This window comes from Carassius auratus, chromosome 21 (assembly GCF_003368295.1).
Source record: "Carassius auratus strain Wakin chromosome 21, ASM336829v1, whole genome shotgun sequence".
NCBI classification, from domain to species: Eukaryota; Metazoa; Chordata; class Actinopteri; order Cypriniformes; family Cyprinidae; genus Carassius; species Carassius auratus.
In genome coordinates this window covers 8,705,998-8,850,176 of record NC_039263.1, presented here as the reverse complement: position 1 = coordinate 8,850,176, position 144,179 = coordinate 8,705,998, and the positions used below count along the sequence as shown (strand labels likewise).

The 144,179-nt window shown below is 38.7% G+C and overlaps 2 protein-coding genes and 1 pseudogene across 3 annotated transcripts; 2 read left to right on the top strand and 1 right to left on the bottom strand.

Moving 5' to 3' along the window:
* Positions 1 to 39,988: 39,988 nt before the first annotated feature.
* On the top strand, positions 39,989 to 43,457 carry LOC113038089 (uncharacterized; annotated as a pseudogene).
* A 17,404-nt stretch (positions 43,458 to 60,861) lies between these two features.
* slc13a5a (solute carrier family 13 member 5a) lies at positions 60,862 to 133,335 on the bottom strand. 2 transcript variants are annotated; one of them, XM_026195727.1, is made up of 12 exons: positions 133,064 to 133,335; positions 130,543 to 130,671; positions 127,366 to 127,502; positions 127,104 to 127,288; positions 125,196 to 125,379; positions 114,357 to 114,479; positions 114,057 to 114,269; positions 113,098 to 113,204; positions 112,834 to 112,955; positions 74,598 to 74,759; positions 61,715 to 61,852; positions 60,862 to 61,480 (listed from the first exon to the last, which is right to left on the bottom strand). In XM_026195727.1, exons 1-12 carry the CDS (start codon positions 133,169 to 133,171, stop codon positions 61,355 to 61,357), a joined length of 1,734 nt encoding a protein of 577 aa, XP_026051512.1. In that variant the 5' UTR covers positions 133,172 to 133,335; the 3' UTR covers positions 60,862 to 61,354. The 2 variants fall into 2 exon arrangements, with proteins under 2 accessions (XP_026051512.1, XP_026051514.1); XM_026195729.1 differs by lacking the exon at positions 74,598 to 74,759 and having other exon boundaries at positions 133,064 to 133,171.
* A 4,152-nt stretch (positions 133,336 to 137,487) lies between these two features.
* Positions 137,488 to 141,170, top strand: serpinf2a (serpin peptidase inhibitor, clade F (alpha-2 antiplasmin, pigment epithelium derived factor), member 2a). Its single transcript, XM_026195726.1, has 8 exons — positions 137,488 to 137,636; positions 138,541 to 138,612; positions 138,776 to 138,968; positions 139,155 to 139,298; positions 139,471 to 139,659; positions 139,785 to 139,927; positions 140,036 to 140,240; positions 140,440 to 141,170. The coding sequence occupies exons 2-8, from the start codon at positions 138,556 to 138,558 to the stop codon at positions 140,883 to 140,885; spliced, it is 1,377 nt and encodes a 458-aa protein (XP_026051511.1). The 5' UTR covers positions 137,488 to 137,636; positions 138,541 to 138,555; the 3' UTR covers positions 140,886 to 141,170.
* Positions 141,171 to 144,179: the final 3,009 nt, after the last annotated feature.

The following is a 144,179-nucleotide window of genomic DNA, read 5'->3' as shown; positions in this document are numbered from 1 at the left end:
TTTTTGTATATTTCCCAAAGAATATGCTGTTCAAATGGTATCTTAATAATAATAATACATCTAGTGCAATAATATTAAAAGTTATCTGAAGACCAGCTGACCACGTTGCTACAACGTCCCCAATGGGACTAACTAGCGACTTCTTTTGAGTACGTGCCCTCAACCATAGACATATAAATAACTAGACGCCTCATTGGTCGCTCTGAGCCGTTGCTGCGATACGTCAACGCGTCCGCCATGTTAGTGAGGGCAAGACTGCCTTAAAAATACATGGAGGTAAACGGGGAGCTGCGGTTTTTTCTGAATAAAAACACGATAATGTTCACATTTATCAACCGATTTCAACTTTGCCTCCAGTTATTTTAGTTAGGTTTGGAAAATTATTAATTTTAGTAAGGAATTGTGAAAGCTCACATTTGTCTCACTTGTTGATTTCGTTGATTATTTTCGGTTTACAATTCTAATGTTAATTTAGTATAACTGTGACATATGCATATTATTTAATTTGAACATACATTAAATGAAATGTAGTTGTTTTATTGCTTTCTCTGTGTTCAATGCCAACATTTTTCTTTCTTTTTTTCTCTCTTTCGTGGCTCAGATCAGAACACAGCTCATTCCCTTTGAAATTCTGTGATAAAATCTAAGTAATAAATCTTTAAACACTAGTAATTTACTATTGTTGAGAAAATGTAATAAAACAAGTAAATACAAATCAAAAAGTGACACTATAGCCTACAGATGAACTCCACAACAAATAACAACACATGTAACTGATAAAGCTATGGTTCCAGTGAAGATGAAAATATGCACTGATACAGTGCACAGTAGAAAAGTGATATGTTATATTAAAAAGTACATGTAGTACAACTTAAAGTAAAGTGAATAATATGAAAAGCGAGTACAACGCTACAATAACACATTCGATATAATAGATTTATAATAGTATAAAATTATTTGTATAATATAAATAATACCATAATAAATAACTTAACAACAATAGGTTAACAATAGCGAGAAGAATATGTAATATCAAGGGTGGAATAATACAGAATAGACAAAAATGAAGAATAAATGAATAGTTAATTAAAAAAATTGAAATGTAATTTTAAAATACTATTTGTTTAATAATTATTAATCAAATTAAGACACAATACAAAAAAATTGTGGACATGAGTTCCAAATTGTGTTTAATTAATGAGCTCCTTAAGTATAATATATATATATATATATATATATATATATATATACATATATATATATATGTGTGTGTGTGTATGTATATGTTCTATAATTAACATTACACACACTCATGCAGAAAACACACACATTTTGAAACAGTGATTTATTTTTCCATGTATGTTAACACATATGAATGTTTGGGTGTGAGGTTTACCTTGTACCACAAAATCTCAAAGTATAGTTATGTTTATCACAGACCAGAATATGAGATGCTCCCCTCAAAAACTTGATATTAATCAAAATTAATAATAATTATAACAACATCACAATGAATTTATCATGCTATTGCAGCTGGATTCACTATGAGTTCCTGTGTTTTTCATTTCTAGTCTATTAACATCATGTAGTTTTTGTGTAAAGATGCACGCAGAACATGATCAGCATTAAACAGCCTGTGCAAAGCTTTTTAAATGTAGTCTATAGTATTAGAATATGAGCTGGGTCGTTGTGTCGATTCATTCAGGGCTGCTCTGGGTTTAGTACAAACACAACACTAGTCTAGGGAGGTATAGTCTTGTCTCTTGGAAATGCAGAGACCAGCTTTCCTCAGCTTTCCTTAAGGCTGTCCTTGTCCTGTTTGCAAATGGCTAAAAGGGAAGAAAAAAGAATACATAGAATCAGTTCACAGTTTTATGAAAAGCAATGAAATCCTTATAATCAAGTGATGATGAACTTAATCAGTAACACTTTTGAATAACGGTCCATTAGTTAATATTAGTTAACTACTTTAATTAACATGATCTAAGCAAGAACAATCCTTCTACAGCATTCATTAATCTTAGTTGATGTTCAATTCAACATTTACTAATGCATTATTTAAATCAAAAGTTGTGCTAACAATGAAAAACTGTATTTTCATTAACTAACATGAACAAAGATTAATAAATACAGTAATATTTAACCTCCTCCCCTCCGGGAGGCGTTTCAGGAGCCTGTGGACAAGGACCACAAGATTCAGGAACAGCTTTTACCCTAAAGCTGTCTCCTTGCTGAACTCTGCTCTCTGACACCCTTCAACACCCCCCACACCACACATAGACTCCTCCCCGTCTTCAACACTCTGATTTATTTATTTATTCACAACAAGCAAAAAACAGTAACTTGTTATTACTTGCACTACTGTCTGTTCATCCAGGAACACTGTATAATCCATTTGCACATTGTAATATTTTCTATGCACTTTACTGTCCATTGCAATACTGTAAATTATGTTCATAGTTCTGCCTATAGTGTACATACACTTTTACATAGCCCATCTGTATAGTATGTTCATAGTACACCTATCTGTATATCGTGCTTATAGTATTTAATATCTGTAAATTATGTCCATAATACTTTCCTGTATAGTTATTGTACATATTATAGACCTTTATTCTGTACTTACTGCTTATTGCACTTCTGGTTAGATGCTAACTGCATTTCGTTGCCTTGTACCTACATGTGCAGTGACAATAAAATTGAATCTAATCTAATCTAATCTAATCTAATAAATGTATTGTTCATTGTTTTTTCATGTTCATTAATGAATTAACTAACATTAACTAAAGGACCATTATTCTAAAGTGTAACCACTTAATCTTTGTAAATAAGTAACGGTAGTGAAATTAAAGAGAGAAGCTTTAGCTCCATCATTAATCTAGACAGTCAAAGGGCTCACTCTGTATATTGTGCTCATAACACCATTTCGTTTATTATATAAACGGCAATATAAGTTAAAACGTAATAAGAATTCATTTAAACTTTGAATTCTTATAAAGTCTCAGCTTTCTCTGCTAACTACGCTAGCGATATTATTAATCGTCTGACACTTGTGGTTAATTAAGCTGTCAACATAATGTAAAAAATGACCAAAAAACATCGAGGAAGATCAGCTGAGTCTTACGTGTGAAAGATAACACCCCGAGATCTGTTTTTATTATCGTGTGACGGTTTGTAGGTGTCCAATCTGTCGATGAGTCAGGTATGTTTTCTTCTGTCCTGATGTGAGAGTTATGAGAGTTGCCCGCTCCAATATGGCGGCGACGTTGACGTGCGGTCGAGCGGCCAATGAGGCGTCTAGCTATTTATATGTCTATGCCCTCAACGTTTCTGGGAAGTTAGCCAAGATTTAAAAAAATGGAACTTTACCACGACGTCTTCACAACGTTGCCATAAAGTAATGTCGCGCTGACCAAATGACGACTAACTGGCGACGTCCTCACAATGTTCTGTGTTTGCTGGGTTATAACAGATAATGTATTGACAGTATCAAGGTCGCATCAGTTGAGGCCCTTGCAGTCTGTCTGACTCACGGAGAAATCAAAACTATAAGAACAGCACACACAAAGAAACACTGTGATTGAAAAAATCTAAATATTCTGTATAATATGTGCAACATCACACGACCAGGAGTGATGTTTTTCTGACTTTCAGCTCGATTCCTAATGTGATATTGATTTTATACATCTTCAGTTAAATAAACAAGTAATATTAACTTACATTTTAGACACATTATGGGTCGTTTTTGTTCCATTTCAAACAAAAAATTGTTCTAAGCAAAGCCAAAGCAGAACAGTCGGACATCTGCGAGCCTTTCGTTACGAAAATCGGTTCAATCAACGATTCACTCATTAAGAGAGTGACTTGTCACCACCTACTGGTGATTAAATATCATATTTAAAAGTATCAGTGCATTTTTCTAGCATTTCATATTTTGTATGTCAAAAAAGTAAAACATTCATTTGGACAGATTGAGTTTGTTGATACTGATTTCATTTTGATAATAATAACCACCATAATGTCTTATTATTATAATTTAATGTAAGGATAACATGTACGAATTCAACAAATGTAGACATCTCCATTTAACTTTTAAAAGTTAGAAAGTTTAATCTTTTTAAGTTAAAAGGCATAACAGCAATCAATTTAAGGCAAATATCAAAAATATGCTGATTAAAGTAATATCTCATAGAGCACTGATTAGACTGCTTCAGAATAAATTACATTTGTGCAAAAAACAAACATGTAAAAGCTTTTTTTTTTCAGTGATACTAGCAAACTCTAACAGCAAGGTAAATTAGTGTTAGTATTTTGTAAGTCTTAACTCTCCATATATTGCAGTTGAAAAAGAAGCTATTGTGGCTCTTCTTGCTGAATTATATATATATATATATATATATATATATATATATATATAATAAATTTTGCAAAAAAGTACAGGATCAGGCTAACTGAATATATGTGATATCAAATAAGGGTTAGCACAAATGTAATTGTGGCGAGGGGGACGTGGTTTAGCGGAATGTGCAACGGGAGAGAGACGGGGGGAGCAGAGCGAGGCGTAAGTAGGTCAAGTGCAAATAACGAACACGTGTGTTTGATTGCAGTAATTGGCGTGGAGAGACCGGATATAAGCCGAGTCACCGCAGAGAGAAGGAGAGAGAGACACACTAGCTGTGTCCAAATTCAGGGTCTACATCCTTCAGAGGACGCATTTGAAGGATGTAACATCACAGCGCCGCGATGAAGGCTGTCCAAATTCGTAGGATCCTTCAAATGCGGCCCACAAATGCGTCCTCCTTTTCCCCGAATTGGAAGGATGGGTGTGGTGGATCCTTTCGCGTCCTACCTATCCCATAATTCTTTTCGGCAGGACGAAGCGAGCGGTAGCGGAGTGGGGGAGGAGTATTATTTTCGATGTTTTTTAAAAACTGGCTTTTCAAAAATATATATTTTCAGTGGTTTTCTAGTTAGGCATTTTGTTTTAGCGTTAAGCATTTTTTTTTACATTTGTACGTGTATATGTAAAAAAAAAAAAAACAAAGTTTACTTTCGTAAACTAGCTTCTTCCTTACTGCCTGTGTGAATATCCCCTTAAACACAGCTTATTTGTTAGTGATTGAAGCTGTTTTTAACGCTTCTAAGGATGAAAGAGCAGACAGAAGTGTTTATAAAGCTCCGGGGAGAGAACGATGAGCTCTTCACCCGCGTCTTTCTTAGCAGCCGTCACGGTTGCTAGGCTACAGGATATGAGCAACGGTTAAGGGAGGGAACTGAAAGAAGGGTAGGCTGTCCAAATTCACAAACACCGACTTCCGGTTTTTGCGGTCGTCGGAGGACCCATCCTGAATTTGGACACAGAGATCGGGACCTCGTACTGCACTGGGAAGCCTCAACAGTGAAATTGAAGTTATTGACTGTGTTTGAGCAATAGTTTGCTGTTTATGCCCAGAGGGCATCGTGATTTGTTTGTTTGGTTAAATAAACGAGCGTCCCAGCAATAAGCCGACCACTGGCTTCTTCCTTCCTATTAAGACTGTGTTGAACTTGCTACAGTAATCTAAATGTAATCCAAAAGTAATCAGATTACGTTACCAAAAATGTGTAATCTAAGAGATCATATTAATGATTACATTTTTTTTTCATGTAATCTGTAACCAGTAACTGATTACAATTCATAAGTAATCTACCCAGCTCTGGTGGTAACATAGTTTCAACCGCAAGAGTTGAAAACTAAAAGAAATAACTCTGCAAGTAACCATCCCACCAAAAAACATAAATCCGGGGCAACAACCGAAATCTCAGCCACAAACTGACTCTGACAACATTGAACAAGGGAGCAAGCTGACAGCTAGTGAGCAGAGCGACGCTTATGGAAAATACTCCACAAACTCAGTGATCAGTTTTAAAACAGAGCTGATGTCACATTCCAAAAGAATCGGAGAGGCCGAGGACAGGATATCACAAACCGAGGAGGAAGTTACAATACTCTGGCAGAAGGCTAAGAAACTGTAAACAGACGGTCAACACACTATCCAACAAGATTCGAGACCTGGAAGATCATTGGCGCTGTTCAAATTTAAGGATGGTTAGTCTACCGGAAAAGTTTAAGGCTCGGATGCATGTACTTTATTGGAGGATTGGCTCCCCAAAGTTTTAACAGATTGCTTTTCCACAACCCATAATTGAATGGGAACATCAGGTGGGCCAAATCAATGCAAATCATCCCAGGCCAATAGTGATGAAGTTCCTGAACTATAAAGATCACGAAAAAAAACATTGAGAGTGGCCAGAAAATTAAAAGAACAGGCTTGTTTGAGATGCGCCTTGCCTCGCCTGAAATGTAGGCGAGAGTAGGCGGCTGCAGTAAAGGGAGGGGTCAAAAAAGACCTTTAAAGTCAGACACTTCCTGAATTTCGCTGTTTTGTCGCCTGCAAACGTCAGCAATAGAGAATATGGTGTTTGCGTTTTTTTATCGCAGACAAAGTAGGTGTAATCGAAATACCAGTGTGTGCAGATCACGTCCATAGTATTTTCCATACTATTCAAGTCAAAGCTGTTTTGTAGCAAACATTCTTCAGAATTTCTTCCCTTGTTTTAAGACACCAACACTTCTCAGATGAAAGCACATGAGGCATAATGTTTAAACAGTCTATTTAGATATGTATGTGTGCTGTATATTTTTAATGGATTGATTTATTAATTCACACAAACATACAATAGAATAAAGTGAAAAATTACAAGGAAGAATTCTAATTAAAAGAAAAATAAAATAAACACATGTCCTAATTCTTAACTTCACTAGGCGTGTTTTGTTTTTTGTTTAGCTCGCCGTCGCAAAATTTTTTTTGCATGACATGACATCAGAGCAAGGCGGACATAACTTGGACACTTTTCTAACCGGCATGTATCTCGCGGTGATCGGTTCTGCGCATTTTGCTCATCTCAAACAAGCCTAATACGATGCACTTACGTCATAAATATGCTAATTAGTGTATGACGTCATCTAGCGACATTTAGCAAGTATAGGTCTCATTAGGAAAGTAATGGGAGTTACCAGATCAGGGTGTTTTTACACCATGATACCTGATTGGTTGACGTCATAGTGACGTTAGGTTAAGGGGTGGGTTGGTTAAGGGGGATCATTTAGATTGCATGATTTAGAAACAACCAGCAAGGTGATAAATGCCCACTTTTGCTCTGGAGAGACCTAGGTCTCACATTTAGTGAATTGTCAGGTGGGGTTTAGCCACTTTCCATTGAAAGAAGCTGGCAACACCGATACACACGCTAATGGTGAAAGGAAGACTGGTAGGTGTTGTGATACAGAGTGAAATTGTACGTTGTTTTTAATTACCTGCTTACATCTGCTTTGGGTCCTTCCCCGTCCTCTTCAGCAGGCAGAAGGCATGCAGAACCCTCACAACATCGGTGAGCTTGTGCAGTGTCGTCATGAACCACCGGAGGGGGCTCCACAGGCAAAGGTAAAAATTTATGGACAGCTCTACCAAGCCACCACGGACACCTCCCCCCAGCCTGTTGATAACACTCCCTATCATGAAAGGGTGCCCTTCGAGTGCATAAGGATGGATTTCGGGCCGCTGCCAAAATCTGCCCGGGGCCACAAACACATTCTCGTGGTAGTGGACTATGTCACTAGATACCCTGAAGCTATTCCCATCCGTAAGGCCACGTCCAAAGCCATCGCCCAGGAGCTGTTCCTCCTCTGTAGTTGAGTTGGCATCTCCACCGACATATTGACCGATTAGGGCACCCCGTTCATGTCCCGGCTAATGGCTGACCTCTGTCGCCTCCTGAAGGTGAAAAAGCTGAGGACCACAGTCTATCACCCCCAAACCGATGGGCTCGTCAAGCTATTCAACCAGACATTGAAGCAGAGTCTCCATCGTGTGGGCGCCGACGACAAATGGGACTGGGACCAGATGCTGCCATACATCCTCTTTGGCATCCGCGAAGTTCCCCAAGCCTCTACCACTTTCACCACATTCAAGCTCTTGTTCGGACGGCAACCTTGGGGCCTGTTTGATGTTGCCAAGGAGGCCTTTGAACAGCAGCTGACAGACCATCTGTCTACCATCAAGCATGTCCGGGAGATGAGGGAGCGGATCGACAGGGTCATGCCATTAGTCTGGGGAACACCTCACGAAAGCCCAGCAGGCCCATCAACGCCACTACAATAGGGCAGCCCAGCCCAGCCCAGAGAGTTTTAGTCAGGGGATCACATGGTGGTCCTTGTCCCAACAGCTGCCAAGTGTTTCTCACCACTTGGCAGGGGCCATATATGGTAAGAGAGCGAGTTGGGCTCATCATGTACTAGGTCCGGCAACCCCGGAAAAAGAAAAGAGGGCCAACTTTACCATGTCAACCTCCTTAAGCAATGGGTTGGGATTAGGGCCCAACTGTCCGCCATGGCCACCACTGAACCCGTGGTGGTGGACGTCAACCCCCATCTATCGGCTGGCCAAAAGGAGTTGCAACACCTGATCGGTCAATTCTCAGATGTGTTCTCCCCCCTCCCTGGGCAGACCCACATGCTCCAACATGATATCAGCAAACCACCATGAACGATCATTGGGCAGTGGCCCTACCATGTCCTGGAGGCTCAGCGACTTGTCATTGAGGAGGAAGTACAGGAGATGTTGAAGTTGGGGCTGATAGAACCATCACACAGCCCGTGGTCCAGCCCCATCGTCATGGTCCCGAAGCTGGATGGCACCCTCCACTTTTGCAATGACTTTTGCCGCCTCAACGAGGTCTCTGAGTTCGACGGCTATCCGATGCCATGGGTGGACAAGCTGCTGGATCGCCTAGGGAGAGTCTGGTTCATCTCCACCCAAGACTTCACTAAGGGATACTGGCAAGTAGGACAAGGCCAAAGCCAAGGCCAAGCCGGAAACCACGTTTTCAACCCCCAGTGGCCACTGGCAGTACCGGGTTCTCCACTTCAGCCTGCACAGGGCCCCAGCAACCTTCCAGCAGATGATGGACATCCTGATGCGGAATGCTGGCAGATTTGTGAGGAATCACCAACAAGTAACCCCTCCCAAATTAAGTTTGCAATGTGTTTACGTCCGTCTGTGATTTTTTCTTTAGATTTTTTTCCCCCTTTCCCTGTCGTCTCCTCAGGCAGCTGCTCCTCCCCGGTCATGGAAGAGTTGCTGAAGCATCTCACTGAGGTGAGTATCTGACAACAGCAGATCAAGGAGCACATGGCCACCCACCAGGGAGAATCTGAGCAAAAAATTCTCACCCACTTGGCACAACACTGGCTCCTCGCCGGTGAACCCACCACTGCTCAGGTAGCCAAGTGGGTGGTGATTGACCATAATAATAATAATAATAATATTTTTTTGAGTGAAAGTTGGAATGTAAGGGGATTGAATAACATAGTCAAATTGAAACAGGTATTAGATAGGATTAAGCAACTGAAGGTTAATATATTATTTTTACAAGAAACTCATCTGTTGAGAGAAGACAAGTCGAGTTCAAAAAGGTGACCAGGGCAGGTTTTCTCTGCCCCATGTACCGCTCATGTTTTTAGGAGTTATTATACTTATCCAGTGTTGTAGTCGAGTCACCAACTGTCGAGTCCAAGTCGAGTCTCGAGTCTCAGTGTTCGAGTCCGAGTCCAAGTCCGAGTCACCAAAGAAGTGTCCGAGTCGAGTCCAAGTCGAGTCACCATTACTAGAGATCGAGTCCGAGTCGAGTCTCGAGTCCCTTATTGGAATTTTTTTTTTTTTTTTTTTTTTTTGAGGAAACAATAGCAACCAACTGAGTTGGTAGGCATTTAAGTCCATTATATGAAGAAAACGTCATTAAATGTTTTCCTTAAAAAACTTAATTTAAGAAAAAACAGCATAGATATACTGGATGGCATTGGGAGGAGTAAATGATTAGGAAATTTTCATTTTTTGTGTGAACTAAACCTTTAACACTGTATTACAGAAATACACTAGGCGAAAAAAAGAAACGTGCATATTACAATGATTGTGTGTGTGTGTGAGAGAGAAAGAGAGAGCGCGTTTGTGTGTGAGTGATCACTCACACACAGACGCTCTCTCACGCTCATCGACGAGTGATTTAGCGCGAGTGCGTTTGTATGTGTTCAAGTGAATGTGTGTCTGTGTGTAACGCTCATGTTCGTTATTTCCAATGTAGGCGCGCGGTATGCGCGCTCATAATGGAAGCATCCAGGCGCGTTCGCAACGCGCAACGAGTTAAAAACATCTCAACTTTTCAGAATGCCACAAGCGCACCGCGGGTCATGTGACAAGAACTAACCAATCAGCTTCATCCTTTCCCGCAAGTGCCCGAGCGCTTTGGAAAAAAAGTAAAGTGAGTGACGTCAGTGAGTGTGTTGTCAAGCAAAGAGAGCGAGCGGTAGCAGTGTCTGATCCCGGCCGGTCTTGGGCACGAAACATTTTTTATAATATTTTTTGTCAAAAACAACGTGATGAATGCTCAAATCCGAGTCCGAGTCCAAGTACGAGTCATCAGTCCACGAGTCCAAGTCGAGTCACGAGTCCAGAGAATGGAGTCTCGAGTCGGACTCGAGTCCAAAGAATAGTGACTCGAGTCGGACTCGAGTCCGAGTCCAGGACTCGAGTACTCCATCACTGTACTTATCCATAAATCAGTTCGCTTTCAGATGCACAAACAATATATTGATACACAGGGTAGATTCATAATTCTTAATGGATTAATCATGAACACACAAATAACCCTAATAGGTATATACACTCCCAATGAAGATGATCCCTCTTTCTGTCTAAACCTTTTTTTATACAATATCAACATATTAGTGCTGCAACGACATGTTGACGTCATCGTTTACGTTGACTACAAAAATACGTCGACGTGCGTGAAATGCACTTACACGGCACACTGTTTACATCTCGCGTAATGGCATACTGGGAATGGAGAAAGTTACATTCTATCACAAAAACAGAGACCACTGTTATCAAAAGTATGAGAATACTTTAAACAGAGGCCAAATAAAATGGCCCTCTGTTCCCTTTGCAAAACCGATATGGTGTACCACGGCAGCACAAACATCCTGGCGCTCTCCGGTGTTACGGTTTAACTAGTTACCATGTGATCTGGGGACACAAATTCCTGATTCAGGTCTCTGCTGCAGATGTGATGGAACTACCGCAGAAGATTTGGCAATTCGAAAAGCACAAACTGATGTGATATTATTAAGTGTCTAATAAACGCAGACTTGCTCATTGCATGATTCTGATATTCTTGTAAAGATTACAAGTTATCGGTATGATCACCCTTGGCGGCTGTAGTAAGGATAAAATAAAAAATAAAGTAAGTCTGTGTTTTCGAACACGCGTTAGGGGCGTTCACATATCGCAACTAAAAACGTGTGGAAAACGCTAGTCATGCCACTTTCTCCTTTCCAAAGCGCTTGGGCAGTTGCAACCCCTGGGGCGTCTGCCATGCCTAAGCAACCATGACGTGCTTTCTCCATGAAGATGCAGAAATTTCAGCAAAGGATAAATGGATTTGCAGCACTAAAAATCGCTTGCAGTAGCTCTGCTTAGAGGTCATCACGGGTCCAAAAATTCATGCCCGAACCCGACAAGAGACCCGTAATGTACTACACCGAACCGACCCGTCTAATATTTCAAAAGCTGGACCCGGACCCGTGTAGATCTGAGAAATGTCTACCCGGACCCGACTCGGTCCCGTTATTTGAAATCTGGACCCGAACCCGCCGGGAAGACACAGACCCGACTGGACCCGACGTTCACATATTCCACCTTAAATTGCTATTACAAGTCAATAAACCTGTTGCGAAGAATACAGCTTTTTGTCTTACCTAATTTAAAGAGCCGTAGTCTCTCTTCCTTGTACCTGACTGCCTGTGATGCATTACAATCCTCCGACAGTTATTCATGTTATTCCTCTCGTTATTCCAAGTCCAAGCTGAATCCACTCATTATTTCAGCCTCAAAAGTCCACTTGATGTCACGGTGACGGATGACAAATGCTACTGTGCACATGTACATTCTGACTCGAGTTAATTCGCATAATAACTTACACTGTTTGCCCTTTTGAACTATAATAACGATCGCTCGTACAATGCCATGGCGGCTGACGTTATTTATTTACTATCATCTGATCTCTGTCTGTGCTCTCTGCTCTGCATCGAGTCTGAATCTGAACCACTAAAACTTTAAGATTAAACGGTTCATTTATAATATTATTAAAATGGGAGAAAATGTAAAACGCGGTTTGGCAGTCGAAGTGTCCCTCACTGGTTGCCATAGAAACATGAAATGCGCTTGAGACTGCACATGCGTGCTAGCTGTATCAACCTAAAATGCTTTAACGCAATTTGAGCGTAATAGAAAACATTCATGTGACAGTTCACCTCAGATTGTGTTGCTGATTTGAAATATATTAAATATGAGTGTGTCAAGTCTGCCAGCATTAATACCGTGCGTGCACTTGTATATTAACTTTGAGTCTCTGAGCGAGAGAGAGAGAGAGAGAGAGAGAGAGATCACTTTTTTTTGGCTCACTCTTTTCTTTTCCTAATTTTACAAGTTGCAAGTTACAAAAAACACAAGCAGTCTTTGATCACGACCGGGTGTTCTTCGAGTCCGATGACTCCGATCGGCGATCGCACGGGTATTAAACAGACCCGGGACCCGAGGTAATAGATTCGGACCCGACCCAGACCCAGCTGATGATTTAAAATATAGACCCGAACCCGTACGGGTCCCCGGTCGGGTCCGGGGTCGACACTTAATACCAGTAACCTAAAAGACAAAAGAAAAGATGGGCCCTTAAAATTAAAAAGGAAACAAATAAACACGTTATAGTCCTCTAAGAAGCATATTCAATTCAAGAACCAAATATCCCCAGTCCGACACAGTTTGGGGCTTTGCCCGGTTAAGTCTGGTTGTTGAGTATTCTAAATTAGCCATTGATTGCACATTCAACAACCAGTGTTTCAGTAAATTTATCTCTGAATTAAACCAATATTCTAGAATAGTTTTTTTCGCTGCTGTAAAGCCACAAAATAGCATTCTCCTATATGTTACTTTAAAATTCAAAATGGTGTCATCATTTAACAAACATAAACAAGAATCTGGATCTATGGTAGTCCTGAGTATTTTACCCATAATGTCACATACATGAATCCATAACGTGTTAACTTTCGCACATTCCCAAAACATATGCAAAACTGTCCCAACAGAAGAACTCGGACATAAAGTACAATTAGGGGTTGATAGTAAACCCATTCTATAACGTTTGTAGGGAGTGGCATACGATCTATGAATTACTTTAAAGTTGATCAATTGATGACTTAAATTCCGAGATGTGTTATTTATATTTGACCAAATCCTGTGCCAGTCTGGTTGAGAACCTGTTTTATTGAGCTCCCTGTCCCAAATCCCCTCAATGGGAAGTGTTTTACTAAGTGAATTTATGAGTGCATTGTATATCTTGGTAACCCATCCCCGAGAGCACTGGCTGTAGTTAAACCAGCCTGATAGAAAATGAGAGTCTATTTGAGCATCACACTTAACACCACAAGCCATCAATGATGAACGTAATCTTAAATAAAGGAAAAATGAAGAACCTGGAATGTCAAACCTCTGCTGTAATTGCTGGAAGGAGAGAAGGCCATTATCATCATATATATTCCCTAAAGTGTTAATCCCCCTAGACGCCCAAGGAATAAATATAAAGGGTTTTCCTGCAGTTAAAATGAGTGGGTTGTTCCAAAGCGGAGATAATGTATGATATTGTGGCACATCACCAAGAAGTTTCTCTACTTTACTCCAAACTAAAAGGGAATATGATATAATGTTTTCAAATCTTTCAATTAATTTCCGATGCTTGTGTTTAATATATAAAAGATCCTGCAATCTGTGGGGTACTGCTAGTGCTTCCTCTATTACCCTCCAGGGCACCATGGAGTTCTCATCCGCCCAGTTACGTAATGCTCGAACTTGAAAAGCCAAATGATAAAAATTTAAGTTTGGGAGTGCCAGTCCACCTTCTAACTTAGGGCGTTGTAATGTGGTCGATTTAATTCTAGCCCTTTTGCCACTCCACAGAAACTTTGAGATCATGGATTGTGCTTGATCCAAAACTTTTGAAGGGGGAGAGGCTGGAATCATGAAGAACAAAAAGTTGAACCGGGGCAATATATTCATTTTAACAATGGAGATCCTCCCTTGTAACGAAACAGGTAGAATACTCCATCGTTCCATATCCCCTTTAACCTTCTGGAGCATGTTTGTATAGTTATTATTCACAGTTTGGGAGAGAGTTGTGTATATGTCAACACCAAGGTATCGCATGCTGTTGTTAATAGGAATACCTGAGGGAAGTGTAACCTTTTGAGCTGCAGAGTTCATTGGAAGCAACGTAGATTTTGACCAATTTATTTTATAGCCAGCTAAGTCCTTAAATTCCTCAAACAAGGATAGCACAGAGGGGAGTGAGGTTTCGATATCTGAGAGAAAGAGCAAAATTTCGTCCGCATAGAGAGAGATGAAGTGTTTTGAGCCAAGTACGGTGATGGGGGAGATGCGTTTATGTTCTCTAACTGCTTGAGCAAGAGGTTCCACTGAGAGTGCAAATAAAAGTGGGGAAAGAGGGCAACCCTGTCTTGTCCCTCTACTCAAAGTAAAAGGTGCGGATTGAAGACTACCCGTGATTACAGATGCTAGAGGAGTGTTATAGAGTGTTTGAATCATGGAAATAAATTTAGGCCCAAATCCAAACTGTCTAAGAACCGCCCACAAGAATGGCCATTGCACCCTGTCGAAGGCCTTCTCAGCGTCTAACGACAGAGCTGCACAATCAACTGGAAGGGTTTGTGCTATATCTACAATGTGTAGGAGCCTGCGAATGTTGTCAGCAGCAATCCTTCCCCTCATGAAGCCGGTTTGGTCGAAATTAATTAGCTTGTTAATTACTTCATCAACCCGTCTAGCTAACACTTTGGCATACATTTTAACATCACCACAAATTAAGGAAATGGGTCTATAACTTGAACATTCAAGTGGATCTTTCCCACTTTTTAACAAAAGTGTAATTATAGCAGTCTTCTGATCTCTATGAAATGTGTTATTTTTTATTGCAAATTGTATCGACTCTAGAGCCAACTGTCCTACAGTATCCCATAAAGCTAGGTATAATTCTGGTGGTAATCCATCAAATCCAGGAGATTTGTCTTTTTGGAGAGATTCTGCAGCCTTTTTCAGTTTGTCCAAAGTGAGAGGTCTCTCTAGAAAATCCGAGTCACGAGGCTCCAGTTTGGGTAAAGAAATAGCGTTGAGGAACTTTATGCACTTCTGTTGATTAAAAGTTAAATCTGATGAGTAAAGGTCTTTATAAAAAGAACTGAATACCTCATTCACCCCCTCAGGATCTGTTATCACTCTACCCTGTTTATCTCGAATGACATTTATTGACGATTTAGCTTCATTCTGCTTCAGCTGCCAGGCAAGAAGCCGACTAGGCCTATTTCCATGGAAATAATATTTCTGTCTAGTCCTATGCAGAATAAATTCAGATTTCTGGAGAGATAAAGCACTATATTCCCCCTTAAGTGCAGAGAGTGCGTTTGCCCTATCTTCTGTGGACAAATCTTTCTGTTGTTTCTCCAATAATTCTATCTCATGTTCAAGTTCATTAAATCTTTTACTCTTTATTCTCTTCTGGAATGATGAAAAAGATATACAGAACCCTCTTATGACACATTTACATGCCCTTCCATAATACTTGTGGATTGTCACATACATTATTATGCTCCAGAAAATCATTAAGGTGTTGTTTTAATTTTTCCAGAAAATCTGAGTTTGTTAAGAGAGTAGTGTTAAAACGCCATCTGTTTAGTTTTGGCTTTGGGCAGGACGGAAGAAAATTGCAAATTATAGGAGAGTGGTCAGATAAAAGGATGGGAAGCATTTTAATAAATGGAATATTACTGATCAATGACGGAGAAACAAATATGTAGTCAATCCTGGAGTAAGTCTGATGGCGTGCTGAGTAGAAGGAAAAATCTTTGGCCCCATCATTATTAATTCGCCAGATGTCTGCTAGATTTAAGTCTTTGATGAAAGTATTTAATGCGTTCGAGGAAGCTAGACCAGAGATATTCCCTGTTGAACGATCTAGAGCAGGATTTATTACTGAGTTGAAATCACCACCTACTATAAGTTCAGTGTCAGGAAATTTTAGTAAGCTACTTTGAATTGATGACAGAAACCTCGGGTCAAAATCATTAGGGGCATAGATGGAAGCCAGCAGTAACCGCGTGTTATTAACAGTGCCAACCACTAGAACATATCTACCACCGTCGTCTTCTGCATAGTCTACTGTCATTTGCAAGTGTCTATCGACCAAAATCAAAACACCCTTTGTTTTAGTATTTGCGCATGAGTGCGCAATCACTTTATATCGCCTATTCTGAAAGCGATGCACATCTCCAAGTCTGAGGTGCGTCTCTTGGATTAAGGCGATCGACGCTCGGTGGCATTGTAAAAATTCTAAAACCCTGGTACGTTTAATCGGGGAATTGAGGCCTCTCACATTCCAGCTAATTATGTTAATGTCGCCCATAAAGTAAATAAGTGTAACTCAAAATAATTCGTGACGTTACAGCCAGCATTTCTATTGATTGATTTTAAAACATTATAAACAAGGTTCCCTCGGCAAAACAGTCCAGAAAATAAACAGTTGAAAAACGAGATGACGGCAAAAACCATAACAACTATGTACAAAAAAGAGTCAAGCCGCCAGGACGTAAGGCACTGCCTAAGCCCCGAGGCTAGAAGAAAAGTAAACTTTCTATGAGTCGTGACTCTTGAAACAGCATGCAAACCCGCCCCCAAACCCAACTCTGTGATTTAAATGATCAGACCTATTCTACAGTATTCTTACCACTTTGTTAGAACCGTTATGTAACCCGTCAACATATAAGTTCAAAAAGTCCGTTGTCCAATGTTGGCATGATGAATTCTCAGTTCTGGGGTTGGAATGTATCCATCTCTGATCCAGGGTTCCGATGGGTGCCAGGATCAGTGGTCGCTGCATTAGTCGGGGGAGCCGGGAGTGAAGACGCCGATGGAGATGCCATGGATGTTTGGATGGTGCTGACGAATCGTTCTGCTTCTTCTGGAGACTTGAAGTTGTAACTTTTGCATCGAAAGGTCACTTTAAGTTCCGCTGCGTATAAAAGAAATGGATTCAAGCCTATAGAGGACATTTTCTTTTTCACATCGTTGAACCCCACGCGTTTCTTGACCGTGGCAGCGCTGTAATCAGGGAAAAAGGATAAAGTTTGCTGGTCGTGAGTGATGGGAAAGGCATCTCTGGCCCCCTTCAAGATGGCTTGACGGTCGGCATAGTCCAGCAGTTTAAAGATAAGTGTGCGCGGACGATTCCTCTCTTTCTCACTGTTGTTGTACAGCCGATGTGCTCTCTCGATTTTTATTTCACGTCCAGCCAGGGAGGGGATCCATCGAGGCAAGTGCGTTTTTTATAAAGCCTATGGCATCTGAGCCCTCTAGGGATTCTGCTAAGCCCACCAGTCTCAGGTTGTTTCTCCGACTCCTGTCCTCCATTTCGGTGAGTTTATTGGTGAGAAATATGATTTGCTCATCATGACCATGTATGTCTCGTTTGTTAGCCCGCACTGTTGCTTGAAGAGAGTCGGGTCGTGACTGGTCTGTATGTACGATTTTGCCCAGACGTTCTATGTCCACAATCACGTTATGCACAGCTTCATTTGCTTGTTTAATTTGAGCTTGTAGATCAGCCAATTGAGGTACTACCACGCTATCCATCGCTGCTTTTACAGCTGCCAAAATGGAAGCATCAAACTTTTCTTGTTGTTCTGCTAATGCTAACCGAACGGCTTTCAGTATAGTACAATCAAGGTCTGTCGAAGCCATCACAGTCTCTTTCGATTTTTTCTTTTCTGGCGAGTTTACCAACTCCCGTTTGCGTACAACTCTATCGGCCGACATTTGATACTCAAATTGTAGTGAAATCGTCGAGGTCTTAGTTGAAATATATAGTTTTAAGAAGGATTTGAGGAAGAGCTCGAGAGACTAGGTCTGCATCGCTGTGAAAGGTCACGTGACTCCCTAAAGAACATTTCATGACGTCTCAGACAACTGTAAATATGTGGCTACTGTGGTTTAATTAAAAACGCTATCGTAAACTCTTATTTACCATAGTAAAATAATTTTCTTTGCCTCTTTATTTTTGTATACTGTAAAAACTTCAACCACATTGGCAAGAAAACAGAAATCAACGGCAAGAAAAAAGGAACAAAAATATGAGTAATCAAATGCAATACTACTTTACACCACTAGATGTCTCTTATGCAACACAAAGAGGAGGCAAAACACTCCCCGCCTGGTATTAAATAATACCACTATGTCCCTTAACTGAGAAGTAGCACAATGTCTGAAACAGGTCTTGAATCCACCTTGGGAGTACCCTGTCTCATGATCTTCACATTGACTTTCCGAATCCTGCCATCACGGCTGGGGAAGGTTTCCGCAATAACACCTATGGGCCACTCATTCCTTTTAACTTGAGTGTCTTTCTGATTTCCATTTCTTTTGGGGGTGGAGCAAATCCAAGTACTCATGCTTCCAGCATCTCCAGAAAGTTTCAGCTAGGCTTTGGACTTGCCTCCATTGCTTGCTATAGAGATCTTTGAGATCCATGTTCCCAAGAGAAGCAGATACTGGGCCAATCTTCTGAGTGAGTAGCATCGCTGGTGTGAGAACAGCTGGCATCCCTGGATCAGAGGACACTGGAACTAGAGGTCTTGAGTTCATGATTGCCATGACTTCAGCCATGAGAGTCACAGGTACTTCATGCGAGAGGCGACAGTTCTCCTTCAACAACATGGCATCTAAAATGCGGCGTGCAACACCGATCATCCTCTACCATACTCCACCCATGTGAGAGGAGTGTGGAGGATTAAATGCCCAGGTGCAACTTTTTTCTCACAGGTGAGCTTTCAACTCTGGATCTTCTGAGTTTATTTGCAGTTCTTTGCAAGCTCCAATAAAGTTCATGCCCCTATCGGAACGGAGCAGTCTTACAGGACCTCTGATAGCGGTAAACCTCCTCAAAGCATTGATGAAGCTGGTCATGGTCTCTACGACCTCAATATGCACTGCTTGTGTACTCGGACAGGTGAACATAACCGCCCAGCGTTTGTTTTCTACATGACAACCTCTGGTCCTGCGCGACGAGGTGGTCCAAGGTCTGAAAACATCAAGTCCAACAATCGTGAATGGTGTATCTATAGTGAGTCTGTCCAGAGGTAAGTCAGACATTTTTTGTTCTTCCACTTGTTTCTTCTTAATCTTTTGCAGATCACACATTTGTGGAACACACTTGACACCAATCTCTTACTTCCTGTTATCCACAGTCCAGCTGTTCTAACTGCGCCTTCAGTGAAGTGTCATCCTTGGTGAGCAACCTGTTCATGGTAATGTCTTACCAGCAGAGTAGAGACATGATGCTTTCTGGGAAGAAGGATCGGATGTTTTTCTTCCCAGGACATGTCTGCTGATGATATTCGGCCTCCAACTCTCAGCAAACCATTATCGTCAATGATGGGATCCAAACTTCTGATTGAACTGTGTCTTGAGACATCACCCTTTGAGATGTTTTTAATTTCCTCTTTAAAGAAGACCTGTTGTACACTTCTCAGAATTACGAGTTTTGCTTGAGGAAGCTCATCCATTCTCTGTCTATGGTATGTATTTTTTGAGTAAGCTCTGGCCTTTTGGATGAGCCTGGCTGTTGCACGGATAAGTGATTTCCAACTGGAGAATCTACTAAACCGATGAGAGCCGATACCTCCACTTGTAGCTTTTGTAGCACAAGTAGAAACTTGAAAGTCAAACACCTCTGGCTGGGGAGACTCATCCAACCCAGGTTTTGTCAGAAAAGCTGGACCAGAAAACCAGTTGGTGTCTTTTAGGAGAGCAGCTGGGACAGACTTGGATCCATGATCTGCAGGATTATGGCAGGTGTTGATGTAGTGCCACTGATTAGGGTGCGATGATTTCCTGATTCTTGTCACTCTGTTTGCAACATAGACATATAAGTTCCTAGACGTGTTATAAATGTAACCAAGTACAATCCTGCTGTCCATACAGAGCTTGACCAAGTGAACTTCCACGTCGATCTCATCCTTTATCAGTTCTGCAAGCTATGTTGCCAAGACAGCTGCACACAGCTCCAAACGAGGGACAGTGTGCGCAGGACGTGGAGCCAGCTTGGACTTCCCCATGATGAAGCCGACATGACTGTGTCATTCTGTATCAACTGCCTTAAGGTAGGCTACAGCTGATATAGCTAGAGTCGAAGCATCCGCAAAGACACACATCTCTCTGTGTACAGTGGCAAGCAGAGAAACAGAAAGGTAGGTCCTCCGGATCTGAAGTATTTTAAGTTCCATCAGGGAATTATTTTGTCATCTGGTAGTTGAGTGTCCCAATCGTACTCTTCAATGGAGATATCTCTCACCAGAGCCTTTCCTTGAATCGTGATTGGTGCCACAAACCCCAAGGGATCGTAAATGCTGTTCACCGTCGAAAGGATGCCCCTTCTAGTGAATGTCTTTTCCTCATCAGACATGCAGAAGGAGAAGGTCCCATCTGAAACCTAGACTGCGTTGGAGAGGCAAAGGTTCAGATGAAAGATCCAGATCCTTAAGATCTTTGGCACGATCTTCAGATGGGAAAGCATTCATAACAGTGCTGCTGTTTGATGCTATCGTGTGCAACATGATACTTGACTCAGCTAACATCTCCCTTGTTCTTTTCAGAATGTCGATGGCTTCTTCTGCAGTGGAGAATGAGGCGAGTCCACGTAAACGTTCCGCATGACGAACTGCTTAGCATCTTGGCCATCTTCTTTTTGTCCTTCTTGCGCTGCCTGTCTCAAGCCATAAATGGCCACAGCTGGTGAAGGGCTGTTATGTATGTATGTCATACGGTATTCAGTCACTGGTTTTGTGAAGTCGTTATATTCGAACCACAAGAACCTTAGGAAATCTCGGTGTTCCTCACAGACTGTGAAACAGTGAAACATCTGTTGCACATCTGCTGTGACTGCAAAGGGCTCCCTGCGGAAACGAAGAAGGACGCCAAGAAGAGTATTATTGAGGTCTGGTCCCTTTAAGAGGATGTCATTGAGGGAGACACCTTCGTGCTTGGCACTGGAGTCAAACACCACCCGTATTTGGTCTGGCTTTTTAGGGTGGTAGACACCAAATGTTGGTAGATACCAGCACTCTTGATTCTCTTTCAATGGCGGAGCTAGTTCTGCTTGATTTGAATCAAAGATTTTCTGCATGAAATCCATATATTGTTTTTCATGACTGGCTTTCTTTCCAATGTGCGACACAGAGATGAGAGACGTTTGGCTGCTTGCTCTCTATTATTTGGGAGATGGCATCTTGAGGAATGTAATGGCAAGGGAGCTTCCCAACTCTTTTCATCATTCATGTGGATGTTTTTGTCCATGATCTCAAGGAAGGCTTAATCTTCAATAGACAAAGCTATTTTCTCATCCTCTTTTGTTCTTTTGAATACTGTGCTTCCAAGATCATCGGTTTCATCTACCAGTATGTCCTTCTCTTTCAAGGTTTGTATACTGTGTTTTGATCTCCTCTTGTCAAACTTTTCTTGGATATTAAAGGGACAATAAGTAACTTTTTAGGTATTTTATTATCTAAAATCAATATTTTTATTCATAAATATGCCCTCAATGGTGTACAAATACCTATGCCAATGTTTAAACTAATCCTTGTAAATGAAGAATTTATTATCTTTATATACATGGGACGGGTAGGTCGACGGAGGCTTCCATGTAGTTCCGCCATCTTGCAAAACTATAATAGCAGAGAGGGACAAAAAGTACTAAGCCAACGTGTTTCCGCAGCGTGTTTTCGGTCAGAGCCAGAAACGCAGGTGCAGAGCAGTGAGAGGCGCTTGAAACTGCACCGGCAAGTTTAAAAGTCTGGATTGCATTCTTATTATGGACCATACATATGCCGCGCCACAGGAGAAGAAAACAAAGTCGCCAAAACAGTAAAAAATAGAACGTAAAAGGAAACTTGACCGTAGATTACAGAAAACAAGAGTTACTGTCGGGGAAGCTTTTTGTAGGTGGAAAGAGCTAATGCTTGATAAAGATTTCAAAAGAGACGCTGAAGTGGCCAGTTTTCTTCTCGACAGGTAAGTCAGTGTTACAATCTATATTATAATATTTTTTTTTATATCTAACAATGCATATAATTCAGAAAATATAACGAATAAATTAGACATAACTACTAATTACAATATTTCATGTTTTCCACAGTCAGTAATTCATACTGTAACATTCGTTTGTTTGTTGTCATGTTGCAGTTTGTTTGAAATAACACACCTGTTCACCTGAAGGAAAACTCGACGAAGTGCTATTAGAAGACATCCTGTCAAAGCTTTTTGGTACATATCGCCTACCGTAGATGCAACGCGCATTTGAAAAAGCGAGGTGCTGGAGAGCAAAATTAGTTTGAATGCAAAATACAATTTCACCACTAGATGGGAGTAATTCCTACTTAGTGTCCCTTTAATAACACTATTACATGACCTAAAGAAAGAGGTACGCCCAGTAGATCCTGTAAACATTGACGCTGTTAGGCTTGTGGGCTCCTCTGAGACATACTTCTCCTACAATGACCCAGCCGAGGTCAAGTTGTTGAGCATATGGAGCATTTTTTGGGTCCATTATACTGTTTATGTACTTTGTGTACTCGGGGTATGTCTCTGCCAAGTAGAAGAAGAATGGCTGCATCCGGATTAATGGCTGGGATTTTATCCACCACTGGCTTGAGGTGAGAATAATGATGTGCTATTTCTGCTGAGGGGATCTCTGAACGATCGTCTGGCATCATGTCACACTCTATGAGTGAAGGAAGCGAGATCTGTACATTTCCATCTATTGACTCAACTGTGAGGTTGCTTGGACGTCATCCTGATGTTTCCACAATCCTTGAGCATGTTTTAAGGGTGTATGGTGCAGCATTTGCTCCAATGCCCAAAAGGTCGAATAGCTCGGTCTTGGCCAGGGACATATTACTCTGCTCTTCAAGGACAGCGTATGCTTTAACCGCTTTCTCTCTTTGACCTGCAGGGTAGACTCGGACCAAACATATTTTGGAGCATGGTGGGGAGCCAAATGTGTCCCCGCAGATTTCTGTGCACTTTGACATAACCTCTGGAGTCTCATCTTCCTGCTGCTCCCCACCGTGATCCTCCTTAACAGCAGAGCTCAATGACTTGCATGGCGCTAGCCCTGGGTGAAGTGTAGCCAAGTGTTTGTTGCTGTTGCACTCTTTGCACTGCACAGATTTGTCACAATTTTTGGCGAGGTGACTTGTTGAGGCACAACACTTGAAACAGATATGTTTCTCTTTGAGGTAAGCTTTTCGTTCATCTTTCATTTGTTCGTCATGCTGCGAAAGCCACAACATTTTCTTAGAGGATGGGGCTTATTATGTAACGGACATAATCTATCTGGATCCTCATCCTTTTTCTCCAAAATGTTTCGCTTATCATCATTTTCTGAGGAAACCTCAGTCTTCCTGGTGAACACAGATGGTTTGGTTTATCCATCTTGCCTGAAGCACCCATAGTCAGTTCGGCAAAGCTGGGGTCATTTCATGTCTTTGCTTGGTCTCTGATGAACTTTACAAAGACACAAAAGGGGGGATATTGAACCTGATGGTCATATTTATATTTAGAACCAACTGAGATCCATTTCTCCAGAAGGTTATAGGGGAGCTTCTGTGCGATGGGGTTGACTCCCAGTGGTGTGTTAAGGTAAGATAGTCCAGGTAAGAATCCATCTTTCCTAGCTGCCTCCAACTCTATCAACAGGTCCCCTAGCTCCCACAGTTTCTTATTGTCCTTGTTTTATATTTTTGTAAACTCCTCTAACTTCTTAAGCAGATATCTGGCTAAGTATGTTGTGTCTGACTGATCATGAAGGGGTGATCTAAAGGGCATGAAGTAGTTTTTAACTTTGGATTGTGTGTTGGGAGTCTGTAGAGTGTGGCGTTCATCTTGGTATGACTTCAAAGGACGTGCATGGCTTTGCTGAGCATAGGCTGTGCTCATGCTCTGGCGTAGTGATGGTAATTCTTGGAACATGACATCGCTAATTTCTTCAGAACTGTGTCTTTGGATTCCACGATTATCTGTTTCACCGTTGTCCATGTTTGGCTGGTGCTCTGCTGAAAAGATGGGTTGTGGTTCCATGAGTTGAGACTGTTGCTCCTCATGCTCCTGAGAATGTTGTTGCACATACTCACTAGTGCATTGATGTGTGTGATACAGAGCTAATTTGGTCACATTCTGCTGTGTTGGTTTTCCAACTTCTTCCTCATAAGCTGCTTCAAGGATTTCAGCCTCTGTAATAGCTGCTTCAGCATCGCCCTGAATTTTCAGTGCTTTGAGGTTGGCCTGTAACTTAGTTGCCCTACGTTTCAGTTACACTTCAAGCTCAGTTTTTCTCTTAAATTCTTCTGCTTCTATCCTTGCCTGCTCTATTAACATGTCTGCTTCTTTTTGTGCATATGAAGCTCTGACTTTTGCAGCTTCCGCTTTAGCTCTAGCTCTTGTGGCAGCAGAACCATGTGATGAGGCATGACTAGAATGGGTTGAGCGTCTAGAATGATAAGAGCATTGAGAATGCCCATCTTCTGTGTTTAGCAGAGGTTTTTCTTCGCTTTTACTGTTCAGTAATCAGAATCACTCAGACTGTTATGATAATAGAGATATATAAGCTCAAACATAAAAACAAAAATAAAAATATTAAAAACATATGTTTTAAATGTATTTTAAAAATTGTTGATGTAGGAAATGAGTTTGAAAACACAGTGTAGCTAAGGCCACAAGTCTTCCAAAACTTCATTAAAAATTTCATAATCGAATCGGTAAAACTGTGAATTTTATTAAATATTTTTTAAGGCCATGTCATGTGTGTTTTTAGAGAAGGCTAATCAGATTGATTTATGGCCCTTGTCATCCCTGTAAGATCGCATGTAAAAACTCTCCTGTGTGTTTTGTATGTGTGTTGGCTTTGCAAAACTCCCTGATTCATTGTTGTATTGTTCTCACCAAATGAGTCTTTCACACCTCCGCCAGGTATGCAGAACCTGATTTTACCAAGTGAGACATGTTCCTGGGACAACATCGTTGTTGACCTTGGAACAACATTGTGATTAACCAATCAGATTTGAAGAACCAGTTTATAGATTTTGTGAAGTTTACGCTTAAAATCAGTGTTTGGTGCTTGTACATCAGTGTCATTCATCTATCATTTCCTATGATTTTATAGATTACTCATGGTTAAGGTTAGGTTTAGGTGTAGGGATATGGTTAAGAATGTATTTTTGGAGTAAAATGTTGTTCCAGGGTCAACAAAATATGTTGACCTAGGAACACATCGAACTTGGCAAAATCAGGACGTGCGCCAGGTATGACACATTATCCGCATTATTCTTTTATCATTATTCTTTTGTTTTTATTCCACCTTTATTAGCCTTTATTGTGGTTTTTCAGGCTTTACAAAGACACAAAGCAGCGATCTCACTTCAGTCTCTGTTTGCATTTAGCCCTTATTTATCAAAAGTCTTACTATAAAAATACAACAAAACATTTTCTTACGACCTTATGTGAATTATTGAGACAAAAATGCATTATGAAGAAGAAATGCACCTGCTATTAGTAGCATTGGAGCTAACACTAGCATCAAGCTACATCAGACAATTTATGAAATAACTTCCTTTAGTTTAATTTCAGATGTACATTTTCGATTTTTTTTTTTTTATAAAAACGCCCCAGATCTCAAGAAATTCTTATACCAAGCTTTACTATCGTAATCGCGGGTTTATTATTCAGATATTTCGTGTGTACAGAGGTGTTTCAGTGTTGTTTTGGCCAGATAACTACCAGGAAGTGTGCAGGAAGCATGTGACACGATGTGGCGGTGTCCGGTTATGACACTCTAAGATTGACATTGGGAAGGCCCAATTGGAGTCTGAGTGACACACTCTGACAGCACTGCAAACGCACACACAGATCGCTGGTAGAGGCTGTTTATCATCAGATCGCGTTAATCCGTGGAAAATGAATAGAAATGACGATTCTGTCTGAAGAAATATGAAGTAAACATCAGTAAATATATCCATATATCTCCGCAGATATGCATCTTTGGTCTATAAATCCTTATTGACGCTGTAGCCTACAGTGAGTCTATGTGAACACAAATAAACCGCTGCTGACGTGACTGAATATGAGTGAGTGGCGAATTTCTATTCAAAATGTGGCATAATACGGATTTATTATTTTGCACTCCTGACATAAATCACTAAATATCTGTCACTGCAACAATGTGTTATCAAAATATTGGTCAAATATCGAAGCTAGAGTCTTTAAACTTTCAATTGATGCACAGTTTGTCCAGATGAAGTAAGAGTGATGTTTAATGTGCTGTGAAAGTGAAACAATAATAAACTGGGGCCGTCGACGATGTTTGCACGTAAAGGGGTTAAGTCTTTTTTACTATTCTGCTATTGCTTTGACAGGTTAACGTAGCAGATAGCTAACATAAGATCCATGAAATAAAGACCCAGGAAACCGGGCAGCTAGATTAGACTTTTAGTTATTGAAATATGTTCTTAGGGCAGCATTGCATCTTAATGGTTCTCTCAGTCATTTAATCAGCGACAGCAGGGGGCGGGAGATGGATTATTTGATTTTTTTCTCAGGACGCGGGAGACATCACGCTAAGTAAGGTTAAAGCTTAATTTTTCTATCGAGCTGTTATTTAACTAGCTAGCTAACTAATGTAAGCTAACTCGGAACATTAGCTAGCTAGCTCTGAGAGAGGATAATAGCTAATGTTAGCTTATGTCACAAGGTGACGATCTTTAGGGGCGGAACCAAAATTCGGGAAGTTTGGTTCCGCCCGGAAGTGTTTCCGCCCGGACCGGAAAAACAGAACGTAAGAGGGAAAATCAGGGAATTCGATGCACCTGTGCCTAGTTAGGGACGGCGGTTGGTGATTGGAGGATACGCTGGACAAGGCAGTACTTAAGGCCAAGTTATTTCACAGCCTGGGGGCTCTTTCTGGTGTGTGTGAAGCACTGTGTCGTACCCGTCTTGGTGCGCTGCTGGTGGCTGTCTAACTCTCTCTCTCTCTCCCTCAGGCTGGAATTGTATGATTGTGAAGACATCGCGAACCTTAAAGGTTGAGAAGTGAACGGATTATACGGCGAATTGAGACGACGTGAAAAAGGGGATTGGAAGCGGCATTGATGTGAGTACTAAGAGCAAGCCGAAAGTGCCCTGTATATTGACCTGGCGTTGTGTAGATCTCCCCAGGAGGAGGAGGGCGGCCCTACCCCTAATATGGCGTGGTGGGAGAGCCGAAGGAATACTTATTGAAGTAGTCACAACGACGACATCACTAGCTAGGCCGCATATTCCATCGCCAGATCCGAACCAAGCGAAGTGAAGGAAGACGGGTGTCCTTTTTGTACACTGAGTGTGGTGGGTGAGTCTTCGTGCTGTGAAAACCTATAATTTTGACGTGGTGCTGTATATTGCTGTGGGTTGCTGTGTATTGCCGTGTGTCCTGTCAGATAAACCCCCGCCTTCACGCACTCCGTCGCGGGAGGACAAGGAGACTGCTGGTTCTAGCCTAGTTCAGTACAGTATATGTTGTGAGCGTGCTTCAGATCTCCGGAGATAGCACGGTACGCTGTGTTCAGCCCAGAGGTGGGAGCTATTCAAAGCAAACTAACTGTGCTTTGTGTCCAATCTGATACCTGTGGAGAGAAAAGGAAAGAGAGAGTGAGTAACACAAGGAGAAACAGAGGAAACCTGTACTTACAGTACGCTGTGTTCAGCCCAGAGGTGAGAGTCATTCAAAGCAAACTAACTGTGCTATTGTGCCCAAGTTGATACCTGTGGAGAGAAAAGGAGAGAGAGTGAATAACACGAGGAGGAATAGAGCGAACCCTGTACTTACAGTACGTTGTGTCCAGCCCAGAGGTGAAAGCCATCCAAAGCAGAGTAACTGTGTTTTGTGTCCAAGTTGATACCTGTAGAGAGGAGGAGAGAGAGTGGATAACGCGAGGAGAAATAGAGCGAAACCTGTACTTACAGTACGCTGTGTCCAGCCCAGAGGTGAGAGCCATTCAAAGCAAACTAACTGTGCTATTGTGCCCAAGTTGATACCTGTGGAGAGAAAAGGAGAGAGAGTGGGTAACACGAGGAGAGACCGAGGAAACCTGTACTTACGCCGCTGCCTGTGGAGAAAGAGAAAGCGAGTGAGCACCCAAGGAACGAACTGTGTGAACCAGTACTTACTGTGAGCTGCAATCAGCGAAGAGGTGAGAGCAAAACCAAGCCGAATTAACTGTGCCTTGGCGTCCCAGCCGTTGCCTGTGGAGGAAGAGAAAGAGAGTGAGCACCCCGAGAACGAACTGTGTGAACCAGTACTTACCGTGAGTTGTATTCAGCGAAGAGGAGGAAGAAGGAGGGCGCTACGGATACCTAAGACTCTGGCCGGGCCCCGAGTCCCACGCCCCGGATCCCCGTGGCCCCCTTGCTCCCTGACCTCTTCCCGGCCATAGCCCATCTGGAGGGCCGAGTCAGAGTTTAGTTTTAATTGCCCTTTCCCTATTCCCCAAGCTATTTTTAAATATTTAAATAAAGATTGTTTTATCACTTACTTGTTCTCGTGTTGTTTGGCCATTGGGTTGGCTTTGGGGACCTCCTTGAGGTGGAAGTTGAGAAGGGGTGTGGCTTAGTCAAAGCATAGCCGCCCCTGGGTGTGACACTTATATTCTAATATAACTTTTACTGGCTATAATAGCAAGTTAAGCTGCTGTCATTGCACAATTTTGCTGTGGTATTGTTGCTATTCCCAGAGCATTTAGTCATAGCTATAAATGCTTAGCTGCTCTTTAGTGCATTTTTGATGCATATATTCTAATACTGGTCTTAGAGCACCTTGTCGTATTTAAATGCAATATTAATTTGCTGCTTTAAGGGTATTTTTGCAGCATAAATTCTAAGACTGCCCTCAGGTTACCTTACCGTATCTCCATGCAACATTCATTTGCTGCTATCAGTGCATTTTTGTTGCAGATATTCTAATGCTGCTCTGAGGGGCACCTTACCATAACTCCATGCAATCATTTGCTGCTCTTAACGCATTGTTGTTGCAGATATTCTAATACTGCCCTCAGGGCACCTTACCGTATCTCCATGCAACATTCATTTGTTGCTTTCAGTGAATTTTTGTTACAGATATTCTAATGCCACCCTCAGGGCACCTTACCGTATTTCCGTGCAATCATTTGCTGCTCTTAGCGCATTTTTGTTGCAGATATTCTAATGCTGCTCTGAGGGCACCTTACCATATCTCCATGCAATCATTTGCTGCTCTTAGCGCATTTTTGTTGCAGATATTCTAATGCTGCTCTGAGGGCACCTTACCGTAACTCCATGCATTCATTTGTTGCTCTTAGTGCATTTTTGTTGCAGATATTCTAATGCCACCCTCAGGGCACCTTACTGTATCTCCGTGCAATCATTTGCTGCTCTTGCGCATTTTTGTTGCAGATATTCTAATGCTGCTCTCAGGGCACCTTACCGTATCTCCATGCAGTCATTTGCTGATCTTAGCACATTTTTGTTGCAGATATTCTAATGCTGCTCTGAGGGCACCTTGTGAAATTAGATCTACAATTGGCAGCTCTAAGGGTATTTTGCAGCATAAATTCTAATACTGCACTCAGGGCACCTTACTGTATCTCCATGCAACCTTAATTTGTTGCTCTCAGCACATTGTTGTTGCAGATATTATAATGCTGCTCTGAGGGCACCTTACCGTAACTCCATGCAATCATTTGCTGCTCTTAACGCATTTTTATTGCAGATATTCTAATACTGCCCTCAGGGTACCTTAACGTATCTCCATGCAACATTCATTTGTTGCTGTTAGTGCATTTTTGTTGCAGATATTCTAATGCCGCCCTCAGGGCAAATTATGACATTAGATCTACAATTTTACAATTCTACACTACTCTGAAGTGGCAAAAAATATATAAATAGTAAACTATAAGTATGATGTGAATGTAGCATCTGTTCAGGATAATGTTATCATGGTTAATGAATGCACCGTCTCCAGCTGTATTCATGTTACGTCATGTTGATTGTTTCATGTGGGTCATGTTCTCATTCCAACTGCCTATTTAACACCCAACATTCCACCCTCGAAGAAATTCTCAGCGCCAGTGTTCGGAGGATGGACTCCCAGGAGAGGAGTCTTAACGACACTGGTCGCGCGGTTCAAGCCCTGGTGACGCAGGTGTCCGAGCTCACCCAACAATTCCATCTTCTTCAAGCTCCCACTGCACCACCCACACCGCCTGTTCTCCCGAAACCACCAGTGACCGCCTCCCAGCCAGATCCACGCCTTCCGATCCTGGAGACATACTCGGGTGAGCCTAACTTCTGTAGAGCATTTCTAACCCGTTGTGATATGCACTTTTCCCTTCAGCCCAGAACATTTTCGAAAGGAAGAGCCAAGGTGGCCTTTGTATTAACGCTGCTCTCGGGGAGGGCGGCACTATGGGGGACAGTGGTGTGGGAGAACCAGGACCCATGCTGCGCGTTTCAGGCGCTCTCCGCCGAGATGAGGCGGGTCTTTGATCCGGCCGTCGCAGGACGGGAGGCGGCAGGGAGGCTGGCGGAGTTACGCCAACACGAGAGATCCGTCTCAGACTGTTTTTTTTAATTCCGGACCCTGGCGGCAGAGTGCCATTGGAACGAGGAGGCGCAGTGGGACATGTTCCTGCATGGGCTGGCTGACCGCGTCCAGAGGGAGATCTACGCCCTGGATCTTCCCCCCTCTCTCAATGGACTTATTGAACTGGCGTTACGGGTCAATGCATGTCTGACACGGATGGAGAGGAGGGGTCTACTCAGCACCCCATCCAGGGGACCGGCAGACGTGCGATTCAGCGGCGGGGACATGGTCAGCCCCGTCTACGATCACGAGCCCATGCAGGTAGGGAGAGCTCGGCTTCCCAGGAGGAAAAGGAGAGGCGGAGGTCCCTTGGCCTGTGCCTGTACTGCAGGGGAGCCGGACATCAAGCTCACAACTGTCCGGTAAAAGGGCCAGGCCCGGTAGTACGTATGGGGCTACTATCGGGTGGGATCTCCGCCGAGAAGACCTCATCACCATCATCATCATCCTCTACGCTCCTCCGGGTAAGACTAAGGTGGTCAGCACAGACCCACCACTATCAAACACTACTGGACTCAGGGGCAGAGGGTAATTTCATGGACAGCACATTGGCACACAAGCTCCACATTCCCCTCAGACCTCTTCCACACCACATCACGGTTCACGCCCTCTCTGGACAGCAACTACCTACCATCTCATACATCACTGCAGACATCACACTCATCACATCTGGCAATCACTCCGAGACCATCTCCTTTCACATCCTTGACTCTCCCCTGGCACCCATTGTCCTCGGACACCCTTGGCTCCTCCTCCATAACCCCACAATAGACTGGTCCTCTAATTCCATTCTGTCCTGGTGTAAAAAGTGTCATGAGTCTTGTTTAGTGTCTGCCTGTCCATCTGTGTCTGTGTCTGTGTTACAGGAGGAGGCGGTGGATTTGTCTAGCGTGCCCGCTGAGTACTTCCATCTGAAGGAAGTGTTCAGTAAGTCTCGGGCTGCTTCTCTTCCTCCGCATCATCCTTACGACTGTGCCATAGATTTACTATCAGGTAAGTGTCCGCCTAAGGGCAAACTTTATTCACTTTCTGTTCCAGAGAGGGAGGCTATGGAGAAATATATTTCTGATTCTCTAGCTTCCAAATTCATCCGCCCTTCCTCTTCTCCTGCGGGGGCGGGGTTCTTTTTTGTGGGAAAGAAGGACGGATCACTATGACCTTGCATTGATTACCGAGGGCTGAACAACATCACGGTTAAAAATACTCATCCTTTGCCATTGATGTCTTCAGCCTTCAATTTTCACAAAACTGGGCTTACGCAATGCGTATCATTTGGTTCGGATCAGGGAGGGGGATGAATGGAAGACCGCTTTTAACACCCCCAGAGGGCACTTTGAATATTTGGTTATGCCCTTCGGGCTCTCCAACTCCCCAGCGGTCTTGCAGGCACTCGTCAACGACGTACTGCGAGATATGATTGATCAGTTCATTTATGTCTACCTGGACGACATATTGATTTTTTCTTCCTCTCTCCAGGAACATGTGCAGCACGTCCAACGAGTGCTTCAGAAGTTGCTAGAGAATGAGTTTTTTGTCAAGGCGGAGAAATGCGAGTTTCATGCACAGTCAATTCCATTTCTGGGGTATATCGTGTCGACTGAGGGAATATGCATGGATCCCGAGAAGGTTAAGGCTGTGGTAGAATGGCCAAGCCCAGATTCCCGTAAGGCCCTACAGAGGTTTCTGGGGTTCGCTAACTTCTACCGGCGTTTCATTCGCAACTTCAGCCAACTAGCCGCGCCTCTGACGGCTTTGACCTCCGCCAAGACTGCGTTCAGGTGGTCAGACACAGCTGAGGCTGTGTTTGCTAAACTTAAGAGCCATTTCATTTCAGCTCCGATTCTGATTACCCCTGACCCTACACGTCAGTTCGTGGTGGAGGTCGATGCGTCAGAGGTGGGGGTAGGAGCGGTGTTATCTCAACGTTCTCCCTTAGACGACAAGGTCCACCCTTGCGCGTATTTTTCGTATAGTTTATCTCCTGCAGAACGAAATTACGATATTGGTAACCGAGAATTGTTGGCAGTTAAGATGGCATTGGAGGAATGGCGACACTGGTTAGAAGGATCGGGGGTTCCTTTTATAGTATGGACTGACCACAAGAATTTAGAGTACATTAGCACCGCCAAAAGGTTGAACTCCAGGCAGGCTCGATGGGCACTTTTTTTCGGACGTTTTGACTTTACTATATCGTACCGCCCGGGTTACAAAAACATCAAACCCGATTCTTTATCACGTATTTTTGACCATTCCGAACGCCCGTCTACTCCCGAGTGTATTTTTCCTGAGACACTAGTGGTCTCCACTCTCACATGGGAGATCGAATCGAAGGTCAGAATGGCCTTAGAAGGGGTACGCCTCCGCCCGGGTGCCCACCGAACCGTTTATTTGTGCCGGAGGGATTAAGGTCTAACGTTATCCAGTGGGGACATTGCTCTAATGTCGCTTGCCATCCAGGGGTTAACCGTACTATATTTTTAGTCAAGCAACGATTCTGGTGGTCACTTATGGCTCGCGACATTCACAGTTTTGTTTTGGCTTGCTCGGTTTGTGCCACTGGTAAGGCTTCCAATCGGCCCCCTGATGGGTTACTCCAACCACTGCCCGGTCCCTTGGAGACCCTGGTCCCACATCGCACTAGATTTTATTACCGCCCTCCCAGGGCAACACGGTAGTTTTAACCGTGGTGGACCGGTTCTCGAAGGCAGCCCACTTTATTCCCTTGCCCAAATTACCCTCAGCCAAGGAGACAGCGTTGACCGTCGTAGACCACGTCTTTTGTTTACATGGCCTCCCGATAGACGTGGTTTCCGACAGGGGACCCCAATTTGTGTCAAAATTTTGGGCAGAATTCTGTAAACTACTGGGAGCGGCTGTAAGTCTGTCCTCAGGGTTTCACGTACAGGAGAATTCATCCCGCCTTTCACGTATCCAAAATCAAGCCCGTATTTCATTCTCCCATTAATCCGCCTACCCCGGTTCCTCGCCCGCCGCGACTCGTAGATGGGGAGACCACCTATTCGGTCAATCGCATTCTGGACTCTAGACGGAGGGGACGCGGATTTCAGTACTTGGTGGACTGGGAGAGTTACGGTCCGGAGGAGAGAAGTTGGGTACCTGCTAGGGACATCCTGGATCACTCCCTTATCGATGATTACAATCAACAGGTAAGAGATTCTGGGGATGCCAGGAGGCGTCCTTAGGAGGAGGGGTACTGTCACGGTTCATGAATGCACCGTCTCCAGCTGTATTCATGTTACGTCATGTTGATTGTTTCATGTGGGTGTTGCCGCTGATCATCTGATCATTTGCCTCCTGTCTCATTTACCAAGCGTCACAAATGTATGATCATTTGGGCTTTATGTTGTAGGGATTCCTTTAGTATATCTATAAGTTCACTTATAGTATATTTGCAGTACAAAATAAACTTTACTACTTTTACACTTAAGGTATTCATAAAATTATACTTTTATATACTAAAAAGTGGGCCAATTTAGTCCCAAAAAATATTAAAGTAGTACACTTTATACCACTAGTGCATTGGTATTAGAAGCCTATACTTACTGTCACAGTGTCTGGGTTGTGTTCCCTGGGTTTCCTCCTTTTCCACAGTGTATGTCACCTTATCACTTCCTGTTCCCTTATTTTGGTCACCTTCCTCCTTGTTTTAGTTAATTGATTGTTCCCCACCTGTCTCCAGTTCACTCATCATCCTTCTGTGTATTTATACCCGGTCTGTCTGAGTTTGTGTCACGGAGTCCTTGTCTTATGTGTAATACTTTCCATAGTCTTGCCGTGTGTTCTTGTTTTGTTGTTTATTGGATATTCTGGTTTTGACCCTGCCTGGACTGTTTACCCTTTTGGATTGCCCCTCAATAAACCTCTTACCTGCACTTGGATCTCTCCTGTGTTTCCTGTATCACCGAACGTGACACTTACTATGTAAAATATACTTGGGTAATGTATTTGAACTTTACTTAAGTTTATTTAATAAAATTAACTTGAAGTATACTTTTTTTTTTTTTTTTTGGTAAGGGTAGTCATAAGAATCCCATTTACTGCTTCAGGAGAATGCATGTTTTTATTTTTTGTATTTTGTCTAGTTTGGAAAACTGGACCAACCCAAATGAACAGTAAGTTATTCTTATACAATTTTTTTTCCCTAATACATTTTAGTCATATTTGCATCATCTGCATACATAATGATATTGTTTGCGTAATTCGCATATTTACATCTGACCAGGTACAGCACATTTTTTCAGTACTTTTTTTTTTTAACTGTCGCTCCCTGCATTAAGTTCAAGTCACTGATGATTTGGAGTGATAGCTTTAACTAGTAAATTCGGAGGATGTCATACTTTGGAGTAGTTATGGCTCTTGAAATATGTGAACGTTATGGTTGCTTTTAATGTGTTTGTGTTATCCAAAGCATTTTTTTTTTTTTTTTTCAGATAGTTCAGGCATTTGTACAGTCTGCTACAAGAAGATGTCAGGGAAGAAAAAGGCAAGTCCTAATGATATTTTATCTGCTGTCAGATTAGATTAAAGACAAGTACACATCAGACGATTATTTTGTCACAGATTGGTCCAGGGAGTCATTAACAAAATCTGTGGGTGAAGAGTGAATCGGCAGTTAAATCTGTGATGACTAGGGGTCACATGTGAAGTGTCATGATGTGTTGAAAACCCAAACTCCACCTCATCAGGGACTGGGACTTAATTTGAATGACTCCCATGACTGGTCTGTGACAAAAGAATCATTTGATGTGTACTTGGCATAACTATTTATCATGCAAAATCTTTTGCAGGAGACATGCTCATTCTGCTCGACACAAAATAGTCCAAAACCAGGTGTGACAACACACACACAAACAGACAGGTTTGTTTACGAAGGCTACTCTTAGTTGGCCCCAGCGTTGTTACTGATTTTAGTTGGATTGCAGTGGCTAGACATACTGGATTTCATATTCTATTTATGCACGTTACATTAAACAAGCAATGTAACGTTTCATACAGTGCCCAACAAATTTGTAGGCACCCCTGTTGAAGGTAACTGAAAAACTTATTGAAAATCGCAATTTCCAATGTAGATTATTTTCATGTATTAACAGAGGCAGAAACAGTTGAGATGGAGACTGCAGAGGCAGTTGAAGGTAAAACATGTATTTCAGAGATTTCATTCGGTTACTCACACACCCTTTGTTTCCTCAGAGTAACATTTTTTTCACGTCTCAATAGTAGCAAAAACGAAGGTGGAAGTTGTTGCAGGTAAACAATTAATTCGTTTTTTGAGTTATACAGGATCATAATTTTTATTTATAAAATGTAAATGTCAATTTGACTTCCTCTCTGCTATGTGCAAATGATGCAGATACATCAGATGCAGAAGAAGAGGAGGAGACCGCATCGGAGAAAATGGGTACCGGTATATAATATTATGATACTGTACTTTATATTAAATACTGTACTTTACATACAGTATTTTATATTCTTTTCATGCACGTTACATTACACAAGCAATTTAATGTTCCATTTAGCACCCAACAGATTTGTAGGCACCCATGTTGAAGGTGACTGAAAAACTTATTGAAAATCACAATTTGAGAATGTCATATATTTCCAATGTGTATTATTTTCATGTATTAACAGAGGCAGAAACAGCTGAGATGGAGACTGCAGAGGCAGTTAAAGGTAAAACATGTATTTCAGAGATTTCATTCGGTTACTCACACACCCTTTTTTTCCTCAGAGTAACGTTTTTTTCACGTCTCAGTAGCAAAAACGAAGGTGGAGGTTGTTGCAGGTAAACAATTAATTACTTTTTTTGAGTTATATAGGATCATCATTTTTATTTATAAAATGTAAATGTCAATTTGACTTCCTGCCTGCTATGTGCAAATCATGCAGATACATCAGGTGCAGAGGAAGAGGAGAAGGAAGAGGCAACGGAAAAAAGGGTATATAATATTATGATACTGTACTTTATATTCTATCTATACATGTAAGGTGGATAGGATGGACTGATTGTTAACTTGCTGGCACACATATACAAAGTTTGGCTCAAATAAGATATTTTGTAATCCGAGTGAGTATAGAAGGAGCAGAATACACTATACTATTTATACTTTATGTGGTGTTATATGGACCTGTGTCTGCAATGAAGCTTTATTATGTATATGCACGATTCCACATCTCATTCCTGTAGTATTAATCATCTCTAGTATCTGGATTTAAAAAGAGCATGGGACTTATGTACAAAGCTTGTGTACACACAAAGCAGCTGCGCACCTCTTCTCATACACACATACAGATGTACAAAGACTACTTGAACGTGAGTGTGCAGTCATGTAATACAGGCCGTCTCTCAGGGGCGATTCTAAGATTTTGATTTTAGGGGGGCTCAGCCCCCAATAAGGGTATGATTAAAAAATATTATTTTACTATTAGGGTAGGGTTGTATACTACTAACCTTATTGCAATCCACTATTCCATTGTATTCCCTGTATTTCATATATGGGAGTAGGAGTACTGACTGAGCCATATATAACACTGTAAAAAAAAAACTAATACAGTTTTTTACATGTGACCAGTCACTGGAAAATTTTGAATAGGGAATGTAGATTTTTTTAATTTTTTTTACAATAAAGACTTCCTGATTCAGTATTAGGACATTCATGTTTATCCTTTGATGATACCACTGCTTTTTCTTATGAAATGTACGTGGAAATTGGCAGAAAATTAAAACAACATAAGGGTTCAATGACTGCAATGAATCTTGGGAACACAGTGGTATTGTGTGTGTGTGTGTGAGGCTGTCTGTTCTATTCTCACCTGACTGTTGCTCATTTGCAGACCTACTCCCGCACGACAAAAAAAATGTTGTATATCCATCTACAATGAAATAAAATTTTTTTTTTTTTATTATTATTATTATTATTATTAATTTTTAGCTTTTTAGCCTTTATAATCAACAATACGGTTGGTTATACATCAAGTCAGCCCCTGAACATTTATTTCATTTCAAATCATTTAACTAACCAGCTAATATTCATTAAGAATATAGACAAAACATGTATTAATGTAATTGTCTATTGGCAATATGTTTAATCTGTTCTATATTTATTTATATTTATTAAAAATAACATCATTATCAATTTGCCACTTCTATAAATCAATTACTTAAAAAAAAAAAAAAATCACAGATCCCTTTAGCCTACTCTTACTCTAATATATGTATCATGATACACTAATGATTAATTATTACTTAATACAAAATTATGTTTAATAATAGAAAACAAAATAACTCCACATGATGTTTCTCTCTCTGTGCCATTTAGTACTTTCAGACAATGATGTGTGTCATTAATAATTTATTTTGCATGGCTGCATAATGTAATGCCGAAATACACAATAATATGTTTTCAATTTCAAAAAGTAAATTAAAATAAATCATGATCGTTTTCTAAAGTATGTTTTCATGGGTGTTAATCGCTTCATTTTTTGTTGGAAGAAAAAAAAAATCTGTCACACTGTGATAAAGGCTGAAAGTGAACGCAGCGAAGACGTACTGGTATTGGATGCGAGAACACACACACCACACGCACACACGCACGCACACACACACGCGCACACGCACACACACACACCTTGTACTCTCTGATGTTCGCTCTGCTCGGCGCCCCTGTGGATTGAAAAACGCGCTGAATCCGTGCAGAATCAGATCAGGGGAGGAGCCGGAACTTGATGCAGCTTGCCACCGTCTCAAATGAGATTTTAAAGGGGACTGAAGCGATCACTAATTAATTAATCAAATAATTTTTAGGGGGGCTGGGCATAAGTTTAGGGGGGCTGAAGCCCCCCTAAAAAGGGCCTAGCGACGCCCCTGCCGTCTCTGTTTTCAATGCCTAAGGAAGATCCGATGGGATTGAAACGTTGCATTGTTTTCAAGTAAATAAATATCCTTTAGAAGCATAAACAGGGGGCAGAATACCTCTTCTACTATATTTGATACCATTGATTTTTTTTTTTTTTTTTTTGGATGTTGCACACCACTCTACTCTCTAATTTGAATAGGGGTGCCAATAAATATTTCATAATTAACATTGGAATGACACTGAACTGAAATAACATTTAACAACATGTGTATGTATTCTTTATTGAAGATGGATTCTATGTGGATAGCCTGTTGAAGGTGGCGTCTTCAAAGAAAGCTTAAAGGTTGGTAATGCTACAACTACAGTTGGATTGGATGGGTGTTCCTTTTTATATGACAAATTGACTTGATAGAGGCAAGAGTGCAGATAACATCAGTAAAACGTGTTATGTGCGTAATGCAAAAAAAACTGGTAAAACTACAAACTGTGTAGAGTAGAGTAATGAGTAATGGCTTATTTGTCAAACAATATGGAGTTAATGAAGTTAACTAAAGTTCGGGAACAAGGCCACGCCTCATCCCGTCCCCCGTCAGCTATTTATGCTAGACCAACCTTCTCTGAACTGTTGACTCAGTTTCTCGTTGGTCCCTCTCGCCATGGATCCCGAACTGCAGATCAACCCCTCCGACTCAGATGACGATCTTTTCAGGGGCAATTCCCCTCCACCCAGCCGGTCTTCTCACCAGTCCTCATCCAGCAAATCTTCTCACCGGTGCTCTCGCAGCCAATCTTCCCACCGGTCCTCACTCCTGCCATTCGAATCCCTCGGTCCCGCGACCACGAGCCTTCTCGCGCAGGTTCGCCATCTGGGATTTCTCCGGCCCGGGCTCGGCCACGCACCCGCTCTCCGCCGCCCTCGAGGGATTCTGCCAGCGATCGCCATGGATCTCTCGGGCACGGAAGTCGGCGCGACCACTCTCCGCCAACAGCATCGATCTTAGATCTTACCCCTACTGAATTTGCTTTAGGTTTTTCGATCTTCAGAGACATAATTTGTTCCGTTTATCCGGACCGAAGGTCTGCAATAATTTCAACGACCTTGGCTGTTCGCTCTCCAGCTGCAGACTACTCAGCGTTTGCTCCTTCTGTGGCGGCGCCCACGCCAGGAATTCCTGCCCCCACAGCCCAACCACCTTATCTCAATGACTACTAAAGTACCTCAGCACTCCGATTAAGGTTAAAGCCCTAACCTCCGCTTTATTAAACCACCCCGATAAAGAGTTTGTAGATTTTCTTACCAATGGCTTATTAAATGGTTTCCATCCAGGTTTAGATATCAGGCCAGACACTTCTCATATCTCCAACAATCTTCAGTCTGCTCTCTCAGAGCCAGACACTGTAGATGCACTAATAGCGAAGGAAGTTCAAGAAGGATTTATGATTGGTCCATTCAAAGAACCTCCTTTCTCTCCTTTTAGAATCAGTCCTATAGGAATCACCACCAGGAAATACTCTGGGGAAAAAAGAGATTAATCATCGACTTTTCTTCCCCTCATGGCTCATTTATTCCTAGCATTAATAGCATCATCCCTGCCCCAGATTTCTCTATGAAATATGCTACTATCGAACAAGCTATCTCTTTCATCCGCCAGGCAGGCCACAGCTCGTGGCTCTCAAAAGCTGATATCACCAATGCCTTTAAATTCATGCCCATTAATCCAGAATTCTGGCGTTTCTTTGGCGTATCCTGGAAAGGAGTGTATTATTTCGCTGTACGCCTGACCTCCAGCTGCAAAAGCAGCCCTAAGATTTTCGATTCTCTCTCTGAGGCCTTATGTTGGATCCTTATCAACAACCACAAGCTTCCCTATGTCCTTCTCTATCTCGATGACTTTCTCATCATTACACCTCCACACTCAGGTCTGTCTACTCTCATCAAAGTCTTTTCGGAGCTGGGCGTTCCCCTTTCAAAAGAGAAAACAATTGGGCCATGCACTTACATCGAGTTTTTAGGCATCACCCTAGACTCCACGTCCTTCCAAGCATCTCTGCCTCCAGAGAAAGTACAACGTATTTCCCTTCTGCTATGAAATTACCTTCTAGTAGATAGGTGCACGAAGCAGCAGCTTTTGGTCCTTCTCGGTCACCTCAACTATGCCATCAGAATAATTCCCCAAGGATAATCTTTTCTCTCCTGCCTTCTATCAAAAACACCTTCAATTCCTTCCCTCCATGACAAAGTCAATCTGGACGAAGGCTGTAAGATGGAGATACACATCTGGCAGAAATTGTTGTCTTCTTGGAATGGTATATCCTTCTTCTATAACGACTACATTACATAGACATACAGCTGTATACCGATGCAGCACCTTCCACCGGATTTGGGGGGTACTATGGCGGTCGTTGGTTCGCTTCCGAATGGCCTCCCGAGTTTAGCCATCTCTTTCAGCAATCAGTCTCGCCCTCATCCACTCTTCATGAAATTTATCCAGTCATTATTGCAGCCATCCTTTGGGGGCATGAATGGTCTAAACACACTATACTTATCCACTCTGACAACTCCGCAGTAGTTGAAATCATTAATAAAAGCAGATCTTGTTCCCCAGCCATCATGCTATTCGTCCGCAGACTGACTCTAATATCTGCTCAACACCAGTTCGTAATACGAGCCGCCCACATTCCGGGCTACCGCAATAACATAGCTGATTCTTTGTCTCGTCTTTCTTTTCAGAAGTTCAGAATCTTGGCTTCAGAGTCAGACATCCATCCCACGCCAGTCCCACCGTTTTCAGCTACAATCTTCCATTAAATCCCCACCTGGAAGACCTTTCACGTGCTTCGTGAGAAGCTATCCTTAACGGTCTCGCCCTTAGGACCCTCTCCACCTACCTAACCGGATGGAAGTGCTTTAAGGCTTACCACTCGTACTACCAACTTCCATTTCCTCTAATAGATGCTTGGTCAATCTGCAACTTTGTCTCGCACGCTCATTTAAATAAAAAAATCAGAACATCCACCATCAAGTCTTACTTATCAGGAATCAACTTCATCCACAAGCTTGCGTCCGGCGAGCAGTGCCACTCAATTTCCTGTTGCTTCCAGATATGCCAATAATTCATCTCCTCAAGAACCCCTCTTCCTTAACGAAAAGGGGAAAATGGCCACAAGATCTTGGTTTAACAAGCACTTTCAAAAGGTTCTCAGCGCCTCAGGCATATCTCCCGAACACTACTCAATACACTCCTTTCAGATCGGAGCAGCCACAACGGCCGCCAGTGCAGGCATCTCGGACGAAACCATAAGAATCATGGACCCCTGGTCATCGGAAGCATACCGTCTTTACATCCGCAACAGTCTCAACGATCTCTATCAAGCCCAAGCCCACATTAGTTCATTCAAACCTTTGGGGGTCTTCTAGTAACCTACCGCATTATCTACAGAGACAAAGCCCCCACTCTGAGTCTCCCTAACAAGGCACCCTGGTCAGCCAGTTCAGAAGGATCATAACTCCCTTTCTCATCCTATTTTCCCTATCCCAGACTTGATCCTAATAAAGTTATATCTGCATAGTTGTGGTGTGGCCTGTTGTTAGTGAAATGGAGTTAATGAAGTTAACTAAAGTTAGGGAACAAAGCCACGCCTCAACCAATCATCTCGTCCCCCATCAGCTATTTATGCTAGACCAACCTTCTCTGAACTGTTGACTCAGTTTCAAATCCCCCCCCACCCTTCCCCTTTTGACACATCCATTCATCCCTCTTCAACCCCCTCATTTCCTTACATCCCACACTGCATTACCCAGCTGTATCCAGGGGGGTCTTCTAGTAACCTATCGCATTATCTACAGAGACGAAGCCCCCACTCTGAGTCTCCCTAACAAAGCACCCTGGTCAGCCAGTTCAGAAGGATCATAACTCCCTTTCTCATCCTATTTTCCCTATCCCAGACTTGATACTAATAAAGTTTTATCTGCATAGTTGTGGTGTGGCCTGTTGTTAGTGAAATGATGTTGTTCACTTAAGCCTCATGGTTTTATAGAGGATCTTTGTCTACAGATATGTTGGTTTTTGATGTTCACAAAAAATTATGTGTTATGATTGCACAGGCACATTGTTTCAGTAGAGGAGCTGCAGAGGAGATGCTCTGCACCAGAGAAATTCTCTGGTCACCTCATGGTGACTTATTTGAGGAAGGCAAAGGGGAAAAAAAGGGAGCTTGTGAGGGAATTGAAAGAGGCAGGGGTGCATCTGAGTCCGTATGGCTCAAACACTACAATGTGCACCAAACTAGTTGAAGGTAACATATATGCAGTCAGAACTAGGTGATTTCTTAAAGGTGTTCATTCAAACAGATTCCCATATTATTGAATTAAGTGTCCCACCAAAGGTTGTAGAACTGCAAGTTTTAGAATGTCATCCATGATGGAGGCATATGTAGCCTAGGTGAATGAATGAGGCATAGGCAAACAAATTCCAATGGCCATACAGTTTAACAAAATGTAAACTGTTTAGTCACCAAAATATAAACGTTAGTAACATGTTAATGTCTCATTTACTCATTTGCTCATTTTATGTCACAGAGGAGTGCCAAGGTCTTGCTAAAGACCTAGGATATTTGACCAAGGAAATACCCTTCAAAATCATAGGCAAGCAGCTGGCCGAGCGAGGCTGCAGAAGAGAGGATCATGACTTGAGGTAAAATATGCATACAGATATCTTTTTCCTTCCACTTTTTAAGTCTTTCTCCTTCTGAATTGGCATAATATTGTTATGCTTTCGAATCTGAGTTGGGCCCTGCCCCTGTTTGCACAGAGCACATTCCTTGCTCATTTCTCAGGATCTGCTGTCCTACTGTGTTCTTGGCTGCTGTAGATGTTGATGCTGACGAGGAGATCCTCAGTCTTGCTGCGTCTGCCAAGTCATCCAGGTAGCTACATTAACAAAAGAGCATTTAGTCTGAGGATAACAGGCATTATTGTCTATAAAATTAAATATAGTATTGACCTTTTTAAATCACAGAAATTAATCATTTTTAATTCAATTCTCATTTAATTCCATTCATGCAGGACATGTAACAGAGCACAGTATTGTGAGCATAGCATTGGTCGTTTCAAGTATCTGAAAGATAACATTACCAAATAATATTTGGTAATGGCCTTACCAATAATATTTTTGAATAACACAACATTGCAAGTGAAGAAGTTGATCAACTCTTCTGTTTGCCTCTCCCCTTAGGAACTGGTATTTAAGCGCTAGAAAAAACCTAAAAGGGAAAAACAATAATATACTGTTATGAGTAATTCACAGATTGAGAAAACAATGCTCACTCAGTCTTGGGGAGCTAAGATTCTGATATTGGAAACTTTGGAAATGATAACTTAATATGTAAAAAAAAAAAGTTCCAAATGTGACCAGAAAAATTGTGTTCAGTGGCAGACTAGAAGAGAAATGTGCCATCTAGGGAACCAAATGTTCCCGATCATGAGTTACTTTTTGTTTTATATCATGCATTGTAATGTTTGAAAAAACATGATTATTAATCTTTGACTTACTCTCTGCCTTGTTGTTGGTGTCGCTGTTGTTGAGCTCAAATAGTCGTCCAAAATTGGGCCATAGTGCTGCATGTGGAAGCCAGTGCACCTTCAGGTATGTTGTCACTCGATTGCTGCCAAGCTGGGCATCAAGGTCATTGCACACGCTAGTGGAAACTGTCACAAAATCTTCCTCCTGAAATCAAACCATACCATATATTATGGTTGCCAGTTTAGAGTACCCAACAAAGACGAAACAAGGGTAAATAGCAGATATTGAGACACATACAATTTTATATATCTATTGTAGTTACCGTTATGCAAGCTTTCATTGAGGTCATGGCATGAATGACAACATGTCTTTTTTCAGGTGACAGGTTCCCACCATCTCTTGATGTAACCCAGCGATGTACAGCCTTTAATACACAATATATGGCACTTTAAATGAGGCTCCATTTTTTTTTCGGAAGCTACAGCAGGCATATGATATCAAAATTGTAAATCAATTTATTTACAACCAAACAGAATGTTCAAAGGACCTTCTTGTGCAGTACCTGGAGAACATGAAACCAACAGAGGAGAGCTTTGGTTTTGGGGAAAACTTCTCTTATGGCATTGAGCTCTTTTAAGTCTCTGTCGATCATAACTGACCTAGGAAAAATAAGTCCAGACTCCAGATAATAATATTGCAGAATACTGGAGTATCACAATTTCATCTAGGCAAATGTAGTAAGTTAAACATTGTTAAAGTTACAAAAGGTATTCAGTTATCTCTCAGTATTACAACTCCTTTGTGCTTGTATGGGTATTGGACTTTTGAAAAGAAGTGTTCTCACCTTGGGTAAAAGTTTGGATTTCTTGAACAAAGCATGTTCAAGCAAAGCTCAACTATTGCTGAGGATTCCTGGCTCATTATTAGGTACGCAAATGGCACTCCTCTTCCAGTTTGATTGACAAGTACAAGGGCATACAGTGCATACCCATATGATGTCAAACCTTTGTAGGATGCGTCCATAAAAACCATGGGGTGGGGGTTCTCTTGGAGTAGAGCCTTCTGTTGTGGTGTCTGGACAACAATAACCAGTGGCTGGTCTTTTGTCAAAGGTTGAAATTCAAATATTTTCTTTCAGTTCACCTGTCACCAGCTTTTCCACACTCACAGCATAATTAATGTCCGGCAAAGTGAAGATGCGGAGATGGCGTTTTACCAACCTTACATCTTCTGGAGTTAGGAAGAAACTTCTGTCATTCTTATCGGTGTAACCCCGACTACATGCCCAATCACAACATTTTATGACAATCTGTGATATGGATAAACCTTGTGTGAGCCATATTTCGACAAATCCTAACAATTCTGGATTAATTGCATTTTTCTTCCTCTCTTCAGGGTAGAGGTCTTCACAGTGCACCCGAGACCCGTCGACCCCGGACCCGACCCGGGACCCGTACGGGTTCGGGTCTATATTTTAAATCATCAGCTGGGTCCGGGTCGGGTCCGAATCTATTACCTCGGGTCCCGGGTCTGTTTAATACCCGTGTGATCGCCGATCGGAGTCATCGGACTCGAAGAACACCCGGCCGTGATTAAAGACTGCTTGTGTTTTTTGTAACTTGCAACTTGTAAAATTAGGAAAAGAAAAGAGTGAGCCAAAAAAAGTGATCTATCTCTCTCTCTCTCACTCAGAGACTCAGAGTTAATATACAAGTTCACAAACGGTATTAATGCTGGCAGGCTTGACACACTCATATTTAATATATTTCAAATCAGCAACACAATCTGAGGTGAACTGTCACATGAATGTTTTCCATTATGCTCAAATTGCGTTAAAGCATTTTAGGTTGATACAGCTAGCACGCATGTGCAGTCTCAAGCTCATTTCATGTTTCTATGGCAACCAGTGAGGGACACTTCGACTGCCAAACCGCGTTTTACATTTTCTCCCATTTTTATAATATTATAAATGAACCGTTTAATCTTAAAGTTTTAGTGGTTCAGATTCAGACTCGATGCAGAGCAGAGAGCACAGACAGAGATCAGATGATAGTAAATAAATAACGTCAGCGGCCATTGCATTGCACGAGCGATCGTTGTTATAGTTCAAAAGGGCAAACAGTGTAAGTTATTATGCGAATTAACTCGAGTCAGAATGTACATGTGCACAGTAGCATTTGTCATCCGTCACCGTGACATCAAGTGGACTTTTGAAGCTGAAATAATGAGTGGATTCAGCTTGGAATAACGAGAGGAATAACATGAATAACTTTCTTGTCGGAGGATTGTAATGCATCACAGGCAGTCAGGTACAAGGAAGAGAGACTACGGCTCTTTAAATTAGGTAAGACAAAAAGCTGTATTCTTCGCAACAGGTTTATTGACTTGTAATAGCAATTTAAGTTGGAATATGTGAACGTCGGGTCCAGTCGGGTCTGTGTCTTCCCGGCGGGTTCGGGTCCAGATTTCAAATAACGAGTTCGGGTCGGGTCCGGGTAGACATTTCTCGGATCTACACGGGTCCGGGTCCAGCTTTTGAAATATTAGACGGGTCCGGGTCGGTGTAGTACATTACGGGTCTCTGTCGGGTTCGGGCATGAATTTTTGGACCCGTGAAGACCTCTACTTCAGGGTTTGACAAATCATGTCCTGTGTCCGTTAATTGCTGCCGAACTACTACTGCTGTGAAACCGGTCTCCTCTATAAATTTAAACGACACATAGGCTTCACAGGAATTGGCCCTTGTTTCACATGCCTTACCTATGCTTTTCAATTCAATTCAATTCAATTCAATTCAAGTTTATTTGTATAGCGCTTTTTACAAAATAAATCGTTACAAAGCAACTTTACAGAAAATTATGTTTCTACAATATTTAGTAGTAGCTAGTAGTTTGTGCACATTTGACAGGATTTTAGAAAAAATAATAATAATAATACAAGACGTAGTCAGCTAGACGATGAACTATCAATATTATTAAGTTATTATATGATTCAGTCACACATTTAGCAATAATTGTTAGTTCTGTTTGTTGATTCAAGGTTAGCATCATCTGGGGTCCTCTGAGGGTCAGCATCATCTCTTCTCAGGTGTTCTGGATCCAGACTGGAGCTTGTTTAAATCCTAGTTACCACGGGATGTAAATCCCGTGGCGAAACATAGAAACAAAATACAGACATCATTAGCATAGCTGCTGATCCAACAAAGTAAAATTAGTTTAACCCAAGCTAATGAATAAAAATGCAACTTTGAACAGATGCAACTACACTCACAATTAAAAAGAAACATTATTCGAATGCTTGGCGAAAGAGATGTGTTTTTAATCTAGATTTAAACAGAGAGAGTGTGTCTTTACCCCGAACATTATCAGGAAGGCTATTCCAGAGTTTGGGAGCCAAATGTGAGAAAGCTCTACCTCCTTTAGTGGACTTTGCTATCCTAGGAACGACCAAAAGTCCAGCGTTTTGTGACCTTAGGGTGCGTGATGGATTGTAACGTGGTAGAAGGCTAGTTAGGTACGCAGGAGCTAAACCATTTAGGGCCTTATAGGTAAGTAATGATAATTTGTAACTGATACGGAACTTAATAGGTAGCCAGTGCAGAGACTGTAAAATTGGGGTAATATGATCATATTTTCTTGACCTCATAAGGACTCTAGCTGCTGCATTTTGGACGACCTGTAGCTTGTTTATTGAAGAAGCAGGACAACCACCTAGAAGTGCATTACAATAGTCCAGTCTAGAGGTCATGAATGCATGAACTAGCTTTTCTGCATCAGAAACAGATAACATGTTTCGTAGCTTGGCAATGTTTCTAAGATGGAAGAATGCAGTTTTTGTAACATTGGAAATATGATTTTCAAAAGACAAATTGCTGTCTAATATAACACCCAGATTTCTGACTGTAGAGGAAGTAACAGTACATCCGTCTAGTTGCAGATTGTAATCTACAAGATTCTGTGTAGTGTTTTTTGGTCCAATAATTAATATCTCTTATCCGAATTTAATTGGAGAAAATTGTGTGTCATCCAATCTTTTACATTTTTAACACACTCTGTTAGCTTAGATAATTGGGAAGTTTCATCTGGTCTCGTTGAGATATATAGCTGAGTATCATCAGCATAACAGTGGAAGCTAATTCCGTATTTTCTAATAATATTACCAAGGGGCAACATATATATTGAAAATAGAAGGGGACCTAGGACGGATCCTTGTGGCACTCCATATTTTACTGATGATAAATGAGATGACTCCCCATTTAAGTAAACAAAATGGTAGCGATCGGACAGGTAGGATCTAAACCATCTTAGAGCCTGCCCTTGAATACCTGTATAGTTTTGTAATCGATCTATGAGTATGTCATGATCTATGGTGTCGAACGCAGCACTAAGATCAAGTAAGACTAGAAATGATATGCAGCCTTGGTCTGACGCAAGGAGCAGGTCATTTGTAATTTTAACAAGTGCAGTTTCTGTGCTATGGTGGGGCCTAAAACCTGACTGAAATTCTTCATACATATCATTTTTATGCAGGAAGGTGCTCAATTGAGCAGACACAACTTTCTCTAAAATTTTAGACATAAATGGAAGATTTGAAATAGGCCTATAATTTGCCAGTACACTAGGATCTAGTTTTGGTTTCTTAATAAGAGGCTTGATAACCGCCAGCTTGAATGGTTTTGGGACGTGTCCTAAAGTTAACGACGAGTTTATGATATTGAGAAGTGTTTCTTCTGCTACAGGTAACAGCTCTTTCAGTAATTTAGTGGGTACAGGATCTAATAAACATGTTGTTGGTTTAGATACAGTGATAAGTTTATTTAGCTCTTCCTGTCCTATGGTGTAAAGCGCTGCAGTTTATCTTTGGGTGCGATGGATGAAACTGAAGTGTTAGACACTGTAGAATCTACATTCGCTATTGTATTTCTAATGTTATCTATTTTATCAGTGAAGAAATTCATAAAGTCATTACTATTTAACGTTGGTGGAATATTTGAATCAGGTGGCATCTGGTAATTTGTTAACTTAGCCACTGTGCTAAATAAAAACCTAGGATTGTTTTGGTTATTTTCAATGAGTTTGTGTATATGCTCTGCCCTAGCAGTTTTTAGAGCCTGTCTATAGCTGGACATACTGTTTTTCCATGCAATTCTAAAAACTTCTAAGTTAGTTTTTCTCCATTTGCGTTCAAGACTACGAGTTAATTTCTTGAGAGAGTGAGTATTACTGTTATACCATGGTACAGTACGTTTTTCTCTAACTTTTTTCAATTTGATTGGGGCAACAGCTTCTAATGTATTAGAGAAAATAGTGTCCATGTTGTCAGTAATTTCGTCTAATTCGTGTGTATTTTTGGGTACAATTAGCAGTTGAGATAGATCAGGCAGGTTATTTGCGAATCTTTCTTTGGTGGCTGGAACAATAGTTCTGCCCAGACGGTAACGCTGAGACATATAGTTAATATCAGTTATACGCAGCATGCACGATACAAGGAAATGGTCTGTAATATCATCACTTTGAGGTACAATATCTATAGCAGTAAGATCGATTCCATGCGATATAATTAAATCTAGTGTATGATTAAAACGATGAGTGGGCCCGGTGACATTTTGCTTGACTCCAAAGGAGTTTATTAGGTCAGTAAACGCAAGTCCTAATGTATCATTTGCATTATCAACGTGAATATTAAAATCTCCCATGATTAGCGCCTTATCAACTGTAACTAGAAGGTCTGAGAGGAAATCTGCAAATTCTTTCAGGAATTCTGTATACGGCCCTGGTGGTCTATACACAGTAGCCAGAGCAAGAGATACATTAGATTTCTTTTGCATGTCTGACAGAGTAACATTTAGCAGAAGTATTTCAAAAGAGTTAAACCTGTATCCTGTTTTCTGGGTAACATTGAGAATATCACTATATATTGTTGCAACACCTCCGCCACGACCAGTCTGACGGGGCTCATGCTTATAACAGTAGTTTGGTGGAGTAGACTCATTTAGACCAAAATAGTCATTTGGTTTTAGCCAGGTTTCAGTCAAGCAGAGTAAATCAAAACTATTATCTGTGATAATTTCATTTACAATAACTGCTTTTGGTGCGAGTGATCTAATATTTATGAGCCCAAACTTTAAAAATTGTTTTTGTTCATTTACTTTACATTTTTCTGGTTTAATTACGATAAGATTTTTTCTAGATCCTACATTATATTTATATTTTGACCTCACTATTCGGGGAACAGACACAGTCTTAATAGGTTTTACAGCGCAAGTACCTTTAGCATTTAAGCGGTTAGAACAAAACTCATCATAATGGTTATTTGAGAATTGTCTTACTAGTCACATGGAGCGAAGTGTCCTGGAGATGTTGTCAGAGAGAAGCTCCGCTCCAATTCTGCTGGGGTGTAATCCATCAGCGCGAAACAGTCTAGGACGCTCCCAGAAAAGATTCCAGTTATTAACAAATAGCAGTTTCTGTTCTTTACACCATGACAACAACCATTCATTTAAAGCAAAAAGTCTACTGAACCTTTCGTGTCCTCGTCGATACGTGGGCAGTGGTCCTGACCGTTCGTCGCCGCGGGCGTCGTGCTGCGAACCGTCTCGATCAGGCTCCTGAAGTCCCTCTTCAGCGTCTCCGTCTGCCGCAGCGTGGTGTCGTTAACCCCGGCGTGAAGTACGACCGCTCTGGGGCTCTCGTCGTCCTTCAGGATCGCGGGTATCTGCGCAGAAACATCGAGAACACGAGCACCAGGCAAACAATGAGTGTGCACTTTACCTTCGGCTAACGTAGCACTTACGTGTCGGACGATGGAGTCTCCGATGATCACAGCGTCGCGTCCTGTCTCGCGGAGGGGAGCGAAGCGGTTCTGGATGGAGAGCTCGAAGGCAGGAGGGGGAGAAGTAGTCGCCCGGGACCCGGCTCGCGTCCTCCGCTGTGGATGCACCCAGGGTCCGCGGTGTCCCGGCGTCGCAGTGAAGGACATCTGGGAAGATCGCGTCCTGGGTGCACCGGGCCTGCGCAGAGAAACACACGGAGTAGACGTGGTGGGACTGTTAACAGCACGCTGTATACTTACCCCGGACTTGTGAGCGTCGGCCCGGGATGATTCCAGCGCGGCTCTCCGCTCTCTCAGCTTGGCCTGCCTCTGTTCCAGGTCGCGAATCTGCTTCCCCACGGCCTCGAGCTCGAGCTGCACAGAGTGGAGACATTCATCCGCCATTAAAGCAAGTAACAGTGAGTACAGCAGTGGTAATGTGTGAGAATAGAGTATTAGCAATGTAAGCGCAGTTAGCAGCAAACACGCTTGCTGATGCTAACTGGCTAAAAGCTAATAGCGGACCCGGGAGATCAAAATAAAACTAGTGATAGCGAGGCGCTCTGATTGTTTTTGTTGTAGAATACAATAGAGGATATATTCACGCGTTATATAAACGGAAACAATGATGTATAAAATTGATTTTTAAGTTAAAAATAGTCAATGAAAAGAATATAGTGACGGAGCTCAAACGCAGTACAGCCGTCAACAGCAAACAGCAAACAGGAAGTGTCCTGTTGCCTCTTTCACAGGCATGTAAATAATAATTTTTGCTGCTCTGTTTTGCAGCCAAGAAAAAGGTCTTTGTTTTCTTCTGTAGTTCTTCTACATAGTTCTCCATAAACTCCATTTTCTTGTTCCCATGAACAATTTTGATATCTGTGGATACACTGGAATTTTTTTCTATTCTCAGTTTCCTTCGGATGCCCTCGATCCATAGATGCTCCATAATCTGCAGTTGATATAAACAAAACAGCTTTAAGAAAACAATAATTTTACAAAACACTTCAGAAATAGACACAGCATACCTGAATGTTACTAGATTAGAAGAAAACTAGTTGTATGTTTGCAAATTTCAGTACTACAGAGAAAGTAGCATATGAAGTTTCCTGAGATTTGTGTTATTACATTTAGATACTACATTTAGATAAGGTGCTCTAAGAGCAGTATTAGAATGTATATTCAATTCAATTCAATTCAAGTTTATTTGTATAGCGCTTTTTACAAAACAAATCGTTACAAAGCAACTTTACAGAAAATTATGTTTCTACAATATTTAGTAGTAGCTAGTAGTTTGTGCACATTTGACAGGATTTTAGAAAAAATAAAAATAATAATAATAATAATACAAGACGTAGTCAGCTAGACGATGAAGTATCAATATTATTAATTAAGTTATTATATGATTCAGTCACACATTTAGCAATAATCTGAGGTCCTCTGAGGGTCAGCATCATCTCTTCTCAGGTGTTCTGGATCCAGACTGGAGCTTGTGTAAATCCTAGTTACCACGGGATGTAAATCCCGTGGTGAAACATAGAAACAAAATACAGACATCATAAGCATAGCTGCTGATCCAACAAAGTAAAATTAGTTTAACCCAAGCTAATGAATAAAAATGCACCTTTGATCAGATGCAACTACACTCACAATGAAAAAGATACATTATTCGAATGCTTGGCGAAAGAGATGCGTTTTTAATCTAGATTTAAACAGAGAGAACCCCGAACATTATCAGGAAGGCTATTCCAGAGTTTGGGAGACAAATGTGAGAAAGCTCTACCTCCTTTAGTGGACTTTGCTATCCTAGGAACGACCAAAAGTCCAGCGTTTTGTGACCTTAGGGTGCGTGATGGGTTGTAACGTGGTAGAAGGCTAGTTAGGTACGCTGGAGCTAAACCATTTAGGGCCTTATAGGTAAGTAATGATAATTTGTAAATGATACGGAACTTAATAGGTAGCCAGTGCAGAGACTGTAAAATTGGGGTAATATGATCATATTTTCTTGACCTCGTAAGGACTCTACATTTGGACTACCTGTAGCTTGTTTATTGACGAAGCAGGACAACCAACTAGCAGTGCATTACAATAGTCCAGTCTAGAGGTCATGAATGCATGAACTAGCTTTTCTGCATCAGAAACAGATAACATGTTTCGTAGCTTGGCAATGTTTCTAAGATGGAAGAATGCTGTTTTTGTAACATTGGAAATATGATTTTCAAAAGACAAATTGCTGTCTAATATAACACCCAGATTTCTGACTGTAGAGGAAGTAACAGTACATCCGTCTAGTTGCAGATTGTAATCTACAAGATTATGTGTAGTGTTTTTTGGTCCAATAATTAGTATCTCTGTCTTATCCGAATTTAATTGGAGAAAATTATTTGTCATCCAATCTTTTACATTTTTAACACACTCTGTTAGCTTAGATAATTGAGAAGTTTCATCTGATCTCTTTGAGATATATAGCTGAGTATCATCAGCATAACAGTGGAAGCTAATTCCGTATTTTCTAATAATATTACCAAGGGGCAACATGTATATTGAAAATAGAAGGGGACCTAGGATGGATCCTTGTGGCACTCCATATTTTACTGATGATAAATGAGATGACTCCCCATTTAAGTAAACAAAATGGTAGCGATCGGACAGGTAGGATCTAAACCATCTTAGAGCCTGCCCTTGAATACCTGTATAGTTTTGTAATCGATCTATGAGTATGTCTATGGTGTCGAACGCAGCACTAAGATCAAGTAAGACTAGAAATGAGATGCAGCCTTGGTCTGACGCAAGGAGCAGATCATTTGTAATTTTAACAAGTGCAGTTTCTGTGCTATGGTGTGGCCTAAAACCTGACTGAAATTCTTCATACAGATAATTTTTATGCAGGAAGGTGCTCAATTGAGCAGACACAACTTTTTCAAAAATTTTAGACATAAATGGAAGATTTGAAATAGGCCTATAATTTGCCAGTACACTAGGATCTAGTTTTGATTTCTTAATAAGAGGCTTGATAACCGCCAGCTTGAATGGTTTTGGGACGTGTCCTAAAGATAACGACGAGTTTATGATATTGAGAAGCGGTTCTTCGACTACAGGTAACAGCTCTTTCAGTAATTTAGTGGGTACAGGATCTAATAAACATGTTGTTGGTTTAGATACAGTGATAAGTTTATTTAGCTCTTCCTGTCCTATGGTTGTAAAGCACTGCAGTTTATCTTTGGGTGCGATGGATGAAACTGAAGTGTTAGATGCTTTAGAATCTACATTCGCTATTGTATTTCTAATGTTATCTATTTTATCAGTGAAGAAATTCATAAAGTCATTACTATTTAACGTTGGTGGAATATTTGAATCAGGTGGCGTCTGGTAATTTGTTAACTTACCCACTGTGCTAAATAAAAACCTTGGATTGTTTTGGTTATTTTCAATGAGTTTGTGTATATGCTCTGCACTAGCAGTTTTTAGAGCCTGTCTATAGCTGGACATACTGTTTTTCCATGCAATTCTAAAAACTTCTCAGTTAGTTTTTCTCTGCTCTGTATATGAGTAGGGATGCAGTAGTATAAGAAAGTGTGCAACTAATGCCCATAGAGCAGCCAATTAATGTTGGATGTAAATCTAATACGGTGCCCTGAGAGCAGTACTAGAATGCTTTGAGCGAAAATGTCCTTAGAGCAGTCAATTCATGTTTCATGCAGATACTACAAGGTGTCCTGAGAACAGTATTAAAATGTGAGTAATGATGCAGAAAAATGTCCTTAGAGCAGCCAATTGTAGATCGAATGTCATAAGGTGCCCTCAGAGCAGTATTAGTATATCTGCAACAAAAATGCGTTAGGATCAGCAAATAAATGTTGCATGGAGATATGGTAAGGTGCCCTTAGAACAGCATTAGAATATATGCAACAAACATGCGCTAGGAGCAGCAAATAAATGTTGCATGGAGATATGGTAAGGTGCCCTGAGGGCAGTATTAGAATTTATACTGCAGAAATACCCTTAGAGCAGCCAATTGTAGATCTAATGTCATAAGGTGCCCTCAAAACAGCATTATAATATCTGCAACAAAAATGTGCTAAGAGCAGCAAATGACTGCATGGAGATACGGTAAGGTGCCCTGAGAGCAGCATTAAAATATCTGCAACAAAAATGCGCTTAGAGCAGTAAATTATTGCATGGAGATACGATAAGGTGCCCTGGGAGCAGCAATAGAATATTTGCAACATTAATGCGCTAAGAGCAGCAAATGAATGTTGCATGGAGATACGGTAAGGTGCCCTCAGAGCAGCATTAGAATATCTGCAACAAAAATGCGCTGAGAGCAGCAAATGATTGCACGGAGATAGGGCAAGGTGCCCTGAGAGCAGCATTAAAATATCTGCAACAAAGACGCGCTGAGAGCAGCAAATGAGATACGGTAAAGTGCCCTCAGAGCAGCATTAGAATATCTGCAACAAACAGGCGCTAAGAGCAGCAAATGATTGCACGGAGATACAGTAGGGTGCCCTCAGAGCAGCATTAGAATATCTGCAAAATAAATGCGCTGAGAGCAACAAATGAAGGTTGCATGGAGACACGGTAAGGTGCCCTGAGAGCAGCATTAGAATATCTGCAACAAAAATGCACTAAGAGCAGCAAATGAATGTTGCATGGAGATACAGTAAGGTGCCCTGAGTGCAGTATTAGGAATTATGCTGCAAAAATACCCTTAGAGCTGCCAATTGTAGATCTAATTTAATAAGGTGCCCTCAGAGCAGCATTAGAATATCTGCAACAAAAATGCGCTAAGAGCAGCAAATGACTGCATGGAGATACGGTAAGGTGCCCTGAGAGCAGCATTAAAATAACTGCAACAAAGACGCTCTGAGAGCAGCAAATGATTGCATGGGGATATGGTAAGGTGCCCTGAGAGCACCATTAGAATATCTGCAACATAAAAGCGCTAAGAGCAGCAAATGATTGCATGGAGTTACGGTAAGGTGCCCTCAGAGCAGCATTAGAATATCTGAAACAAAACGCGCTGAGAGCAGCAAATGATTGCATGGAGATATGGTAAGGTGCCCGCAGAGCAGCATTAGAATATCTGCAACAAAAATGCGCTAAGAGCAGCAAATGATTGTAGGAGATACGGTAACGAGCCCTCAGAGCAGCATTAGAATATCTGCAGCAAATTATTGCATGGAGATACAGTAAGGTGCCCTGAGAGCAGCAATAGAATATTTGCAACAAACGCGCTAAGAGCAGCAAATGAATGTTACATGGAAATACGGTAAGTTGCCCTGAGAGCAGCATTAGAATATCTGCAACAAAAACGCGCTGAGAGCAGCAAATGATTGCATGGAGTTACAGTAAGGTGCCCTGAGGGTTGTATTAGAATATCTGCAACAAAAATGCACTTAGAGCAGCAAATGATTGCATGGAGTTACAGTAAGGTGCCCTCAGGGCAGCATTAAAATATCTGTAACATTAAAGCGCCAAGAGCAGCAAATGACTGCATGGAGATACGGTAAGGTGCCCTGAGAGCAGCATTAAAATATCTGCAACAAAGATGCGCTGAGAGCAGCAAATGATTGCATGGAGATACGGTAAGGTGCCCTCAGAGCAGAATTAGAATATCTGCAACAAACAGGCGCTAAGAGCAGCAAGTGATTGCACAGAGATACGGTAGGGTGCCCTCAGAGCAGCATTAGAATATCTGCAAAAAAAAAATGCGCTGAGAGCAACAAATGAAGGATGCATGGAGACACGGTAAGGTGCCCTGAGAACAGCATTAGAATATCTGCAACAAAAACGCACTAAGAGCAGCAAATGAATGTTGCATGGAGATACAGTACGGTGCCCTGAGTGCAGTATTAGAATTTATGCTGCAAAAATACCTTTAGAGCTGCCAATTGTAGATCTAATTTAATAAGGTGCCTCAGAGCAGCATTAGAATATCTGCAACAAAAATGCGCTAAGAGCAGCAAATGACTGCATGGAGATACGGTAAGGTGCCCTGAGAGCACCATTAGAATATCTGCAACATAAAAGCGCTAAGAGCAGCAAATGATTGCATGGAGTTATGGTAAGGTGCCCTAAGAGCAGCATTAGAATATCCGCAACATAAAAGCGCGAAGAGCAGCAAATGATTACACGGAGATACGGTAAGATGCCCTGAGGGTGGCATTAGAATATCTGCAACAAAAATGCACTAAGAGCAGCAAATGATTACATGGAGATACGGTAAGGTGCTCTGAGAGCAGCATTAGAATATCTGCAACAAAAATGCAGTAAGAGCAGCAAATGAATTTTGCATGGAGATACAGTAAGGTGCCCTGAGTGCAGTATTAGAATTTATGCTGCAAAAATACCCTTAGAGCTGCCAATTGTAGATCTAATATCATAAGGTGCCCTCAAAGCAGCATTAGAATATCTGCAACAAAAATGCGCTAAGAGCAGCAAATGACTGCATGGAGATACGGTAAGGTGCCCTGAGAGCAGCATTAGAATATCTGCAACAAAGACGCACTGAGAGCAGCAAATGATTGCATGGAGATATGGTAAGGTGCCCTGAGGGTTGCATTAGAATATCTGCAACAAAAACGCACTGAGAGCAACAAATGAATGTCGCATGGAGAATACGGTAAGGTGCCTTGAGAGCAGCAATAGAATATTAGCAACAAAAATGCGCTAAGAGCAGCAAATGATTGCATGGAGTTACGGTAAGGTGTCCTCAGAGCAGCATTAGAATATCTGCAACATAAACGCGCTAAGAGCAACAAATGATTGCACGGAGATACGGTAAGGTGCCCTGAGAGCAGCATTAGAATATCTGCAACAAAAACGCGCTTAGAGCAGCAAATGAATGCACGGAGTTACGGTAAGCTGCCCTGAGAGCAGAATTAGAATATCTGCAACAAAAATGCGCTGAGAGCAGAAAATGATTGCACGGAGATACAGTAAGGTGCCCTGCGGGTGGCATTAGAATATCTGCAACAAAAATGAGCTAAGAGCAGCAAATGAATGTTGCGTGGAGATACGGTAAGGTACCCTGAGGGCAGTATTAGAATTTATGCTGCAAAAATACCCTTAGAGCAGCAAATTAATGTTGCACTTAAATACGACAAGGCGCTCTAAAATCAGTATTAGAAAAATATGCATAAAAAATGCAGCCAAGCATTTTGTTGTATGTAGCTATGACAAAATGCTCTGGGAACAGCAACAATACTAGCTAATGTTCCGAGTTAGCTTACTTGCATTAGTTAGCTAGCTAGTTAAATAACAGCTCGATAGAAAAATTAAGCTTTACTTGTTATATATACTTCATTATCTAGACATTTTAATGTAATATAGTTCAACATAAAACACAACATTACCTTAACTTAAAATCAAAATACTTCATTATTTTGACATTTTAATGTAATAATCAAATATAGTTCAACAGAAAACATAACATTACCTTAACTGCAACGATCTCCTTAGCGTGATGTTTCCCACGTCCTGAGAAAAAATAAATGCAAATAATCCATGTCCCGCCTCCTGCTGTCCTTGATTGGATGACTGAGAGAACCAATAAGATGCAATGCTGCCCTGTAAACATATTTCAATAACTAAAAGTTTAACCTGCTAGAGGACTAGGGTTGCCACCTTTAATACAGAAAAATAAGGGACTTGTATAAGTAATTGTATAAGGTGGTGTGAACACAGATTTTGGATAAAATATTTGTCATTGTTTGCAAACAGTAACACCATCCAAACCGTGAAACCACATAATAAATAACCGATCTACAAACATTTCTAAATTCATGTAAAACACACATTTTTTTTAATCTATTTTATATAGTCTATTGTTAATTCTACAGTAGCCTATTGAATAATGCAATCATTTTAATTAGTTAAATTGTTTATTTGCTTCACATAGGCACTATATTTTTACTTATCTCTTATTAAAATAATGCTTATGTGTCTGACTGTACACCTTAATAAACAAATCGCTAACACTTTAAAATAAGGTTCATTAGTTAACTACATTAATTAACATTAACTAATAATGATCTGCACTTATGCAGCAATTGTTCATCTTTGCTCATGCTCATTTCCAAATTTAATAATACTTTATTAAAATCTTGTTAATATTAGTTAATGCACTGAACTAACATGAACAATGAACAGCTTTATTTCTATTAACTAACATTAACAAAGATTAATAAATACTGTAAAAAATGTATTTCTTACTCATTGTTAGTTCATGTTAGTTAATACATTAATGCTTAATAAATGAACCTTATTGTAAAGTTTATGAATGTTGTTAACCCGAGGCATGCTATCGCACATCTGACAAGCCACGTGCGCAACAGAGAAGACAACTCCGAAAATACGGGACAAACCCCGTCCCATATTGATTCAAAACGGGAGGCGCTATTTTATTCTCAAATACGGGACGATTCCGGATTTTAAGGGACGGGTGGCAACCCTATGGGGCTGTAGTCCAAACGGGTCGTTTTTTGTAGGCGAATTCTGTTAAATCAAATATCTCGCTTGGCATTGAACTTTGAGCTTGAGAATTTTACAGATATTATTCATACTCTAACACCAACATTACACACTAACTAAAGTTTAAAACATGGGATCACGAACAAGGGGACCTTTAACCCACAATCTTGCGCTGCTAATGCAATGCTTTACCACTTGAGTCACAGGAACATCTTTAAACAAAAAAAACAAAAAAAAAAACACACTATTTTATTGCATACTGTTTTATAATGTACTTCAGTACTGAAATATAAATATCTACAACTTAACTACTATTTACAAAATTATTATTATTTCTGCTCTGTATGTAAAGTCCATTAATTATTAAATGAGTTCAATTGGGCAATATAGCATTGTTGATTAGTATGAATCCTTAATTAACAATCCTTTGTAAAAAGAATGGTTAGTACATTTATTTGTGAGGCAACAACCTCAGCAGCTGTGCTGAATTAATGTTTTGTCTTGTGACAACAGGTTAGCACACTACTCTGAAATATTTGTCACTTGTATACTGTTTCACACATTATTCTTTAAAAAATAGTAGGCAGTATACACTGTGTACTGGGCAGTAAGCAGTAAGCATGTAATTTCGAACACAGCCCCAGTGCTGCCTTTCAGCCTCGCCAGCAACACATTACCTCCTGCCGAAAACTTTCCGTCATTGTGTGTCATAGCTGTGTGCACTTACTACTGAAATAAGCTGAACGTAAAACATAGGTTAAGATATTCCCCAGCCTTTAATGTTTTCTCTTGACCGTGGAAGTCACTAAATATAATTTAAGCACATTTATTATATGCATATGCATTATGTGGATTTTATAATTTCAATAGGTGTATATCTTTATCTCGACATCAATATTTGTTGTAGTATATTTTTAGTTATTAATCTTTTTATTAGAATTTATTCAGTGTGATTATATTGAATTAAGTTGATATCCCCCCCTTATTTGTATAGGCTATATAATATAAGATTTTACATTTTTACATAAATTAAAAAAAATCTCAATAAAATAATTAATGAAGTTTTCAGTCGTTTCAGAAATGCACAGACTAATAAAATAACAGAAAGTATTTTTTCTTTTCCAAGCACACACACACATCCACACAGAGAGAAAGAGGGAGAGAGAGAGAGAGAGAGAGAGAGAGAGAGAGAGAGAGAGAGAGAGAGAGAGAGAGAGAGAGAGAGACTCACACACAAAGTGTACTTATTTAATATTGGCTACATGCTACAGGTGAAAGAACAGAGTGTATTTATTAGTAGGAATGGGAAGAAAATACATTATTTTAATTTACATAGCTTAATTGTACATTGCAATGGTAAGAGTTTTAATTAATCTTGAACTGTACATGATTACAATATTCTGTTAAAACTGCCCTGCCTGTCAAAGGTGTACATAGCTGTCCACTTTTTTAGAGGTATATGCATATTTGTGCTTATAAATCTGCATGGTATCTATCTGATATCTGCCTTTTGGCTTTACACTTATATTCCTCTAAAGCTGCTTTTGAAGTAACTTTATTATAGCATTTTTTTATGGACTGTTTACAAACTTACATCAATAAACAACAACTGAACTGCACAATCACAGTAATGACACACTATCATCTCCAGTGAAACCAGCCACTGGCTGTGACCCTGTCTGGCCTCTTCGGTTGGAAACATGGTGAGAATAGTGCTGAATGGTGCAGTCTGACAGCAGACTGATGGTGGGATTTAGCCTCTCACACTTCTGTAGTGTTTGCCCAGCTGGGAAAGGTGTCTAAACTGAAGATAGCTTTGCCCCAGCTGTTAATGGCCAAGGTAATGGAGAGGATGCCGATGATATTCATGACAATCCCTGTCTTGGCCTGCACATAAAAATTATCATTTGGATAACCAACTTTATGAAAGTAAATAAGTCACTGCTTTTATTTTTTCAAGATCTACATATCAATTAAATTCTTCATTTTTTAAAATACATTTTTCAAAAGTTTTAAAGTAAATCTAAATCTTTGTCTATACATTTCACTTTGCATTTTGGATTGAATAAGTCCCAAAAGGATGACGGTTCATATTTTTAAAGACTACTTATTAACACTCACCATGTCAGACACTTTCAGGTATCCATATGAGAAGACTATGGCATTCGGAGGCGTGGCCACAGGTAGCATGAAGGCAAAAGATGCACTGAGGGTGCAGGGGATCATAACATACAGAGGATTGACACCTATAGACTGGGACTAAAAAAACAAAACAATATAGTGTTAAAACAACTTCTTTTATTGAGATATACTATATATTGAAGTGAATTTAAAGGCACAATGTGTAAGATTATTTTAATTAAAATATCCAAAAAACACTCGAAGAGTTTTATATATTCGCTTTGACAGCTTTCAGCCTCACCCTCATCATCATCATCATCATCATCTGTTTTTATTTGGGCATCAGAATTCCACAAAATCAACATAGTAACAACTAACAATCATCAACACAACACAACAGGCGAAACCAAAAAGGATACATGCGCAGATTATCAAGTACATTAAAACAAATAAATAAAACCGTGGATCTGATGCTCAAAAGGAGTAGGCAGAAGCTTAAGCTTATTGACGCCTACCCCCTTTTTTTTTACATTTAAACCGTAGGTATCTACTATAATCGATAAGACAGTTGCCACATATTAGTGTTGTCCTATTCCAGTGACAGTACAATCAACAATATTAACTCACAATCATTCTGCTAATTCCAAAAAGAAGAATCTTCAATAAGTACAAAAAAAAACACACACAAAAAAAACTCGCTAGTCACCAATCTTTTAATTTGATCTTTTGTTCCTTACTTGTTATGAGTTCAATACATTTACTGGCCACAATTGTTTATAATTATAAATAGTTTAATTATATTATCTTGATTAACTTATATTATCTTTTTAGTTTGTCAGTCAAAAAAAATACAACATAAATAGATTGCTCTGCAGCTAATTCCATTTCTACACCTAAGGACATTCTTCTGTCCTGTACTTAGACAGTATAACTTGTTTATACTTTGATTTAAATTGATAAATGAATGGGCACTGCTTGAGTTGGGCTCTCAGGTTATTCCAGAGTCTGGCACCACACACAGACACACACATACTTTTCTTCGTCGTTCTGAAAGCCGGTACTTTAAAATGACCATAACCTCTCAAATTGTAACAGCTATCTCTTTTTATGAATAGTATTTGAATATTTGCAGGTAGTAGGATCCAATTTGCTTTATACATTAATTGTGCAGTATAAAAAACGACTAAGTCCATGAATTTAAGCATATTACTTTGTAAGAACAGTATATTTGTATGTTCTTGGTATCCTACCTTATGAATAACTCTGATTGCTCGTTTTTGGAGAGTTACAAGGGAATGCAGGGAACTCTTATAATTATTACCCCAGACCTCAATTCCATACGTTAAGTATGACAAAATCAGACTGGAATACAATATATACAGCGCCTTGTAATTTAAAACGTACTTAGCTTTGTTTATGATTGCAATATTTTTTGATATCTTCCTTTGTATGTGTCCAATGTGTGATTTCCAGCTCAATTTGTTGTCTATTGTGATTCCCAAGAATTTAATTTCTGTTACTTTTTCTATTTCAATACCATTTATACGTATCAGTAGTTCCGGAGTTTCCTTATAATTGCCAAAAACCCTGCTTCATTCTACTACGCTATTAAATCATTCGTTCATGCAGGGGCATTGCTAGACCTAAAGTTCTACTGAGACATAGGCCCCCATTAATTTTTCTATCACTTTTTTCTTCAAAGCCTGCTTTGTGCAAGAAGTGTGCAACACAATGCACTGTACAAACTTCCGTTGCTTAAAGTGTTAGTTCATCCGAGAATGTGTATGTACTCAAAGGTGTATGTGACTTTCTTCTTTCAGAATAATCCAATCGGAGATATATTAAATATTGTCCTTTCTCTTCCAAGCCTTTCAATGGGGGTAAGCAAGTATAGGTCTCTGCAGGAAAGTAATGGGAGTTACTTCCAAGCCTTTCAATGGGGGTAAGCAAGTATAAGGTCTCTGCAGGAAAGTAATGGGAGTTACCAGATCAGGGTGTTTTTACACCATAATACCTGATCGGTTGATGTCATAGTGATGTTAGGTTTAGTGGTGGGTTGGGTAAGGGGGGTCATTTAGATTTCATGATTTAGAAACACCCAGCAGTTTGAAAACACCCTCAAGGTGATAAACGCCCACTTTTGCTCTGCAGAGACCTAAGTCTCGGGGTAAGCGGGTGTTTGTTGTCAACAGTTCAGAAGACGTGAAATAAAGTTTAACTTAAACTTGAGATTTATATTGGGGCACACTGCAGATTTATACTGGGAAAAAAGTCTAGCAATGCCCCTGAGCACATCAATGGACATGATTTCTGCCCAGTCCCTTCGGATTGCATTGGCTGTGGGGATGAAGATGACAACTCCCATGATTCCACACTCAGTCACTGCATTATTAAACTATGCTACCTGGGGCAAGTTCAAGCTCAAACTTGTGTGCAACGTTTTGCTACGGTTTCCTGTTTGAATGACATGTTTCCTGGAAATGGTGTGCAATGGGGTTTGAAATAAGTGTTTTCTTGATTGGTGTGTCAAAATGTCAACCCAGCAGCATGTATATAAACCACACTGTTTTAAAGGGGTCATATGATGTGGCTAAAAAGATCATTATTTTTGTGTATTTGGTGTAATACAATATGTATGTGGTTTAAGGTAAATATATATATATATATATATATATATATATATATATATATATATATATATATATATATATATATATATATATATATATGAGGGGCCGTGCAAGCCGTAATTAATTCTGGCACTCTCAAACACTTTCTCCATTAGAGCTGTAATCGGGCCTTGAAAGTTAGGCCCGACAGCACCCGAGCCCGACAGGTTTCGACCCGAACCCGACAAGTACATTTTGATTGACAGCTTTTTAAAAGCCAGTACCCATTTACAGCCCGACATTATTCATATGTGCGCACACACTCCTTGTGTCAAGAATGAGTCATTTATACATGTTTTAACATAATTTATTTATAAATAAAGTAGACTAGGCCACTTGGAAGTTGGAATAAAGAAATAAAATAAGTCCTCTGTAAAATCGTAACATCTTAGCACTCTAAATAGGAATAAGCTACAGACCAACGCACCAATAAAAAACAAGTTTTTTTAAACAAATTAAATTAAAGGGGGGGTGAAATGCTCGTTTTCACTCAATATCCTGTTAATCTTGAGTACCTATAGAGTAGTACTGCATCCTTCATAACTCCAAAAAGTCTTTAGTTTTATTATATTCATAAAAGATAGTCTGTACCGATTTTTCCCGGAAAAACACGAGTGGCTGGAGCTAAAGAATCACGAGCGCCAGTAGGCTTTTGCGTTGAGCGCGTCTGGAAGCTGTGACACCGTGAGGACAAAACCAACCAAAACAAACCATGGCTAACAGTCAGATTCAGCATATATTTATGATCCAGAATCAGATCCAGAGGCTGAAATTTAACAAGAGCAGCATCAGCAACAATGTCTCTATGTGGTATGTACTGAAACTGTATATATTTGCTTAGCGGTTTTGGAAAATGACTAACTTCCACTTTTTCTTCTTTTTTTTTTTTTTAAAGGGGGGGTGAAATGCTATTTTTTACACTGTTAAAGAGTTGCATTCCCATGCTAAACATGGACAAAGTTTCAAAAATTAAGTTGTATGATTGAAGGAGTATTTCTGTTCCAAAAATACTACTTCCGGTTTGTCACAAGTTTCGGAAAGTTTTTTTCGAGTATGGCTCTGTGTGACGTTAGATGGAGCGGAATTTCCTTATATGGGTCCTGAGGGCGCATCTGCCGGAAGAGCGCTCTTCCGGCAGACGTGCCCTCAGGACCCATATAAGGAAATTCCGCTCCATCTAAACTTTCCGAAACTTGTGACAAACCGGAAGGAGTATTTTTGGAACAGAAATACTCCTTCAAACGTACAACTTAATTTTTGAAACTTTGTCTATGTTTAGCATGGGAATCCAACTCTTTAACAGTGTAAAAAACTCAGTATGCATGAAATAGCATTTCACCCCCCCCCCCCCCTTAAGCTAAATTTAAAATTAAGATGGGTATTTGGCAATAATGAAATTAAGATAAAGGCTCTGCTGGATTTGCTTCGCCACTAGCAGCTGACATTTAATAAAAGAATAATGCCAACATTAGTGTAAATACTCTGTCCACATTATGGATTTAAGACTCAATTACTATTTAGTTATTATTTGAAAAACCTTTACTCACAGAGATTTGGCTAAGCCTACATGTTTTTGTGGAGGAAAATTATTGAATCCACTGTAGATGTCTTCAGCGCGTTCCTGCGCTCACTGATGGTGCATGATTATTCACTAATTATTCTCATTATAAACTTTTCCACACCACAGACTTTGCTTTAGTTGCTGGTGAAACCAAAACGTAAACGCTAGAGTCAAGCCTCCGTTTCACCTACTCAGCATCCATTTTTGCATCTTTGTGTAAATGTATATTTCTACTCTCACACACATACATTCTCCTTTCACATAGATAATATTTTTTTGCTTTAACACACTTACATTCTCCTTTCACATACATACATTTATACTCTCTCTCACACACTTACATTCTCCTTTCACATACATACATTTTTTTTTGCTTTCACACATGCATTCTCCTTTCACATAAATATATTTCTACTCTCACACACATACATTCTCCTTTCACATACATAATATTTTTTTGCTTTAACACACTTACATTCTCCTTTCACATACCTACATTTTATTTTTTTTGCTTTCACACATGCATTCTCCTTTTACATATATTTCTTTTTTGGTATATATTACTTCCTGTTTAAGCAGGAAGTCACTCTCAGACCAGGAAATACATGTGCAAGACCTGCTCAGATCTTCCGAGAAGGGTCTGGCTGCAGACTTGCAATTGCATTCTCAGACTTGCACTCTCAGACACTTGTGCTTCTGTTAGCGACATCACTTGCAGTCTTTATTCGTTTTATTTTGTTCTATTTATTGATAACTTTTTGTTTAAATCTTACAACATTTTACAACAGTAGCCAGGTGGTGAAGACAATAAAAAAGAAACTGAATTACAATGTCACTTGCAATTGCTACTTGCATTCTCAGACTTGCACTCTCAGACACTTGTGCTTCTGTTAGCGACGTCACTTGCAGTCTTTATTCGTTTTATTTTGTTCTATTTATTGATAACTTTTTGTTTGAATCTATCAACATTTTACAACAGGAGCCAGGTGGTGAAAACAAGAAAAAATAAACTAAATTACAATGTCACTTGCAATCGCACTCTCCGCTACCTGTGACGTCACTTGCAATCAACACAAATCGTGCGTGTTGCCAATGGAGACAAGACACTGTGGTAGTGCTTAAATGATTAAAACTAAATTAGTAGGCCTACTACTATCATGTACAGGGTCCTGCAAGAAAAAGACAAGACCGGCAAATCCGTGGCCACAGAACAGCAGAATATGAACGCAACGCACAAAGTCTTTTCGTTAAGCGTTTTCCTCCTGTAGAAAAAAACAAAACTTAATATGGCATGTTTTAAGATACATTAAGTTCAATTAAAAGACCAAATTTTATATAGTTATCATTTAATGTACTACAAGGCTAGCAGATGGCTATGAACACAATGTGGCCTAATAACAGACTAAGATGATAAAGACAATTCAGTAGGTCTAGCCTATATGTTGACAGTAGACAGTTTATCCGATATGAGAAAATGCTTAACGCGAAACTTTGTGCGTTGCGTTTATTCACCGCGTATTGTCTCCAATGGCAACATGCACGATTTGTGTCGATTGCAAGTGTCACAGGTACTAGAGAGTGCAAGTAGCGATTGCAAGTGACATTGTAATTTAGTTTATTTTTTCTTGTCTTCGCCACCTGGCTACTGTTATAAAATGTTGGGAAATTCAAACAAAAAATAAATAAAAAATCAATAAAATAAAAAATTAAGACTGCGAGTGACGTCACTAGCGGAAGCGCAAGTGTCTGAGAGTGCAAGTCTGAGAATGCAAGTGCAAGTCTGCAGCCAGACCCTCTTGGGCTCTTCCTCACAATTTTACAGTTATGCTATTCAAAGTCTTCCTGTTTTCTTTTCAAGTACATATTTTAAGTTTTTAACTTTAACATATAATTATGTAACCAACGTGTTCTACAGATCTGTGTACAAGTGTTAAGACATTGATCATATTAACAGGGCTTAACGCTAAGGAAATTCTCTACTGGTCCGGTTCGGCCAGTGGTTAAAATGTTTTTACTTGCCCTGGCAACATTTTCACAGGACTTGCCACACTCATTCAATCAATCAATAAATAAGACTTATTGTTTTCATTGTTGACTGTAACATTGTATTGTAATAAATAATAACCATTTTGCACAAATACAATAGTTCAAAGATAAAACTGAAATTAACCATGCTTTTTCAGGTCTTTCAGGTCTTTCAGGTAGGTCTAACTATTCCAGTTAAGGATGCACTGATCAGGATTTTATTTATTTTACACTCAAATGAGCCGATTCCCATCCTCTTTGCAAATTTATTTAGTTCTTATTCTTTTTTTTTTCTTCTTCTTTTTACATTTGTTAAATGTTTATTTTGCTCTGTTACTGGCCAAACTAACCTTGAACAAACAAACAAACAAGCTAAAAATATATGCAACATGAAGCAAGTGCACAAAACAAAAACATCAGATGGGCTGAATGAATATTTTATTATTACTATTTATTATTATTAGTTTTATTTCCTTAATTATATGTGTGTCTGCACTATGTTTGTATTTTCTTTACTGGAAGCTCCTGACAAAATTTCTTCTGTGTTTCTGATTCGGATGAAAATGTTAATTCAATCTCTGACAACTGGTGCCGCTTATAGAACACTAGTCTAGCACTGAGTTATTGCTGCACGCAGAGCTGCAATTGAATAAATAATTCAATAAAAATCTAAAAGTAAACTGCTATGACTCGAGTTATTTAAATAATATAAAGATATTGCTGTTCCTAACTTGCAACCTCCCACTTAATTCACTTCCTAAATTAAGTGAAAAAAAAAAAAAAAAAAAAAAAACATTGGACGCTTATAATACGTCTATCAGGCAAAACGACTGAGGCTGAGCTCCTGTCCTCAATCATAACTCACTCAAAGGACGAGGCCATGTAACCTTTTCACAATGATAATATTTATTTATTTATTAAAACACAGATAGCTTGCTGAAATACTTCTGCGGCTGCCTCATCTACCTCAGCCATGCTGATCAAGACCTGTCACGGTGAGCCTGATCTCTAACCTGCCTTCCGCTTCAACTAAACGCCTTCCGTTTCCACTATATTTTCTCTCTTACATACATACATACATACATACATACTCTCTCTCTTACATACATACATTCTATATTATGTATGTGTATATACGTATGTGAAAGGAGAATGTATGTGTGTGTGAGAGTAGAGATATATGTATGTGTAAGGAGAATGTATGAGTGTGAAAGCAAAAATATATGCATATGACAGCAGAATGTATGTGTGTGTAAGAATAGAAATGTATGCATGTGTAAGAAGAATGTAAGTGTGTGAAAGCAAGAATATATGTATGTGAAAGGAGAATGTAAGTGTGTGAAAGCAAGAATAAATGTATGTGAATGGAGAATGTATGTGTGTGAGAGTGCCAGAATGAATAAAGTCTTGTATGGCCCCTCATATATATATATATATATATATATATATATATATATATATATATATATATATATATATGTTTATAAAATATTTTTTTTTTCCCCACTTTACGGAAACAGACTTTGTGCCACAGACACATTATAGGCTACTGGTTCAGAAAACTGCCCTTCTCCTCAATAAAATGCACTGCACACATCTGAATATTTGGGTTGAACTGCGATGTGGCAAGGGGACGTAACGTCTCCGTTCCCTCCTTCAGGGAACGAGGGTTACATACGTAGCCAAGACGTTCCCTTTCAGTCGGTCATGTTCGACGTTACGAATGGGGTCCCTTACAAAACGCCACATGGCTGTCTTCCAGCGACCCGTGTGAGTGATAGCACCCTGTCGTGAGGCCAGCACGAGTGAGGGCCTATAGCTCGCACAGAATACACTGGGTAGCATATTCCAGCTGGACATAATGCTAGTAGGCTGCCTTCCCGTGGGAGGACTTACAGAAGGCAGGTATCTACCAAGGTGGTGATACATAAGAACTCTGAGGTACCCAGCCCGCAGGGTCGAAGTTTCAACGACAGAGCTGGCAAGGGGCTTGCTGTGGTGGAGAGACTTACTATGGACATACACAAGTGGGATTACCCAGAAAGGGGAATCACAACACATGGAGGCACCTAGTCCCACACATGGCTGACCAAGGGGCATGTACGCAAGTGTTGGACATCAACAGTGCTGGAGGAACCCAGGGTTCTGACTGAGGAACTCACCTGAGGAGAATAGCGCACGCATCCAGTCTGGGGAGTGGAATGGTGCAGCAAGCGGATTGACACCGAGCAGGTCCTTACTGGCCCGAAGGGGCGAGTACCCGGGAGGACACAGGCTCTACACGGAGATTATAAAATCTCGCAAATGTGTTCGGTGTCGCCCAGCCCGCAGCTCTACAGATGTCTGCTAGCGAGGCGCCATGCACCAGCGCCCAGGAGGAAGCTACGCTCCTAGTTGAGTGAGCTCTCACCCCTAGGGGGCATGGCAGGTCTCGAGCCTGATAAGCCAGGACAATTGCATCCACTATCCAGTGGGATAACCTCTGCTTGGAGACAGCCTTTCCCTTCTGCTGGCCTCCGTAACAGACAAAGAGCTGGTCTGAGGTCCTAAGGCACCGAGTTCTGTCCACAGAGCAGCGCCATGGCTGGGTCTGCCTCCTCCAGGGGCAGCGCTTGCAAGTTCACCACCTGATCCCTAAAAGGAGTGGTGGGAACTTTGGCCACGTACCTAGGCCGGGGTCTCAAGATAATGTGAGAGTTAGCCGGCCCGAATTCCAGGCATGCTTCGTCAACTGAAAATGCCTGCAGGTGCCCCCGACCCTCTTCAACGAAGCCAAAGCCGTCAGGAGCGCAGTTTTCAAAGATAAAAACTTTAGCTCTACTGAGAGCAAGGGTTTGAAGGGAGCTCTCTGCAGTGCTGATAGAACCACTGCGAGGTCCCAAGAGGGGACTTGCTGAGGGCGAGGCGGATTGAGCCTCCTTGCTCCTCTCAGGAACCTGATGATCAGATCGTGCCTCCCAAGAGACTTACCTTCAACAGGGTCATGGTGAGCTGAAATGGCAGCCACATAGACCTTTAGGGTGGAAGGAGACAGCCTTCGTTCCAACCCCTCCTGAAGAAAGGAAAGCACTGACTCAATCGGGCATTTCCAGGGGTCCTCACGCCGTGAAGAACACCAAGTGATGAAAAGGTTCCACTTCAAAGCATAGGCATGTCTGGTGGACATGGCTCTAGCTGAAGTGATGGTAGCTACCACCTGTGGTGGCAAGGTACCTAAACCTTCCGTGACCCGTCCAGAACCCACACATGTAGGTTCCACAGATCGCGACGTGGGTGCCAGAGGGTGCCCCGTCTCTGAGAAAGAAGGTCTTTCCTCAGAGGAATTGACCAGGGAGGGGCTGTCGCGAGGAGTACAAGTTCGGGGAATCAGGTCCGGCCGGGCCAAAAAGGCGCAACCATGAGAACCTGCTCCTTGTCCTCCCTTATCTTGCACAACGTCTGTGCAAGAAGGCTCACTGGGGGAAACGCATACTTGCGCAGGCCCAGTGGCCAGCTGTGTGCCAGGGCGTCCGTGCCAAGGGTGCCCTCGGTCAGGGAGTAAAACAACTGGCAGTGGGTATTTTCTGGAGAGGCAAACAGGTCTACCTGAGCGTCTCCGAAGTGTTCCCAAATCAGCTGAACCGACTAGGGGTGGAGTCTCTATTCCCCGGGGCGAGACTGCTGTCGTGAAAGCTCGTCGGCTGCACGATTGAGCCTGCCCGGAATGTGAATGGCACGAAGCGACCTGAGATGCTTGTTACTCCAGAGGAGGAGATGCGGCATGCGGCCACCCTGACGGTTGATGTACGCTACGGTCGCAGTGTTGTCCGTACGGACCAGAACGTGCTTGTCCTTCAGCAGGGCCCTGAAGCGGTGCAGAGCAAGACTTACTGCTAGCAACTCGAGGGAATTGACATGCCACTGAAGTCGGGGTCCTGTCCAGGAGCCTGATGCAGCATGCCCATTGCACATGGCACCCCAGCCCGTGGCAGAGGCATCTGTTGATACAACAACATGTCTGGACACCGGTTCTAGGGGCACGACGGCCCGTAGAAACGAGGGGTCCAACCACGGGGTGAAGTATCAGCGGCAGGCCGGAGTGATGGTCACTCGAAGCATGCCCTGTTGCCATGCCCATCTCGGGACTCTGTCGTGAAGCCAGTGCTGAATCGGTCTCATATGGAGTAGCCCGAGTGGTATGACTGCCGCCGCGGACGCCATATGCCCCAGGCACCTCTGAAACAGTTTCAGTGGAACCGCTCTCTTGCCCTCGAATTGTCTCAATTCAGCAGTGACTGCGCGTGCTCGTTCGTAAGCTGCGCGAACATGGCGACCGAGTCTATTTCCATACCGAGAAAAGAGATCCTCTGCACAGGGGAGAGTTTGCTCTTTTCCCAGTTGACCTGAAGACCCAGTCAGGCGAGGTGTTTGAGCACCAGATCCCTGTGCTCGCACAACCGCTCTCGAGAGTGAGCTAGGATCAGCCAGTCCTCGAGGTAGTTGAGGACACGGACACCTTGCTCCCTGAGAGGAGCCAGGGCTCCCTCCGCGACCTTCGTAAAGACGCGGGGAGACAGAACCAACCCGAATGGGAGAACCTTGTACTGATATGCCTGCCCCTCGAAAGCAAACCGAAGAAACGGTCTGTGTCAAGGAAGAATGGAAACATGAAAGTACGCGTCCTTCAGGTCGATCGCTGCAAACCAATCCATGGGACGAATGCATTAGAAAATGCGCTTGGGCGTTAGCATCTTGAACGGGAGTCTGTGCAGAGCTCAGACGAACCGCTGAATCGCGCCGTCACACCAACACCAGCTCTTGCTTGTAAACACTCGGGTGATTGCAGCAAACGATTTGCTCGGCTCCGAAGCGAAAGCTTGAATGCGAGTTGCTCGCGTTGCTCCTTATATACCCACTCTGCGGGGCGGAGCTCGCGATGCAAATTCCACAGACCAAGGTACTTTGTGTACCATTGGCTCGTTTTGTACCACTCGAAGGTGATTGGGCTCTCGGGCGAGATCCCATTCGTAACGTCAAATGTGACCGACTGAAAGGGAACACAAAAAGGCCTTCTTAGCTACCATAGTTGCAACTCTCGTGTCAGTATAACAAGGTGTTCAACGCACCACAGTTTCCATTCAAAAACGTTTTGTACCATTTTGTAAGGGTTGAACACAGCTCTGGTCTTTATTTTGAATATGCGCCCTTTAGAAGCAAAAAAATTACATATTGTGGCTTTTAATTAATTAATTTTTTTGAGTTTCTTCCTTAATTGAATAGATTTTAAGAAATTTAGCATTGCATCACTTGCTCACCAATGGATCCACTGTACTGTATGGATGCTGACAGAGTAAGAGTCCAAAAAGCTGATAAAAGCCTCACGATAATCAACACAACTTTTTCAGTGGATAATCTAGTACTATGTATAAAAACGTCCTGACTGACACAGCTTTTCACTCAGCAAAAATGTTTATTGGTAGATTGGTGATTTTTTGATTACTTGTGGATTATTGTGATGCTTTTATCAGCTGTTTGGCATTATGACGGCAACCATTCACTGCAGAGTAATGCTAAATTTCACCAAATCTGTTATGATGAAGAACTAATCTACAGCTTGGATGGCCTGAGGGTAAGTAAATGTTAAGAGATTTTAATTATTTTATTTTTTTACATTTTCAAACCATCTTTAAAACTTTGTACAGTGATCTGATTTGATGCTGACACAAAGTTCTCAAAGCTCAATTGTGTTACAGGTAACAGAGGGAGGAATGGATATCACTTGCACATACAAAAGTGTCTTCTTACCTGCCTCCAGCAATGGATGAATTAGCAAAAATGCCTTCCCTAAATGCCTGTTATTTCTCATTCCTCCTCCCTCAACCGGACAACAATGGCACATCTCTATGGTTCTCCCATATGACCCACTTCAGCTTTAGCTCCCTACAAATCCCTCTGTTCACAGGCTCCCTGCATAGGCTAATTCTTGACAAGAGGGCAGAATGTGCTAACTGCTCAGCAAGAAAGGTGCAACACAGTGAGAGATTAATTGAGGAAGAAGCTGTGCTTATATATATATAAAAAAAAAAAAAAATTGTATGAAAAACCTTTCCACAATTAGGCAACTTGTTTGTATGTGTCTAGCAACGTGAATGTTATGTGAAATCAGTAAGAATTTGTCCCACTATTGCTGAAACAACATGAAACCATGTTGAAAACATTTAATAAAATAACTGAATCAGTAATACATATGTAAACACTGGACACTAAAATGAAGATGTCACACAAATTTACAGTGATGTCCAAAGCTCCTACTCTCACAAAGACTGCATTTACTTTATGAAAAATACTGTAAAGAGTAATACAGTGAAATATGTTTTAATTTCATATTTTATTTAAATTTAATGTATTTTATGTAATATATTCAAGTGTAATTTATACCTATGATGGCAAAACTGATATTTTAGCTGACAATTCTCAGTGTTTTCAGTGTCACATGATCCTTCAGAAATAATTCTATTATGATGATTTACTGCAAGACACATTTTGTAATATTTTATTAGTTTTTAGATCTTCTGCCTAATATTTTTGGCCATTTTATTGACCGTGTACAAGGAGTATGCAAGTCATGGTAAATATTAGGTATACATACCATAGATGCGAGTATGGGCAGAAATAAAGTTGCTGTGGCAACATTGCTGGTGCATTCAGTGAAGGTAGCTATCATCAGACACACGACAATGGCAATCGCCCAGGGAGGAATACTTTGAAGAGGTGACATCTGATCTCCAAGCCATTTTGACAGCCCTGATACCTGAGCATTGACCCAACAAAATCAAAAAAAGTTATGGCGATTGAAGCTGACCTTTTGTGTGGTCTTTGATAAAGAACTGCAGGTTATCTTTATAAAGAATGTGACAATGTTTACAGGTGCCAAATACAAAATCACTTGGACAAACAAACATATATACGGATAGCTAAAATGTAAAGATAATTTAGATGTATTCTTGTAAGGGTTAGTATGTGTGTGTGTGTGTGCATATCATTGTATCTAGGTATATTGGAGGAAGCATACAAATTGTGTATCTAACACATTTATTACAGATATAACAAGTATGGGGGGGGGGGGGTTACTAGTGGAGACAACAAGTATTGTTAGAAATAATGATGACAATATAACTAGCAATAATAATAAGGATTTCATTGAGATTGGGAAAGGGTGAAGGACAGTGAATGACCCAAGTAATAATAATGATATTAATAATTAGAGTAATAAATTATACATATATAAATATTAAATATATTATTAGGGTTGCCCCCAAATCCTTAGTGGCTACAACATACCATAGCTTAACCCCAATGCCCATCTAATGCCATAGTGAGATTGCCTAGATGCTGTGGGGCAACAGGGCCACATACTCCCCTCCATCCCCCAACCCAGCTAACAGGGAACGTTCCCATAACTTTCACTAACATTATGTAAAAGTTATGTAAATGTTAGAAAAAAAAAACTTTCCTGACATAATGTTTCTGGAACAGTCTTATAATGTTTTCATAGTTAAAATACATTGTCTTAATGTTGAGGGAAAACGTTTTCATAACAAAGTTCCTGTAACGTCTTTATGATGTTATTTTTACTTGACTGATGTTCTCATAATGTTGAGGGAAAACGTTCCCATAACAACGTTCTTGTAACGTCTTTATGATGTTATTTTTAAATGACTGATGTTCTCATAATGTTGAGCGAAAACATTCCCATAACAACGTTCTTGTAACGTCTTTATGATGTTATTTTTACTTGACTGATGTTCTCATAATGTGGAGGGAAAACGTTCCCATAACAACGTTCTTGTAACGTCTTTATGATGTTATTTTTACTTGACTGATGTTCCCATAATGTGGAGGGAAAACGTTCCCATAACAACGTTCTTGTAACGTCTTTATGATGTTATTTTTAAATGACTGATGTTCTCATAATGTTGAGCGAAAACGTTCCCATAACAACGTTCTTGTAACGTCTTTATGATGTTATTTTTACTTGACTGATGTTCTCATAATGTTGAGGGAAAACGTTCTCATAACAACGTTCTTGTAACGTCTTTATGATGTTATTTTTACTTGACTGATGTTCTCATAATGTTGAGGGAAAACGTTCTCATAACAATGTTCTTGTAACGTCTTTATGATGTTATTTTTAATTGACTGATGTTCTCAATGTTGAGGGATTACGTTCTCATAACAACGTTCTTGTAACGTCTTTATGATGTTATTTTTAGTTGACTGATGTTCTCAGAATGTTGAGGGAAAACGTTCTCATAACAACGTTCTTGTAACGTCTTTATGATGTTATTTTACTTGGTTGATGTTCTCATAACAACGTTCTTGTAACGTGTTTATGGTGTTATTTCATAATGTTGAACAAATACATTCTTAAAACACCATTATTGGAATGGCTTCATTTTAGAAGTGATGGCAACAGAAATTACAAGTGTGGCAAGTATAGTAGACTAGACTATATACCATATTTCTGATCTTTGTTTCTATTTTTCCTATTTGTTTCCTATATTGTCCTAATGACAAATTTGGATACAATTGGTTTATATTATCATATACCTTTGCAATAAATCATCATGTCTTTGATGAACAAAATGTATTTTTTTAGAACAGAATATGACAAATCTTATTTTAAATTAAATAGGCATATGCTATACTGCAAAGGTTATGTCATTTACCAATGCATTTTTCACATATTTTATTACAAACTTTTCCTGAACAAGGTCTACATTGTAAATTGATCTTCAGGTTTTGTACAACACAGGCTTTATTTTATTTTATTTTATTTATTGCGCTAAAGTGGAGAGGACAGAAAAGTGTTGGGTGGAGAGAGTGGAACAGGAACAGCATAGAGTCGGGATTGGAACACCGGTTGGCTACCTAACCAGTAACAATTAGGCAACTGCATCCAAAGTACTGCAAGAGAATCAATCTCGGGAACAAACCAGTGTTGCCAAGAATTGGGCTACTTTAACACTGCTCCGCGGGTTGTTTTTCATGTCCGCGGGTTTAAGCGACACCAATAACGTAATATTTAACTCTAAAATGCTCTAAAAACCCTCACCAAAAATGTGTATTTTACCTCACCGGAATGCAATGTTTATGGGGGGATCCCTAGAAACATAAGTGGACTGGTGTTGTGAAAATCTGGCAACCCTGAAACAAGCCGTCTTTCAGGTTCTGACGTCATCACGGTGTGTATGCTCCATGCAGCGCCGTTTTCAAACCAATGGAATTCAAAATCTGCAGCTCATCTTTATATATGTCTACTTCTGAGGCCAGATCGCAGCCATTCTAACAGGTGAATCGATTACACATTAAGTTTGGTTTTTTTGCGTTTAATATGCAAATTTGTATGACCGGGTAGCTAAATAGTTTAGAAGCTTGCAGTTATTTATGCGGGAGACAATTAACTTATAAGTTAATTGATTAAATGTAATTAAATGTCTCCTATATATAGGCTAACGTTATTTGTTGTTGTGTGGGATTTACTTTGAAGGCCTTTGTTAAATTGAACTCCTATTTGTGTGCAGACAGGCTTTGCCGCTTTATATTTGATAAATTACTGAATCTTACACTTTTCATAACATTCAGTTTTAATGCAAAATACGTATTAACATTAGTCGTGTTTCCATTGTAGGGCCAACAGCAAGTGCATGCCGGCAGTCTTTCCACTGTTATTTAAGGGGCTTCTTCGGGCCTTGGTCCAAAGTAAGCCCGGTTTTGAGGAGTGGTTACGAGCAAAGTTTGAGTCAGGAGAAGCTCAACACTGCTGCTCATTTTCCATAATGTCAGGATAACAAAAACAATTACCAGTTGAAAACTCACTTTCAAACACCAGCGAGTGTTTGAAATACAGTTACTTCCGATGGGGATTCTGATCACTACACGAGTCAGAAATATATTAATACGCCATGCTAAAGGATACGTACTTGCTTAAAGGCCATTAATGTCTTACAAACATTTTTTTTGCCTGTAAATGTCATAATCACTCAACTGAATAAAATCAGGTTATTGTAATTGCTATACTTTTCTGTGACTGTTAGTTGCACATATAGGCTAATTAGACAATTAATCAGCTATATGTCAATACTTAAAGTTATCTCTCTCTCTCTTTCTCTCTTACAGTTACTTTTCAAAAGTTTCTCAAACATGGAGTCTGACATGAACAAGGTATGATTTATTTTATTTTATCATTACAAAAAGAGAGTGGTTAGTACTTCAAGGTTGTAAGAGTTTGCACTTGGAACACAGTGTCATATGCATTGTTGTAACTCCAGCTGTATGTGACCTTTGTAGAGGTGGAGTGGTGTAGTGGGCTACAGCACAGCAAAACAAACCAAACACCAAAGCAACCCTGTGTTTTCCATATTATTTTATATTATTATGCACACAGTTTTATTTTTCTTGGTGCAGATATTGCTGTGTAGCAAGATCGATTGGCTGAGCCTCATGGGAGGCAACACACCTGGAGAGTCGGTCAGAAGACTGCTTAGGAAACTCGGGACGAATGCTCTATGGGCCCAATATAGTCTTAAAGGCCGCAAAGGAAAGAATAATTTCCAGGAACTGGAAATATGTAATGTCATAATCTGTGAGTTGTTTCTCAGTTGTTTCTTATTCCAAACATTTTATAGTAAGTCGCAGAAGATAAACTTTATTTTCAGAGCAAGCTAGGCCAAAGAATGCATATGAGTCATTGATGAAATGAGCAGTATATTTGATATACTGTATGCTTAACCATCATTTATTGTAAGTAGCAGTAATATATTTGGTTTTTGTGTATCTTAACTGGATTTTAAGATGCCTGTCGTCGAACACACACCAAGGTGCTGGAAAAAGTAATTGAGGACTTCATATCAGAAACACTGAAGTTGGCCCACTTTATATTAGGTGGCCTTAACTACTATGTACTTATATAAAAAAGTACAATGTACTTATTGTGTTCATATTGTATTGTAAAACAATTTTGCTGCTATTGAGGTGGGATAGGGGTAAGGTTAGGGAGAGGATTGGAGGTATGGGTAAGTTTAAGGGTGGGTTAAGGTGTAAAGTATGGGTCAACAGTGTAATTATAAATGTAATTACAGAAATTAAATACAGATGTAATTACATGTAGTTTTTTTATTATATATAAGTACAATGTAAAAACATGTATGTACATAATAAGTACATTGTACTAAAGTATTAATTAAAATGTAAGTACATAGTAGTTAAGGCCACTTAATATAAAGTGGGTCCCTGAAGTTTGCACCACACAGAGATAAGGTAAGGCTTTTTTAGTTTGTAAAACATTAATAAGGAAAACATAACACATATAATACAGATTATACTGTATACTAATACTATGTTTTGTTTCCATAGATGCTACAATCTAAGGTGTCACTTCAGGCTGAAGCAGAGACTTCGGGAAAAGAAGACACACACAGAACACACTTAATTAGTTGTTTTACACACAGAACGTATTTTATGTAAGATTTGGAATGTTTCAGTTTGTGGAATGTTTGAGTATATAAAATGTGAAAGTTAAGATATCAGTTATGCCATTTTTTTTTTCATTTAAATGTACTGTACGTTACAGTATACTTAAAGTATCCTTGGCAAAATGTAGACTAATACAATATGAATGAAAATGATCAAATATATTAAAATATGAAAAATGTTTATGTAGTGTCTTGAAGTTTTTGGTGTTGACAAATATACAGTCAGGTCCATAAATATTGGGACATCGACACAATTCTAATCTTTTTGGCTCTATACACCACCACAATGGATTTGAAATGAAACGAACAAGATGTGCTTTAACTGCAGACTTTCAGCTTTAATTTGAGGGTATTTACATCCAAACCAGGTGAACGGTGTAGGAATTACAACAGTTTGTATATGTACATCCCACTTTTTAAGGGACCAAAAGTAATGGGACAGATTAACAATCATAAATCAAACTTTCATTTTTTAATACTTGGTTGCAAATCCTTTGCAGTCAATTACAGCCTGAAGTCTGGAGATCAATTAGACATTAGCGTACGCTGGGTTTCATCCCTGGTGATGCTTTGCCAGGCCTCTACTGCAACTGTCTTCAGTTCCTGCTTGTTCTTGGGGTATTTTCCCTTCAGTTTTGTCTTCAGCAAGTGAAATGCATGCTCAATCGGATTTAGGTCAGGTGATTGACTTGGCCATTGCATAACATTCCACTTCTTTCCCTTAAAAATCTCTTTGGTTGCTTTCGCTGTATGCTTCGGGTCATTGTCCATCTGCACTGTGAAGCGCTGACCAATGATTTCTGAAGCATTTGGCTGAATATGAGCAGATAATATTGCCCGAAACACTTCAGAATTCATCCTAATGCTTTTGTCAGCAGCCACATCATCAATAAATACAAGATAACCAGTTCCATTGACAGCCATACATGCCCACGCCATGACACTACCACCACCATGCTTCACTGATGAGGTGATCATGAGCAGTTCCTTTCCTTCTCCATACTCTTCTCTTTCCATCACTCTGGTACAAGTTGATCTTTGTCTCATCTGTCCATAGGATGTTGTTCCAGAACTGTGAAGGCTTATTTAGATGTTGTTTGGCAAACTCTAATCTGGCCTTCCTGTTTTAGAGACTCACCAGTGGTTTACATCTTGTGGTGAACCCTCTGTATTCACATGGTGAAGTCTTCTCTTGATTGTTGACTTTGACACACACATACACCTACCTCTTGGAGAGTGTTCTTGATCTGGCAGTAGTCCTATCATACACTTTATCTCAAGTCTTGATGATTTATGACCCTGATTTATGGCCTGATTTATGGCCGTACAGTCCGTGTAGATTGACAGGTAGTCAGAAGTGTGCATGGTCAGTTTGGATTGATTTATGACTATAAGGCCTGTCAGTCAAAGCGGTTGCCATGCCACTGGGTCCTGTGACCCTTGATTGACATGGCAGAGGTGTGTAAATCAAAAGATCAAAGAGATCTCAGATTTGACTTGTGTTGTGTTTATTACTGGATATATGATGGTTGTATCTGTTACCAGAGCAGTGGGGGATTTCTTATGATGGTTGTATCTGTAACCAGAGCTGTGGGGGGTTTCTGTGAAGTTCCTTTCTGGCTTGTTGTTCACACCTAAAGACAGTGGGAGGTGTTTGGGTTCTTCCTGGGAAAAAAAATAGCTGTGCAAAAGTGAGGGTTTTGACGTCTTGACAGGATCAATGTTTGTTTGATCTATATGGTATTGATACCTAGGCACCGACAGGCCGCATGCTCCCCGTCTACAAACACATTTGAAAAGGAGGACGATGTCTGGTGTCTTTCCAGGTGAGAATTTCAAAGAGTGAGAGAGACAATTATCTAAATCATCAACTAACCAAGCCGCTGAAGAGATAAATAATTGAATGTTATCTGGAATTAATAAAATCAAACAGGCATTACTTAATGTTAAGAAAATACTATCCATAATTGATGTGTAAAAGGATTTGAAATCTCACGCTAATTTTAAAACCGACTTTAAACACACACACACACACACACACACACACAAATTGGTTTTCCATGTTCTATGGGACATCCCGTAGACGTAATGTTTTTTAGACTGTACAAATTGTATTTTGCATCACCATACACCAACCTTACACTTAAACCTACCCCTTACAGAAAATTTCGTTAATTTTAAGATTTTCAAAAACACTTCATTCTGTATGATTTATAAACTTGTTTCCTCACAGGGACAAAAACAATCCCCAAGGATTTTGAATATTGCCATCATTGTTTCCCATAACATGGGGAATACCTGAACCACACAAACACACACACACACACACATACACACACACAGTAAAACTGAGTAAACTAAATTTTATTTATGAGCAAATTCGTATTTGTTGTTTTTACTTTGTGTTATGTAAGAAATGTTTTAATTTAATAATCTAACCTGTAGTATGTGTACTGTAAATGAACAAATATACATTTAGCTTAAACTCAGTAAAATAATTACACCTACCATTTTAAACATGTTTAAAAGATTACACATTGTGTGTCACTAAAGCAAGGCACACTGTCTATTGTCTTAAAAAATGTTTAAATAACCTGATGACCAGCATTGTTTCTTTGATCATTTATGCACACAAGTGCTTTTTTCGCACGAGTAGAAAACTCTTTGGATGTGTTTGGCAAAAACATCATTTCTACATCTTAAATGTATGACTGAACTTTTCTCATTCGACAGAAATACTATTTTCTAATTATTTACCCGGCCTATAACACTTGGTGTAAATGTTCTTACCTAGAACAGAAAACATACACTTTGACTATTTGACTATTTTGTAGGCATCATGTAATGTTAAATGGTTTACAAAAAAATTTTTTGCACCAGCAGCTGTGATTTTCAAAATGAAAGAAATGTACAAGCTAATTAGCATTAACTATTATCATCATTTCCTTTTGACTCTGATAAACTGGTAATGAATTTTCTATGCAAGTGACACGATATACAGTTCTCATACTATTTGTGTAGATAGCTGTACTAAAACATTTATGACTATTTTTGCATGCCAGCAGATTATGTCAAGGGTGTTTCACATCTAAGAATCACAGTTTTGTAAATGACATTTTTTTTTACACCTCAAGATTTAGCCATATCAAGATTTTGGACGGCCGTTCACAATTTGTTTGTTGGACTGTACGTTTTTAGGTGATCTCTGTGTGGTGTCATCATAATAGGAATAAATGAAAATTAAGAAATTAAGTTACAGTTTTTCTCTTCGAGATATTTCTTTTAGTGCAACTTTGTGTCTGTCCAAAAAGTGTGATCACATGAAGCATCGACACAACAAAAAATTAAGTCTAGCTGTTTTACACTTAAAACTATTACAACCTAAACAAATGAAACGGTTCCACTGAAAGATGCCCACTCGTTTAAGTTTGAGCATGTTAAAGTTTCCACACTCCTGTGTAGAGATACATTTTATCCATAACCTTTTGTGTATTCACGTGACCAAATCACTAAGAAAGAGAGTATAGCAAGAAAGCAAATGTTTACAATGCATATAAAATTCAGAATACAATTGTTAAAAAAAAATTATGTTGATTTGTAAATGGTATTTTTATTAATCCACTAGATTAAGTCATCTTGTTCAGATAGCAGGTGAAACCATTCACATTTTGTTTGTTTGGCCGTTTTTGTTTGAAGACTCCTGTAAGTTCATGCTAACTCTCGCGTAGGAAAGAGTGCAGGGTGAGCACATCCTATTCATTTAAGAAAAAGTATTAAACATTTGACCAAACTTTTTTATTATTTTGACAAAACACAACAACATTAAAGAATGTTATAAGAACGTTCCTATGGCCATCTTCTTTGACTCAAATGAAGCAACATCTCTGGTGTACGTAAGCATCTACAATGTGTGTATGTGCTAAACATCTGTTTCTCCACTTCTGCCAGATTTGTTAGATGGGCTTTTGTTGTAATACAGACACATTTGAGAACTATGATGTTCTCACTTTTGTAATGGTTATAGAAAAATTCAAACATAACTTTTGCATACGGAGCAAAACTGACTAAAAAATCACTGAATTAAAAAATGCAAAAGTGTGTACGGCATTTGGCAAAACAGGATTTTAGCTGTAATGAGCACATAAGACAAAAATTGTCAATGTGTGACTTGTAAATATATTCTATTTTATTTTATTTATTTATTTATTTTTACCAGAGATAGTCGACTGATCTGTTTACATGTTGTTTTGCCGTTTCTGATGAAGAGTTTTCTCTGACTGTGGTCAAACATACAGTGCCTGTTCATAGGAATTTTTACAGCATAACTACAGCATAAAAATATCGCCCCTACATCTAGAGCTCTTGGTCATATAGCTGATGATGATGTTCACATTTTTATTTGTCGTACTCGTTAGTTTCAACATTTCTACTGGACATTAAAGAGTAGGCCTATGTGTACTCCCTTTATGTCAGAAGCATTAACATCTACTGTGTGCTAAGAATTTTCTGCTTTCTCCACTTTTGGTGGATTTACTAGAGGGACTATGTGACCTTGTTGTAATGTGATTACGTTTAAGATCCATATGATTGCACTAAACCCCCTTGAATAGGTTATAGACATACTCTTTTATACAGGAAATGTTTCCACAACAGAAATATGTATCAGAATAACAAATACCTAATTTGAAAATATGAAATCCTCTCTTCTAAACTATTGTGAAAACTTTTAATGTTGATCCGGCCCACCAGCCGTGTATCTTTTTCATTATTTTTTAGATAAAGACTATTCTCAGAGTTTGGTAAACAGGCAAAAACATGAACAAAATGTAGTACAAGATGATTAAATGATTGTCAAGAGACTGTTTAAACTGAGATTGTGATGCACTTTAGAGCTTTTTCTGGTCTACCAGTGTCACAAAGACACAAAATTTTCAATCAACTTGAAAATGAGTCCTGCCATTTTCTGTTCTGACTGTTACACTTAATACAAACCCATCTATTACACTTAAAGTTAGACATTAAAAGTCATGGATGCCACAGGAACTATTTCCTTTCTCTGTTTCTCTAAACATCACACTGGTAAATAAACCAGAGATCACATGTAGAAAGAATTCATTGAAAGGGGCATGTTTTAGTCCATTTTAGATGGTCTGCACCAACACATGTTTTAGATGTTTTAGGTATTCATCAGACTAACAGGTTTGATTCGGGAAACACACACAACTGGAACTGAGTGTTGTCATGTCTTTATAATTGATCTACTTTTACTTTTAAAACAACACAGTGTGAAATTATGGTCTTCGACAGCATGGGCCCCTGAAATGTTGTAGTATATCTTTGTTTTCACAAAAATATCTAAACATTTATCTATCTTAAAATATTAGTTATTACGTGTTTACAAAGTTGTCATGTCTGACGTTTACATTTTTAAGAACATCTGATATAGTTTATCATCTTTTAAATTTTATAACGTATATTTCACCAAACCTTGACGCCTGAAAAACGGGTTTAGCATCAGTCCACATTTCAGTTGTTAGCCAGAAAATGCAAGTGAGCCGAGATTTCATTACTGAGATTATCTACATGATGTGAAACTAGCTCACAGTTACATTAGAGTTTTGGGGTTCTAGTTTATGTTGAATAGTGTTTGTTACTGCTCCAAATGTTTAACACCACATTACTCCATTGTGAAGATATGTACTGTACAAAAAGTTTTTCACTGTAGTAGTCCAACTCTGAAACCAGACCAAACAAAAATGAACTTGAGCCTTAGTTGTGGCAGAATTAAAATGTTTTCTTTTTATCTTTCCATGATTTGTGCGTGTTGTTCTGAACCACGGTTTCATTTTTAACATCACAATCGTATTGTATTGTCATGCATGATTGTAAAGAGTTTTGTGTGTGTCAGTCTCTGGATTTTTTTTTTTTTACAAACATGTTAGCGAGCTCTTTGTGTTCTCTGCTTTACCGTGTTTATATACGTCAGAATTCTTTAAATTTGCTCGATTAAATTAAGTATTTAACACAGTTTTGGGTAATGTGTGTGTGAATATAGAGGATCTTTACAAATATTTTTTCTTGAAATATCCATGTAACACTCTGAATCGAGACTGCTTCTTTTAAATATAACATTAACACATTCATAATAATTATAGTTCTCGGCCAATTTGTACATTATTAAATTATATTAGTGGTCATCACAAACTTAAGGTGTAAACAAAACTACCTTGCAACAGTGTGCTTTAGATTTACTAGAAAGATCATTTGAATGCTTTGGTCGCAAGGAAAACATACATTGTTCAAGAGAAAATAATCTCACTGAATGTGCTAAAGCATCCAATGTTTTATGACTACTGAAGGTGTCACATCCTTGTTTGTTTCACACCTGTGGGCTCTTACCTACATTCCAAGTGTGATATTTAAAAAAGGTTTAGGGGCATATAGTTAACCACAGAAGACTTTCTGCATGCTCCTGTTACAATGACTGCCGCAGCTCCAAACAGTCCTGAAACATCTAGAAGAATGATGTGTGACACACCGCAAAGAAGTTCTGCTGAAATGAGAGAGGAGCTGACTTTTGTACCAAGGAAAAAATCAAGGGAAGAGCATAAGAAAAGTTCTCAGTGAAGATGAAGATATTGTGAAACAAGATTTCACTGTGTCATATGATCGGGTGGGGAGATTTGTGTTTGACAAAGAGTTGCAGATTGTGAAGCTCTACGTTTTGGAATCTCATGCAGATAAATAAACGTCGGGAGGACTTTGAAACAAACTTTGACTCTGATGAGTCTGATCGTGACTGGCCTCTTCCTGAGGTCAACTCTTATGAATGCTGCAAAAAGAGACTATATTTTGAGCAATGTGACATACCCATGTTGAACACAATTTTTTCAATGATAGGTAAGCTGTTTCAGTCAATTTAAATTTATTTTAAAACCGAATGATCAGTCGTATAATAGTGTATTCGGTATAACAAACCTGAACAATGATGTTGTAATGTTTCTTTTTCAGTGTTTACTCACCCTTCTATGTGTTCCTTGCTCTATGTTTAATAAATGGCTGTCGGATTAAGTTTTCCTAATACACAATACATTACCGTTACTTGAAACAAGTGTCTTAACAAAAATCCTAATAAACCTCGTAATCTTTAATCCAAATATCTTCCAGTGAAAATGACAGAATTCTCTTTGGTGACATAAGATAGGCTTCACCGGTCAAAACACATCCCTAATTCCTCTAATCCTTTAGAGTGCAACACCCCCATCTCAACAACCAACCAAGCAACATTTGAAACGTAGAAACAAGACCACCCATTTTTATTTTTTTGTTTAAATGTACAGAAGATCCACCACTACTTCCTCGTGACTATGGCTAGTCTTCATCCCCTGTGAGTGGCTGACCTCATAAACTCTGCAGTTATCGCAGGTTTTCCTAGATCTGCGAACAAGGGTTTTACAGCACGGTCAACGGAGCTACTGCAACATCTTGTTGAGCAAAACATTATCTACATGGGCTGACAGAATCAGCTTCAACAATCAAATTTGTCTGAAACTGATGCACTCTCTAATTTTTCAAATAATAAGGCTTCGACGGATCTGAACAATAAACCAGAAATTGAAACTGAAATTGCACAAGGCCTGGATCGTCGTGGATTAATACAGTCAGTTCGGATTCTGGCAAATGGTGACAGCATTCTACAGTATATTGATTAGGGTACAAAGTCTATCTCTTCTATTCTGAAAAGGATGTCTGACGCTGGGCAAAAGCAGATGGATTGCAACTGGAGTTCTGGTGTCACTACGGATGATCAGATGAAGTGCGACTGCACCCTGGGTGAAGCGTGTCATGTAACAGACTATGTAGAAACTATGTTTAAACAGCGTTACCGAGAACAAATGATCAAACTGATGCATGCGGTCATAGAGAATCCAAATCATGATTGTACCGGGGATACCAAGTGTGTAAAAAATCTTAAGAATGAAATGAATGTTGTAAGAAGCCTGAAAAATAATCCAAGGCCTGATTTGACTAGTATGTTTATTACCAGTAAAGAATCAGTCTGTGTAACGACTAGAAAAGTTCTGGATGTGGTGTCTGAATGTGACGATGAGATGGACATTAACAAGGTTCTCTGTCTGTGTACATGTGTAACAGATTTATGTACATTGTTGGTTTCAAAAAATTATGGTTCCATGACATGTGAGATTGTTCAAACTTACGTCAACTACATACTAGAACAAAACATGCTGGCCTGTAGAGATTTTCTTTTCTGGCTAGACCACCTGTAATGTCATTATTACTGTTTGTTAGTAATGCCAATTTGACCATTTTCTTCACTACTTCAGTGTATGAATGTATATTCAAAAATGTATTGTTGAAATAAAATGTTGAATCACATTTTAATCTTTCGTGGTTTATAAAACAATGGGCCTGAGCCCTGAGCTCATGAAAAATGTGTTAATGTTATATTTAAAATAAGCAGTCTTGGTTCAGAGTGTTACATGGATATTTCAAGAAAAAATATTTGTAAAGATCCTCTATATTCACACACACATTACCCAAAACTGTGTTAAATACTTAATTTAATCGAGCAAATTTTAAGAATTCTGACGTATATAAACACGGTAAAGCAGAGAACACAAAGAGCTCGCTAACATGTTTGTAAAAAAAAAAAAAAAAATCCAGAGACTGACACACACAAAACTCTTTACAATCATGCATGACAATACAATACGATTGTGATGTTAAAAATGAAACCGTGGTTCAGAACAACACGCACAAATCATGGAAAGATAAAAAGAAAACATTTTAATTCTGCCACAACTAAGGCTCAAGCTCATTTTTGTTTGGTCTGGTTTCAGAGTTGGACTACTACAGTGAAAAACTTTTTGTACAGTACATATCTTCACAATGGAGTAATGTGGTGTTAAACATTTGGAGCAGTAACAAACACTATTCAACATAAACTAGAACCCCAAAACTCTAATGTAACTGTGAGCTAGTTTCACATCATGTAGATAATCTCAGTAATGAAATCTCGGCTCACTTGCATTTTCCGGCTAACAACTGAAATGTGGACTGATGCTAAACCCGTTTTTCAGCCGTCAAGGTTTGGTGAAATATACGTTATAAAATTTAAAAGATGATAAACTATATCAGATGTTCTTAAAAATGTAAACGTCAGACATGACAACTTTGTAAACACGTAATAACTAATATTTTAAGATAGATAAATGTTTAGATATTTTTGTGAAAACAAAGATATACTACAACATTTCAGGGGCCCATGCTGTCGAAGACCATAATTTCACACTGTGTTGTTTTAAAAGTAAAAGTAGATCAATTATAAAGACATGACAACACTCAGTTCCAGTTGTGTGTGTTTCCCGAATCAAACCTGTTAGTCTGATGAATACCTAAAACATCTAAAACATGTGTTGGTGCAGACCATCTAAAATGGACTAAAACATGCCCCTTTCAATGAATTCTTTCTACATGTGATCTCTGGTTTATTTACCAGTGTGATGTTTAGAGAAACAGAGAAAGGAAATAGTTCCTGTGGCATCCATGACTTTTAATGTCTAACTTTAAGTGTAATAGATGGGTTTGTATTAAGTGTAACAGTCAGAACAGAAAATGGCAGGACTCATTTTCAAGTTGATTGAAAATTTTGTGTCTTTGTGACACTGGTAGACCAGAAAAAGCTCTAAAGTGCATCACAATCTCAGTTTAAACAGTCTCTTGACAATCATTTAATCATCTTGTACTACATTTTGTTCATGTTTTTGCCTGTTTACCAAACTCTGAGAATAGTCTTTATCTAAAAAATAATGAAAAAGATACACGGCTGGTGGGCCGGATCAACATTAAAAGTTTTCACAATAGTTTAGAAGAGAGGATTTCATATTTTCAAATTAGGTATTTGTTATTCTGATACATATTTCTGTTGTGGAAACATTTCCTGTATAAAAGAGTATGTCTATAACCTATTCAAGGGGGTTTAGTGCAATCATATGGATCTTAAACGTAATCACATTACAACAAGGTCACATAGTCCCTCTAGTAAATCCACCAAAAGTGGAGAAAGCAGAAAATTCTTAGCACACAGTAGATGTTAATGCTTCTGACATAAAGGGAGTACACATAGGCCTACTCTTTAATGTCCAGTAGAAATGTTGAAACTAACGAGTACGACAAATAAAAATGTGAACATCATCATCAGCTATATGACCAAGAGCTCTAGATGTAGGGGCGATATTTTTATGCTGTAGTTATGCTGTAAAAAATCCTATGAACAGGCACTGTATGTTTGACCACAGTCAGAGAAAACTCTTCATCAGAAACGGCAAAACAACATGTAAACAGATCAGTCGACTATCTCTGGTAAAAATAAATAAATAAATAAAATAAAATAGAATATATTTACAAGTCACACATTGACAATTTTTGTCTTATGTGCTCATTACAGCTAAAATCCTGTTTTGCCAAATGCCGTACACACTTTTGCATTTTTTAATTCAGTGATTTTTTAGTCAGTTTTGCTCCGTATGCAAAAGTTATGTTTGAATTTTTCTATAACCATTACAAAAGTGAGAACATCATAGTTCTCAAATGTGTCTGTATTACAACAAAAGCCCATCTAACAAATCTGGCAGAAGTGGAGAAACAGATGTTTAGCACATACACACATTGTAGATGCTTACGTACACCAGAGATGTTGCTTCATTTGAGTCAAAGAAGATGGCCATAGGAACGTTCTTATAACATTCTTTAATGTTGTTGTGTTTTGTCAAAATAATAAAAAAGTTTGGTCAAATGTTTAATACTTTTTCTTAAATGAATAGGATGTGCTCACCCTGCTCTCTTTCCTACGCGAGAGTTAGCATGAACTTACAGGAGTCTTCAAACAAAAACGGCCAAACAAACAAAATGTGAATGGTTTCACCTGCTATCTGAACAAGATGACTTAATCTAGTGGATTAATAAAAATACCATTTACAAATCAACATAATTTTTTTTTAACAATTGTATTCTGAATTTTATATGCATTGTAAACATTTGCTTTCTTGCTATACTCTCTTTCTTAGTGATTTGGTCACGTGAATACACAAAAGGTTATGGATAAAATGTATCTCTACACAGGAGTGTGGAAACTTTAACATGCTCAAACTTAAACGAGTGGGCATCTTTCAGTGGAACCGTTTCATTTGTTTAGGTTGTAATAGTTTTAAGTGTAAAACAGCTAGACTTAATTTTTTGTTGTGTCGATGCTTCATGTGATCACACTTTTTGGACAGACACAAAGTTGCACTAAAAGAAATATCTCGAAGAGAAAAACTGTAACTTAATTTCTTAATTTTCATTTATTCCTATTATGATGACACCACACAGAGATCACCTAAAAACGTACAGTCCAACAAACAAATTGTGAACGGCCGTCCAAAATCTTGATATGGCTAAATCTTGAGGTGTAAAAAAAAATGTCATTTACAAAACTGTGATTCTTAGATGTGAAACACCCTTGACATAATCTGCTGGCATGCAAAAATAGTCATAAATGTTTTAGTACAGCTATCTACACAAATAGTATGAGAACTGTATATCGTGTCACTTGCATAGAAAATTCATTACCAGTTTATCAGAGTCAAAAGGAAATGATGATAATAGTTAATGCTAATTAGCTTGTACATTTCTTTCATTTTGAAAATCACAGCTGCTGGTGCAAACAATTTTTTTGTAAACCATTTAACATTACATGATGCCTACAAAATAGTCAAATAGTCAAAGTGTATGTTTTCTGTTCTAGGTAAGAACATTTACACCAAGGGCCCTATCTTGCACCCAGCGCAATTGACTTTGTACACCGACGCATGTGTCATTCCTATTTTGCACCCGCGCAAAGCGCGCTTTTCCCTCCACAGAAGCACGTCGCTAAACTAGCGAATGAACTTGCGCTCCCTGGGCGGTTCAGCGCAAAAAAGGAGGCGTGTTCCGGCGCAAACAATCCCTGGTGCTATTTTGATGTTCCATTAAACAATTGCGCCACTGACCAGAAAAAACCTAGTCTAAAGTCAGTGGCGCGTTGCGCGTTGTTCATTCTGCTATTTTAAGGGCGCATGCTTGACCATAATGTGCACAACGCGCATACACTTTGTTCATGTAATCTACACAGATGCAACAGTTATTTTTGCAAATCATAAATTGTTACACTTAAAAAAAATATTAACACATGAGATGACGGAAATCATTTTGGTGTGCCACGAAGATGTGAAAAAATAGGCATAAATCTAGCTTACAAATTATTCAGGCTAATTGTAGTAATTAAGGATCAGACCTGTTTGAGGTCATATATGTATAAGGACATCTGACAAATTGGTTTGTCCGTCAAGAACCAGGAAAAAAAAAATCGATGAAACAATTGTGGCTATTTCCTCCCACGCCTGTTTAACCGACGCTATTTTGGGTGGGTTTCTCCCATCCCCATACAACACAACTTCTCTGTCTTTCACTGCTCTTACAAGAACATCAGTCTCCTCGGCTGTGAACCGCTCCTGGCGTGCGCCTGGTAAATACGCCATAATAATAGCAATCCATAATGGAACTTGCGCACCTGCTTTTAAAGGGAATGTTGGATGACGCTCTGATTGGTTTATTTCACGTTACGCCCAAACCACACCTATGAATAATGAAGCTGCTTCAGACCAACCCACTTTAGATTTGCGCCGGGCGCAAGAGCCATTTATCCCGCCGGGAAAATAGCAACAGCGCCGAGACCCGCCCACAAAGTTACTTGCGCTTCGCGCTTTGACACTTGCGTTTCAGATCGTTAAAATAGGGCCCCAAGTGTTATAGGCCGGGTAAATAATTAGAAAATAGTATTTCTGTCGAATGAGAAAAGTTCAGTCATACATTTAAGATGTAGAAATGATGTTTTTGCCAAACACATCCAAAGAGTTTTCTACTCGTGCGAAAAAAGCACTTGTGTGCATAAATGATCAAAGAAACAATGCTGGTCATCAGGTTATTTAAACATTTTTTAAGACAATAGACAGTGTGCCTTGCTTTAGTGACACACAATGTGTAATCTTTTAAACATGTTTAAAATGGTAGGTGTAATTATTTTACTGAGTTTAAGCTAAATGTATATTTGTTCATTTACAGTACACATACTACAGGTTAGATTATTAAATTAAAACATTTCTTACATAACACAAAGTAAAAACAACAAATACGAATTTGCTCATAAATAAAATTTAGTTTACTCAGTTTTACTGTGTGTGTGTATGTGTGTGTGTGTGTGTGTTTGTGTGGTTCAGGTATACCCCATGTTATGGGAAACAATGATGGCAATATTCAAAATCCTTGGGGATTGTTTTTGTCCCTGTGAGGAAACAAGTTTATAAATCATACAGAATGAAGTGTTTTTGAAAATCTTAAAATTAACGAAATTTTCTGTAAGGGGTAGGTTTAAGTGTAAGGTTGGTGTATGGTGATGCAAAATACAATTTGTACAGTCTAAAAAACATTACGTCTACGGGATGTCCCATAGAACATGGAAAACCAATTTGTGTGTGTGTGTGTGTGTGTGTGTGTGTGTGTTTAAAGTCGGTTTTAAAATTAGCGTGAGATTTCAACTCCTTTTACACATCAATTATGGATAGTATTTTCTTAACATTAAGGAATGCCTGTTTGATTTTATTAATTCCAGATAACATTCAATTATTTATCTCTTCAGCGGCTTGGTTAGTTGATTTAGATAATCGTCTCTCTCACTCTTTGAAATTCTCACCTGGAAAGACACCAGACATCGTCCTCCTTTTCAAATGTGTTTGTAGACGGGGAGCATGCGGCCTGTCGGTGCCTAGGTATCAACACCATATAGATCAAACAAACATTGATCCTGTCAAGACGTCAAAACCCTCACTTTTGCACAGCTATTTTTTTTCCCAGGAAGAACCCAAACACCTCCCACTGTCTTTAGGTGTGAACAACAAGCCAGAAAGGAACTTCACAGAAACCCCCCACAGCTCTGGTTACAGATACAACCATCATAAGAAATCCCCCACTGCTCTGGTAACAGATACAACCATCATATATCCAGTAATAAACACAACACAAGTCAAATCTGAGATCTCTTTGATCTTTTGATTTACACACCTCTGCCATGTCAATCAAGGGTCACAGGACCCAGTGGCATGGAAACCGCTTTGACTGACAGGCCTTATAGTCATAAATCAATCCAAACTGACCATGCACACTTCTGACTACCTGTCAATCTACACGGACTGTACGGCCATAAATCAGGCCATAAATCAGGGTCATAAATCATCAAGACTTGAGATAAAGTGTATGATAGGACTACTTCTGGCCAACTGTTGTGAAGGGTTTCTTCACCAGGGAAAGAATTCTTCGATCATCCACCACAGTTGTTTTCCATGGTCTTCCGGGTAGTTTGGTGTTTGGAAAGCAACCAAAGAGATTTTTAAGGGAAAGAAGTGGAATGTTATGCAATGGCCAAGTCAATCACCTGACCTAAATCCGATTGAGCATGCATTTCACTTGCTGAAGACAAAACTGAAGGGAAAATGCCCCAAGAACAAGCAGGAACTGAAGACAGTTGCAGTAGAGGCCTGGCAAAGCATCACTAGGGATGAAACCCAGCGTACGCTGATGTCTAATTGATCTCCAGACTTCAGGCTGTAATTGACTGCAAAGGATTTGCAACCAAGTATTAAAAAAATGAAAGTCTGATTTATGATTGTTAATCTGTCCCATTACTTTTGGTCCCTTAAAAAGTGGGATGTACATATACAAACTGTTGTAATTCCTACACCGTTCACCTGGTTTGGATGTAAATACCCTCAAATTAAAGCTGAAAGTCTGCAGTTAAAGCACATCTTGTTCGTTTCATTTCAAATCCATTGTGGTGGTGTATAGAGCCAAAAAGATTAGAATTGTGTCGATGTCCCAATATTTATGGACCTGACTGTAATTAGAAATATTTTACCAAATGTTTGAATTTATATTTATTTATTAAAAAAAAAAAAAAATCCCAAGGTAATGTTTGGAGGATATTTGGATATTTTATATGACGTTTAAACATTCAGCATTTTTTCCCCCTATCATTTTCCTAACAAGATGAAAAATCTGGACATTTGGAATGTTTAAAATCATTTAGAAATAATGTTTTCATAATGTTTTCAAGATGATAGAATGTAATGTTTCTATAACATTCACACGTACCAAGAAAAAGCGTTCCTAATACATAAAAAAATGCAAATTTCAAACATTTAACGAACATTCCCTAATAACATTTTCATAACGTTTTCAAGATGATAGAATGTAATGTTTCTATAACGTTCACATAAACCTAGAAACAACGTTCCTAATACATTACAAAAAGGCACATTTAAGGAACATTCACTAATAACATTTTCCTTACGTTTTCAAGATGATAGAATGGAATGTTTCTCTAACGTTCACATAAACCTACAAAAAAACGTTCCTAATACATTCCAAAAAAGCACATTTAAGGAATATTCACTAATAACATTTTCATTACGTTTTCAAGATGATACAATGGAATGTTTCTCTAACGTTCACATAAACCAAGAAAAAACGTTCCTAATACATTAAAAAAAGGCACATTTCAAACATTTAACGAACATTCCCTAATAACATTTTCATAAAGTTTTCAAGATGATAGAATGGAATGGAATGGAATAAACCTAGAAAAAACGTTACTAAAACATTTTAAAAAAATGCTAATTTAAACATTTAAAGAACATTCAGTAATGACGTTTTCATAACTTAAGGGAAATGTTAGTAAAACGTTCTGACAACTCATTTTTGTAAGCTGGGAAAATACCAGCCATCCCCGGCCACTACCTGCATGCCACGCTTGTCTTAGATGACTGTTTTTTTTATTATTTACATTTGTTTTTATGTATAGATGTGTCTATGTCTCAGCTAGTTTGTGATGCATAAAAAAGGTGAGACATGTAGTGCAGGCCAGGCTAGGGACCCAGCCCACCCACACAGCCCACTTGCCCTGTGTTTTTGTTTTTTAGTATAGTATACATCTTAAGTCTTTTTCATGTCCTCCCTTTAACGAATCATGTGTTGTCTGTGTTTAGAGTTGGACGATATGACTAAAATCTTCACCATAAAACATGTCATTTTTAACCAAAACATTTAGCATGATATAAGTACCAGGCACATCTTCATTAATTTTTTTCAAGAATTGTACACTCTAACATGTATTGACAGTTATGTAAACAATATTGACAGATGTGTAAACCTCTCTCTCTCTCTCTCTCTCTCTCTCTAGTGGAGTGAGGTTGCCTGAGTGGATGTGTGTGAGAGCTAACTGGTGTTTATTGTTGTTTTTTCTATTCTTTCTTTATTTCTAAAAACATACTGAAATTGTGTTTCTTTTTCTTCTTAATTTATGTGTTTAGGTTAGTTTAGAGGGTGTTTTTTATTATTTATCTTTTTCCCTTCCTCCAGTGCGGTTTTTATTTTGGTTGGTTCGCTGTATGCACCGACTACCAAAGTAACCATTTCAAACGTTCCTCCAATCATTATAAGTGAAGTGATCGTTAAAGAATTACCTTGTTTTGGGAAGTCAGTGCAGTTAAGGTGGTATCTTTAGGGTGTAAGAATCCAGCGCTAAAACATGTAATGTCATTCAGAAGACAACTTCATATGTTTTTAAATTCTCAGGATAAAACTTTGGATGTGTCTTTTAGAGTAAATGATGGGGATAGATCTTACATGTTATATGCAATCACTGAAAGCTTAGGATGCTTTGAGTGCGGTGATATAGGTCACAAACGTTCCTCGTGTCCACATAAAAATAGACCAGAGGAGACTCGGACAGGAGAAGAACAAGAGGCGGAAAGTGAAAATACAACGGAAAGTCAGGGTGACCAGTATCAGGAACCAGAGAAAGTTTCAGTAGGCCAAGGTGTGGATATTGGTGAAGAAAATGAGGTGAGTACAATTTCTAGTGATTCTGCTGGTTTTGTGCAACAAGAGCAGCCTTGCTGTAGTAGTAAAATAGCTGTAAAAGTCCTAACTGTTAAGGTTAAAATTTTATCGTAACATGAGATAGAGCCAGGTCGTTTATTAGTTGTAAAAGCAGAAATAAATAATAAAGGGTCTGAGAGAATTGTTATTTTTAAGAAAATTAAGGACGTTTTGAATACATTAAAATCAAAAGATATTGTTATTATGGGGGGAGATTTTAACTGTACTTTAGATTTGAATATGGATAGAAATAACGGAGAAACGCGTCTTCGCGAATCAGTCTTCATCTATTTTGGCAAATATTGTCCAAAGTTTTGAGCTAAATGACATCTGGAGAACTGAAACCCCATTTTTAAAACAGTATACCTGGGTGAAGGTTTCTAAAGGACAGGTTCATGCGGCAAGGTTAGACAGGTTTTATATTTTAAATAATTCAAGGAATAGAATCTGCAATGCTAATATAATTCCTAATATAATTTCAGATCATAAAATGATTACAATAGATTGTGTATTGTCAGAGCAATGTAAAGTAGGTTCATATTGGCATTTTAACAAAAAGCTATTACAAGATACTGACTTTTGTGCAAATTTTAATTTATTTTTATCGAATATGGCAGATGAAAAAAAAATGATTTTAGAGATATAATACAATGGTGGGAAGTAGGAAAACCCAAATAAGTCTTCTGTCAGCAATATACTTGTTATTCCTAAAAAAGAATGAGAAATATTCGATTTGAAATTGAAAATAAAATGTTGGAAAAATATGAAAATCACATACAAAATGTTATTAATAAAAAAAAGCTGCAGTTAGAAAATTTATTGCAAGAAAAAGTAAAAGGAGCTCTTGTCAAAGCACGTTTTACTCATATTAGGGATATTGATGGACCAACATCTTTCTTTTTCAGTTTAGAACGAAAAGTGTGTCAAGAGAAACAAATGTTGCGTTTAAGGGATGACTTATTTTATGGCCCATATGAAATGAGTAAATGCATTGTTGATTTTTATTCTAAGTTGTATTATATTGATATAACAGATATAGATAGTAAAACTAATATTTTAGATTCAATTTCAAAACTTAAATCAGAGCATAAAGAAGACTTGGATTCTATTTTAAGTTTTCAAGAAGTAACTAAAGCTGTGCAAGAATTATCAACCGGAAAATCCCCTGGATTAGATGGGCTTCCCTCTGAATTTTGTAATTCTTTTTGGGAAATTATTGGAAAAGATTATTATGATGTAATTTTATATTCAATACAATCAGGATGTTTACCTATTAGTTGCAGAAGAGATATTCTTTCTCTGTTACCAAAAAAAAGGTGATCTAAGAAAAGGCTTTTGACAGAGTGGATCATTCTTATCTGTTTGATGTTTTAAGTGCATATGGCTTTGTAAATGGTTTTATTTCATGGATTAGATTACTCTACGAAAAAGCAGAATGTATGATAAAAGTGCCTGGAGGTTTAAGTACACCCATTAAAGTCCGAAGGGGGATAAGGCAGGGTTGCCCACTTTTGGGTCAACTCTATAGTTTGGTTAATGAACCTTTACTGTGTGTTGTAGGAAGGTCGAATTTAGGAGTCAAGAGGTAGATGTTTCAGCCCATTCAAGATCGAGGAGAATTCAATTTCAAAGGTGATGGGATCTTTATTTCCCAAATAAGGCCAAAAATCCATTATAAGACATAACAAATGACTAAACTGGATAAACTGAAAACAAACGGACATGTGAGTCATAAAATAAAATACAAATAACAAAAAAAAAAATATTTCAAAATATAATATACAAAGTTGGCTTCTTTCGAGCCGGTACAAAGTCACTCAGGTGACAGAGACAAATTACAGACGTCCGTTTACATACCATGCATTTAATAATGAACATACTGCTTAAATAGCATCAATTCCCGCCACTCAAATTGGCCTAAACCATTATCATCATAATCATAAAATCATCATCAAGGGGTTATACAAATTAATAAAAAAAATAAAATAATAAAGATAGCAAATTACCACAATCTGAGGATTTAAACCACACATAGTGAGACTTGCCAATTTACCCTCTTCAATAAGCACATAATGGAGGCAAAAAAACAAACAACAGCAATCACTGAATTCATAACACAAATACTCTTTTCAGGCAGCGTATATGTATATAGGTACTCACTAGGAGCGTGCTTCTGCAGTGAGACCCAAGAACAGCCAACCGCGAAGTAGAGATCATGGTAAGACAATGTATCATGTTAACAAACGCATATCAAATAAATTAAACTTTACAAAATAGAAAAAAGTTTGAAGAGTGGTTATTTGGACAGATGAAACGTTACACTTCTACTGATAAGCACACGTAATTCATAGATAGATGTTAACATTTTATTCTCCATGCAGCTCACTCTATTTAATCGGTGCACACAATCAAACAAAGGCATAACTGCATGAGCATTACGAACTACCTTGTGTATACATGCGTTTCAAATGACAACTGTCCCTACAAAGTACAGGTAAATGTCCTAGTACAATAAAATGTATTAATTCATAACAGTAATGATCCATTGTCTATTGGCAGAAATGTCTGCCGTGACGGAGCATAATCTGTCCCATCACACATCCCCCCCCCACCCCCAACCCCCCCTTACGGAAATTACTCCACATAGAGGCGGGATAAAAAGTCTGCAAGCACATTGTCCTTTCCTGCCCGAAACTTCACCACAAACTTGTAGGGCTGAAGAGACAGATGCCACCTAGTGATCCTAGCATTACTATCTCTCATTCGATGCAGCCACTGCAAGGCTCGATGATCTGTCTCCAGAACAAATTCTTTCCCCAAGAGATAATATTTCTTAGTATCTAATGGCCATTTCACGGCCATACACTCTTTTTCCACTGTGGAATATCTGGTTTCACGAGGGAACAGTTTACGGCTAATGTACTGGACTGGCTTTCTATCCACCCCTTCCCCTTGCAATAATACTGCCTCCAAACCAACTCCTGATGCATCAGTTTGGACAGTAAATGCTAGTTCAAAGTCGGGACTTTGTAGGACAGGTCCTTGGCACATACTGTTCTTTAACCCTCTGGAGTCTAAGAGTATTTTTAGGGCCTGGAGAAGTTTTGTCATGCCCTGACATTTGTGCTTTTTTCAGTTTTTTATAAATATCTAAATGGGTAAAGTCTGATCTCACTGTAATCAGCACAAACTGGGCTATAATAATATGTGAAATGCATGCATGTACATGATTGTATTTTTGAGAAAAAAAAATATTATGCATGAATGTTAAAAATCACTTGAATAAGGCAATAAAACACATACAGAACATTGGTTCCCGGGATTTTTGAGAACTGGAGCTTGTAGCCCAGAATTTTTCTTTCTAAATGATGTGAAAATCATCTTGTTTACTCACTTACAGAAAACAATATATTGATTTAAATTGTCTAAGACACTTGTTGTTGGTAAAAGTCATATGCGAGTAGGCGTCAACTATCATAAATATCATTGTGATTTACACCTGAGAAGACAAAGGCCTGCATAATGAGCTGCATAATGAGCCTTTCAGTCAGCTGTGCCACTGTGTGTGAGGAGTTACAAGAAAGAATGTGAGGACAAAATAAATGTATATAATTTTATGTTTGTAGTTTATTTAGAATATATGTAATTATTCCACAACATAATTTAATATCCACTTGGGGGAGAAGATTATTAGGAACAATCAAAGCTGACTTTCAAACAATTTTTTTGGCATACTTACTTCAGTCACACAATCCTTAGATATCCTTTTAACAATCTTATTTCCTACAAAAAACCATATATTATTATTATTATCATTATTATTATTATTCTTAATGTTGAAAAGAGCTGAGAATATTTTTCAGGTTTTCTAGGGGGAATAAATTGAAAGAACAGCAAGTTTTTAAATTTGTTACAGTTATCTCTATTTGTTACATTTATATTATTTACATCAAGCTTTTGAATGGTATAGTATTGTATATTGTTATTGAAACTTCATAATTTTTCATTTGATTATACATTAAGTCAGGAATTATAGTTTGGAAAAGTATTTGGAAAAAGTCTAACTAGTAAATTGTTTACACGTTATGTGAAAACTAGTACAAGTATATAAATAAATAAAAAGAGACTTATTCATGTTTATGATCTCTGCTGAATAAAGCACTTCATCCTTTTTTTCTGAGGAAATCCAAATCTCAAATCCTCAAACACATCACATCTTTTTTGGGTGAATTATGTCTTATTCCTCTCATCGCGAATCAAACAGTAAAATAAAAAATAAAAAAACTTGAAGAACAGTCTCTGCTTTTTCTTCTGAGTGGGCGTATTCAAGTCACGTGCTTCAGTATGAATCTGAATAACGCTTTCGGCGCGGGGGCGTGGTCACATTAGATATAATGAAGGGAGACATGAAAAACAGACATTGCGTTGTTTTCATATGGATTACTTTATCACAGAATATCTGTTTTTGACAAGTCTTGTTTAGTTTAAAAGTAGACATGTCAAGCTTTCTATAGATATCTCTCGCATGTATCTTCGTTGAGTATTCACAGAGTTACAGTTCATTTTACTGACTTGTTTGTAAATGAAGATCAGCGCAGACAAAGGCTGCAGACAGCACACCTTGTTTGTTATCTTTATTTTATAAGTGCACAAAGGTTTGTTGTTATTATGTCTGTATCCAAAAAAAAGTAGAGCCTTTACAGATTCGATTGATGTATTGCTCTTATCTGTACGATTAAAACTGAAAGTGTAATTTAAGTTCTTTTCGGGGTTATCAGGAGAAAATGACTCATAACGCGTATCTGCGTTAATCGACTCCAGAGGGTTAATTCCTGGAAAGCTTGAGCACACTTTTCAGTCCAAACTACTTTGTTAGGACTTGACTTCTTTGTCAATTCAGTTAGTGCCGTGGCTCTGCTAGAAAAATGGGTAATAAATCGACGATACCACCCCACCAAACCCAAGAAAGAACGTACTCCCCTTTTTGTAGTGGGTGGTTGGCAGTCACGGATTGCACACACTTTACTGATTTGGGGCTTGATGGTACCTCCTCCCAAGATATATCCCAAGTAATACACTTCAGCTTGAGCCAATTGGCACTTACTTGCATTGACTACAAGCCCCGCCTGATGAATCCGTCTACAGACATCACTCACGTGTCTTAGATGCTCATCCAAAGAAGTGCTAAAGATGACAACATCATCAATGTAAACTGCAGAAAATTCTTCAGCTCCCCTCAACACCTGGTCCATAAGACGTTGAAAAGTAGCTGCAGCCCCATGAAGGCCAAATGGCATGACGTTAAAATGGAATAATCCACTTGGTGCACGGAAAGCCGTTAGCTCTCGAGCCTCTGGAGCCAAGGGGACTTGCCAATACCCTTTGCATAAATCAAGAGTGCTAAGATACCGTGCCTTTCCTAGTCGTTCGACTAACTCATCCACCCTGGGCATTGGATAGGGATCCAAGACAGAGATGCTATTAAGTTTGGAGAAATCCACAAAGAAGCATAGTCCCCCATCCTTTTTTGGGACCAGGACCACCGGGCTAAACCACTCACTATGTGAAGGTTCAATGATTCCCATCTCCAACATGACTTGCACTTCCTGCTTCAGGGCAGGTATGAGGCGTGCTGGTACCCTACAAGCAGTCTGTCGGATGGGACCAGACGATCTCAGTCGAATGTCATGGGTAATGAGCTCTGTTCTTCCCGGTTCTTCCCGGAACAACGCCTTGGGAATAATATGCAGCAGCTCCTTCTGGTGTTCAGGTGACAGGTGAGCAACTGAGGGAAATACACTTTTACCTTTAGTGGTAGGGAAATACTTTTCTTTGAGTTCTTCTTCCTCCTCCACTACACATGCCCATCTCTGCTCATTAATAGGTACAGACCGCTCATTCCATTGCTTTAATAGGTTCACATGGAAGACTTGCTTTGGTTGACATCGTCCTGGCATGGCAATTTTGTAGGTGACCTGTCCCAACTTACAAAGCACCTCAAAGGGGCCTTGCCACTTTGCCAACAAGCTACTCTCAGAAGAAGGCAACAATAGGAGTACCTTTTGCCCAGGTTGAAAGGTTCGGAGACGGGCATTACGGTCATACCAGGTTTTCTGGTGGGACTGCAACCGGATTTGATTGTCATGAGCTGGTCCAGTTTCTCCCTCATCTTTAACACATAGCTTACAATGCTCGTTTGCTGTTGTGGGGCGTCCCCCTCCCAGCTCTCTCAGAGAACATCCCGTGGACCTCTTACTTCTCATCCATAAAGCAGCTCAAAGGGTGAGTAACCAGTAGATGCCTGCGGGACTTCTCTGTAAGCGAATAGCAGATATGGGAGCCACTGGTCCCAATCAGCACCAGAATCACTAACAAACTTCCTTAGCACGGATTTAAGGGTCTGATTGAATCTTTCAACCATGCCATCCGTCTGCGGGTGATAGGGAGTGGTCTTAATACCCTGAATTCCTAACAAAGCGTAAACCTGTTTCAGGAATTTGGAATTGAATTTGGTCCCTTGATCGGTCAAAATCTCTTTTGGAATCCCTACCCTAGAAAATAGCTGTAGAAGACAATTAGCTACCTGCCTAGCCTTAATATGCCTAAGGGGGAAGGCCTCTGGATAGCGAGTAGCATAATCACATACTACCAGAATGTAGTGGTGTCCTCCTGTGCTTTTTTCCAAGGGGCCTACTACATCCATAGCTATGCAAGTGAAAGGTATATCAATAACTGGTAGATTGATCAAAGGAGCTTTCATCCCTCTCTTGGAGCGAACTACAGGTTGCCATTCAGGGCAAGACTTACAGTACTCTACCACAGCTCTATGCAACACTGGCCAGTAAAATCTGCTACCAATCCGTTCTTCAGTTTTTTCTTGACCAAGATGACCTGCCCAGGAAATACTGTGTCCTAAGTGCAAGACTCGGGCCCTAAGTATCTCAGGGACTACCAACTGTTCTGTATCAACACACCCTTACCAGTTTGCCATTCCTCATTGCAAAACATACATTCCCATCTTCTTTCTCTCTAAGTGCTTCCTCATAGGTTTTGACATCTTTATAACAAGAACCAAGAGTAATGTCTTCTCTTTGCAACTTTGCAATATCCACTACCTCTATGTCACTATCATTCAAGGGTGGATACATCAACTGCTCTTGAAACGACGTTCCTCTGACTTTGTCCCTACGCTTTTGAGATTTAGTCTTCTTTACTCTCTCCCTTGTCTGTTCACAAGCATATGGCAATACTTTCCATGACTGATCCAAATTCTCTCTAGCCCGAGCTCGAGTTGTCACATAGCTCTGAGCTGTAACCTCACAACCTTGCAGCAGCTCTGCTAACACCGGAACATCCTACCCTAAAATAACTGGATAGGGGCAAGTATCCATAACACCAACAGTCAACAGGTACTTTTGTCCCTGAATTTCAATTGTAGTACTTACGGTAGGGTACTCTGTCTCATCACCATGAATACACCTGACTCTTATTTTGCCTATATTAGTGGCTTCTTCTGGGAACAAACATGCTCTACGGATGAAGGTCTGACTACTACCAGAATCAATAAGAGCCTGCCAAGTTTTCCCCTTCACCTTTACAGGAACTATTGCGTCAGTAGACATAACTGATCTAACATCCCTAGAACCTGGACAAAAAAACAGTCTAGAGTCTGTAACCTTGTTAACTGGACATTCAGGTTTTATATGGCCAGGTTGTCCACAATTGTGACAAATAACCTTAGGTCTCACAGAAGTGCTATTCTGGAAAGGGGGGCTTTTGGACCGATTAAACACCCTAGCATCACCCACAGATTTACCGTATAATGGCTTCTTGGTATCTCGTGGAGGACCTTGGGGTTTCCCTCCACTGCCTTGGGTACCCAGCTGGTAACCTTTGCTGGTTCGATGAGCTGCAATAAATGTCTCAGCTAAGTCTGCGGCTTCTTTAGAGGTTTGAGGATTGTGTTCTTTTCCCCAGACTCTTAATTCTGGTTTTAACACCCGCAAAAACTGCTCCAGAATAATTTGTTCGCCAATTTCCTCTTTGGATTTTTGTTTGGGATTGATCCATTTCTCATACAAATCTTTAAGCCTGCTTTGCAGTTCTCTTGCAGTATTCCCCTTCCCGAATGGACATGGAGCGGAACCTGAGGCGATACGTTACAGCATTAATCTCCATCTTTCTCAGAATGGCCTGTTTAACGTTTACATAGTCTCTGCTATCAATAATGTCCATCACCACATATGTACTTCAGTACTGCGGGTCGGTGAAACAGGATCCTGGAACTGGGCAGAGGTTTGTCCAGATGGTGTTTGATCAGGTCGTTTGGTGCTTACCAAAGTCTGTAATGGTTGAAACTGGTGAGAGAGTGTCTTCCACCTCTGCTCTTGTCGCTGAGTTTCTGCCTCCCATCGGTCCTGCTGCTTTTGCTGTAAATGCATAAAGGATCTCAATGCCTCCTCCAGGCTGTCTGTGTGCTCTTCCAGAGCTGTTGACGGTGGCCTACTGGCATCAGGTTGCACTGCAGCCGTAGCATTTCCCGCATCCTGTACAGTAGATGGCACCTTTGGGGTCTCAGGCACTTTTGTAGGATCACCATTTGGTTGACCTCGCCCTCGTGTTGCCATATCATTTACAAGAATGTGTGACCTTTTAGCCACTGGATCCCACCGCTGCCACCATATGTCGTAGGAAGGTCGAATTTAGGAGTCAAGAGGTAGATGTTTCAGCCCATTCAAGAACGAGGAGAATTCAATTTCAAAGGTGATGGGATCTTTATTTCCCAAATAAGGCCAAAAGCAAGGCAAAAAAAAAAAAAAAAAAATCCATAATAAGACATAATAAATGACTAAACTGGATAAACTGAATTTTTTTTTTACATGTGATCAAAAAAAAAAAAAAAATCTTTCAAAATATAATATACAATAGTTGGCTTCTTTCTAGCCGGTACAAAGTCACTCAGAAGACAGAGACAAATTACAGACGTCCGTTTACATACCATGCCATTTAATAACGAACAGACTGCTTAAATAGCATCAATTCCCGCCACTCAAATTGGCCTAATCCATTACATCATCATCAGGGGGTTATACAAATGAATAAAGTCTGAAAAAAATACTAAAGATTGCAAATTACCACAATCTGAGGATTAAAACCACACAATTTACCCTCTTCAATAAGCACATAATGGAAGCAAAAAACAAACAACAGCAATCACTGTAAAAAGTTTGAACTCTGTTTCAGTGAGAAATGCACTTGTAAGAGCAGGTTTTACTAAGGTGTCCTCTTTTCTGAATAAGGAAGGGTGGTTTCCCTCAGAAGATATTGCCTCAAAGAATGGTTTTAAATCCTTACGTTTTTCTGAAAGACTTTAAAATGAAATTGTGGAAGCTGTGCCTTCTGAATTTAAATGTGCTCTGAATAAGGAACAAAATGAGGATGATAATGTGAAAGAGTTCCCAGAATTGGAAGTAAAAGTTTCTGTGGACTTATGGCAGGAGGGAGAGGGAAAGTTACTTACTTTTAACACTCCAGAACTTAAATATTTTCATGAGGTGTTCAAGAAATCCATGTTCTATGTTTGTGTAAAAGTAATGCGCTTTAAGGAACTGAAACAATTATTTGAGTCCAGATGGCAAGAAATATTTGGTATGGATCTTGCACCTAAAATAAGCTGGAGAACTTTGCATAAGGTTCCTATAGATAAGAGAACTGGAGATATACAGTGGAGGATCATACATGGAATAATAGCCACAAATAAACATAAAGCTTGTTTAGACTCCAGTGTTATAGAAACTTGTCAATTTTGTTCAGAAATTACAACAGTGTTTCATTTATTTTTCAATTGTAGTAGACTAGGGAAACTTTTTCAAGTGTTAAAAGAATTGTGTGATATGTTGGGTCATGATTTTATTCAAGAAGGTTTTATTTTTGGTCCTAAGTATCGGTATAAATCTAGGAATGTTGATGTATTTCTGAATTAATTGAGTGGACAAGCTTAATTAAGTATATGGTTGACAAGAAAAGCTAAAATTATGTCAAAAGAATCCACCAACATTGTAGTAACATACAAAGATTTGATTTCTGCCCGTTTAATTGTTGAATTTGAATATTACAAACTTACTGGAAAATTGACTATTTTTTAAGAAATTTGGTGTTTAAATGGACTTTTATGCATGATAAGTGATGATTGTTTGGAAATGAAGGTGTAAGTTGTTTTGTCATTTTTATAGTTAGTAATTTATAGTAATTTTAGTAATTTTTTAATTGTATAATTGTGTAAAAAAAAATTGTCATTAAAGGGTTTTTGAAAGGTCTCTCTCTCTCTGTCTCCCTCTAGTGGAATGAGTTTGCGTGAGTGGACGTGTGTGAGAGCGTTTCTAATTGGTGTTTATTGTTGTTTTTTCTAATCTTTCTTTATTTCTAAAAACATACTGAAAGTGTGTTTCTTTTTTCTTCTTATTTTTTTGTGTTTAGGTTTAGGTTAGTTTAGAGGGTATTGTTTTTCTTCTTCCCGGGTTTTTTTTTTGGCGTCCGCATGGCGTCTTCTTCGGGGGGAACGGTGTCGGTTTCTCTCCGGAATGGGTTTAGATGTGTACCGGAGCCGACCGCTTCGATTGAGGACGTGTTGATTGTAGTTGGTGATCAGGTTGGTCACGAAAATATAAATTCGGCCTCGCGAATGAACAAAGCTGTCGTGGTTTTTTTGAAGACTGAGCAACACGTTAATCAGATAATTGAAAATGGGCTTTGGGTGAAAGGAATGTTTGTGCCAGTAACGCCGCTGTATGCACCGGCTACCAAAGTAACCATTTCAAACGTTCCTCCATTCATTAAAAGTGAAGTGATTGTTAAAGAATTATCTCGTTTTGGGAAAGTAGTCAGTCCAGTTAAGGTGGTACCTTTAGGGTCCAAGAATCCAGCGCTAAAACATGTAATGTCGTTTAGAAGGCAAGTTCACATGTTTTTAAATTCTCAGGATAAAACTTTGGATGTGTCTTTTAGAGTAAATGATGGGGATAGTTCTTATGTGTTATATGCAAGCACGGAAAGCTTGAGGTGCTTTGAGTGCGGTGATATTGGTCACAAACGATTCTCATGTCCGCATAAAAATAGACCAGAGGAGATTCGGATAGGAGAAGAACAAGCGGTGGCAAATGAAAATACAACGGAAAGTCAGGGTGACCTTAATCGGGAACCAGAGAAAGTGTCAGAAGGCCAAGGTGTGGATACTGGTGAAGAGAATGAGGTGAGTGCAATTTCTAGTGATTCTGCTGGGTTTGTGCAAGAAGAGCAGCCTTGCTGTAGTAGTAAAATAGCCGTAAAAGCGGCGACGGCTGTTGAAAATCTGCTTTCTGATGGGGTCGTATCAGTGAGTCAGGATGTAGAGGTGGTGAATACGGCTGAAGATGTAGGTTTTGATGAAGTTTTATCAATGAGTCAGACTCAGGATGATGGAGGAAAGGATGATGATTGTTGTTCTGATATATCTGATTGCCCAAAGGTAGGTGATGATTTATATAATGTGGAACAGATTAATGAGTTTTTGGATGAAACAAAAGGTAAAAAGGTAAATGTTGCTGATTATTTCCCAGATGTTGACAAATTCGTTGCTTCAGTTGTGTGGGCACAGAAAATGTATAATTTTTCTGTGTTATCGCAACAGAAACGCTTTCGGTTGAAAAAACATATAGCTACGATTAGGCAAAATAAAAGAGGAAAGGAAATTAGGAGAAATCTTAAATAATCATAATGGCTTTTTGTCTGTCTCTTTGTTTTTCCTTTATTCTCTGTTTTTCTTTACTTTCCTGTCTTATGGAGCCATTGCGAGTAGCATCTTTGAATGTAAATGGCCTTAGAGATAGAAAAAAACAAGCCTTGGTTTCAGAGTATTTAACATTAAAAAATATTGGAGTGACTTTTCTTCAAGAGACCCATAGTGATAAAAGCAATGAAGTAGAATGGGGCTTGTGGTGGGATGGGAAGTATATTCTTAGTCATGGCTCCAATGTTAGCTCGGGTGTTGCTATATGTTTTAGTCCCAACTGTAAGGTTAAAATTTTATCGGAGCAAGAGATAGAGCCAGGTCGTTAATTAGTTGTAAAAGCAGAATTAAATACTCATAATATAATTTTTGTAAATGTTTATGCCAATAATAAAGGGTCTGAGAGAATTGTTCTTTTTAAGAAAATTAAGGAAGTTTTAAATACATTAAAATCAAAAGATATTGTTATTATGGGAGGAGATTTTAATTGTACTTTAGATTTTAATATGGATAGAAATAACGAAGAAATGCACTATCAGTCTTCATCTGTTTTGGCAAACATTGTTAAAAGTTTTGAGCTAAACGACATCTGGAGAACTGAAAACCCATCTTTAAAACAGTATACCTGGGTGAAGGTTTCTGAAGGACAGGTTCATGGGGCAAGGTTAGATAGGTTTTATATTTCTAATAATTCAAGGAATAGAATCTGTAATGCTAATATAATTCCTAATATTATTTCAGATCATAAAATGATTACAATAGATTGTGTATTGTCAAAGCAATGTAAAGTAGGTTCATATTGGCATTTTAACAAAAAGCTGTTACAAGATGCTGTTTTTTGTGCAAATTTTAATTTATTTTGGCAAATATGGCAGATGCGTAAAAATGATTTTAGAGATATAATACAATGGTGGGAAGTAGGGAAAACCCAAATTAAAGTTTTCTGTCAACAATATACTTGTTATTCCTCAAAAAGAATGACAAATATGATTAAGGAACTTGAAAATGAGATTTTTGAAATTGAAAATAGAATGTTGGAAAGATATGAAAATCAATTACAAAATGTTATTAATGAAAAAAAGCTACAGTTAGAAAATTTACTGCAAGAAAAAGTAAAAGGAGCTCTTGTCAGAGCTCGTTTTTCTCATATTAGGGATATTGATGGACCAACATCCTTCTTTTTCAACTTAGAACGAAAAGTGTGTCAAGAGAAACAAATGTTGTGTTTAAGGGATGAAAGAGGTGATTTATTTTATGGCCCATCTGAAATGAGTAAATGTGTTGTTGATTTTTATTCTAGGTTGTATGATATAGATATAACAGATTTAGATAGTAAAACTGAACTTTTAGATTCAATTTCAAAACTTAAATCAGAGCATAAAGAAGACTTGAATTCTATTTTAAGTTTTCAGGAAGTAACTAAAGCTGTGCAAGAATGATCAACCGGAAAATCCCCTGGATTAGATGGGCTTCCCTCTGAATTTTTTAATTCCTTTTGGGAAATTATTGGAAGAGACTATAATGATGTGATTTTATATTCAATACAAACAGGATGTTTACCTATTAGTTGCAGAAGAGCAATTCTTTCTCTGCTACCAAAAAAAGGTGATCTAACTTTACTTAAAAATTGGAGGCCTGTAGCTTTATTAACTACAGATTATAAGATTTTCTCTAAGTGTATTTCCAATAGACTGAATGAACATATGGGAGAATTCATTCACAAGGATCAGTCTTATTGTATAAAAAACAGGTACATTAGAGATAATTTGTTCCTTATAAGAGATGTCATTGACTATTCAATGGTAAATAATATTGATCTAGGGATATTATCCCTAGATCAAGAAAAGGCTTTCGACAGAGTAGATCATTCTTATCTGTTTGATGTTTTAAATGCATATGGCTTTGGAGATGTTTTTATTTCATGGATTAGATTACTATATGAAAAAGCAGAATGTATGATAAAAGTGCCTGGAGGTGCACCCATTAAAGTCAGAAGGGGGATAAGGCAGGGTTGCCCTCTTTCGGGTCAACTCTATAGTTTGGTTATTGAACCTTTATTGTGTAAATTAAGAACGTCATTAAAAGGTTTACATATTGAAGGATCCTTTAATAAACCTATTAAACTTTCTGCTTATGCTGATGACCTCACTGTGATAATTAAGGATAAAGAAGATGTACAGAGAGTATTGAATTGTATCCAGTGTTATGAAAAGGCTTCTTCAGCTAAAATAAATTGGGGGAAATGTGAAGCTTTATGGTGTGGAACTACAAGTTCAGTACCAAAGTTGCCTGGAAATGTTGGATGGAGTAGAGATGGTATTAAATTTTTAGGAGTCTTTTTAGGTTCTGATTTATATAAAGGGAAGAATTGGGATGGATTGATGGAGAAGATGTGTGTACGCTTGTCCAATTGGAAATAGCTTCTCCCTCGATTATCATATAGAGGAAGAGTTTTGATAATAAATAACCTTATTGCATCTTCAATGTGGCATAAAATGGCTGTTTTGGATCCTCCTCCTAATCTTGTAAAGGATATCCAAAGACAGTTGGTTAATTTTTTTTGGTCAGGACAGCACTGGCTGAAAGCAGCTGTCCTGTATTTACCAATATGTGAAGGAGGACAAGGACTTATTGACATTGAATGCAGAGTTGCTGCTTTTAGATTACAGGCTGCTCAAAGGCTCTTGTATAAAAGGCACGTCAGCTGGACAGATGTAGCCTGTGGCTTGTTGAGAAAAGGAGGACGTTTGGGCCTTGATCGACATCTGTTTTTAATGGATCTTGATGGAGTGGAAGTAACCGGTCTAACACATTTATATAAAACAATGCTTAGAGTTTGGAAAGTTTTTTCAAACTCTCGAAAAGAAGGGTCTGTCAAAGGTTTCTGGGGAAAAGAAGAACCCATAATGTACAATCATGTGTTATCTGTAAAAATTTTGAACTCTGTTTCAATGAGAAATGCACTTGTAAGAGCAGGTTTTACCAAGGTGTCCTCTTTTCTGAATGAGAAAGGGTGGTTATCCCCAGAAGATATTGCCACAAAGATTGGTGTTAAATCCTTACGTTTTTCTGAAAGACTTTTAAATGAAATTGTGGAAGCTGTGCCTTCTGAATTTAAATGTGCTCTCGATAAGGAACTATTAGAACAAAATGAGGATAATAATGTGAAAGAGTTCCCGGAATTGGAAGTAAAAGTTTCTGTGGACTCATGGCAGGAGGAAGAGGGAAAGTTACTCACTTTTAACACTCCAGAACTTAAATATTTTCATGAGGTGGGCAAGAAATCTATGTACTATGTTTGTGTAAAAGTAATGCACTTTCAAGAATTGAAACAAGTATGTGAGTCCAAATGGCAAGAAATATTTGGTATAGATCTTTCACCTAAAAGAAGCTGGAGAACTTTGTATAAGGTTCCCATAGATAAGAGAACTGGAGATTTACAGTGGAGGATCATACATGGAATAGTAGCCACAAATAAACATAAAGCTCATTTGGACTCCAGTGTTATTGAAACTTGCCCATTTTGTTCTGAAACTGAAACTTTGTCTCATCTATTTTTAAAATGTGATAGACTAGGGTCACTTTTTCAAGTGTTGAAAGAATGGTGTGATATGTTGGGTCATGCTTTTAGTGAAGAAGGTTTTATTTTTGGTCCTAAGTATCGGTATAAAACAAGGAATGTTGATGTATTTCTGAATTATTTGTATGGACAAGCTAAATTAAGCATATGGTTGACAAGAAAAGCTAAAATTATGGCAAAAGGTTCCACCAATATTGTTTTAACATACAAAGTTTTGATCTCTGCCCGTTTAATGGTTGAATTTGCATATTATAAACTTATTGGAAAATTGACTACTTTTGAAGAAGTTTGGTGTTTAAATGGAATTTTATGTATGATAAGTGATGGTTGTTTGGAAATGAAGGTGTAAGCTTTTGTAGTTTTTGATAGTCTTGTGGATTTAATTGTGTAATTGTGTAATGAAAATTTGTTTATTGTTATTAAAGGGTTTTTGAAAGGTCAAAGGTCTCCCCCTCTCTCTCTCTCTCTCTCTCTTTCTCTCTCTCTCTCTCTCTCTCTCTCTCTGTCTTACATTTAGATGTGTGCTCTGGCATCAAACTAAGGTTTTTTTTTTTTTTTTAAACTGTGATAACACTTCTAATGAAACCAGAGAAACCATAAGAGGTTTAATCTTCATAACACAAATTAAGGCATTTATATTCTGTTTCTCCACTCAAAGTCTAAGCAAACAAAACTTAAAAGATCCATTAAGGGCAAAATAAATGATCACAGGATTAAAATGTTCAGGTGAAGTTCTCCTTTAATTGTATTTAACCTACACTATAGCTAGATCTGAGAATCCAGATTGCTTTCATCATCAGCAACTGTCATATTGTCCAGCCCTAAAGCTTGCTCTGTAAGCAATATGGCATTATAGACATAGCAATATAACTTTCTTTAAAAGCTGCTTTGTCACAATGTGTACTGTGTAAATCACTATACTGATAAATGTGTCCAGGCTTCCTCAAACAAATACCCAAAAATGAATGTTTTGTACCTCACTGCCCTTAGCCAGGGCAAAGCCTCCCCCTAGCAGGAGGATAATGCTCCATGGCATCTTCTGCTGTGTCACCTTCCATGTCAGCAAAGTTGGAGTATAGCCACTTTCCTGTTGGAGCACTATAGACCACAGTCATATTTATTGCATTTATTTAATAGCTATACATACATACATACACACATACTAAAGATGTCTGTTGATTTTTTCAATATCTAGTTTAATCATTTAACAAGACATCAGTGAGGTAAGTGTTTCACTGACCTGTGTCAGAGCTCTGTGTTCTCCAGTGACACAATCGAGGTGGTTTAGAGGGAAAGACAAAGAGCAGGGCAGCTACAAACACCGCCACTGTGGCATCTGTCACAAACCTGCACAGAGTTGAGCCATGAGGTTGAATGATCAAAGGGTTAAAGACCACAACAAGAGGTGATTTTGTTTTTTGTGTTTTAGGTTTATAGCTCTTGTGCGAATAAGCTTGCATTGCTATTATGTTACAATATCGAAAAATAGATTATTCGCAATAAAATAATAATCAAACATGTATTTGCTTATTAACTTTAAGAGTGTTTGTGTGCTTTTCTCTTTTGGGTTAGACCTTTCACCCAGAGTGAATCTCAGTGTTTTCACAGTTTTAAATCCTCAATCTCTTTGCATGTGACTGGCATCAGGAAATGTACACAAATGCTGTTTGCAATGTGGGAAAACTCCATTCACATTTTTTGCTGGACATTTGACCTACAAATAGGAACACGCCACAACTGATAACATGAGAACTCGTTGTTTGTGTTGCGCAATGGTTCGATCTGAACTTTTCATTGATAGTTGAAATTTCTATTACTTTGTTCAATTTTAGAGGGATTTTGCCCATAGACCTGAGGTCATGCTATAGATGTTTTCATCACATTTTTATAGTCTTTGAAGATAAAAACAGAAAATATTTGGAGTCTGTTTATCCTAAAACTATATTAGAGCACATTGATATTTCATTTTACAGTCACATTTTGCATAAAATATAACTGCCTTTTATTAACACCAGCAATACATAGGGATTGATACAAATCATTAATGTTTGTAGTACAGTATCATTACAATACAGTATCAATAATGTTTGTAGTACAACATACTCAGTATAAACAACTGTATTAGTGACACTTGCTTTAAAAAAAAACACCCCTAAAACTGATTCTCTGTCTTATTAATGTTGGTGTTTTCATCCTTACTCTTTTTCAGCATTGAAAAATTGTGTCGCCCATCCATCCACAAAGCCTGGATCACGAGTGAACCAAAGCACCACCAGGAGGACGAAGAGGGCAAGGACACTCAGCTCCCCAAAGGTCATGGGACCAAGTCTCCTGTGCTCATCTTTGATTACATTATAGGCAGCGATCTCCTTCTCTGTCTTCACCGTCCCACAGCCCCATGTCTTTCTGAAGCTTAAGTTACAAATTAAATGTATATTATATGGTGGTATAGGTGTATATTATGCAGATGAGTTTGATTCATTAGGAAAGAACTCTCACTTTACACCCAGGAACACAATCTGTAGCCACAGCCAGGCCAGAATGAGCATGATGATCATGTTTGGGAAGGCAAATCCAAACCATGATGCAAAGTTTATGATGTCAGGGTTATCTGGGAACAGTCTGTAGGACAAACAAATGTTGATTTAATATGCTAATACAAAAGTAAGCAAAAGGTACATTCTTGTGCAATACAGTACATTTCTCTCATGCTTAGGAGAAAAACATCTTTAGGTTACGTATGTAACCCTAGTTCCTCGAGGGAACGAGACGATGCGTCGGAGCGCTACGGGGAACGTGTCTAGCGTGAGTGACTCTGAATATCGTGTGTAATCAGTCCAATGGAAGAGCGTGACGTCATGGGCAGGGTGACGTCATAAAAGCACGTGCCGTGTAGCTGGCGTCAGCTTCGAGTACCAGCAAGCGCCGGCAGGGATGCCGGGGATATGGCCTCAAGACGCAGCATCTCGTTCCCTTGAGAAACTAGGGTTACATAAGTAACCTAGAGACATTCTTCTTCAGGAACTCGAGCTGCATCGAAGCGCTACGGGGAACGATGTACCCACACTGCCAGACTACCAAATCCCTGCCTCGTGTGTATCCGAAGAGCACAGCTTAGGACGAGAGGACTGAAGCACCTGGAGTGACTGGCATATCTAAGCCATAGAACTTTGCAAAATTGGAAGGTGTGGACCACCCCACAGCATTGCAGAAGACTCATAGGTGCCGTTGATAGTCTCAACTATCCAACGACTATTAGTCTGCTTAGAAGCAGGAAAGCCCCTCTTGGGGGGACCGTAACATACAAGCAATTGGTCCATTTTTTCTCCACAGGGCAGCTCTATGGACGTATCAATGTAGCGCTCAAACAGGACATATACAATCTAGCTTCTCTTGATCGGGCTCCCGAAAGGGAGGAGGACAGAAGGCCTGCAGCACTACAGGTTGTGGTGTGATAGAGGGAACCTTAGGAACATATCCTGCTCGAGGTTATATGAACAATTTGGTAATGCCAGGTGCAAAATCAAGATAGGTAGGGGCCACTGAGAGGGCCTGTAAATCTCCTACTCTCCTCAGAGAGGTAATAGCAAACAGAAAGGCGGTTTTAAGGGTCAGATGTCTGTCAGAAATATCTTGAATCAGCTCGAATGGAGTTTTGCAAAAGAGCCTCTAACACCACAACCAAGTCCCACTGGGGAATACGGGACCGTACTGGAGGTCTCAGCCTCAGCGCACCCCGGAAGAAATGTGTAACTAAGGGGTGTCTTCCCAAAAACTGACCATCGAGAGGGACATGGTAGGCCGCAATGGCTGCCACGTAAACCTTTAGCCTGGAGTGGGTCAACCCTGGCTTGTAGAAACTCCTGAACTGTACCAACTGGGCAGTTAGCTGGGTCAAGCTGGCGGTCTCTGCAACATGAGGTGAAGAGTTTTCAGCTCAGGGCGTACAGTTTGCTCGTTGATGGAGCTTGTTGGACGGTCTCAACAACCTCGGTTGAGAGACCGGATGCTATGAGTTGTGCCCCCTCAGGGGCCACACCCACAGTTTCCACAACTCTGGGCAAGGGTGTATTATCATGCCCTGCACCTGAGAGAGTAGGTCTGTCCTAATTGGTATCTCCCATGGAGATCCGCCGAGGAGCGAGACCAGATCTGTAAACCATACTCGGCGCGGCCAGAACAGGGCTACTAACAACAGACGGACCCCATTCCAGCGTACTCTCACCAGAACTCCCGGGAGCAGAGCAATATGGGGAAAGGTGTACAGACGAAGCCTCTGCCAGGTCTGTACTATAGCGTCCAGTCCCAGAGGTCCCGGATTAACTAGAAAGAACCAAAAGGGACATTATGATGTCTCCTGAGTCACAAAGAGATCTACTTGAGCTCTGGCAAAATTCTCCATATCTGCTTGACCACCTCGGGGTGAAGTTTCCATTCCCTGGGCCTCGGCTCATGCCTTGACAGTATGTTTGCTCCCATATTTCATTTCTCAGGAATATACACTGCTCTTAATGAGAGGAGTTTGCCCTGGGACTACAAAAGGATCTGGTGTGCCAGCTTGTACAAGGGGCGCGAATGCAGACCTCTCTGGTGGTTGATGTAAGAGACCACAGATGTATTGTTGGTGCGCACCAATACATGGTGACTCTTAGGTCTAGGAGGAAGTGCTTTAGTGCATGATAAACTGCTAGCATCTCTAGACAATTGATATGCCATGTCAGATTGCGACCGCTCCACAGACCACGGGCAGCGTGGCCACTCATGACCGCACCCCAACCAGTGAGGGATGCATCTGTTGCTTGTATTACATGGCGACAAGGAGCTCCCAGCACCGTGCCCTGATTCAAGAACCAAGGTTTCTTCCACATTTTCAAGGCATGGAGGCAGCGCCGTGTGACCTTGATAGTTCAAAGTGGATTGCCCCTCGGGGAAAATCCCTTGGTCTTGAGTCACCACTGCAGGGGTCTCATGTACAGCAGGCCAAGAGGTATCACGTTGGACGCAGCTACCATCAGACCCAACAATCTCTGAAATAGTTTGACAGTGAGTGACTGGCCTTCTTTGACTCTCTTGACTGAGATGACGATCGACTCAGGGGACAGACATGCCTGCATAACGGTCAAATCCCATACTACGCCTAGATAGGTGGTTCTCTGAACTGGAGAAAGTACACTCTTCTTGGCGTTCAGTCTCAAACCCAGCTCCCCCATATGTGCAAGAACATCATCTCGATGTTGAGCCGTAACCTGCTCTGACTGAGCTAAAATCAACCAATCGTTAATATAGTTGAGAATGCGGACGCCCTGCATGCGCAGAGGAGCCAGAGCCGCATCTACACATTTCGTGAATGTGCGGCATGAGAGTGCAAGGCCGAAGGGAAGTACTCGATATTGGTAAGCTTCGTCCCCGAAAGCGAACCTCAGAAACTTCCTGTTTTGTGGAAGGATGGATATGTGGAAGTATGCATCTTTGAGATCTATTGTGTCTGAGCTTGACGCCAGCTGTGCGGCACGTGCTTTTATAGCTTAATGGTCGCTATAAAAGCGTCCATTTTTGAGCACAAGGTGTCACACAGACGGGGTGACATCACACTATTCCATTGGACTGAATAACCCTTTAAGCGCCAAAGTCCTTATATGGTGTAATATCTCATTTGTATTCCCTTCCACTAGATGGCAGACATCTTTGATTCTAGACCAACATTATGCATTGTTTCTGTTCAAAGTGTTCGAGGAAATAGCAGAGCAAGTGAGGCCTATACATATATATATATATATATATATATATATATATATATATATATATATAATTATATATATATATATACATATTATATATATATATATATATATATATATATATATATATATATATATATATATATATATATATATATATATATATATATATATATATAACAAGCTAAATGTTTTAATTTCATTTTCATTTCGGTTCATTCTTGGTTTAAAAAAATCTTCAGGTTCCATATGCAGAGCGAAATAGGAACGGTCCAGCATTTAGCAATAATTAGTATTAACTCTGTTATTATTCTTGATTTTTAAAACTACTAGCATTTTTGAATTATGCCTTATGTGTGACCAAAAATTAAGTATTATTTTTTTCAGCTGTTTGATCGTCCTGGTGCCTCGCGCACATATTCACTGGAAACAGCAGTCGTTCACCAGACATTCGGCGTGAGCACTTTGACATATTGTTAATTATGATTTTTTTTTTCATCGATACTGAAACGCACACAGCCTATTTACCTCATGAATAATAGTTAAGCTTCAAATGGGCAACATCACAAATATGGAAACGTTTGATTTCTCCCGATTGAGAAAGCCCAAGCTTACCTTATGATTAGCTTTAAATTATTATTATTATTATTATTATTATTATTATTATTATTATTATTACTAAGCCTTATTTTAATATATACTGCAATTATATTTATCCACTAGAATTATATATATTTAATTATTGTTTTGTTCTGATAGATTTGTTAAATTTAAAGGATTTGTTGTAAAATATTTTCTAGTAGCCCATTTTTTTCCTCTCACAAACTCAAAAAAAAAAAAAAAAAAAAAAAAAACCATGCAGCAAACAAAAATAGGTGATTGATCCGTTAAAATGAAACCTATACACGACTCAAATATTTTTTTTCCTCTGACAAACTTAATTTATTTTTTAGCGTGTTTAAAAAATAAAAAAGAAAGAAAACATTCAGCAAATGAAAATAGGCGATTAATCCGTTAAAATGTGTTACTCATGGTTAACAGTAATTATAATTATTTTACTTCAGAACAGAGCCTGGGACTAATCTAGGTTATCCATGTGGTTTTTTTTTTTTATTTTTTTTATTTTTTTTTTTATTCATTGCATCTGAAAATGACTTTGTTCATTACTTTCCCTTCACGCGATCTGGCGCAGATCAGCCTCCCGCAAAGCTCAGCTGTGGACGATTTAAAAATGTTTGATATAAAGCAGTGGTTCTCAACCCGCGGCCCGTCACGAATTCAAATGCTGCACCACATGCTGAATAAAAAAAAAAAAAAAAAAAAAAAAAAAAAAATTATGCTACTAATTAAATATAAGCTATATCCTAATCTTTTTATGTGATTTTTTTTCTTCTTATATTATTTTCAGACATGAGCACTGGCATAAGCATTTAACGAACACATACAAGCGCGCACTTTGGCAGAATTCAATTCAAATAGAATTCAATTTACCATTAGGTAAAATTGCGCATCAGAATGGACAAATTTGTTTTTTAAGGGAGAAAAAAAAGAAATTCAAAAAATGCCAGCGAATGAACATGTACAAGCTGTGAATAGTTGCAGTATCAGTATTGAAGGAGAAGTGCTCGATTTTAGTTTTTTTTTTTTTTGCCCCGCAACTCACTTGAAGAAGTTCAGATAAATGGAAACACCATACACTATGTAGCCTAACAATCCTTAATTGAAGAAATGTGGCAAAATATCTCAAGAGAGAACCTCATATTATTAAATTCAAAAGTGCTTTGCCTGCATCTTAAAGCCTCTGTCAAACTTTCGGCATTCGCGAGTCCGCTATGGACCACTCGTCATTGGAGAGTGTGTGCCGAGGCTCTGAGATGACGACCGCGTGGACAGGTGCGCGTGGTCAGTAGGCTTCAAAAGCAAAATTGCACATGTGCAGGCAGAGTGAAGAAGCTCATTGTTACTAGAACCTGTCCAATCCGTCAGTAAAAGAATATAAAGACAGCTATGTGTAATAATTCTGGGCAATTGCAGAGCTGTCCATCAGCCTGCGCATTCAGAAGTATAAATGGAAGTAATCTGCTTCCGCGCTGGCCGTGTACGCGTCCGGATTGCTCATGCAGAAAGTATAACACAGGCGTTACAATCGCAACTTCTTTGTGTTACTCCTTTCAAGCTGAATCTCACAAAATTGGTCAGCTCCCGACAGCATCAGGTGTTTTATTTATGGGGAGTATAATTGTTTATTTTGATGAATGTAATAGATTATATATCATGATAGTTACCCAGACAGCAACATAGTGTTGGCCCAGATCCGGCCCACATCTGGCCCACATGAAATCCATGTGGGCCAGATGTGGGCCAGACCTGGGCCGAAACTGCTTGCTGTCTGGGTAGGCTATAATATTGTAAATAAGGGCCCGGTTTCCCGATAACGCTCACTTTTAGCGCGCTAAGAAGACCTCGAAAGATATATCTTACCAAAGTTATTTATGTTCTAAGTGTGTTCCCCGATGTGTCACTTCTAAGCTTCTTAGCACGCTGCCTCTTATGTCCGACGTTACAAAAGCGCTGTCCAAAGTCCAGGGTGCTGAATTAGTTGGCATCGATTGCTCATGAATCGATTTTCCACTTCACGCGATGGTGCAATACAGCGTTAAGAAAGACAACACGCTCTATGCAAATGAAACATTCCTCAAATTATTACAGTAACATTTATTTTAACATAGTTTAAGTTATCGGTAAAATATAGACTATAAATTAAATTATCAAATGGTCAGTAATATGTTCACATGATATGTTGTGACGGTTAGACGAACTGGGTATCCCTCGCTAATCATCCATTCTGTTGTTGTGCCACTCCTGCCGCTTCTTGACATGGGTTTAACGACTAAAAATTAGTAATACACTTTTATATTAATGGTAAGGTACTTTAAAATCAGAATTGATTGGCAAGCAGCAGCAGTTACTCCTTTTTAATGCGGTATTGATTGTAACTGGTTTTTGTTTTTAATAAAAAGCAACCTATCTACAATAAACATAGAGAGACAGAGTTAGATACAAAATATGCTGAGCACAAAGAGCACCAAGCCTTTCGTCAGAGGAACTTGAAGTTTTGCTGGACATTGCCACCAGGTCGGAGATCACACCCGTATGGTCCACTATAACCTGCACGTTTATGGTCGCGTCTCCCTTTCGCGATATGTACGCCTGATCAATCACTGATGGATTGGCGATTGGGATGAGTGTGCCATCTACCAGGATGCAATCCCCGGCATGGCGCAGAAGGGCGTTGGTGACAGTGTGGACGCACCTCCACACCGAGGTCTTGATTAAGCCGTAGCCCTCTCCCACGACCTCAATGAATATCTCTGTAGCAAAAAAAAAAAAAAAAAAAAAAAAGAAAGAAAGAAAAAAAAAAGTAGCGCTGGGCTTCAGGGCTCAAAGCAAAATTCTGCCGCGTTAGCCTGGCAAGCGCAGGTCTGAGAAGGTCCAGCAGCTCCATAATGAGCTGTCTTGGGAGGCAATTTTTTTTTTAAATATAGCCACGTCAGAAAAAATGTCAAAAGGGCTTAAGTTTTGCCGAATAAAAAAATTGACATGGACTAAACGGCTCCGCGTCTGGCTCAGTCTTTGATTCAATACAATGACACCTTGGATCGCTGCCATAGTTGGTCGCTTACTGGACACCACCATGCCATTTATAGATCTTAGCCATTTAGAGACAAATTGTTTGCCAGATTTTAATTATAAAAAAAAAATTGATTGTCAATTCACTTTAATTACATTACGAAAAAGCCTAGGCTAACCCTTACGAAAATTAACCATGGTTTTACTACAAATAAAACCAAAAAAACCATGGTTACTATAGTGAAAGTGAAAGTGAAGTGACATTCAGCCAAGTATGGTGACCCATACTCAGAATTTGTGCTCTGCATTTAACCCATCCGAAATGCACACACACAGAGCAGTGAACACACACACACACTGTGAGCACACACCCGGAGCAGTGGGCAGCCATTTATGCTGCGGCGCCCTGGGAGCAGTTGGGGGTTCGATGCCTTGCTCAAGGGCACCTAAGTCGTGGTATTGAAGGTGGAGAGAGAACTGTACATGCACTCCCCCCACCCACAATTCCGTCCGGCCCGAGACTAGAACTCACAACCCTTCGATTGGGAGTCCAACCCTCTAACCATTAGGCCACGACTTCCCCGTGAAGTCAAACCATGTTAAACGTTAAACCATGGTAACCACAAAATAACCATGGTTTTGCTATATTAACCATAATTTAACCATGGTATTTGTAGTAAATATGTGGTTATACAAATGGTAGTCAACACACCAAAAAACCATGGGTTACTACAGTTTTACTATAATAAAACCATGGTTATTTTTCGTAAGGGAACTACCACCACATAAAGTCAACTTCATAAATAGGCCTGTATCCATTGCGAACATAATTTATTAAGAGTCTTAAAAAATAACATAAAATCATTGTTGAGGCAAAACATTGCCAGCATACCATAGTTTGACTTGTACTTCACTGCACTGGTTTCTAAAGACTGATGTACAGTAGCGTCTTGAGCTCAAACAACGCTCAGAGGGAGCTTAAGAATGGTCCAGACAAAACCTTACGAAAGTGTGACTTACAGAAGACATACTTAGCGTACGAACGTGTCGGAAATCGTGCCATAAGGTTAAGAGAGAGGTTAAGGAATAGGTTAAAGACTACTTAGCGATAAGAGCGTTTTGGGTAACCGGGCCCAGGTTGGTTTGTATTGCTGACGTAATATGTAAATTATATGCGTAGACTTGCACTTAGACCAGAGTGCGGCTCGCTGTAAAAAAAAGGTTGAGAACCATGCACTGACATAAAGGTTGCTGTCCCATTTTATACAGGAATTGTTCATTTTAAAAAATCGAATTATATTGTTAGTTCTAATTATATTGTTTACACAAGTTCATTTAGAACTTTTTTTTTTATTTACTTTAAACTCCTTGAGAATTTAAAGTTAGTTTAATAGTATTTAAATTCAAGTTAAAAAAAATAGGTTTTAATTGCTTAAATTATTTTTATTAATTAATAATATGTTATCATGTCTATTCTTGTAAAAAATACATGTTTATTCTTTAGGAAAACAAGGGAAAAAATAAGGGACAATCCGAATATTTGTTTTGCTTTACCTATTTATGTAAGCTACAATTATTTCAAATAATAATAATAATAATAATAATAAAATAATGTCATTAAATTGGCCTGAGTAATTTTGACCATTATAGAATTGTGACTTTAAAGATTAGTCATTTAGCTGGTAAAAATACTGTGAAATGAATAATGGCATGGATTTTAGAGCATAACAACTGAAGGTTTATGAAACATTAGCCAATAAAGCATTTTTTTAAACAACGGAACTTAAAGTTGTGAACTAAAATATTATTTCAACCATACAGCATGTGAATAAATAAAATGCATAATTTTCATAATATTTCATTATTCATAAAATGCATAACGTTTCTGGTGTTTTGATTTGTAATTCAATATAATGAGTTCCAAGTTTAAGAATAGTCCTAGACTTCTCTCTCTCTCTTTAACAGCATTAGCTCAATGATATACGAATTCCTTCTGTTAGACTTTTCCTGCCTTGCTAAATGTTGGGCTCATGATCAATAAGTTCGCCTCAATCTGATTCAGTAAAGTCAAACTGCAGACAGTGAAGCCTCAGAGACCCGTGCGCTGTGAGGCGGGAACAGAGGACTCCGCTTGGTCTTAAAGCCTCCCGCAAACATCCACGATCACAAATAACAATGATTTTCGTAAAATAATAATTGCTCTTTCATATGGACAGTGTCTTATGAGGCTTTCACTTGCTGAACCGGTTTATATAGGACTGTTGTTTTGGTTATATTCACAGTGCTGGCTCTCTCTGACGAGAGAAATGCAACATTCACACATTACGCTATTCCTTTTCGTTTAAAAACATTTCAAGCTTTCTGTAGATATATTTTTAATGTACCTATGTGAGACACCACGATATTATGTTAATTAAAAAATTATACATCCATTATCATGAAAAATTAAAGTGATGAGATGGCGCCAAACACACTTGAATATGAGCTTCTTATCAGGAGTAAAATTCATGCCAACAGCCAACATATTTAGCTTGATCAGAAGGTTGACTGCAAGAATCTAGCGGGATGTTAAGAGTTTGTCTGTTTCTTTTACGGATTATTTTCGGGTTAAAGCATGATTTAAACAGATTCACACTCAATCGCTTTCGCAATAATGCTTTCAAACAAGTGTAATCTTACAGTGCTACATTATCAGCATGCTATCTGATTTTGAAATCTTGAAGAAGTTAATCGATCTGTTTAGATAAAATAACTGACAAAGATGTTATTTTCATCACAAACTAAATTTTCACAGCAGAAAGCAGCAATTAAAGATGTAATGCTTACAGTGTTATTAGTTTGGCATGTGATATAGGGAAAAAAGTTTACACATAGCTTAAGCCACTTTGAAACTCTCTTGTTATTTTTATTATTATTATTATTATTTTATATGCTACGTTATGAACATAACATTTTAAACATACTGAAATACTTTATTCAGGGAGTAAAGGCGGAGCGTGTTTCTGGTATCAGTGTGCGTGGAGGGGAAGTTGTTTCTGCTCATAGACTCTGCTATGAGTGAGAGAGATGTTTCACCTGACGAAATGCAGACGACCGCGGCTGCACAAGCACAGCACATCCACCATAAATCAACCTGCAGCAATGCTCGTTCATCGACTCGCCAAGCTTTACTTTTGTAGGTCTAATGGCAGTAAATAATTTGATAGTATGACCATGCAGTCAATACAGATATTTAACAAAAACATTAAAACAAGCAGGACTGTAAAATAAAACAATAAAAACGCATGCCAGGTCTACACCGGACAGTGGAACGATCCAACAAGAGACAGCAGAACACAGTGATGGATACACTGGACACGATCCCCATCAGTGAACTGATGCTCGTTCTATTTATGCTGAAATGTTCTGACACTGCCGTTCAGATGATTTGACACTATAGTGTGATGTCATCAAGTTTAGACACACTTTTCGCTGTGGGGCACAGATGACAACTCTGGCGTCCAGTGTAGACACAGACAGTGACTGCTCTATTTACAAATAAGTTCTATAAGAAAAAAATAATAATTATCTAAACCAGCTGCATTACCAGATGGAAATATAAACTATAAAAAATATTAACAAATATTAACTCCATCCATGACACTGACTCACTGCTGAGCTGCCAGTTTTAATCTGAACAGCTGTCCCTGGTGATGTCATAATATGCAAATTAGATTAGTATATTTACACCCTACATAAACTTTCGATCATGCCAAACATTTTTCTAATTGACAGTAGATCTCTATCTTTAAGCCCTTTCAAGCCACAAGCTTATGAAGTCTTGATGTCAAAATACAACATTTTGTCCAAAAAACCCTGGCACCTTATGGGTTAAACACGATATTCAGAGTCGCTCACGTTAGACGCGTTCCCCGGAGCGCTTCGACGCAGCTCGAGTTCCTGAAGAGGAACTGTAATGTAAGGTACCTACTGGCTCATCTGTCCCATAAGAACAAGGTTTGGTCCCGTGCCTGTGAGTGTGGCTGTCCCACCAATGCTAGCTGCATAGCACACGCTTAATGTCAGGCCTTTACACATCTTTATTCTTTCCTCTGCATTTCGAGAATGCTCTTCCATGTCAAATTCCATTGAGAAGCTGGGGCCATTCAGAGCCACTGTGTACAATAAAAAAGAAATTGTTTTACTTTCCATTAGAAGTGTTACATACAGTAGTTATATAGTTTTGGCACACACATGGCATATTATAAAAATTGAAACCTCAAAACCAGCCTGAATAAAAATTGAAAATGCCATTAGATAGCCTTAAACCATAGTGTTACATATTTTTAAATGATACCAATAAAACGATATAACCAATAATAATACCCTTAAATACAAATCTAAAATACTAAAAATAAAAAAATAAACCAACTGAGACCAAGATCTAAACTAAACTTTAACAATGAGAGTAAAAATTAAAACTAAACTAAATAAAAAAGACAAAAATAGATATAAAACAGAAATAATTCTTAAAAATAAATGATGTAAAATGTAAAACTCCTTTTATTTCATTTATTCAGTTATGAAGAAATATTTTTTTTTTTACATTTAATGATGTACTTTACTAAAAAGAAAACGAAATTGAAATAACTACATCTATGTAGTAATACAAGAAAATGAATAAAAAAAAAAAACTAAAACCAACAACAATCAACACAATTTTAATATTAAGTTTAATATATTAAAATAATAAAATAATGATACATATATGATGATAAAAACACTCTCAGTGACACTAAAATAACAGTGAACTCTGCTACACATAAGCCAACTGAAACTTTGCCCAGGGAACTAGGGTCTTTGGGGCTGGTACTCCATGTGTTTCCACAGCAGGAACCAGGATCTAAATAAAGTTCCAGGTAAAAAAATGCACCTCAGAAAATGCCTGCTCACAAGGTAGCACTTTTATAAATGTCAGGAACTTTCAGGGGCAGGACTTGGGCGCTAAACATGCTGATTGGTTGAGTTTAAGCAGAATTGTGATTTCAACCACCATTTATTCAGATACTTTTCAAAATAGTACGGTTTACGTGGGTTGGTAGGTTAAACTGGAGATTGTAGATAGAGTGTCAATGGTCCATTTGAGATATAGGTGGCGGTTATACTTAAGCTGTTAACTTTTTTTAATGTGGCTGACACTCCCTTTGAGTTCAACGAAACCAATATCCCATAGTAATTCAGTTCAATTCAATAAACCAGTTGAAGAACACTGTTCACCGGTTCTTTTGCACTCGACGTAATGGCGTCATTGACGATGACTGGTTTGTTTGAACTCAGAGGGAGTGTCAGCCACATTAAAAAAGTTAACAGCTTAAGTCATTTGTGAATTAATGCGTATTGCAGACACGAACTGTTTAAAACGATTCAGTTCGATTTGGTGAACTGGTTCAAAAAGATCCGGTTACATCAAATGATTAATTCGCGAACCGGATATCCCAAACTGCTTTGTTTTGAACTCTCTCACAACAGACACGGAAGAGAAGACAATGCTGAATAAAGTCGTAGTTTTTGCTATTTCTGGACCAAAATGTATTTTCGATTTTTCAAAAATTCTAACTGACCCTTTGATGTCACATGGAATACTTTGATGATGTTTTTCTTACCTTTCTGGACATGGACAGTAGACCGTGCACACAGTTTCAATGGAGGGACTGAGAGCTCTCGGACTAAATCTAAAATATCTTAAACTGTGTTCTGAAGATAAATGGAGGTCTCACTGGTTTGGAATGACATGAGGGTGAGTTATTAATTACATAATTTTGATTATTGGGTGAACGAACCATTTAAGTCTATTCCTATTCTCTCAACTAAAGGTATCCTCCATCAGACTTTTTCTCACCCTGCGTGTCAGGTTGTTTCTCAGTGTTTTTCGCATCAATCTCTGGAGTGGAGACCTGGTCTGGTTCTGCTCTGTTGAGCTGCTCGAGCACAGCTTGAACAATGGGCACCATCATGGCTGTTGTAGCCGTGTTACTGATCCACATGGAGAGGAAAGCTGTTACACCCATGAAGCCCAGCATCAGCCTGTAGAATGGCAGAAGAAGTCTTACTAAGACTGCTTTTAACAATGAGAAGATTTCCAGTAGATTTTAAATGCTTACAGAGCAGGTCGTACGCCTACAATGAGCAACACCCGGAGTGCAATTCTCTTGTGTAGGTTCCAATGCTCAACAGCTACAGCCACCATCAGTCCACCCAGAAAAAGCATGTTGGTATCCTTCAGGTACTGCATACACACCTGTCATACAGAAATCAGATATTTGAGATACAAAGTTTGAGTTACATAAGTTATGAATGTATAAAATTTAAATGAGTGGTGTATAGTTAAAAAGAAATGACTGAAAATAACACAACATGCCATGAACATGTTTTAAAGCAGGAGACATTGAGGGAGGTCAGATATACTAGTAGGATGACTGGTTTACAAACCTGATTCCAAAAATGTTGGGACACTGTATAAATTGTGATTAAAAAAGGAATGGAATAATTTACAAATCTCATAAACTTATACAGTATTTTATTCACAATAGGATATATATATATATATATATATATATATATATATATATATATATATATATATATATATATATATATATATATATATATATATATCATATCAAATGTTAAAAGTGAGACATTTTGAAATGTCATGCCAAATATTGTCTCATTTTGGATTTCATTGAGAGCTACACATTGCAGAAAAGTTTGGACATGTAGCAATAAGTAGGCCTGTCATGATAACAAATTTTGCTGGACAATAAATCGTCCAAGAAATTATTTCGATAAACGATAATATTGTCGTTCTAAGACCAGTTTCAACTAATATAATGATAATGGCATAATACACAGGGTAAACATTTTCAAAGATCAATAAACTTTTATTTTATTTTATGGCAGATTCAGAGCAAGAAATACCAACATGCTGACTTTGTGTGGCTTAAAATGAATTAGTTTTGTATGTTATATTACTGTATGTTTATATGCCAGTAAGGGATGCTCATAATTGACCGTTTAACCATTTACTGAAAGTAAACATGTTGACTAATGAAGGGGCCATTCACATATCTCGTCTTTTGGGTGCTCAAATTTGTTATTTCAAATGCGGTATGCGCGCTCATAATGAAAGAGACGCGCTTGTTTTTTCCAGGAAGGTATGGGGGAGAAAACAATGCACGTGTGTGCGTGCATGTGTGTGTGTGTGTGTGTGTGTGTGTACTCACTGGGTGCGTTGACACAAGCAAACACTCGCCTACAGAAATATTTAGCTGAGCAAGCCAAATGAAGCGAGCGAAAAGTATGCCCATTTCGACAGAAAGGGCAGCAAAGTTACTTGCAGAATATGCTACGCAGTATTAAAATAAAGCAGTAGTGCAAGTACAATGCTGTAACACTTGCGAAGCAAACATCCAAGCAAATGAAAGGCGCTTCCCAAAGCTGGTCACTCTAGCGAGATGATATCTCTTTATTCCCAGGACATCTCTGCCATCGGAGAGGGTGTTTTCTGCCATGGACTGTCCGCAGGCTGTGCTCCAGACTAACCCCACATCATGACATGTTAAATTTTTTTTATAAAAATTGTAAAAAATTATTTCGGCCGAAAATATTATCAAGTTAATTTTTTTTATCATGTGATGAATTGATTTATCGACTACCGCCCTTACGAAAATTAACCATGGTTTTACTACAAATAAAACCAAAAAACCATGGTTACTGTAGTTAAACCATGGTAACCACAAATTAACCATGGTTTTGCTATATTAACCATAGTTTAACCATGGTATTTGTAGTAAATCTGTGGTTTTACAAATGGCAGTCAATACGCCAAAAAACCATGGGTTACTACAGTTTTACTATAATAAAACCATGGTTATTTTTCGTAAGGGCGTGAAAGGCCTAGCAATAAGAGGTCGGAAAAGTTAAATGTACATTTAAATGTACATTTAACAAGGAACAGCTGGAAAAACAATTTGCAACTTATTAGGTCAATTGGCAACATGATTGGGTATAAAAAGAGCCTCTCAGAAGTCAAGATGGGCAGAAGATCACCAATCCCCCCAATGCTGCGGCGAAAAATAGTGGAGTAATATCAGGAAGGAGTTTCTCAGAGAACATTTTTCAAAGAGTTTAAAGTTATCATCATCTACAGTGCATAATATCATCCAAAGATTCAGAGAATCTGGAACAGTGCACAAGGGTCAAGGCGGGAAAACCATACTGGATGCCTGTGATCTTCGGGCCCTTAGACGACACTGCATTACATATAGGAATGCTACTGAATTGGAAATCACAACATGGGCTCAGGAATACTTCCAGAAAACATTGTTGGTGAACACCATCCACTGTGCCATTTGCCGTTGCCGGCTAAACCTCTATAGGTAAAAACAAAAGCCATATATAAACATGATTCACAAGCGCAGGCATTTTCTCTGGGCCAAGGCTCATTTAAAATGGACTGTGGCAAAGTGAAAAACTGTTCTGTGGTCAGACAAATCAAAATTTGAAGTTCTTTTTGGAAAACTGGGACGCCATGTAATCTGGACTAAAGAGGACAAGGACAACCCAAATTGTTATCAGCGCTCAGTTCAGAAGCCTGCATCTCTGATGGTATGGGGTTGCATGAGTGCCTGTGGCATGGGCAGCTTACACATCTGGAAAGGCACCATAAATGCTGAAAGGTATTTCAAAAGTTCGAGAACAACATATGCTCCCATCCAAATGTCATCTCTTTCAGGAAACCTTGCTTTTTCCAACATAACAATTCCAGACCACATACTGCATCAATTACAACTTCATGGCTGCATAGAAGAAGGATCCGGGTACTGAAATGGCCAACTTGCAGTCCAGATCTTTCACCCATAGAAAACATTTGGCGCATCATAAAGAGGAAGATGCGACAAAGAAGATCTAAGACAGTTGAGCAACTAAAAGCCTGTATTAGACAAGAATGGTACAACATTCCTATTCCTAAACTTGTCTCCTCAGTCTCCAGACATGTGCAGACTGTTATAAAAAAAAAAAAAAAAAGAGGGGATGCCACACAGTGGTAAACATGGCCTTGTCCCAAAAATTTTGAGATGTGTTGATGCCATGGTATTTAAAATCAACTTATTTTTCCCTTAAAATTATACATTTTTTCTCAGTTTAACATTTCATATGTCATCTATTTTGTATTCTGAATACAAACTTCCACATCATTGCATTCTGTTTTTATTCAAAATTTGTACAGTGTCCCAACTTTTTTGGAATCGGGTTTGTTTATAGTACTTAAAACATACATCTTTGGACTCCATGATTCTGAAGAGAGGAAAGAGTACAGCTGGCAGGAGAGCAGTGACAGCCAGTGGCAGCACTTCGGTACACCAGTACACTGCCATTAGTGCAACAACATACGCACATGCAGCCTCCTGCAAATTGTAAAACCAGAGTGTGTCATATCAATTTATACATTACCATTTAAAAGTCTGTGGTCAATAAATGTATAGTTTTGTTCTGCAAGGATTCAAGTGATCAAAACTGACAGTAAAGACATTATAATGTTATGAAAGGTTTATAATTCAAATAATGCTCTTTTGAACTTCATATTCATCAAAGAATGCTTGGTTTCTGCAAAACATTAAGCAGCATAACCGTTTTCAACACTGACAGTAATAATATTTTTTTCTTCAGAAGATGGATGGATGGGTGGATGGATAGACACATACATAAATACATCATGTTTAATAAGTATAATTTTCTAAACCACAATGGAAGAACATTTCAATCCCAGAATTAACTGTGAATTCCATTTCTCGAAAATTAAAAATCCAGCAAATTCCTTATTACAATTCAAATTTTTTGTGTGGTGTGTTAATTTGTTAATTGAAATAGACAAAATTTTTAATTGTGAATTTTGCCCAACTCTGTGGCACTGTTATTTATTATAAACTGTACATTTTACAGTTAACTCAAAAATATGTCAATTTCCCATGTGAGAGAGAGAGAGAAAAAGGGGGATTTACCAACTAGGGTCCAGGGAAAAGTTGTCATGATTCTGCCCTCGTGTCCTTGATTTTTCCTAGTCTTGAGGCAGGATCATGACAGACCCGTGTTTTGTGTACAAGCACATGGCCTTGCCTTTGGGCCATGTGCTTGTGTTGTCTCGTTCCCTTGCCCCGCCCCCCTTGTTATCCTAGTCTTGTCTTGATTGTCCCATCTGTGCCACCTGTCGTGTCTTGATTAGTTCCCCTATTTAGCTTTCCTAGTGTGCTCTGTCTTGCGTCGGTTCATGGAGATTTGTACCCTAAGATTTGTGACTGTGATTGTTCCTCACCTGTGATTATACCCTGGTAACCCCTTTGAGATATTGTGTCCTGTATAACCGTGAGTGTTTATTTGTAGTTAGTGTTCTCTAGTTTTGAGTCTTTGTTTATTTTGTCTAATCAGTCCTGTTTGGTTATTTTTGTATCTGCCCTAGTCCTTGTTTTCCCCCTCGTGGGTTTTGTTTTCCCTTTTTTGTTAAATAAATCCTGTGTTTCGTTACTTCCTGTCTGCACCTGAGTTCCTCCCTTACCAAAACCCTGACAAAAGTTCAGGGAAAATTATAAACACCTAAATTTGCTGAATTTTACAGTGTTTATATATTTATAATATCAAGTAAGCTATATAAAATCAGCTGTCTGTATTTATATTTTAAGGTGGAAGTCTCTCAATGGAATCATCATATTTGGGAATCCTATATGGATTAAACAAACAAACATACAAAACAACAACAAAAACACTGTTAATCTTCCATCTTAGCAAGTTAAAATTGTAATGTGTAACTGTAGGCATGTTTTGTTTTATGTATTATCGTTGTGTGCAGCCCTACTTGGATTTTATCCTCTGACTCAAGACAATCATATGGTGCAAAGTTCCTTTCGTTATTCAGTCACCCAGCAACACTCTAAATCACAACATGGCAAAAATATATCTGATAACATTCAGACATTCGTGTCAAAATAATGCCATAAATTTTTTTACACATCACACATTGTTACCTTTATTGTAAGTATGTAATATTGCTAGCGGCTATATGATGTGACAAACAGTGGTTTACCGTCTTGGATGACCGGCACCTGCAACCAGTTTATTTTTTTTGGCGGGGGGCGGCGGAGGGGGTATATATATATATATATATATATATATATATATATATATATATATATTTTTTATATATATATATATATATATATATATATATATTTTTTATATATATATATATATATATATATATATATATATATATATTTTATATATATATATATATATATATATATATATATTTATATATATATATATATATATATATATATATATATATATATATATATATATAATTAAATAACTCAATCCGGTTGGCCGATGTTATTGTTTCTATTAAATTATAGACGATCTTTCTTTGGTTTTATTTATGTGGCACTATGAAAAAAAAAGATAAAAAAACTTTGTGACAACAAAGGGTTAAAACTAAAATAGGGCATTGTGAGTTTCTGGTGAAGGAATGTGTCGCCCCAATGCATGGTCTCGTACCATGGTTTTTCTTAAAGATACAGAGAAATCCGGTTGAAAGAACCTCGAAAGATGCGTAAAAAGTTAATCTCTGAGAGCCTTTCTCGACTCTCTTTGACACGCTTAAGACATACTTGACTGTCAAATCACGCACTATCCCGTGGAAACGACACAACACTTTTAAAAATAGTAATGCAGCTTAAGCTTTTCAGTTAATTACAATTCTTGCCTATTTAAAACTTTTTACATGCATCATAAAATTAGACTTACCTTTGTTCCAATGACAAGTGGCAAAGGAAGGAGAAGAAACGGGGTGCAAAAGAGAATCAGTCCATTTTTCATCCACCAGACATGTTTCAGTATATGTGAAACCATCATTTTCGGCTTATGATAACTTAACAAGGAAGAGTCCAAAACTGGGGAAACTGCGCAAAACTTGTATGTTCTGATCTGTGGACAGTGTTTGGGTTCGCGCTCTGCCAGTATCCTTCTCTCTATCACACAAACACACTCACACACTCAGCGCCGCACACATTGGAGCGCATAATTGAGCGCGTGCAAGATTTGTACCTTGCCATTTTCAATTCTTAAATATTAACCTGTGAATTTCATCACCAAAGATTTGTTAGCATGGAAATGCAATCACGTATGTAGAGATAGAATATATATATATATATATATATATATATATATATATATATATATATATATATATATATATATATATATGTATATATATATTTCAAATGCTGTTGATACGTATATATGCTTTAGTTTAAAATATTTATGTCATTTAATTTTATGTTCTTTTTATTTGTTTATTTTTCTTCTTTTTTTCTTCAAATATATTGTTTGATTTACTTTGGAAAACACTGATCCAAAAGAGTTCGATTTATAGACGTAAAAAATTTTCGGCCTTACAATAATACATTTTTTTTCAAATCCTTTGTAAACCTTAACTTCAAAAATAATTATTAACCTTTTTATAGACCTTATGTATCCTCTAATCCAGTGATTTTCAGCTTTTACTATGGACACCTTAAATTAGCCTCTCAGTCAACCCAGGGGCCTCCCTACATTTTTAAGTTCTGTCTTCTCAGTGGACCCTTGTAGTATAGCTCTAATAGATATCTGTTTGCTGCAGCATAATGATTATGTTCTTTTTCTATCTTGAAATCTTCTTTACAGTTCACAAACCCCTAAATTCCTGATTAATAGTTCTCAAAAGGGTCTTTGAAAGCAATGGACCAACACAGCCTGAAGGAACTAAGAAGGTGAGATTGGATGGGGGAAAGCAAGGAGAAGACAAGAATGTGTTTCTTTTCTCAGTAGAGTTGAATGACAGCGAGATACAGTGGGTACACATTGCTGCCTTTGCTGAAACTCTACACAGAACCAGCAGGGAGCCAGGCTCACAGACCTGCTGGGAGACTGACAATAGCTCTCTGTTTGAGGTTGAGGATGAGATTTCCTTAAGTCATCACAGTTGTGGGAAATCCTGATGAACCCATGGTTTTGTGTTACATGTGAATTTTTGCTGCTGCAAGGTTGTAATAAATAAATAAATAAATAAATAAAAATAAAAAGATAAAAACAGAGATTAATCAATAACTAGATTGAATAAAACTGTCATAAAAATGATTATTTGTTTAGAATACAATCAAATAGTTTAATAAAAAAGGTTGAAGCGATCAAACTTGACTTTGGACAACTTTGATTTATTTTCCACTGGTCACAAATGTATACAAGGAAAAAACAAGGACATTTAGTTTTATAGTTTTACAGCATGGAATCGTCAAACATTTAACAGACAATTGAACGAAAAATACAAAGTACAATGTAAGGTCAAAGAAACACAAGTCTCTTTTGGGTTAGTGTTTAGTTTAGTTTTGGGATAGTGTTTTTTCTTCTTCTTGTTTTTCAGAATTTTATTCAGGTGGTCTGTGAATGGAATTTAGAATTTTGAAGTTTCTAGTATACAATAGTCTTGTTAAATATTTTGGTAATACTTTACAATGAGGTTTAATTTATTAACATTGTCTAGGTAATTTATCAGATAATAAATAGTGTTACAAATATATTGCTTATTATTAAAATGTTAGTTTAAGCATTAACTAACACAGACTAATGGGACCTTTTTGTAAAATGTTTTCAATATATTTGTAATATATTTATAGTAGTTGCATAAACTAATAACATGTAGGCTATATCTTGCAAAGAATGTCTCTTTGGATAAAAGCATCTGTATCATATGAGATATAAAATATCAACAGTGTATCAGCATTTTGTATTTCTGGAGCAGGATGAAAGAACACTTTCCAGAGAATAACTTGTGTACGAGCATATCTGTACTTCGAAACCCCCGTATGTAGACAAAAGAAGCCTGTCTCCTTAACACATGTTCCCACGTCTATTTATTTACCTGTGGCTCCCCCTAGTGTCAAACATAGAGAATAACATTTTTTTTGTGATATTTTACTATTTAGATTAGATTAGATTCAACTTTATTGTCATTATGCAGAGAAAAAAGTACAGAGCTAATTAAATGCAGTTAGCATCTAACCAGAAGTGCAAGAATATAATGTTTTATATACATATAAGTGCAGTGTAAGTGAAGCTATGATTTACAGAATGTACAGTGGAGTTGCTATGTACAGTATTGAGCAGAGTATTACAGAATATAAATAGGAATGCAATGTGGGGATTGTATGTACATTATGAACAGAGCAATGTAGGATTATATATACATTATGAACAGCAGCAACATAAGAATGGTGGTAATAAATACAGTTGGATGAGTGTGCAAAAGTATTGTTAAACAATGTATTCTATGCAAAATAACAGTAGTGCAATGATATTTTTATAGAAAGTTTACTGTGCTTTGTACAGTAGCAACTTTAGAAGGTTTACAGTGTAATATCTTGAACAATGTGCAGTCTGTGAAAAATATCAGTATTGACCAGTGCAGTAAAGTAAAAGAGCAGGTGGTGTGGAGTTCAGAAGGGTCATGGCCTGGGGGTAGAAGCTCTTCCAGAGCCTACTAGTGCGAGAGCGTAGGCTCCTGCAATGCCTTCCGGATGGAAGGAGGGTAACAAATCCATGGTTAGGGTGAAAGGCATCCTTGATGATGTTTCTTGCCCTGCCCAGGCAGCACTTGTGATAAATTTTCTCAGTGGAAGTTAAGTGGGTGCTGGTGATCCGTTGAGCAGTTTTCACCACCCACTGGAGTGTTTTGCGGTCAGATGCGGAGCAATTGCTGTACCGTACTGAGATGCAGTTTGTGAGTATGCTCTCAATGGTACAGCGGTAGAAATCAGCAAGGATCCTGGGACACAAGTGAACTGTCTTAAGGATCCGTAAGAAAGTTCTCATGAGTCCCAGATCCTTGTTGAATTCTACCGCTGCATCTATTGCATCTAGCCAAAATCAGGCAGCTGTTGAGCATTACTGCTATTGGTGTTATTGGGCATTACTTACATTAGTTACAACACTACTGTTGTTTGGGGGGCTTTGAAAGTGAACTGTTTTTGACAACAATGTTCATTTCACATCACACATCATAACAAGACAGCATCAAACAATAAGAGAGGCTAGACCAGTATATTATATTATTAATTTAGTTAGGTACTGTATAATATTAGGGATATATGTTTAAAATGGTTTATCTATACATATATAGTACTGTGCAAAAGGCTTAGGCCACAAAAAAAAAATAAAAAAAAAATTGGTATTTCTATGCTTTGCTGTATACATCCACTCATTGTCACAGTTCATCTGGATTTTGTCTGTTTGATCTGTTTCTTCGTGTTATTCCAGACAGACTGGATGATGATGAGACCAGATCTCTGTGTGGAGCACTGGCTGTCAGACTCCTTGTCCAAATAAAAATCTCACTGGATTATTACAGTTAATGGCAAAAATAACTTAATTTTAAATAAATGATTATTTACTACTGACACAGTCCAGCAAAATATAGAAATAATCGACTTAAAAAACTTTTTTTTTTTTTTTTTAAATACCAGTGTACTGTATATATCAAGATCAATGTCAAGATCATAATTGTAACTCTTGATAAAAGATACGAATAATTTACTAACCATGACTGACTTTTTTTGCAGGTTGATGCCTTGTTTTGATTTAGTATGGTGGCCATTGAGTCTAATGGGGCAGGGATAAGGATTCAAGGTTTTGCGTAGGTGGAGAGCTGGAACAGTACAGGGTACACTGGACAAATAAAGTCCATTTAAGGCTTTTAAACTACTTTCATACATGATATATTCTAAATGTTATAGCAGGATATGATATCATCCTATAAACTTGGGAATAAGTGGTTAGCCTCTCTACACTATTAGATACACATAATTACAGTAAAGTAAATCAAAGTTAGTCAAATAGTCTATTTATATAGTTTTCATAAATAGTTTTTGTTTGTTTGTCTATGTTCAGGGTATCTTCAAGTAATTCAGTGCAATGCCTAATTTTTTCTGTTAATGCTTCTTCGTGTAAATTAAAATATAATTAATTGTAAAATGGTTTATGTCCTTGGAACAACAAACAACTGAATCATTATTTGTACTTTCTTTTACACATTTATTAAAGTTTTTGATTTTGAACATAACCTAAATAATATCTGTTTAGGTGAAGATTCATTGTGCTTCTTGACCCAGGATCACATATATTAATATTTACATTTAAAACAAAATGATGACACAAGTCAATGGATGATGAAACATTAACCAACAGCACAGTGTCTGAGAACATTCTACTCTAGTCATCTGTTCTGGATCTAGATCATTCACTCTCCCTGTATTTATCACCTCTTTATTGTCAACATTTTGGTTAGGTAAGTTTGTAGAGTTTTCTTGCTGTCAATTAACTACCTCAATTTTGGATGTAGTGATATGTGGCGTATTCATAAATCATCTTGTATACAGGCAGTAAATTTCTTTGCTGAGACAGTCAACAGGGAAATGTAAAGGGGAAAATGTGTTTTTGCATAACACATTTTACCAAATTAACTTAAATTAATATTATTATTTTTTCTTTCAGAATTAAAAAGAAGTTGCTCATTATTTAAAAACTTTCAAATTAAAATTGTAATAGTTTTTTTTTTTCCGTTGTACTGATATATCCAAACATAAACATTGACACTTTAGTTCTGAATTTTGGAAGCAAATTGAAAATAGTATATTTTATATTAATATTCTTTTATATTAATTTAACTTTTATGGGTTGTCAAAAAAGCAAACACAATTTGCCATAAGAAAGACTCTAGACATTACACTAGTAGCAAATGCTGGCAACAAACAAAAGCAACCTTATAAACCTTCAAATAGTTACAATATAATCACAGTTTACTCATGCTGCTGTATATGATGAAAACCTAAATATCAACTTTGTACTGTTAATTTGTAAATATACAAGAAATGACTGGATGCAAGTTATGTAAAAAACAAAAAAACAAAAACAAACAAACATTAGTTTACATTAACTGCAGATCAATAATTAACTAATAACAATAACATAATCATTTATTAGTCTTAATTTTAGCATTTACTAATACATGTAAAAATGTAAAGTTCACAGTAGTTAATGCATAGTGAACTAACATGCATTATTGACTAACATTGTCAAAGATCATGTATGTGTATTTGTGTATACTATATATATATACACACACACACACACACACACACACACATATATATGAAGCTGTGATATTCAATTATCTGTTTGCTGTGTTCCAGGCCGACAATAAGAACATGAAGCACTGTCTTATAGTGCTTATAACACTCTGTTTCTTTAGGTTTGGACTGTTGGTGAGATATTACTTTTTCTCTCTTTCTCTCTCTCTCTCTCTCTCTCTCTCTCTCTCTCTCTCTCTCAAAATCTCGGTCATCTTTATTGTTTGTTTAAAAACAAAACTTATTTCTAAACATTTCACCGTCTTTTTTATGATGATTTCGGCCACTCTCATTTCAGGTTTCTAATGAAACAGATGATGGCAAAGTGAATTGCAATGATGTCTTAAGCCTGGAAGCTCAGCGAGCAGTTGGAGGTGCAGTGGCTAAACTGGGATTGGTGCTTTTAGAAAAACTACAGCCTGGGTCTGAGCAACCAAACATAATCATATCACCTCTCAGTGTTTCTCTTGCACTTGCTGAGCTTGCTTTGGGTGAGCATTCTATGATTAAACATATAGGAGTTTGAATTTATAGCTGTTATGTTTTATATATATATATATATGTGTGTGTGTGTGTGTGTGTGTGTGTGTGTGTGTGTGTGTATATATATATATATATATATATATATATATATATATATATATATATATATATACACTTTATTATTAAATCATAAGGTGCAAAGAACAAGACAGAAGACAAGTTGTTGGAAGTTCTTAATGCAAAAGGCCTGCCCAATTTTCATGAAACCTTAAGCTGTCTCCAAGAACAACTAACTGTCAAAGCTGTCACAATGGCATCTCGTCTCTACCTCATACCAGGTAAGGAACTGATGGCATTTTGTTTGATCATGGTAAATCTGACATAACTGGAAGATCCTTTTGAGCTTGAGGTTCAGGACCATTTTACCATTTGTTGACTTTTAAATTTTAGTTTTGTTGAGATTACTTGTGCTTTTATGTAGATTTTGTTGTTGTTTTTGTCTTTGTGAAGATGTTAGGGTGAACCAGGACTTTGTGGACAGAGCTCTGAACCTGTACAAATCTGAACCTGCACATCTGACCTCCATTGAGGAAGTCAATCGTTGGGTGGAGGAATCCACCAAAGGTCACATAACCAACTTTATGTCCAGTCTTCCACCAAATGTTATTCTAATGCTGATAAACACCATTCATTTTAAAGGTTGGTCAACATTTCAGCTATAATATATATATATATATATATATATATATATATATATATATATATATATATATATATATATAAAGATGGTGACACCACACAATGATTGGTTTTTCCCTTCTTAGGTGAGTGGCAATCCCGATTTGATTCCAAGTTCACTGTAAAGGATATTTTCTACATTGACAAAAATACCTCTGTCCAAGTGGACATGATGATGGGATCCAAATATCCACTCAGCATGTTTGTAGATAGAAAAGATGGCACTCAGGTAATCTAGTTGTTTTATATTTAAATTAATTATAATTTTACATTTACCCCAAAGCCTGTAGATATGCAAATTTTGATTTGGTTTGATGTTCCTCTGTATTGCCCTTAGATTGCAAGATTCCCTTTTCAAGGAAATATGAGTCTTCTGGTGATAATGCCTGTGCCAGCACATGGAAATCTGCCAATCGCAGCTGCCAAGCTCAACATATCGGACATGTATGAAAATTTTCAAAGCGAGAAGTCGATGCATGTTAAACTACCTAAATTCAAATTACAGTATAAGCAGGATCTGCGACAAGCACTAACAAGCATGGGTAAGATAAAATAATAAAAAAAAAAGTTTATATCTACATCTCATTTTACTTTTTGCTGTGAATCCCATCATGCAATTATAATCATCCTTTATAAGGGGGTGTCCTTTAGTCCACATTAAGTTGATCAATGCTGTTGTGAAGTGAGAGTTAATAATTTGGTAAAAGAGAAATGTGACACATTCTCATCTCTTATATTTAGGTCTGGGCTTGCTGTTTACTGGGCCTGATTTATCTAGAATCGCACCAGTTCCGTTAGTGGTTTCAGGCATACAACATGCCTCAAGCATGGAGCTGAGTGAGGAGGGGGCCGAGGCTTCAGCCGCAACCTCTGTTACTCTTGTGCGCACAATTCCTACTTTTGCGGTCAACATGCCTTTCATCTTCGCACTGGTGGATGATGCCTCTTACATGCCTCTCTTCCTGGGTATGGTCACCAACCCCAACCCTGGAGCGACAACGGAACAAAGCGATGACCCAAAAATTGAAACTGAAAGCACCATGAAGCCAAGCAAAGTGTCACAGAATGATGGGACACTGAATGATAGTCCACATATGGAAAACATGCTAAGTTACATGTTGAATATGTGGAAGGAAACCGTTCCTAAGCAGTTCTTCAGACATCAAGAGATGGAGGATGGTAACTAAAAGGAAAAGATGGATCCGTCCATATTACAGTACATATTTTGCCCAATTAAAATGCAGTGTTTTGATGCTCATGGCCTACCATTGATGGATGTCATTTTTAGCTTGACATGAATGAAGCTGTTCAATGGCATCTACCCTGATTAAAGTTTATGTAATGGATAATGTCCAGTCAGTCTGGTTATTATTGCAAAATAATTTTGCAATAATAATTGGTGGACTATACATTTTCTCAGGTATTACACAGCTACTTGCCAAATAAATAAATATATGGACATGAAAAAAAAATTTGATCTGAGTATAAATTATTCTATAGTGCCATCCTGAAGAAGGTTAGTATTTATTTAAACATATTTGACTACTGAATGCCACAACTGACTAATCAGAATCAAGTATTGTTAAAAAAAAATATGGATATGCTAACCCGATCTCACGGCCATGGGCGTAGGTTTGGTCTCAGCTTTGGTGGGGACACCCCCATAATAATTATTTAGTTGTAAGATGCTAGTGATTTAATGGTGATTTAGTATAACTGTATAATCTCAAAAATGCACTCTCAAAAAATAAAAATCTGAGACTGTGTAATGTTGAACAACTAAACGTTTTATTAAGATAAATTATTATGTACATTAGTATTTACACTAACAACAAATACTCTACCACAAGGACACAATCTAAATAAATAAATATAATAACGTTTTTCTATTATAAACACTATTTACCCTCCAGTAGACTCACGTTTATGTTGACTGCAAGATTCTAATTTAAGGTAATTTACAGGCTAATTGACATTCAGTTACTTGCTAAAGTAGCATTCTATCATCCTGGGTAATACTATCGCCAGTTAATACTATTTTCCACAGAATATGCATTTGAAAGCCTGGTCAGTCACTACTGCTAGTATATTTTTGTGGCTAGCTAGTTATTTTGCCGACTCTGCTTTATGAAAAAGCTTTTTATGTCCCCTTTCTTCTTCTTGGGTGGCATCTACAAAGTACAAAAAGGGGCAAAAAAACCCCGGAATATTAAAATGTTTTTACTCTGGCCTTTGTATGTGGCAGAGAGACAGCACTTGTAACTTACCGTCGGTGTCGTCAACATGCGCGTGCACACAAACCACCCGCTCGCTGCTAGTGCAAGCACAAAAGTAGTCCCGGCCCGCGCGTGTAGCCTGTCCAATCAAATTATGGCGTTTCTTGTACTGTCGTTGTCCTGGCCGTTAGAATCGATCCAAATAGCAGCGCAAAGATCCAAATAGCAGTTCAAAGGAGCTTGCTAAATATTGGTGGAGACAAATTTGTCATCTCAAAATATTGATAGGGACTAGTACCTAGCGTCCCCCCCTAAACCTACGCCCATGCTCACGGCAATTCATACATTTTTCACAAGGTGGCTTATTGTTGCCAAATCGTACATATTTTAAGATTTGCACAATTAGTATGAATTTGTACGAATGACCTACACCTAACCCCACCTCTAAACCTAACCGTCACTGGGGTTTAGACAAATCATATAAAATCATAAGAGTGAGGTCGTACAAATTCTTAAGAATAAGCCACCTCGTAAAATACGTACGAATTGGCCGTGAGATAGCGTTGGATATGCTCTAGTGGGTCATTCAAAACATAATGAAAGTAATACAACCCAATTTTTAAACATGCAAAAAATTGCTCACAGAGATACTCTAAAACTGAGAAGATGAATCTACATAGCGAAAATGTAATAAACCGTTTCACACATTTAGGCTACTGGGTCATTATACGAAAACGTGCCATTTCCCACTTTTAATGTTTGATTTTCAAATTTCTGTTTTGAAAATCTTTAAGCCCCTTTTTGGATTAAGTAGATCCTTACCTCTCAGGAAAATGTGCCGTGCCATCTCAGGGTATCTTATTTTTTTCATTTTTTTCATTTAACTAATTTAAATGTGTGTTTTTGGTCAACCCTGTTACCAACATATTAATTACTTTTTGAAAAGGTTTTAAATACATGTATAGAACAAATCTGATATACTGTGGAAGATATACGCCCCCTTGTTACATTAAGAGTGTTTGTGAATTGAGAATATTGAAAGTTTTATTTTTTTAAGGGGATGAATACGTTCATTTCCAAATTACACTCTCCCAGCATCTTCTGTTTTAAGAAAAGTGTATGGAAACAAAAATTAAACACCTCAATTCAATTTTGAGTGGATTATTAGCCTCTCTTACTAAACATTTACAATTAATTGATTACATTTTTATTTACATTTTTTAAGTTATATTAGAATATTATACAAGTAACAGGGTTGACACATCAGTTACAGGGTTGACAACAGCTACCGTATTGATTATACTGCTTGTTTGAGTTACAATTATGGTTGTAATGGAGTCTTAATTGGACATTCATAAACCTTTAATTCAACATGACTAATCAGCATATTATGTAGACAGCTCTATTGAGATATTTTAGCATAAAAATGATGAAAAACCGAAACTTATCTGTTTGCATGAACTTTAACTTTAAAATTTTTTAACTGTTGCCCCGCCTTCTAATTCTCAAACCTCATACTTTCTATGCTATTGTACTGAGAAAACACAGATTTACCCATTCTGTGTTGGTAGTGGCGTGTACCACAGTTTGCTTTGCCAATTGAGAAACTTGATTGGTAAACGGTTTGCCAGAATATACCCTGACCCAGATCTATCCCGTTAGTGAAGCATTGGTTTCCACACTGGTTTCATTAAATAAATAAATAAAGGAAATTATTATTTTAAAAGATTCACGAATAAGAATCATCTGTTCACGAATTGGATCGTGAACTTGCATTACCGAGCCAAAGATGATACTGAACATTTCGAATGAATAAAGAAGTTCATCTGTAAACCACATAAAGCTATTGTTTGACTTCATAAACCTTTATTTTATGCATGCTTCGTATGGATCTGTTGACTGAATGCATAGTGTGATTTCTAGGAGAATGTTTGTGTCGTTATGTGCTTGTAACGGGAAAACATCAGTCGCGGTATTGTTTGAAATCCCCAAACTTAAATATTAAATTAATAAATTACATCAAAATAAAAGTAATCACTGGTAATCTAAAATAGTTTTCAGATGTTACTGTAATCTGATTACCCCTTATTTAAAATGTAATTTTAACTAAATACAGTTACTCATATTTTGTATTTTACATACGTAACGCTGTTACATGTATTTCGTTACACCCCAGCCCTGATTATTTATGATTGTGTAGCATACTGTAAATGTAAGTAGTTCACATGCCATCAAATAATCATACAAGTCACACAAGCTTGATTT

Excerpts from the sequence above, each read along its gene's own strand:
- slc13a5a (XM_026195727.1), bottom strand. The coding sequence starts at position 133,171 with ATGATGGTTTCACATATACTGAAACATGTCTGGTGGATGAAAAATGGA. Across the intron at positions 74,760-112,833 it reads CCCTGGCTAAGGGCAGTGAG|GTATCAGGGCTGTCAAAATG; the intron begins GTACAAAACATT and ends GTCAATGCTCAG. Across the intron at positions 61,481-61,714 it reads ACCTGAAAGTGTCTGACATG|GCCAAGACAGGGATTGTCAT; the intron begins GTGAGTGTTAAT and ends TTTTATGTGCAG.
- serpinf2a (XM_026195726.1), top strand. The coding sequence starts at position 138,556 with ATGAAGCACTGTCTTATAGTGCTTATAACACTCTGTTTCTTTAGGTTT. Across the intron at positions 139,299-139,470 it reads TCGTCTCTACCTCATACCAG|ATGTTAGGGTGAACCAGGAC; the intron begins GTAAGGAACTGA and ends GTCTTTGTGAAG. Across the intron at positions 139,660-139,784 it reads AAACACCATTCATTTTAAAG|GTGAGTGGCAATCCCGATTT; the intron begins GTTGGTCAACAT and ends TTCCCTTCTTAG.